Raw genomic sequence first — 144,179 nt, 5'->3', positions numbered from 1 at the left:
ACTTCCGATGTCATCCACAAGGTCATTTATGTATATTGTGAATAGTAACAGTTCTACGACACTCCCCTGCGGCACACCTGAAATCACTCTTACTTCGGAAGACTTCTCTCCATTGAGAATCACATGCTGCATTCTGTTATCTAGGAACTCTTCAATCCAATCACACATTTGGTCTGATAGTCCATATGCTCTTACTTTGTTCATTAAACGACTGTGCGGAACTGTATCGAACGCCTTGCGGAAGTCAAGAAACACGGCATCTACCTGGGAACCCATGCCTATGGCCCTCTGAGTCTCATGGACAAATAGCGCAAGCTGGGTTTCACACAATAGTCTTTTTTTGAAACCCATGCTGATTCCTAGAGAGTAGATTTCTAGTCTTCAGAAAAGTCATTATACTCTAACATAATACATGTTCCAAATTTCTACGACTGATAGACATTAGAGATATAGGTCTATAGTTCTGCACATCTGTTCGACGTCCCTTCTTGAAAACGGGGATGACCTGTGCCTTTTTCCAATCCTTTGGAATGCTATGCTCTTCTAGAGACCTACGGTACACCACTGCAAGAAGGGGGGCAAGTTCCTTCGTGTACTCTGTGTAAAATCAAACTGGTATCCCATCAGGTCCAGCGGCCTTTCCTCTGTTGTCTATTTCAATCTCTACCATTTTGTCATCTGTGCGACAATCTAGAGAAGGAACTATAGTGCAGTCTTCCGCTGTGAAACAGGTTTGGAAAAAGACATTTAGTATTTCGGCCTTTAGTCTGTCATCGTCTGTTTCAGTACCATTTTGGTCACAGAGTGTCTGGACATTTTGTTTTGATCCACCTACCGCTTTGACATAAGACCAAAATTTCTCAGGTTTTTCTGCCAAGTCAGTACATAGAACTTTACTTTCGAATTCATTGAACGCCTCTCACATAGCCCTCCTCACACTACATTTCACTTCGAGTAATTTTTTTTTTGTCTGCAAGGCTTTGGCTATGTTTATGTTTGCTGTGGAGTTCCCGTTTCTTCCGCAGCAGTTTTCTAACTCAGTTGTTGTACCATGGTGGCTCTTTTCCATCTCTTACAATATTTCTTGGCACATACTCATCTAACACATATTGTGCGATGGTTTTGAACTTTTTCCACTGATCCTCAACACTATCTGTACTTGAGACAAAACTTTTGCATTGAGCCATCAGGTACTCTGAAATCTGCTTTTTGTCACTTTTGCTAAACAGAAAAATCTTCCTACCTTTTTTAACATTTCTATTTACGGCTGAAATCATAGATGCAGTAACCGCTTTATGATCGCTGATTCCCTGTTCTGCATTAACTGTTTCAAATAGTTCGGGTCTGTTTGTCACCAGAAGGTCTAATATGTTATCACCACGAGTCGGTTCTCTGTTTAACTGCTCAAGGTAGTTTTCAGATAAAGCACTTAAAAAGTTTCACTGGATTCTTTGTCCCTGCCACCCGTTATGAACGTTTGAGTCTCCCAGTCTATATCCGGCAAATTAAAATCTCCACCCAGAACTATAACATGGTGGGGAAATCTACTCAAAATATTTATCAAATTATCCCTCAGGTGCTCAACCACGACAGCTGCTGAGCCAGGGGGCCTATAGAGACTTCCAATTACCATGTCTGAGCCTGCTTTAACCGTGACCTTCGTCCAAATTGTTTCACATTTCGGATCTCCGTCAATTTCCTTCGATACTATTGCACTTCTTATCACTATAAACATGCCTCCCCTTCATTGTGCAGCCTGTCTCTGCAGTTTACATTCCAATCTGAGTTTAGAATTTCATTACTGTTTACATCACGTTTCAGCCAACTTTCTGTCCCTAGTCCTATGCGGGCATTGTGACCGTTTATTAATGAGAGCAGTTCTGGGACCTTTCTATAGATGCTCCTGCAGTTTACTATTAGCAGATTAATATTGTTACTCCCTGTTGCATTTTGCCTACTCCTACCTTGCCGTGTCTCAGGAGGCGTCTTGTCGGGCCTAGGGAGTGAATTTTCTAACCTAAAAAACCCACATGTGCACTCCACATATGAGTGTGCATCTTAAGTTTAAACTAGGCCATGCTTTTTTTACAATTTCATGCACGATCAGATATGCTAGCTTTAATTTTTTTTTAAATAATACAAAGCAAAAAGTCATGGCCAAGATGAAAAATTTACCAAAATCCTGCCAGCAGTCAAAGTGTTAAAAACCTATTAGTTGCAGTTCACTACTTGTCCATAACAATCTGCATAGTATTGTAACAATGCACTTCACAAACGTCACTGTCACAGAGGCTAATAAATTTTTCCTGCCCATATCATACAAATGTTTTTATTAGTAAGATTTTTCACCTCAGCTATCTTCAGGTTCGATAATATTAAGAAAAAAAACATTTTATATGGCTTGACATGGCCAAGGATGTGTGGAAGTGGTCTTAATTTTCAATAAACCTTAATTTGTATAGATTGAGAGTTTATAAAATGTAATGACTGGTTTCGATTGTGTTAGCAATCATGTTCAGATGATAACCTATCATCACAGAGTGTAACACATCTTTTGTACAATTAGGTACTAAGTTATTAAAATGAAAGAGCATTTTCTAATGACCCAGTACAACTGACATGATACACCCTGTAACAATATTTTATGGTCTAAAGATGACTGTAGCACAATGAAAACCTGTCATATCATTTTATAAACTTGTAATCTACACAAGTAAAGGTTATATTGAAGATGAAACTAAATGTAACTGAACTATTACAATGTTCATAAAATGTCACATTTCTTTGCCATAAATCCACAGACTTTTTTTATTTCATTGCTACAATAGCTGAAGATAGTTGTGCCCAAACATGTTAATTCAGATCATCAGTGTGACTTAGGCAAGAAAGACATGTTTCAGTGCAATAAGATTGCAGACACAAATGTGGAATTCATTTTTCTTATTAATGCATATAGATACACACAGGGCTTATTTGGATCACAGAATTTTAACAGGATATGAACTCATTATGGACCAGTCTCAAAAACTGACCACTATAATGCTGACATTATCAAGCAAACATCAAATGGAAAAGTTGATATGAACACAGTAGTGCTTTGTTAGGCATGGTTATATTGGAATACGTGTCAGACTGTTTCCCTTCAACTGCCTCATCACGTCATTTGTGGATGTATGTCCAGATTAATGTGGTACATTCTCTACGAAAAATTTCAAGAATGAACTTTTTCAAGAATAACTTTTTCAAAAACAATTTTCTACCTACAGATATTAAAATAAACATTATCTACATTTCTTTTGAATGTTGAAAACCAATTTACAATAGTATTACTATAACAGCTTATTAAACACTCAACATTCACCTCCAACAGAAAACAGATAATATAATTTTGAAGGAATTATGAAGATTCAATGATATGTTTTGGAGGTGTCAACCTATGCCACACTACAGACTACATGGAGTAATCTGTGTGCTGAGTATCAAAACTCCACTGTGAGTAAGATTTTCGTCCTGTGATAGCTGGGATGTAATTGCTCATATAGTGTATGAAAGTGAAGTGTGAAAAATGAGAAGAGGAATTAGTTTAACTACTAGAATTTGATAAACAAGGTAAAACTCACATGTGCAAATGTCAAAAACCCTTTAACCCATACTAGTATGGAATGTACACTGAAAGTAATATGAAATAATAAAGTGGATAAAACAGTAAGATGTATGGATGATTGATCACTAATGAAAATAAAGGATGAATTGGCAACTGACACAAAAACTAGTTTAACAATTGGGATGGTAGCCTGGAGAACTTTGATCATGTTGCTTGTGTTGTCGTCTAACTCTCTTGTTCAAGTAGAAAATATAGTCTCCAAAAACATGTTACATCAATAACAGAAAACCTTGATATATAAACCCCACCCCCGTCCTCCCCCGTGAAATGTGGACCTTGTTGTTGTTGGGGAGGCTTCTGTTCCTCAATGATACAGATAGACATACTGTTGGTGCAACCGTAACAAAGGGGTATCTGTTGAGAGGCCAGAAAAACATGTGGTTCCTAAAGAGGGGCAACAACCTTTTCAGTAGTTGCAGGGGAAACAGTCTGGATGATTGACTCATCTGGTCTTGTAACATCAACCAAAATGGCCTTGCTGTGATGGAACTGTGAACGGCTGAAAGCAAAGGAAAACTACAGCCACAATTTTTCCCGATGGCATACAGCACTACTGTATGGTTAAATGACGATGACACCCTCTTCGGTGAAATATTCTGGGGGTAAAATAGTCCCCCCTTTGAAACTCTAGGCGGGGACTACTCAGGCGGACGTTATCAGGAGAAAGTGAATTGGCATTCTATGGATCAAAATGTGGAATAGCAGATCTCTTAATCAGGTAGGGAGGTCAGAAAAATAGAAAGAGAAATGGATAGGTTAAATTTAGATATAGTGGGAATTTGTGAAGTTCGATGGCAGGAGGAACAAGATATCTGGTAAGGTGAATAAAGGGTTATAAATACAAAATGACATAGGGGTAATGCAGGGGTTGGTTTAATAATGAAATAGAAATGCAGATAAGTTACTATGAAATGCATAGTGAATGCATTATTGTAGCCAAGATAGATACTAAGCACTCACCCACCACAACAGTACAAGTTTATATGCCAACCAAGCACCACAGATGAGGAGGAGATTGAGGAAATGAATGATGAGATAAAAGAAGTTATACAGATAGTTAAGGGAGCTGTAAATTTAATAGTCATGGGAAACTGGAATTCAATAGTAGGAAAAGGAATAGAAGGAAAAGTAGTAGTTAAATATGGACCAAGGGAATGTAATGAAAGAGGAAGCTGCCTCGTAGAATTTTACATAGAGCATAATTTAATGATAACTAGCAATTGGTGTAAGACTCATGAGATAAGGTTGTATGCATGGTAGAGGCCTGGAGACACAGGAAGGTTTCAGACTGATTATACACTAAAGAGCTAAAGAAACTGATACACCTGCTAATATCATGTAGGACCCCGCGTGAACATGCAGAAGTGCCACAACACGGCATGGCATGGACTCGACTAATGTCTGAAGCAGTTCTGGAGGGAATTGACCACACGAATTCTGCACAGCTGTCCATAAATCCCCAAGAGTACCGGAACGTGGAGATCTCTTCTGCACAGCACGTTGCAAGGCATCCCAGATATGCTTGTCTCGGGAGTTTGATAGCCAGCGGAAGTGTTTAAACACAGCAGAGTGTTCCTGGAGTCGCTCTCCAGCAATTCTAGATGTGTGGGGTGTCGCATTGTCCTGCTGGAATTTCCCAAGTCCGTCGGAATGCACAATGGATACAAATGAATGCAGGTGATCAGACAGGATGGTTATATACATGTCACCTGTCTGAGTCATATCTAGACATATCAGGGGTCCAGTATCATTCCAACTGCACATGCCCCACACCATTACAGAGCCTCCACCAGCTTCAACAGTCCCCTGCTGACATGCAGGGTCCATAGTTTCCATACCCATAAATGTCCATCCATTTGATACAATTTGAAATGAGACTCATCCAACTAGGCAACATGTTTCCAGTCGTCGGTGTTTCCATGTCAGTGTTGATGGGCTCAGGTGAGGTGTAAGGCTTTGTGTTGTGCCGTCATCAAGGCTACATGAGTGGGCCTTCAGCTCTGAAAGCCCGTATCAATGAAGTTTCATTGAATGGTTCGCATGCCGACACTTGTTGATGGACCAGCACTGAAATCTGCAGCAGTTTTTAGAAGGGTTGTACTTCTGTAACACTGAATGATTCTCTTCAGCCATCAGTGGTTCCATTCTTGCAGGATCTTTTTCCGGCTGCATTGATGTCGGAATTTTACATGATTCCTGATACTGATGGTACACACACGAAATGGTCATATGGGAAAATCCTCACTTCATCACTACCTCACAGATGCTGTGTCCCATTACTCATGTGCCGACTATAACACCACGTTCAAACTCACTTAAATCTTAATAACCTGCCATTGTAACAGATTTAACTGATCTAACAACTGCACCAGATACTTATCTTATATAGGCAGTGCTCTCTGCAGCATCATATTCTACCTTTTTACGTATCTCTGTAGTTGTATATGCGTGCCTATACCAGTTTCTTTGGCACTTCAGTGTGTAAGATGTGGACTCTCACCACAATTTATTAGCCATGACTTGCAGATTAAAACTTAAGAAACTTCAAAAAGGCAGGTATTTATGCAGATGGGACATAAATAAACTGAAACAACCAGAAGTTGCAGAGGGAGTTTTAGAGAACAATTGACAAGAACAGGGGAAAGGAATACAGTAGAAGAAGAATGAGTAGCTTGAGAGATGATATAGTGAAGGCAGCAGAGGATCAAGTAGGTAAAAAGGCGAGGGCTAGTATAAATCCTTAGGTAATGGTTGGTTGGTTGGTTGGTTGGTTTAAAGGCAGGGGGAAGGGACCAAACTGCAAGGTCATCAGTCCCTTGTTCCTAATAAAACAATGCCACAAGTGTGAGAATAAAACAGACGAAACATATAACAAAAGGGAAAGAAAGGAAAAGCCGCAAGAACGAAGGGAAGGCAACGAACACTAAAAGGAACAAAAAGAGGACAAAAAAACAGAGAGACGCTAGAAACAGAAGAGAGTAATACATGAAAGTAGATTATAGTGGCTGTCCAACCACGAGAATAAAAATGGAAAGCCAGCCCCTCTGCAACACATTAAAACCTCCACCCTAAAAGCACTAGGGTGGTGGACACAGAGGGACAAAGGACATGCGCTAAAACCTACATAGAAATATAAAACCCACTCTCACGAATATAGCGTAAAACTAAAGCTGCTGTGGAGGCATTGTTGCCCAACACCGAAGGCAGGGTGCTGGGAAAGTTAAAAGTCTGCCGCAGAGTGGCTAAAAGTGGGCAGTCCAGCAAGAGGTGGACGATTGTCATTTGGAAGCCACAGCGACACTGAGGTGGGTTGTTGCAATGGAGTAGGTAACCATGCGTTAGCCATTTATGGCCAATGCAGAACCTCCAGAGGACAACTGATTCCCTGTGAGAGGCCTGCATGGAAGACTTCCACACATTCATAGCTTCCTTAATGACGCACAGTTTGTTGTGCGTGTTGTTATGCCATTCCATCTCACGAAGCCGGAAAACCCTGCGGTGTAAGACAGAATGCAGGTCAGCTTCGGAGATGCCTATCTCCAGAAGCAGTTTCCGTATCGCCTCTTTGGCCAGCCTGTCGGCAAGTTCGTTGCCGGGGATTCCAACGCGTCCTGGAATCCACACAAACACCAAGGAATGGCGGGACTGTTCCAGGGCATAGATGGTCTCCTGAATGGACGCTACCAGAGGGTGGAGAGGATAGAACTGGTTGATAGCTTGTAGGCTGCTCAATGAGTCAGTGCACAGGAGAAATGATTCGCCAGAGCATGAGTCGATGCGCTCAAGAGCACGAGATATGGCCGCCAGCTCTGCAGTGAACTGGCAAGGATTGCTGCTCAATATGTCCTCCATGGACACATGCGAAGCCTACATGGCCATCAGCCATTGAGCTGTTGGTGTGAACCGATTCAGATTCCCAGAATACATCAAATCGAGAGGAAGTGACAGCAGAGAGCGCCGGTGTTAATGGAGTCCTCAGGGCCATGCAAAAGGTCCAGACTAAACTGCACCCGAGGTGTACACCAAGGAGGCGTACGTGAACGGACCGCAAGTAGAGGTGGTACAGGGAAGGACTCCAGTTCGGAGAGAAGGGATCGCACGCAAACCGCATTCGTTAGTCCTGATCTGGGCTGCCGATGCGGCAGATTGACTGCCACGGGTCAGAAAAGAAGACGGTAATTCGGATGCTCAGGCGAACTATGAATGTGTGCTGTGTAACTGGCGAGCAGTCGCGCACGTCTGATCTGCAGTGGGGGTACACCAGCCTCCACAAGGACGCTGGTCACTGGACTCGTCCTAAAAGCTCCTGTCGCTAATTGAACCACACATTGGTGCACAGGGTCGAGTAAACGCAATGCTGAAGGCGCTGCCGAACCATAAACCATTCTCCCATACTCAATTTGGGATTGGACAAGAGCTCTGTAGAGCTGCAGCAGCGTACAGCGATCTGCACTCCAATTGGTGTTGCTCAGGCGACGGAGAGCATTGAGGTGCTGCCAGCACTTCTACTTCAGCTGACGAAGATGAGGGAGCCAAGTCAATCGAGCATCAAAAACCAGTCCTAGGAATTGATGTTTCCACTACAGTGAGTGGATCGTCATTAAGGTAAAGTGCAGGTTCAGGATGAACGGTATGACGCCAAAAGAAGTGCACGACACACGACTTTGCAGCTGAAAACTGGAAGCCGTGGGCTAGAGCCCATGACTGCGGCTTGTGGATGGCTCCCTGGAGGCGCCGCTCAGCAACAAGAGTACTGGAGCAGCAGAACGAAATGCAGAAGTCGTCTGCATACAGAGAAGCTGAGACGGACGGCCCAACAGCTGCTGTTAGACCGTTAATGGCCACTAAAAAAAGAGACACTCAATACAGAGCCCTGAGGGACTCCATTCGCCTGGATATGGATGGAACTATGGGAGTCACCAACTTGGACACGGAACGTATGGAGCGACAGGAAGCTTTGGATAAAAATCGGGAGTGGTCCCCAGAGACCCCACTCATACAATGTGGCAAGGATATGATGTCACCAAGTCATGTTGTATGCTTTACGCAAGTCAAAAAAGACGTTAATCTTGTGTTGCCGTCTGGAAAAGGCTGTTCGGATGGCAGACTCGATTGACACAAGGTTATCAGTGGTAGAGCGACCCTGGCGGAAGCCGCCCTGACATGGAGCGAGCAATCCACGTGACCAGGACCCAACCCAACCGCCGACAGACCATACGTTCCAGCAGCTTACCAGGGACGTTGGTGAGGCTGATGGGCCGATAGCTAACCACAACAAGCTGGTTTTTACCGGGTTTGAACATCGGAATGATGGTTCTCTCCCGCCATTGCGATGGAAAGACGCCATCGCACCAGAGCCGGTTACAGATGAGAGATGTTTAATCATCTGGCTGTGGATGCGATTAGGCCCAGGAGCTGTGTCGGGGCAATGTGTAAGGGCACTGAGGAGCTCCCACTCTGTAAGTGGGGCATTATAGGATTCACTGCAGCGTGTAGTGAGTGAGAGGACGTTCCCTTCCAGCTGCTATTTGAGTGTGCCAAAGGCTGGGGGGGCAGGGGGGGAGGGGGGGGGGGGTAAAGGCTATGAGGTGCTCCAGGGAAGGGTGCCGCTTATGCCGCTGTACAGCTCGCCGACCATCCTTAATTGCTTCAGCGACTTCCAGCGACCACCAAGGGACTGCCTTTCGTCAGGGGCACCCTGAAGAGCGAGGATCGTGTTCTCTGCCACAGAAACGATTGTTGGAGTCACCTGCTCAATCATCATATCGATGTTACCGTGTGGGGGAGATTCAGCGGTGACAGCAAAGGTGAAAGTTCCCCAGTACACCTTCTTCAAAGCCCATCTGGGCAAGCGTCCGTGTGCCTGACGCTGGGGCAGTGACAGGAAGATGGAGAAGTGGTCACTACCACGCAGGTCGTCATGTAATCTCCAGTGGATAGATTGGAGAAGTCCTGGGCTGCAAATTGATAAATCAATGGCCGAATAACTACCATGAGCCACACTGAAATGTGTGGCGGCCCCAGTATTTAAGTGGCAGAAGTCGAATTGCGACAGTAAAGTTTCGACATCTCTGCCTCGGCCAGTAAGCATGGTACCACCCCACAAGGGGTTATGGTCATTAAAATCTCCCAGAAGTAGGAAAGGTTTAGGGAGTTGATCAATCAGTGCAGCTAATATGTTCAGGGGTACTGCAGCATCTGGAGGAAGACACACATTGCAGACAGTTATTTCCTGTGTCGTCCTTATTCTGACAGCCACAGCTTCAAGAGGGGTTTGAAGGGGCACATGTTCATTACAGACCGAGTTTAGGACATAAACACAAACTCCACCTGACACTCGATTATAGTAGCTATGTTCTTCTAATATCCCTTGTGGCTGCGGAGAGCAGGGGTTCGCATTGTTGGGAACCAGGTTTCCTGGAGGGCATTGCAGATAGCAGATGTAAAGCTTAACAGTTGCCATAGCTCAACCACGCAGTGGAAAAAGCCACCACAATTCCACTGGAGGACGACATCGTGAGACTTGGAAGGCATGGAATATTCAATGAGGCAGTTTATGCCTGAGTCACCTGCTGCCACCGATTTATAGCCTGAGCAGTGTATATCTATGTCTGAGGATGATCTAAGTCCTCAGCGGACGCCAAAATCTCCACCCCATCCTCAGCCGCAGAGTTTGTAGGTAGCTGTGGTGTGGGTGCCACTGCAGTTTCCTTGGTCTTAGGGGTTTTCTTTTTGGATTTATCTCGCTGCTCCTTGGGTTTTCCTGGCTGGGAGGACTTCACTGGCTCAGTCTCCAGGACTGAGGATGAGCGTGAAGCCATACAATCAGCTACTTTTGGGCTTTTTTAGCCACTGGCAGGTGTCGTCTTTCCCACTAGCAGAAACCTGGGAAGGGGGTGACCTAAGGGACCCCTCCATACCGAGAGAAGCCGAAAACTTACGCTTCTCTGACTTAGAAGTGGGGACGGACGTCCCTGATGGTTGGGGGGGGGGGGGGTATTGTTCCCAAAGTAGGTGGTGCAGGAGCAACGATGAGGGAAATGCCCCCCACCATCAAGGTGGCAGGTGCAGTCATCCAGCTCTGAGAGGTGCCCTGGGTTGGTGGAGCTGATGGTGACAGAACTGTTGTAGCGGCAGCGTAAGATGTCATACGCACAGGATGCAGGCATTCAAATTTTCTCTTAGCTTCAGTGTAGGTCAGTCTGTCCAGGGTCTTGTACTCCATGATTTTCCTTTCTTTCTGGAGAATACTGCATTCAGGCGATCAAGGCGAATGGTGCTCTCTCCAGTTGACACAGATGGGAGACGGGCCACATGCAATATTGGGATGTGATGGGCATCCGCAATCTCAGCATGTGATGCTGGAAGTACAGCAGGAAGACAAATGGGCGAACTTCCAGCACTTAATGCACCACATTGTGGGAGGGATGTAGGGCTTTACATCACACTGGTAGACCATCACCTTGACCTTCTTGGGCAATGTATCACCTTCAAAGGCCAAGATGAAGGCACCAGTGGCAATCTGATTATCCTTCAGACCCTGGTGGACAAGTAGCTCTGAGCACTATGGGACTGAACATCTGAGGTCATCAGTCCCCTAGAACTTAGAACTAATTAAACCTAACTAACCTAAGGATATTACACACATCCATGCCTTAGGCAGGATTCAAATCTGTGACTGTGGCGGTCGTGTGGTTCCAGACTGAAGCGCCTAGAACTGCCTGGCCACTCTGGCCGGCCCCGGTGGAGATGCCGGATGAAATTTACACCTCGCCACTCTAAATTGGCGCGCAGCTCATCGTCGGACTGCAAAAGAAGGTCTCTGTGAAATATAATACCCAGGACCATATTTAAGCTCTTATGGTTGCAGAAACATCCCCCAGCTTGTCACAAGCAAGTAACTCCCGTGACTGGGCAGAGGTTGCAGTTTTGATCAATACTGACCCAGATCTCATTTTGGACAAGCCCTCAACCTCCCCGAATTTGTCCCCTAATTCCCCATCAGCTCTTTAACATGCAAGGTACCGGGGCAAATAGGATCCACTGCCATCCTTAGCCTGACGTTCCTCCCACAGTGTGGCCAGGGAGGGGAACGATTTGGGGTCGTACTTCTATTTGTTGAATTGAGCTCATGATCACTTAGAGACTGCTTGTATTTCACCACCAGCAAGAGATGATGGACTACACTTTATCACGTGTCATCCGCCCTGATGTCACCCACTCTGACCAGGGGCCCTCCCCATGGGCGCCATGCAGAAGCAGCGAAGGCCACCTGGCAGGATGGCCATTGGCAGGAGTCTCGATGCCCCAGGGGGATTGTCATCTACCTCTTGGCATACGTGGGGAGTTAATGACACAGGCATCAGGAGAGTGATACCTGTGTGGTCTGGGGGCTACAACCAGTAGGGTACATGGTAGCCCCACCACAATGGACTGGCGACCGTGTTGGCTATCCGGTTCAAGTAGTCCATGTTCATCGTCGACGCAGAAAGCAACACTGCATAGTGCATGGTCGAAAATGCACCCAGGAAGGTGTCCTCGCCCAAGAGATGGAGAATGGGCAGGACTGCAATGCGATGAGGAGAAAGTGGGCTGAAGATCTCGATGAACGATGGACACAATGCACCTTGTAAGGCGCCCTTCGCCAATTGGCTCACTCTTCAGGAAAATTTTGAAGAATGGTGGTCAAACCCTACAGGGGACCATCACATGAAGGCCAAAACTTGTGAAACTCCTTTTAGTCACCTCGTACGACAGGCAGGAATACCTCAGCCTATTCTAACCCCCGGACCCGCAGGGGGGGTTAGGTAGTGGAAGAGATACTGAATTTAATTGGTGAAAGGAGGAAATGTAAAAATGTAATAAATGAAGCAGGCAAAACTAAACACAACTGTCTGAAAAATTAGGTCGACAGAAAGTGCCAAATGGCTAAGCAAGGATGGCTAGAGGGCAAATGTAAGGATGTAGAGACATATCACGGAGGTATGATAGACACTGCCTACTTTGACAAAACACAGTATATACAGTTCCACACAGTAAATGGAATGGCCCCATTAATAAATATAGACTTCGATCAGAAAGTGGCAGCCAACGTACAATATTCCAAATTTCTAGGTGTGTGGTTGGTTGGTTTGGGGGATTAAAGGGACAAGACTGCGACGGTCATCGGTCCCTTTTTCCAAAAAATTAAAACCACCCAAAGAGAATAAAAACGAACAGCAGGAAAGACGTCAGACGACACAGGACAAGAAATACTCCTACAGAGATCAGACAAAACAAATTAAAATCACACAGAGTGTGACGGTGATTGGCCGACCATAGAGATAAAAAGGAAAAGCCAACCACCAAGAACACATTAAAAACTCAGCGTAAAATCTTAGGCCAATAGCCAGAATCAACACAACAGAACAGAACAAACACTCAGAGTAAACGATAAAAACCCCCTGCCCGAATAAAACGTAAAACTAAGCCAGCCATAACAGGGTCATCAGATAAAAGGGCAGGGAGCGTATCAGGCAGCGCAAATGTCTGCCTGACCACAGCTAAAAGGGGGCAGGCCAACAAAATGTGGGCCACTGTCAAAGCCGCCCCGCAGCGACATACAGGAGGGTCCTCCCGGCGCAGTAAATAACTGTGTGTCAGCCGGGAGTGGCCAATGCGGAGCCGACAAAGGACGACTGATGTAGTGGACTGTTAAGGCAGCCAGTCCACAGTGAAGTAGCCGAAAGGGCACGCGTTAACTCACGCCGTCGGGCGTTAAGTCTGGAACAGGATTCGTAATGAATGTGTTAAAGAAAAGAACGTCGCTACTAGAACACTTAACTTTTATATTCTCCTTTGGTATACAGCATTCTGGATGATACAAGTGAGACTCTATCTTGAGGTACATGCAACGTTACAAATGGTTAATGGCCCCTTGCTAGGTCGTAGCCATTAACTTAGCTGAAGGCTATTCTAACTGTCTCTCGGCAAATGAGAGAAAGGCTTCGTCAGTGTAGTCGCTAGCAACGTCGTCGTACAACTGGGGCGAGTGCTCGTACGTCTCTCTAGACCTGCCGTGTGGTGGCGCTCGGTCTACGATCACACAGTGGCGACACGCGGGTCCGACATGTACTAATGGACCGCGGCCGATTTAAAGCTACCACCTAGCAAGTGTGGTGTCTAGCGGTGACACCACAACTGAGTCCCTGCTGTTGGCTCGCATGGATGACCGCCACACAGTCATCGTCTCCTTAACGGCACGGAGTTTATTGGGCGTGATCCGATCGCGCCATTCAGCGTTCCAAAGTGCAAAAACTTTTCGGCGGAGGACTGCCCGCAAATCAGTCTCTGGGAGGCCAACATCCAGAGGTGGTTTACTCGTGGCCTCTTTCGCCAGGCGGTCAACATGTTCATTGCCCGGGATACCGACATGACCGGGGGTCCACACAAAGACCACAGAGCGGCCGCAATGGGCAAGAGTATGCAGGGACTCATGGATAGCCATCACCAGACGAGAACGAGGAAAACACTGGTCGAGAGCTCGTAAACCGCTCAGGGAATCGCTAAAGATAACGAAGGACTTACCTGAGCAGGAGCAGATATACTCTAGTGCCAAGTCGGGCCCAGTGCCAAGTCGAGCCGAAGGCAAGGGCGAGGAACACACCATGGGGGAGTACGCAAAGTGGCCCGGAAAGGAGGTGGAACAGTGAAAACCCTAAGCCCGGAGAGAAGCTCTTTGACGCGGACCGCGATCGTACAACCAGACCGGGGCCGACGTTCTGGCAGATAGACGACCGATTGCGGGAACAGGAGACGATAGTTTGGATGCCCGGGCAAGCTAAAAAGATGGGCAGCATAAGAGGCCAGCAAACGTTGGCGCCGTAACCGCAGGGGAGGGACACCTGCCTCCACTAGTACGCTGTCCACAGGGCTGGTGCGGAAGGCACCAGTGGCAAGTCGTATCCCGCTGTGTAGTATTGGGTCCAGTACCCGCAATGCAGATGGGGAAGCGGAGCCATAAGCCAGGCTCCCATAATCCAGACGGGACTGGATTAACGCCTGGTAGAGCCGTAACAAGGTAGATCGGTCGGCGCCCCAGCTGGTGTGGCTCAAGCATCGCAGAGCATTGAGATGCCGCCAACACGCCTGTTTAAGCTGCAGAATATGAGGCAGCCAAGTCAACCGGGCATCAAAAAGTACACCCAAAAACCTGTGGGTCTCCACCACAGCAAGAAGTTCGCCGTCAATATAAAGCAGCGGCGCAGGATGGACCGTTCGGCGCCGGCAGAAATGCATAACGCGGGTCTTGGCAGCCGAAAACTGAAAACCACGCGCTACAGCCCAAGACTGCGCCTTGCGGATTGCGCCCTGTAGCTGACGCTCAGCAGCTGCAATGCCAATAGAGCTATAGTAAAGGCAGAAGTCGTCAGCATACAGGGAAGCGGAGACAGAATTGCCCAAGGCCGCAGCGAGCCCGTTAATGGCTATTAAAAACAGGCAGACACTTAAAACAGAACACTGTGGCACACCGTTCTCCTGGACGTGGGAGGAACTATATGAGGCCGCGGACTTGCACGCGGAAGGTACGATATCACAGAAAATTGCGGATAAAAAGCGGCAGAGGACCCCGAAGACCCCATCCATGAAGCGTAGAAAGGATGTGATGACGCCATGTCGTATCGTACGCCTTCCGCATGTCGAAAAATACAGCGACCAGGTGCTGACGGCGGGCAAAGGCAGTACGGATGGCCGACTCCAGGCTCACCAGATTGTCGGCGGCGGAGCGGCCTTTACGGAACCCACCCTGAGAGGGAGCCAGAAGGCCCCGAGACTCCAGTACCCAATTCAAGCGCCGGCTCACCATCCGTTCAAGCAACTTGCAAAGAACGTTGGTGAGGCTAATGGGACAGTAGCTGTCCACTTCCAGAGGGCTCTTTCCAGGTTTCAAAACGGGGATGACAATGCTTTCCCGCCATTGTGACGGAAACTCCCCCACGACCCCAAGACGGTTGTAAAGATCGAGGAGGCGCCGCTGGCAGTGCACTGAAAGGTGTTTCAGCATCTGACAGTGGATGCCATCTGGCCCAGGAGCGATATCAGGGCAAGCGGCTAGGGCACTGCGAAATTCCCACTCACTGAATGGAGCATTGTAAGATTCTGGGTGGTGGGTGCGAAACGAAAGGCTCCGACGTTCCATCCGCTCTTTAATGGAGCGGAAGGCCAGTGGGTAATTGGAAGAAGCGGAACTAAGAGCAAAATGCTCTGCCAAGCTGTTGGCAATTGCGTCGGAGTCTGTATAAACTGCTCCATTCAGTGAGAGCGCAGGGACGCTGACAGGGGTCCGATAGCCATAGAGGCGTCGGATCTTGGCCCAGACCTGCGATGGAGAGACATGGAGGCCAATGGTGGACACATACCGCTCCCAGCACTCCTGCTTGCTTTGGCGGATAAGGCGGCGGGCCCGCGCACGCAGCCGTTTGAAGGTGATGAGGTGTTCAATGCAGGGATGGCGCTTGTGACGATGTAGCGCCCGCCGGCGATCTTTAATCGCTGCAGCGATCTCAGGCGACCACCAAGGCACAGTCCGCCGCCGAGGGGACCCAGAGGAACGGGGAATGGCAGATTCGGCGGCAGTAACGATGCCGGTGGTGACGGATTGAACCGCCGCATCAATGTCATCATTAGAGAGAGGCTCAATAGCGGCAGTGGAGGAGAACAAGTCCCAGTCAGCCTGATTCATAGCCCATCTGCTAGGGCGCCCAGAAGAGTGACGCTGTGGTAGTGACAGAAAGATCGGAAAGTGGTCACTACCACACAGTTCGTCATGCACGCTCCATTGGACAGACGGTAAGAGGCTAGGGCTACAGATTGAAAGGTCAATGGCGGAGTATGTGCCATGCACCACACTGAAGTGTGTGAAGGCACCATCATTTAACAGCGAGAGATCGAGCTGCGACAATAAATACTCAACGGTGGCGCCTCGACCTGTTGCCACTGACCCACCCCACAGAGGGTTATGGGCGTTGAAGTCGCCCAGTAGCAAGAAAGGTGGCGGCAATTGGGCTATCAGTGCAGCCAGGACAGGCTGCGAGACATCACCATGCGGTGGAAGGTAAAGACTGCAGACGGTAACAGCCTGTGGCGTCCACACCCGAACAGCGACAGCCTCTAAAGGTGTTTGGAGAGGGACAGACTCGCTGTGCAGAGTGTGAAGGACATAGAGGCAGACGCCACCAGACACCCTTTCATATGCTGCCCGGTTCTTATAATAACCCCGATAGCCATGGAGGGCGGGGGTTCGCATTGCTGGAAACCAAGTTTCCTGAAGAGCAATGCAGAAGAAAGGGTGAAGGCTGGTAAGTTGGCGAAGCTCAGCTAGATGGTGGAAGAAACCGCTGCAGTTCCACTGGAGGATGGTATTGTCCATGGCGGAGAAAGGCGTGATGGGACTGGGAAGGCAGATTACGCCGCTGGGTCACCTGCTGCATCCGATGGAGCACCCGTGCAAGTGCTATTCATTGCGTCTGAGGGACCGGCGAGATCGCGGTCCTCAGTGGACGCAAGGATCTCCACCTCATCGTCAGACGCAGAGCTTTTAGGTAGCGGTGGAGTAGGTGCCACGGCAGGTGTCTTGGTCTTACGGGTCTTCAAAGTCGTTTTCTCCCGCTGTACCTTTGGTTGTCGTTGTTGAGAGAGCTGACTGGAGCCAGTCTCCGGGACCAAAGAGGATCATGAAGCCCGTCAACCAGCAACCTGTGGCTTCTTCAGCCACTGGTTGGTGTCTGCTGTGCCGCTGGTAGGAACCTGGGAAGGGTGTGACCCAAGGGATCCCTTCCGAGCGAGAGAAGCCGAAGAAGACTTACGCTTCTCCGGCTTAGAAGTGGGGACTGGTGTCCCCGATGGTTTAGTGGGTGCTGCTCCCGAGGTAGATGGTGTGGGAGCAACAGCGAGAGAAGGGGCCCCCATCGTCAAGGGGGCAGGTGAGGTCCACTGACTCTGAGAGCTGACTGTATGTCTTGCAGCTGAAGGAGCTGGAGCAGGAGTGACAGTGGAGGCATAAGATGACATCATGCGCACGGGATGTAGCCGTTCAAATTTCCACTTAGCCTCAGTGTAGGTCAGTCGGTCCAGGGTCTAATATTCCATGATTTTGCGTTCTTTCTGTAAGATACTGCAGTCCGGCGAGCAAGGGGAATGAGGCTCTCCACAGTTGACACAGACGGGAGGCGGAGCACATGGAGTATCGGGATGAGATGGGCGTCCACAATCTCGACATGTGAGGTTAGACGTACAGCGAGAGGACATGTGACCGAACTTCCAGCACTTAAAGCACCACATCGGGGGAGGGATATAGGGTTCGACGTCACATCGGTAGACCATCACCTTGACCTTCTCTGGTAATGTATCACCTTCGAAGGCCAAGATGAAGGCACCGGTAGCTACCTGATTGTCCCTCGGACCCCGATGAACGCGCCGGACGAAATGTACACCTCGGCGCTCTGAATTTGCGCGCAGCTCGTCATCAGACTGCAAAAGTAGGTCCTGATGGAAAATAATACCCTGGACCATATTTAAACTCTTATGTGGGGTGATGGTAACGTTAACATCCCCCAACTTGTCACAAGCAAGTAACCTGCGTGACTGGGCAGAGGATGCCGTTTTTATCAAAACTGACCCAGAGTGCATTTTGGACAAGCCCGCCACCTCCCCAAACTTGTCTTCTAAATGCTCTACAAAGAACTGAGGCTTCACGGATAGAAACGAGTCACCATTAGCTCTGGTACAGACGAGATAGCTGGGCGAATACATGTCACTGTCATTCATTGCCTTTCGTTCCTCCCATGGTGTGGCCATGGATGGGAACGATTTGGGGTCATAAACGTTGGTTCTAAAATGAGCCCTCGAACGCTTAGAGACTGCTGGTGGCTGGCCGCCAGCGAGAGATGATGTACCACGCTTCATTGCGGGTCATCCGCCCTGATGCCACCTACTCCGACCAAGGGCCCTCCCCACGGGCGCCACCCAGCCGCAGCAATAGCCACCTGGCAGGATGGCCATTGCTGGGAGTCCTGATGCCCCAGGGAGATGGGCATCTACTCCTTGGCATACGTGGGGAGTTAACGGCGCAGGCATCAGTAGAGTGATCCCTGTGTTGTCAGGGGGCTACAACCAACAGAGTACATGGCGGCCCCACCACAACGGACTGGCTACCGTGCTGGATTTTAGGTGCAAAAATGTCCAAGGTCGTCGTCGCAGTTAAAAGCAACACTGCAGAGTGCAGCGTGGTAATCGCACCCAGGGACGTATCCTCGCCCAAGAGATGGAAAACGAGCAGGACACCATTGCAACGACGAAAAAGCCGGCTAAAGGTCTCAATGCACGACGGATACAGTGCACCATGTAAGGCGCCCTTCCCCAATTGGCTCGCTCTTCGGAATAATTTAGAAAGATGGAGGTCAAACCCGAGAGGGGACTATCACATAAGGCCGAAACATTTGAGACTCCCTTTAGTCGCCTCTTACGACAGGCAGGAATACCGTGGGCCTATTCTAACCCCCAAACCCGCAGGGGGGGTCTAGGTGTATGCATTGATGAGGGGTTGAACTGGAAAAAACACACTGAGGATCTGCTGAAACGTTTGAGTTCATCTACTTATGCTATTAGGGTCATTGCAAATTTTGGCGATATACATCTGAGTAAATTAGCTTACCACGCCTATTTTCATTCTCTGCTTTAGTATGGCATCATATTCTGTGGTAACTCATCATTGAGTAAAAGAGTGTTCACTGCACAAAAGCGTGTAATCAGAATAATTGTTGGAGCTCATCCAAGATCATCCTGCAGACACTTATTTAAAGAGCTAGAAATCTTCACTGTAGCCTCACAATATATATATTCACTTATGAAATTTGTTATTAACAATCCGAACGAATTCTAAAGTAATAGCAGTATACATGGCTACAACACTAGGAGAAAGGATGATCTTCACTACTCAAGGTTAAATCTAACTTTGGCTCAGAAGGGGGTAAATTATGCTGCCACAAAAGTCTTTGGTCACTTACCTAATAGCATCGAAAGTCTGACAGATAGCCATATAGCACTTAAAAGGAAATTAAAAGAATTTCTTAACGGCAACTCCTTCAACTCATTAGATGAATTTTTGGATATAGTAAGTGGTCTATTTCCCAACCTCCACAAAAAATTAAAAATTATTGAGTGTCATGTAATATTTTGTCTAATGTAATATCTTGTCTATGTAATAGCTTGTATATACACCTTTTATTAACCTGACATGTTCCACATCATTACGAAGTGTCGTATTCGTGATCTATGGAACAAGTACTAATCTAATCTACAGGAAAATTAAAGAGACCTTTGGACAAAATTGGACTACCTCTATAAATGTCAAGAGTTCAGATGAAAAACCAGTCCTACGCAAAGAAGAGAAAGGAGATAGGTGGAAGTTGTGTATATAGAGCGTCTACACAAGGGAGATGTACTTGAGGGCAATATTATAGAAATGGAAGGGGGGAGGGGGAGATGAAGGCGACTAGGGAGATATGATACTGCATGAAGAATTTGACAAAGCACTGAAGGACTTCAGGTTAAACAAGGCCCAGGGAGTAGACAACAATCCATTAGAGCTACCGGTGGCCTTGGGAGAGCCAGCCATGACAAAACTCTTGCATCTGGTAAGCAAGATGTATGAGACAGGTGAAATACCATCAGACTTCAAAAATAATATAATAATCCTAATTTCAAAGAAAACAGGTGCTGACGTTATTATCAACAACAACATCAGTTTAATAAATCATGGCTGCAAAATACTGAGACAAGTCCTTTACAGAAGAATGGAAAAACTGGTAGAAGCCAAACTTGGTAATGTATCACACTCGAAGGCCAAGATGAAGGCACTGGTGGCAACCAGACTATCCCTTGGACACCAGTGGCCACAACGAACCTCGCCGCTCAAAATTGGCACGGCACTCATCGTCAGACTGCAAAAGAAGGTCCCTGTTAAATATAATATCCTGACCCGATCTCATTTTGGACAAGCTGTCCACCTCCCCAAAATTGTCCTCTAAAGGCTCAACAAAAACTGAGGCTTCATCGTCATGAAAGATTCACCATCAGCTACCGAATATACAAGGTACTGGGGCGAATAAGATTGTTTGGTTGGTTTAAGAGAGGGAGGGAAGGGACCAAACTACGAGGTCATCGGTCCCTTGTTCCTAATAAAACAGTGCCCCAAGTGTGAGAATAAAACAGACAATATGTATAACACAAAACGGAGAGAAAGGAAAAACCACAAGAACGAAGGAAAGGCAACAAACACTAAAAGGAACAAAACAGGACAATAAAACAACAGAGAGACGCTAGGAAAAGAAGAGAGTAAAACAAGAAAGCAGATTACAGTTGCTGGCTGACCACGAGAATAAGAAGTTAAAGCCAGCCACTCTACAACACATCAAAACCTCCACCCTAATAGAACTAGGGTGGAGGACACAGAGGGACAAAGGACATGTGGTAAAACTTAGAGAAAAACCCACCCTCACGAATAAAATGTAAAATAATCAGCCAAAGAGGTGTTTTCAGATAAAATGAGCGGCAACGAGTCCAGTAACCCAAGATTTCGTCGATGGGCAGTCAAAGTGGGACAGTGGACCAGATTATGGGCCACTGTCAACAGGGCACTGCACCGACACTGAGGTGGGTCTTCACGGCGTAAGAGGTAACTGTGGGTCGCCCAAACGTGGCCAGTGTGGAGCTGGCAGAGGGCAACTGATCACTGCGAGAGGTCTGCATGGAAGACTTCCACACATTCATAGTCTCCTTAATGACATGCAGTTTGTTGCGTGTACTGTAATGCCATGCCATCTCCCAAAGCCGAAAAATCCTGCGGTGTAAGTCAGAACGCAGGTCAGGTACAGAGATGCCTATATCCAGAAGCGGTTTCCACGTAGCCTGTTTCGCCACCCTGTCAGCAACTTCGTTGCCTGGGATGCCGACGTGTCCTGAGGTTCACACAAAGACAGCTGAACGACGGGACCAGTCTAGGGCATAGATGGACTCCCGAATGGATGCCACCAAAGGATGGCGAGGGTAGCATCGGTCGATAGCTTGTAGGCTGCTCAAGGAGTCAGTACACAGAAGAAACAATTCCTCTGCACATGAACGCATACACTGAAGTGCACAAGATGTGTCCACCAGCTCTGCAATGAATACACTGCAACCAACATCACGGAATGCTGTTCAAAATAGCCTCTGTGGACAAAGGCGAAGCTAACATTACCATGAGCCATTGTTGGTGTAAACCACTTCAGAGCCCCAGAACACTTCAAGAATCGAGAGGAAGTGACAGGGCAGAGCCATACGGTTAACGGAGTACTTAGGGCCATCCAACAGGTCCAGGCTAATCTTCGGCCTGCAGCTACACCACAGAGGTGTATGTGATTGGACTTCAAGGAGAGGTAGTGAAGGGAAGGACTCCAGTTCAGACAGAAGCGATCGCACACGAACGGCAATCGTTAGCCCTGACATGGGCCGCCTATGCAGGACGTGAACAGCCGTGGTTGGGAAAAGAAGACGATAATTAGGATGTTCAGGAGCGCTACGAATGTGTGCAACGTAACTGGCGAGCAGTTGTGCACGTCTGATCTGCAATGGAGGGACTCCAGCTTCCACCAGTACGCTTGTCACTGGAATCGTCCTAATAGGTCCCTGTCGATAGTCAAACTCTGCAATAGTGCAATGGGTCGAGCAAACGCAACGCTGAGGACGCCGCAGAACCATAAATCACACTGTCATAATCAAGGCGGAATTGAACAAGGGCCCTGTAGAGCTGCAGCAGCGTGGAGCGATCTGCATCCCAGATGGTGTTGCTCAGGCGCAGAGAGCACTGAGGTGCTGCCAACACTTCCGTTTAAGCTGACGAAGATGAGGAAGACAAGTCAAACGAGCGTCGAAAACCAGACCTAAGAATCGATATGTCTCCACTACAGTCAGGGGATCGTCAATATTGTAAAGGTCTAGTTCCGGATGAACAGTACGACGCCTACAGGAACGCACGACATGTCTTCATGGCGGAAAACTGGAAGCTATGGGCTAGAGCCCATGACTGCGCCTTGTGGATGGCTCCCTGTAGGCGACGCTCAGCAACACCAGTACTGAAGGGGGGCGAATAAGAGCCGCTGCTGTCATTAGTCGCCCGCATCTCGTGGTCGTGCGGTAGCGTTCTCGCTTCCCACGCCCGGGTTCCCGGGTTTGATTCCCGGCGGGGTCAGGGATTTTCTCTGCCTCGTGATGGCTGGGTGTTGTGTGATGTCCTTAGGTTAGTTAGGTTTAAGTAGTTCTAAGTTCTAGGGGACTGATGACCATAGCTGTTAAGTCCCATAGTGCTCAGAGCCATTTGAACCATTTTTTGTCATTAGTCAGAAGTTCCTCCCATGATGTGGCCAGGGGGGAACGATTTGGGGTCGTACTTCTGTGCATTGAATTGAGTCTGTGAACACTTGGAGACTGCTGATATTTGACCACCAACAAGAGATGATGTACTGTGCTTCATCGTGTGTCATCCACCCTGATGCCACCCACTCCAACTAGGGGCCCTCCCCACAGGCGCCACCCAGCTGCAACAAAGGCCACCTGGCAGAACGGCCATTGACTGGAGTCCCGATGCCACAGGGGATGGACATCTACCTCTTGGCACACATGGGGAGTTAACAACGCAGGCATCATCAGCAGAGCGATCCCTGTGTGGTCAGGGGGCTACAACCAACAGGGTACATGGTGACCCCACCACAACAGACTGGCTGTCATGCTGGATATCAAATGCAAACTAGTGCATTACCATCGTCAGCGCAAAAAACGATACTACACAGTGGATGGAGGGTGACCTCGCCCAACAGCTGGAAAATGAGCGGAAGTGCAGATCCACGCCAATGTAGGAAGCAAAAGGTCACAGTGGACAATGGACACGATGCACCGTGTAAGGCGACCTTCCCCAGTTGGCTCGCTCTCGGGGAAAATTTTGAAATATGAAGGTCAAACCCCACAGGGGACCATCACATAAAGGCTGAAACGTGGGAGACTCCTTTTAGTCGTCTCTTACGACAGGCAGGAATGTCTCAGGCCTATTCTAACCCCTGGACCCAAAGGGGGCAGGAAACCGGGTACACCGGGTGGCCAAAAAAGTATGGAAACCCTGCAAACACAACACATTACGATGTCTAATATGATGTAGGAAAACTGTTGCAGTCGAAACAGCTTCTAGTCCTCTAAAAGTAGGTAAATACAGGTCCTGTGTGAAGGGAATCTTATATCATTGTTCCTGCAAAATAGTGACTGTTTCAGGTAATGATGATGTAAGTGAATAGCGATCATGCACCTTTCTCTGCGAAGTAGACCACAAAGCATCAATGACAGAGATCTAGTGACTGTGATGACCAGAAGAGGTATCACAATTCATTCTCATGCCCAAAAAACCAGTCCTGGGTGATGCAAGCAGTGTGAATAGGGGCCCTGTTGCGTTTGAAAACAGCACCATTATCGTAGAACTCCCATTGTACCATGGGATGGACCTGATTAAGTAAAATGGTTGCATAATCATTAGCAGTAACGCGACCTTGCAGTGTAACCGTGGTGCCCATGGAATACCACGATATGGCTGTCCATATCACCACCATACACCATGTTTCAGTCTTGGAATGTAACGTAATCTTGGTCATAAGTTGGGAACACTGGGAAGTAAGACTCATGTGAGCAAATGACTTTCTCCCATTATTCCATAGTCCAAGTTTGGTAGCTTCCACAGCATGATTACCTCTTACAGACACACTCATCACTGATGAGTGGTTTTGGAATTCCAGCTCGTCCTAAAATACCCCGCTTATGGAGCTCTCTTCATGTTGCTTTGGTGCTGACAGGGTTTGCGAGTGCGAGATTCAGTCCTGCATTGACTTTTGTAACTGTCATCATCTTTATTTTTTGTCACAACCCTCTTCAATGGACGTCCATCATGATCACTCGCCACACACTTTCGTCCACTTCGACTTAGCAGCTGATGTCTTTCTGCTTTCCCCGTATGCAGTGTAAATCTATAGTGACGTGCCTCTTGACACCAAACATTTCGCTACCTTGGTTATGAAAGCACCTACCATACGACCCCAACAGTTTGCCCACGTTAGAATTCACTTAGCTGCCACATAATGCACTCACAAATACAATAAACGCCTTTATGACCACGACAAATGGCTTCCTGGCTGGTGGGCAATCCAGGAATAGTTACTCAGCTGGTTGGTGGAGAGTGTTTAAGGTGTTGATCGTCTCTTGATGGATGGATGGATGGATGGATGGATGGATGGATGACCTGAGTTTAACGCCCTGTCAGCAACAAGTTCATCAGCGACGGGGCAGAAGCACTGATTATGGAAGGATGGGGAAGAATGTCTGCCATGCCATTTTGGAAGAATCATCTTGGCATATGCCTTACACATATTAGAACCATGGTGTTTCTGAATGCACGTTAAGTGTGCTAATCACTGCGTCAGCATACCTCGTTGGGTGTCTTGAGACATGATGTATGATTAGGAGCTACTGTTGGATAGGAAATGGTAGTTCGCTGACTACAGCACAAAGCCTATACATGGTACACCTGCAGTTTGAGCAGAACCAGATAAATACTACAGAGTGACCCAGGAATGTTGCAACAAACTTCGAAGGGTTGTAGAGGATGTCTTGAGGAACATATCGAGGATAGGAACCCTTGTCCCGAAATGTCATCCAACGACTCTATGGAGCGTCGAAGTTATAGGCGCCGGCGCCTACCAATAGGCCATGCCTTCGGCAGCAGACATGACTTTGTACACTGAAGACCATTGGCGGAACGTCTCGCAACTTTGTTTGTTATTAAGTGATCTCGACTTATTGCCATGATCGACAGTGATCATGATGGAGCTAGCTACTGCATAAACTGGTCTAGTATTTTCTCTTTTTTTGTTTTAGGGCGCAAAAACAACTGAGGTCATAAGCGCCCATGTCAGAGCCTTAGAACACCAATAAGGAAAAGAAGTTAAAAGAGACTATACTTAAGCCCAGTCAGCAGAAGGTAAGAGCTAAAAACAACGACTTCACCTTGAACAAACGTCCACAAAATAATCCAGAGAGAGAGAGAGAGAGAGAGAAAGAGAGAGAGAGAGAGACTCTAACACAAAATTAAATGTCCTTCGCCATACTGCTACCAAGGGGTAAAAGCAAAACGCGGTCGACAGCCCGTGTGTCGTTCGCTAAAAAGGCCGGTAATTCAAATGGCAAATGTACACTACAATGTAAGTAGATAAAAAGAGGACTTTCAGTCAGGATATGGCGAACCGTCAAAAGTCGATGACAATGGGCACAAAGTGGTGGTGGAACACCACTTAACAAATGGTGATGGCTAAGAAGAAGCTGTCCAATACACAACCCAGCTAAAATGATCTGCTCGCCAAGAGAGGGCTGAGAGTAAGTTGGCCAAGCCATTGGGAGAGGTTTAATTCCCCAGAGCTTATTCCTGTGAAGATAAGATCAGTGGTCATGCCAAAGCGACACCACTTGCCGACAGACTTCAACACACAGATCGTCCAAAGGAACAGAAGAGCTAGCAGGCTGAGTGTTGTGTACATAGTTCCGCGTAGTCAGCGCATACACAACTTTCCCACTAGAGCGCGCCCCGTTAAGCACAACAGCGCAGGCGCAGCGCTCGTCCATCTCCGCACTTCGAGATGGCGCTGCCTTAGAGACGGACCAAATTCTGCTTCCGCCGATCCGCGTATTAATATGTAACGCAGCCAATGACATTGCTGCTAATGTAGAACCTTTTCTCCCTGCAGATCACACTCGCACAGTGATACCTGAAAGTGCGAGGTATTATAAGAAGTGTACAGACCTCCGAATAGTCAGTCTGCATTTGTCTGCACCAGTCTGCATTAATCTCAACCAGCCTATAGTCAAGTTTCAGTCTGCGCCTATGAATATTATCATATTCCTGTACATAGCCATGAAGATAAATGTATAGACACTTTGTCAAGTATCAGAGATATGTGAGAATAAGATTAACGTACCAAGACCAAAGGAACTTCAGATTGTCAATTGTAAATAGCATCCAGAGTCAAGTTATGTAATGTTTATCCTTCTTATTATTTTAATAAATGTGTGTGAAAATTAATCAAGTTCTGTTCAAAATTGGTCACTGTCAATCTGCTACTCTAAGCGTGCAAGTGGCATTTCTATCGTCTGACCTAACGGCAGAAGATAAACACGCCACCATAAGACCACGAGACGTATTGCTAACACTCGCCTACTTCGTTAGAGTAATGTCCTTGGGAAGCAATTGAAGTCCAAAATTAACATGGGCCACTGCACGAAGCTAAGGCAGTGAAGGGTTCACACCCAATGGGAATGTGGCAGGTAGCGTGACGTCAAACTGGCGGAGCAGTTGCCGAAAGCAAATTCCGAGAGGTGACAGAAGATGGGCGCACCCTATATTGGCGGTCAAGGGAGTCACGGAAAAAGGAGGCATAATATGGGTGGCCGCATGCATGGAAGGCAAATAGCGCGCGTATTTGCTGAGGAGGACATCACACCAGTATGACAGTAGCAGTTTGGCAGAATTTGCACTCAGACTTCCAACTGGGCTAATGTAAAAGGCGCCGGTGACCAAACGTATTTCATGCCAGTGGATTCTGTTAAGACGGTGTAATATGGATGAAAGTGCAAATGAATAAACGAAACACCCATAGTCTAGTTTCAAACGGACAAGTGATCGGTATAAATGGAGGAGGGTGGTCCGATCCACTTCCTAGGAAGGACCACTTAAGACATGTAGGACATTGAGGGAATTGGGTACAGTGTGCAGACAGGTATGACACGTGGGTGGACCAAGAAAGTTTCCTATCAAGCATGAAACTTCGTTTGACTGAGGCGAAAACGGCGCGGATGTCAGATGTTGAATACCATTGGCCTTGCAGAATGACTGAAATTCTGCGGACATGAATTGTGGGCCATTGTCGGAAACAATAGTCTGTGGAAGACCTTCAATGCAAAAAATAGCAGACAACGCTTGGATTGTGGCAGAAGACGTCGTGGAAGACATCCGGACAACAAAAGGAAAATTACTGAAAGCATCGACCACAACCAACCATCGAGCATTCCAGAATGGACCAGCAAAATCTATGTGCAAGCGTTGCCAAGGGGAAGTGGCTTTCGGCCATGCAAAGAATTTCCGCGGCGGTGCGGATTGTTGTTCGCCACACGCCATGCAAGAAGAGCACATAGTCGTAATCGCAGCATCGATTCCGAACCAAGTACAGTGCTGACGAGCAAGTTGTTTCGTTCGCACTGTACCCCAATGTCCTTGGTGAGGAAGCCGTAAGACAGAGGACTGTAACGAACGTGGGACCACGACTCTGGACTGATCATTATCAGAACGCAACAACAAAACACCACGCCGTACAAAAAGACTCTCCTTGTGAGCAAAAAATCGGCGAACCAACGGATCCTCGATCCGCGACTTTGACAAGGGCCATTGCGTAGCAACAAAACGCAAAACAGTAGCAAGGACAGGGTCAGAAGCTGTGGCTGTAGCTACACGACGAAAATCAATCGGAAACGATTCGACCACGTCATCGGTTTCCGCATCAATGAACATGCAAGCAAGTTCGGAAGAATCGAATGCTTTATCCTCAGCAACAGGCAAACGGGACAACGCATCAGCGTTGCCGTCCTTAGCAGTGGACCGATACAAGATATCGTAGCGGTACTGCGAGAGGAAAATGGACCAGCGAATGAATTTCTGCGCTGTACGTGGAGGTACAGGCTTGTTCGGATGAAAAAGCGAAGTCAAAGGTTTGTGGTCCGTGATGATTGTAAAGTGACGACCATACAAGAAATCATGGAACTTAGTAACACCAAATACGAGAGCCAAAGCTTCTTTCTCTATCTGTGAATAATTTCTTTGCGCAGATGAGAGCAATTTGGACGCAAAGGCAATAGGGCGATCATGCGAGCCATCTTTGTGCGCAAGCACAGCACCGATCCCGAAATCCGATGCATCTACCATCAACAAAAGGGGTTTCTGGGGATCGAATGGCGTAAGGCAAGTATTTGAAAGCAACGCCGATTTCAACTGGCGAAAAGCGCGTTCGCATTCCGTCGTCCAGACGAACGGAACACCTTTACGGCGTAAGCGATGAAGCGGAGCTGAAATGGAAGGGGCATGCGGGATAAACCGGGCATAGTAGGTAATTTTTCCCAACACACTCTGTAGCTGCTTCAAATTCTGCGGCGAAGGCAAGTCGTGGATGGCACGAAGGTGCTGTGGACTGGGATGTATGCCTTGGGCATTTATGACATGTCCCAGATATGGTAAGTCACGAGCAAAAAACACACATTTGTCCTTCCGCAAGCGAAGACCAGTTTGTCGCAAGACCTGAAATAATGTTCGTAGATTTTCTAAATGTTCGGCTGCTGTCCTTCCGGAGATCACAATATCGACCAGATAGTTCGCAGCAGTAGGGACCGACGCACAAACAGTTTGTAAATATTGCTAATCCAATGTGCTGTGCACGCGTGGGTTCGAATCCCATCCTCGTCGCCACTTGATGTGTCGACAGAGGTGCCGACAGTGTGTTTGAGGGGGCCGAAATGCACGCTATAAGCGCACGAAGGATGGGCGTGAGGTCTTAAACAGGATACGTAATGAATGCTATAAAGAAAAGTACGTAGCTGCTATAATACTTAACTTTAATCCATCATTTGTATACAGCATTCTTGATGATACAAGTGAGACTATCTTGAAATGGTTAATGGCGCCTTGCTAGGTCGTAGCCATGGACTTAGCTGAAGGCTATTCTAACTGTCTCTCGGCAAATGAGAGAAAGGCTTCGTCAGTGTAGTCGCTAGCAAAGTCGTCGTACAACTGGGGCGAGTGCTAGTACGTCTCTCGAGACCTGCCGTGTGGTGGCGCTCGGTCTGCGATCCTGACAGTGGCGACACGCGGGTCCGACATGTACTAATGGACCGCGGCCGATTTAAAGCTACCACCTAGCACGTGTGGTGTCTAGCGGTGACACCACAATATTACAACGTCCTCGTCTTCTGATATACACACATCAAAAAGAGTTTTGCATCATCCCAGTTCCCAGAACTCCTGAAGATAGACGCTGACTGTGGATATCGTATCACAGACACAGTCTCTTTGACTATTCAGAGATGTCGCTAAACCCGCCTAAAGATGTAAACAACCACGCATGAGCAGCGCCTGTTAGATGGAGGGGTCCGACAGCCGATCAGTTCCAGTCATTCCGCGAGGAAGGAAGTACATGGCTCGTGTTGTTTTTTTTTTTTTTTTTTTTTTTTTTGGTTTTAGGGCGCAAAACTGCTATGGTCATTAGCGCCCAGCCTGTGACTTAGGAAACAGTAAAAAAAAAAAAAACCTAAACTGAAAATCAGCAGCAATGGGAACAAAGTCATAAAATTGGAGAAACTAAAAGCAGAAGGAAGGCTTAAAAATCCACTACAGAAAGGGGGTGGTTGTCCCCAAAAAAAGCTTCAAATAACTGACGTCATTTCACTAGCACTAATAAACTGGAGAACGCGGTCGGCTGAGCGCGTGTCATCTGCTAAAATCGACGATAGATCAGGCGACAGCTGTAGACGGGCGCGTAACGGATTAAAAGAGGGGCATTCAATTAAAAGGTGTCTTACCGTCCACAGCTGAGAGCAGTGGGGACAGAGTGGGGGAGGATCGCCGCTTAAAAGATGTCGATGGCTAAAAAGACAGTGCCCTATCCGGAGTCGAGTTAAAATTACCTCCTCCCGACGACGCGTTCGGGAGGAAGAAGTCCAAGCGCAAGGAAGAGCTTTCACTTCCCGCAATTTATTATTGGGAAGTGTTGACCAATGCGCATGCCATAAATGAGCAACTTTGCGACATAAACCGCTCCGTAAATCGGTGAAGGGAAGCGACGGAATAGCTGGCCGAGGAAGAGAGACTGCAGCCTTGGCCGCTATATCGGCCGCCTCATTCCCACAGATACCAACCTGTCCCGGGAGCCAGAGGAACGCCACCGAGACGCCCCCCAGATGGAGCAAGCGCAGACAGTCCTGAATCCGGTGGGCCAGAGGGTGCACAGGGTAAAGAGCTTGGAGACTGAGGAGAGAGCTGAGAGAATCGGAGCAGATAACGTACTGTATCCGCCGATGGCGGCGGATGTAGTGGACAGCCTGGAGAACAGCGTAAAGCTCCGCAGTATACACCGAACACTGGTCGGGAAGCCGAAATTGATTTGGGGAGTCGCCAACAATATAGGCACTCCCTACACCTAACGATGTTTTCGAGCCGTCGGTGTAAATAAATGTGGCGTCCGTCAGTTGTGCACATAGAGCAGCAAATGCCCGACGATAAACAAGTGTAGGGGTACCATCCTTGGGAAATCGACAAAGGTCACGGAGCAGGCAGATCCGGGGACGGAGCCAAGGCGGTGCTGTACCCCAAGTTGTCAAGAAGGTTTTAGGAAAGCGGAAGGAAAGAGAATGGAGCAGTTGACGGAAGCGGACTCCCGGTGGTAGTAGAGAGGAGGAGCGGCCAGCATACCCTACATCAAATGAGGCGTCGAAAAAAAGGGCATGGGCTGGATTAGCAGGCATGGAAGACAGATGGCTAGCATAACGACTTAGAAGGACCGCTCGCCGATTGGACAACGGAGGTTCAGCAGTCTCAGCATAAAGGCTTTCCACAGGGCTAGTGTAAAAAGCTCCAGACACTAAACGTAATCCACGGTGGTGGATAGAGTCGAGACGCCGAAGAATAGACGGCCGAGCAGAGGAGTAGACTATGCTTCCATAATCCAATTTCGAGCGCACTAAGGCGCGTTAGAGGCGGAGAAGGACCACTCGGTCCGCTCCCCAGGAGGTACCATTCAGGACACGGTGGGTGTTAAGCGATCGCAGACAGCGAGCCGAAAGATAGGAAACGTGGGAGGACCAGCAAGACCCAAGAATTTAGCGACGTCTGAAAACGGAAGGTTGACAGGTCCTAGATGTAAGGAGGGCGGAAGAAACTCCTTACGTCGCCAAAAATTAACACAAACGGTCTTACTGGGAGAGAAACGGAAGCCTGTTTCGATGCTCCAAGAGTGGAGGCGATCGAGACATCCTTGAAGACGTCGTTCAAGAAGGCTGGTCCGTTGAGAGCTGTAGTAGATCGCAAAATCATCCACAAAGAGGGAGCCCGAGACATCGGGAAGGAGACAATCCATAATTGGATTTATAGCGATGGCAAACAGTACAACACTCAGCACGGAGCCCTGGGGTACCCCGTTTTCTTGGGAGAAAGTGCGGGAGAGAGTAGTGTTCACCCGTACCCTAAATGTGCGCTCTGCCATAAATTCGCGAAGAAAAAGGGGCAGCCGGCCTCGAAAGCCCCAAGAGAACAGTGTGCGGAGGATGCCTGTCCTCCAACAGGTATCGTATGCTCTCTCCAGATCAAAAAATATTGCTACCGTTTGGCGTTTCCGGAGAAAATTGTTCATGATATAAGTGGAGAGAGCAACAAGATGGTCAACTGCAGAACGATGCTTTCGGAATCCGCATTGGGCAGGTGTTAAAAGACTGCGGGATTCCAGCCACCACGCTAAACCGTAATTCACCATACGCTCCAAAACCTTACAGACACTACTCGTGAGAGAAATGGGGCGATAGCTAGAGGGGAGATGTTTGTCCTTTCCAGGTTTCGGAACAGGAACGACAATAGCTTCCCGCCATCGTCTGGGAAAAGTACTGTCGGTCCAAATTCGATTATAAAGGCGAAGGAGGTAACGCAGACTATGGGTTGATAAATGCAGCAACATTCATGGCTCGTGTTGTCTTTAGTTCAACCATGCCTAGATGGTCAATACCGCGGTTCGATTGCGTCTGCATTGTTGCTTTGTGCCAGGAAGGACACTCAACAAGGGATGTGTCCAGACATCTCACAGCGAACCAAAACGATGTTGTTCAGACATGGAGGAGATATAGAGAGACAGGAACTGTCGATGACATGCCTCGCTCATCCCGTCCAAGGCCTACTACTGTAGTGGATGACCACTACATACAGATTATGGCTCAGAGGAACCCTGACAGCAACGCCACGATGGTGAATCTTTTTGTGCAGTCACAAGACGTCGTGTTATGATTCAAACTGTGTGCAATAGGGTGCATTATGCGCAACATCACTCCATGGCGAGTTCCATCTTTGCAACCACGACAGCAAGCAGCGTGGTACAGATGGGCCCAAGAACATGCTCAATGGACCGCCCAGGACTGGCATCATGTTCTCTTCACCGATGAGTGTCACATATGCCTTCAACCAGAAAATAGTCAGAGACGTGTTTTAAAGCAACCCGGTCAGGCTGAACGCCTTAGACACATTGTCCAGCGAGTGCAGCAAGGTGCAGGTTCCCTGCTGTTTGGGGGTGGCATTATGTGGGGCCGACGTACGCCGCTGGTAGTCATGGAAGGCGCTGTTACGACTGTACGATACGTGAATGCCATCGTCCAACCGATAGTGCAACCATATCGGCAAAATATTGGCGAGGCATTCGTCTTCAAGGACGACAATTCTCGCCCCCATCGCGCACATCTTGTGAATGACTTCCTTCAGGATAACAACATCGCTCGACTAGAGTGGCCAGCATGTTCTCCAGACATGAACCCTATGGAACATATCTGGGATAGATTGCCGGCCAGAGAGGCCGAGCGGTTCTAGGCGCTTCAGTCTGGAACCGCGTGACCGCTATGGTCGCAGGTTCGAATCCTGCCTCGGGCATTGATGTGTGTGATGTCCTTAGGTTAGTTAGGTTTAAGTAGTGCTAAGTTCTAGGAGACTGATGACCTCAGAAGTTAATTCCCATAGTGCTCAGAGCCATTTTTTTTAACCTGGGATAGATTGAAAAGGGCTGTTTATGGACGACATGACACACCAACCACTCTATGCCGAATCGCCGTTTATGAGTGGGACAATCTGGACGAACAGTGCCTTGATGAACTCGTGGATAGTATGCCACGATGAATACAGGTGTGCATCAATGCAGGAGGACGTGTTACTAGGCATTAGAGTTAGAGGTAGCAGAGTGTACAGCAGTCTGGACCACCACCTCTGAAGGCCTCACTGTAGCGTGGTACAACATGCAATGTGTAATTTTCATAAGCAATAAGAGGGGAGGAAATCATGTTTATGTTGATTGCTATTCCAACTTTATGTATAGGTTCCGGAACTCTCAGAACAGAGGTGATGCAAAACTTTTTTGATGTGTGTATATATCGAATGCAGTCTCCATGATGGCACCGATCATTAGCAATGACCCCATTAAACATACAGGTATTGATCCTCTCAGTGACTGCAGTCACTTCCATGGATCGGTGTAAAGTGTCACTGCCTGTACTGTAGGAGGAGCATATCCCACTGACTATCAGTTGCAAGAGGGGCTCCCAGGCTCCCTGTGTTGTTTGATACATTTGTTTTTCTGCTGCAACACATCCAAGCAGTGCATGAGTGGAGCTTTGTACAGTGCCATACATTTGTGTTTTTCTCATCACAACTTTGAGGTCTGTGTGAGCTTCTAAACTGACATTAACATGTTCTCATCCATTGGCTCTGACTGAATCGCAGCAACACACACACACACACACACGATTTCAAGTAAGGACAGTCAAAACATATGGAAACTGTAATAGTTTTATGGCATTGTGGAGTGTTTCCAAACAGCTGTCCAAATGTGATTGGCGACATCTACGTTTAAACTCATCTTTCAGCGACGGCATAGCTGATGGTTTGGTGTTCTGTTTCGATTCATTCCTTATATTGCAGTCATGCATGTGCTCATTGTTTTGGTGCTAGCCATCTTTAGAAGGTGTTGCTCCTCCACCAAGACTCACTCTCCATCTCTAACAAGTGATGTCAGTCGATCATTACATGGTAATCAACAGCGTACCAATGGACATATGGCATGGAAAAGACACCATCGATATACTGTAATAATTGGCATCCCATTTGATAGTGCAATCAATTTCAGCAATTTTAGTGTAATTTCAACACTGACCAATGACATGACAGTATGCTTGCTATTTTCTATATTATCGCTAAACTGACACTCTGTTCCTTGACGAGATGTGGAATGTAGCCGTCTACTTCTAGTCAGCTGCAAATTTCATCAGTGACAGTGTTGGAGGGAAGGTCGGTCGAAGACAATGCAAGGAGATTTTTCAATCTCTAACTTTATCCTAAGAATGCGAGAATGCTCTGTAACCTGCTCTGCTTTGTGAGTGCCATATACTAGATTGCGAATGTAGATAGATGACTGTACAATACATCCATTCATTGTTAATTCTCGAAAATGTATACCGGACAGTGTCCTACATATTTCTAGTGCTTCGATTATTGGACGTAATTTTCGATCTTTCTCTACATGGATGGAGGTTACAGAGCATTCTAGCTTTCTTAGGATAAAGTTAGAGATTGAAAAATCTTCTTGCACTGTCTTTGACCGACATTCCCTGCAACAATGTCACTGATGAAATTTGCAGCTGACTAAAAGTAGACGGCTACATTCCACATCTCGTCAAGGAACAGAGCGAGCCGAGTCCGTAACTGCTGTTCCACACCAATCTTACCATACCTATCCAAGTGAACAAGATTTCTCCAGATGCGTGTGCGTCGAGAAGGTTAGTACCCCTTATTGGTGTAGAATAGATACAGAAGTGTTGTGATGATATAACAGATAGTTAAGAGAGGAAACGGGTGGTTTTTATGCATGATGGAGCTCCAGACGGATGGTGTTTGAAGCATTTTACATAAAACAGCTGCGCTATCAATTCTAAAGTATTGTTCTAGTGTCTGGGATCATTACCTAAGAGGTATTGGTCAGAGAGAACATAAGCACATGCACTCGTGGTGCTACACAGTTCTGCACTTAAAACATGCTATAATGTTAGATCGTTGCTGTTTTCGACCTAATAGTCATATGGAATGCAACACCATTAATATCCCAATGTAAGAAATATATTTCCAGACATGACATACATTCTCCTTGGAGGTTTCTCTACGATAAAGTACTGTGGCAAACTGTAAAATGAATAAACTACTTTCTCAAAGCATTGATTCTTTGTGATATATGCACAATATATAATTTACACTGCATGATTTAAGGCTTTCAGTCAGAGCCACTGGATCGAAATGTGTTAATGTCAGTTTAGAATCTGACACTGACCTTCAAGTCATAACGGAAAAAACAAAACGTATGGCGGTGATCAATGAATTGATGCGCTGCTTTGATGTGCTACAGCAGAAAAACCAATGTATCAAACAAGAGCACAGGGAGCCTCTCTTGACACTGATGATCTGTGAGATATGGTCCTCCTAGAGTACAGTACTTTACACCGGTCTGTGGAAGCGAGAACGGTCGCTGAGTGGATCAATACCTGTATGTTTAATAGAGTCAGCGCATATGCTCGATGCCAGCACACAGACGTTATTTGATGTACATGTATCTGAAGACCAGAATGCAGTAATATCTTACTGAGTTCTCCATCAGATGAATCTGATGAGTTTTCTGTATTTTGTAGTTTTTTTATTCTCTGTTGGATGGTACAAAACAACGATCATAGTATGTTTGAGTGACAGACATTAATGGACCCTGACAGAAGCAGATCTGCTTTGGACTGCAGTACCTTGATGTAGTTTGAAGATGTACCACAATTGCAGAAGCTAAATCTTCGTCCTCCTCTAGTTCCTGTACTGTCTTTTTATACTATGATCTCGTGTTGGAGGAGAAAGCTTCGTTGGCGCTGGCCTTACACATTGTACATGGTTGGCAGATCTATGACATGTTCCCATTTCCAGCGAGTGGTCAAAAGAGAGTCCTGTTGCATTAACTCTGATTACCCTGTTTCTACACGGGTTGCAGAACATGAGAGATATAGCGCTCTCCAACTTCTGCTCAGTTCCAATTGAAACGATCACGTGCGCAAAGCTGCAGGGATGGTGGAACAGAGTCTGAGGAACTATTCAAGACGTATAGGGACTGTCAAAAACCAAACTGGAATTTTACTATAGCAGACAGATTCGAACGGGGTGAATCTTTTCGAGATGTGAGATGATTCACAAGTGGCTGTAATCATTGAAAGACATCATTATAGAATCCAACGTATGCATATGGTAGAATAGAAAGACTTGACTCCTTATCACAGACAGCATTTCTAGAATAAACTGTAACACTATAGATCTGAAAAGCTGGTATATATTTCATATAACCTCAATCTAGCATTGCATTTTTTTAAAGAGATTCATCGTATAGCACACCAACTACTGTATGCAATCATTCTCAATCAACCATCAGTCATAATCCAGTGGATACATCACAGGACCTCTGAAATGGCATCAGGATAGAATGTGTTACAAATACTGGAGTAATACACAGCAGCGAGTTGCAAATACCGGCTTCATACAATGTTCCAATGTTCCTCAGCCGAATAACGTTGTAAGTTCAGTGATTTTATTATGAGGTTACACCACCAGCGACGTGCACCGACACTTTAGGTCCCTAGCAATCACTGTCTACGTTCAACGTCGAGGTATTTGTGAGGAAAAACATTTCATTCAGAAGCAATACCATATCTCGAGTTCTAAAGCTTCTGTACTTTTTAACATGGATATCGTTAACGACAGTTGAGTGTGCCAGTAGAACCAAGACAGATTGTGACAGTAACATAGTCGTTGCAATCGTATTTTTTTAATAGCTGGTCGTTTATAAGACGATTACGTCTCTGTTCCTAAGACATACTGGTACCATTCGAAAAGAAAGAAAACAATGAGACATATACATCCATCGCGGATTTTCACACAATATTGTTGTCACCAGCATTCAGTTATTGAGGAAATACACTAAAGAGCCAAAGAATCTGGCACGCCTGCAGATATCGTGCAGGGTCCAAGCGGCCATGTAGAAGTGCCGCAACATGACGTGACAGAGACTCGACCAATGTCTCAATTAGTTCTGGAGGGAATTGACACCATGAATACTGCAAGACTGTCCATAAATCTCTAAGAGTACAATGGAGTGGAGATCTCTTCTTAACAGCATGTTGGAAGACACTCCAGATATCATCAATAATGTTCATGTCTGGGGAGTTCGGTGGCCAGCGCATGAGTTTACTCAGAAGAGTGTACCTGGAGCCACTTTGTACCAATTCTGGACGTCTGGGGTGTCGCATTGTCCTGCTAGAATTGCTAAAGTCCATCGAAATGCACAATGGACATGAATGGATGAATGTGGCCAAACAGGATGCTGACGTACGTGTCATCTGCCATAATCGTATCGAGACGTATCAGGAGTCCCATATCACTCCAACCTTAATGAAATGCAGTTTCTTGTATGTACTGTAATGCCATGCCATCTTCCAAAGCCGAAAAACCCTACAGCGTAAGTCAGAACACAGGTCAGGTTCATATATGCCCATCTCCAGAAGCGATTTCTGCGTAGTCTGTTTGGCTAGCTTGTCAGAAAGTTTGTTACCTGGGATGACGATGTATCCTGGGATCCACACAAACACTGCTGAATGACGGGACTTGTCCAGGACATAGATGGACTCCTGGATGGACGCTACCAAAGGATGGAGAGGGTAACACTGGTCGATAGCTTGTAGGCTGCTCAAGGAGTCACTACACAAAAGAAACGATTCCCCAGGCCATGATTAGATATACTGAAGTGCACGAGAGATGGCCACCAGCTCTGCAGTGAATACACTGCAACCATTTGGCAATGAATGGTGTTCAAAATGGCCTGTGTGGACGTAGGCGAAGCCAAAATGACCATAAGCCATCGAGCTGTCAGTGTAAACCACTTCAGAGCCCCCATAACAAGTCCAGAATCGAGAGGAAGTGACAGCAGAGAGCGGCAGGAGTAACTGACTCCTTAGGGCCATGCGGAAGGTCCAGACAAATGTGTGGCCTAGTTGTACATCATGGAGGTGTATGCAGATGGACCTGGATGGGAGGTTGTAATGTAAATGGAAGGACTCCATTTCAGAAGGGATCGCATGCGAACTACAATCATTAGCCCTGACCTGGGCCGCCGATGCGAGAGACGAACTGCCGCGAGAGGAAAAAGCAGACAGAACTTTGGATGCACAGGAGAACTACGAATGTGTGCAATGTAACTGCCGAGCAGCTGTGCACGTCGGCTGTGCGATGGAGGGACTCCAGCCACCACAAGGACGCTGGCCAACAGACTCGTCCTGAAAGCTCCCATCGCTAGGCGAACGCCACAGTGGTGCACTGGGTCGAGTACACGCAGTACTGAGGACGATGCCGAACCATAAATGAGACTCCCATAGTCATGGTGGAATTGAACAAGGGCTTTGTAGAGCTGCAGAAGAGTAGAGAGATCTGCAGCCCAGTTGGTGTTGCTCAGGCAGCAGAAGACATTGAGGTGCTGCCAGCACTTTCTCTTCTGACGAAGGTGAGGTAGCCAAGTCAATCGGGCATCGAAAACCAGCCCTAAGAATCGATATGTCTCCACTACATTGAGTGGATCGTCATGAAGATAAAATTCTGGATCCGGACGAATGGTACGACGCCGACAGAAAGTGCATGACACACGACTTTGGGGCCGAAACCTGGAAGCCATGGATGAGAGCCCATGACAGCGCTTTGTGGATGGCTCCCTGGAGGCGCCGCTCAGCAAAAACAGTACTGGAGCAGCAGAACGAAATGCAGAAGTCGTCTGCATACAGAGAGGGAGAGACAGATGGCCCTACAACTTCTGCTAGACTGTTAATGGCCACTAAAAATTGTAATACGCTCATACAGAGCCCTGCAGGAACCCATTCTCCTGGATATGGGGAGAACTATGGGAGGCACCAACTTGGACATGGAAATTACAGAGCGACAGGAAATTCTGGATAAAAATCGGTAGCGGGTCTCGGAGAACCCCACCTGTATAATGTGGCAATGATATGTCACCAGGTGGTGTCATACACATTGCATGGATCAAAAAAGGAGGCAACAAGGTTTTGGCATCTAAAAGGTTGTTGAGATGGCAGACTCGAGGGACACTAGATTATCAGTGATAGAGCGACCCTGGCGGAAGCTGCCCTGACATGGAGCCAGTAGGCCACATGACTCCAGGACCAAAGCCAACCGCCGACACACCATACATTCCAGCAGCCTTACAAACAACGTTGTTGAGGGTAATGGGCCGATAACTATCCACATCAAGCGAGTTTCTGCCGGGTTTGAGAACCAGAACGATGGAGTTCTCCCGCCATTGCGATGGAAAGTCGCTATCGAACCAGATCTGGTTGAAGATGACGAGGAGATTGAGCTTGCAGCTAGATGACAGATATTTAATCATCTGACTGTGGATCCGATCCGGCCCAGGAGCTGTGTCAGCGCAATGTGCAAGTGCGCTGAGGAGCTCCCACTCTGTAAATGAAGCGTTATAGGGTTCACTGAGGTGTGTAATGGACGAGAGGACTTTCCTTTCCATCCGCCATTTATGGGTTCGAAAGGATGGGGGGATAGTTCTCGGACGCAGAGGCTCGATCATAGTGCTCAGCAAAGTGCTCGGCAATCGCATTTGCGTCAGTACATAGCACACCAATGGTGGTAACGCCAGGGACACCCTTTGGGGTCTGGTAACCAAAAAGACACCTGATCTCCATCCAGACTTCGCAAGGTGACGTATGGCAACCAATGGTCGAGACATACCTCTTCCATCACTCCTCCTTCCGTCGTTTTATAAGCTGGCGTACACGGGCACAGATTCCTTCACATGCTATCAGGTGCTGTAGGGTAGGGCGTCGCTTATGTCACTGTAGAGCTTGCTGACGCTCTGTAATTGCCCAAGCGACTTCTGGGGACCACCAAGGGACTGTCTTTCGCTGGGGGCACCCTGAAGTGCGAGGGATCGTTTTAGCCACCTACTCAACCATCACATCGATGATACCACGTGGGGCACGGTCAATGGTGACAGCAGAGGTGAAAGTTTCCTAGTCCATCTTGTTTAAAGCCCATCTGGGCACGAGTCCGTCGGGATGACGCCGGGGCAGTGACAGGAAGATGGGGAAGTGGTCACTACCACATAGGTCGCCATGTGCTCTCCAGTGGATAGATGGGAGAAGTCCTGGGCTGGAAATTGATAAATCAATGGCTGAGGAACTACCTCGAGGCATGCTGGAATGTGTGGTGGACCTAATATTTAAGAGGCAGATGTCAAACTTAGACAGTAAAGTTTCGACATCTCTGCCTGTGCCAGTAAGCATGGTACCACCCCACAAGGGGTTATGGGCGTTAAAATCTCCCAAAAGTAGGAAAGGTGTAGGAAGCTGATCAATCAGTGCAGCTAATACATTCAGGGGTACTGCACCATCTGGAGGAAGATATACAGACGTTAAGGTAACCTCTGGCGTGCCACAGGGGAGTGTTATGGGACCATTGCTTTTCACAATATATATAAATGACCTAGTAGATAGTGTCGGAAGTTGCATGCGGCTTTTCGCGGATGATGCTGTAGTATACAGAGAAGTTGCAGCATTAGAAAATTGTAGCGAAATGCAGGAAGATCTGCAGCGGATAGGCACTTGGTGCAGGGAGTGGCAACTGTCCCTTAACATAGACAAATGTAATGTATTGCGAATACATAGAAAGAAGGATCCTTTATTGTATGATTATATGATAGCGGAACAAACACTGGTAGCAGTTACTTCTGTAAAATATCTGGGAGTATGCGTGCGGAACGATTTGAAGTGGAATGATCATATAAAATTAATTGTTGGTAAGGCGGGTACCAGGTTGAGATTCATTGGGAGAGTGCTTAGAAAATGTAGTCCATCAACAAAGGAGGTAGCTCACAAAACACTCGTTCGACCTATACTTGAGTATTGCTCATCAGTGTGGGATCCGTACCAGATCGGGTTGATGGAGGAGATAGAGAAGATCCAAAGAAGAGCGGCGCGTTTCGTCACAGGGTTATTTGGTAACCGTGATAGCGTTACGGAGATGTTTAGTAAACTCAAGTGGCAGACTCTGCAAGAGAGGCGCTCTGCATCGCGGTGTAGCTTGCTCGCCAGGTTTCGAGAGGTTGCGTTTCTGGATAAGGTATCGAATATATTGCTTCCCCCTACTTATACCTCCCGAGGAGATCACGAATGTAAAATTAGAGAGATTAGAGCGCGCACGGAGGCTTTCAGACAGTCGTTCTTCCCGCGAACCATACGCGACTGGAACAGAAAAGGGAGGTAATGACAGTGGCACGTAAAGTGCCCTCCGCCAAACACCGTTGGGTGGCTTCGGAGTATAAATGTAGATGTAGATGTACATTGCAGACAGTTATTTCCTGTGTCGTCCATATTCTGACAGCCACAGCTTCAAGAGGGGTTTGAAGGGGCACTGGTTCATTACAGACTGAGTTTAGGGCATAAACGCAAATTCCAACTGACACTCGTTTATAGTCGCAGAGGGCAGGGGTCCGCCTTGCTGGGTATCACATTTTCTGGAGGGTAATGCAGAAAGCGGATATTAAGTTTAACAGCTGCCGCAGCTCAGCGAGGCCGTGGAAAAAATTGCTGCAATTCCACTGGAGAATGACGTCATCGTGAGTCTGGGAAGACATGGAACATTCAATGGGGCAATTTACATGTCAGCGTCACCTGCTGCCACCGAATTTTTGCCTGTGCAGTGTATATCTATTGTGTCTGAGGGTCCGATGAGATCTAGGTCCTCAGGGAACACCAGAATCTCCACACCATCCTAAACAAAACTGTTCATATGGCTCTGAGCACTATGGGACGTAACATCTGAGGTCATCAGTCCCCTAGAACTTAGAATTACTTAAACCTAACCAAGCTGTCATCACGGACATCAACGCCCAAGGCAGGATTCGAACCTTCGACCGTAGCGGTCGCGCCATACCAGAATGAAGCACCTAGAACCGCTCGACCTCAACGGCCAGCACCCCATCCTCAGATGCAGAACTTGTAGGTAGAGGTGGTGTGGGTGCCACTGGAAGTTCCTTGTTTTCAGCGGTCTTCGTTTTCAATTTCTTGTGCTGTTCCTTGGGTTTCCCTGGCTGGGAGGACTTCACTGAATCAGTCTCCGGGACTAAGGGTGAGCGCGAAGCCCTACGACCAGCTGCTTTTTCACTCTTCAGCTACTGGTGGGTGTCATCTTTTCCACTAGCAGAAACCTGGGAAGGTAGTGACACAAGGGAGCCCTTCCTAACAAGAGGAGCCAAAGAAGCCTTAAGCTTCTCTGGCTCAGGAGTGCAGAGTGAAGTCCTTGATGGTTGGGGGGTTTTGCTCCCGAAGTAGGTGTTGTGGGAGCAATGGGGAGGAAAGTGCCCCCTACCATCAAGGGGGCAGGTGTAGTCTCCCAGTTCTGAGATGTGACAGGAATTCGAGGAACTAATGGGGCTGCAACTGTTTCATAGCGGCGGCATATGAGGAGGTCATAGACACAGAATGTTGGCACTTAAATTTCCTCTTAGTCTCAGTGTAGGTCAGTCAGTCGAGTGTCTTATATTCCATGATTGTCCTCTCTTTCTGCAAAATCCTGCAGTTTGGCGAGCAAGGTGAGTGATGCTCTCAGCAGTTGACACAGATGTGAGGTGGCACACATGGATTATTGGGATGTGATGAACGTCCACAGTATCAATATGTGACACTGGAAGTATAGAACGAAGATATATGGCTGAACTTCCAGCGCTTAAAGCACCGCATTGGGGGAGTGATATATGGCTTGACATCACAGCGGTAGACCATCACCTTGACCTTCTTGGACAATGTGTCATCCTCGAAGGTGGAGATAAAGGCACCGGTGGCAACTTGGTTATCCCTCGGACTGCGATGGACACCCTGGACGAAATGAACACATAGCCACTCTAGATTGGCGCACAGCTTGACGTCAGACTGCAAACGAAGGTCCCTGTGGAATATAATACCCTGGACCATACTTAAGCTCTTATGAGGCATGATGGTATTGGTAACATCCCCCAACTTGCCACAAGCGAGTAATGCCTGTGTGTGGGAAGAATATGCTGTTTATATCAAACTTGACCCAGAGCACATTTTGGACAATCCCTCCACCTCATCAAACTTGTCCTCCAAATGCTCCACCAGGGGCACCAGAAAGAGGAGGGAGGGGAGAGGACCAGAAAGAGGAGGGGAGGGGGAGGGGCATCCCGTGAGTGCGGGGCGTCCCGCGGGGGGAGGGGCGAACCGCGGAGGGGGGGGGGAGGCGCCCCGCGGGTGGGGGAGGGGCGCACCGCGGGGGGGGGGGGGGGGCGCCCGTGTTGGGGGGTGGGGCGTCCCGCAGGGGGGTGGGGCGTCCCGCGTGGGGGGGGGGGCGTCCTGCGGGGTTGGTGGGGCGTCCCGCCGGGGGGGGGGGCGTCCCGCCGGGGGGGGGGGCGTCCCGCCGGGGGGGGCGTCCCGCCGGGGGGGGCGTCCCGCGGGGGGGGAGGGGCATCCCGCGGGGGGGAGGGGCATCCCGCGGGGGGGAGGGGCATCCCGCGGGGGGGAGGGGCATCCCGCGGGGGGGAGGGGCATCCCGCGGGGGGGAGGGGCATCCCGCGGGGGGAGGGGTATCCCGCAGGGGGAGGGGGAGGGGGATCCCGCAGGGGGAGGGGGAGGGGGATCCCGCAGGGGGAGGGGGAGGGGGATCCCGCAGGGGGAGGGCGAGGGGGATCCCGCAGGGGGAGGGGGAGGGGGATCCCGCAGGGGGAGGGCGAGGGGGATCCCGCAGGGGGAGGGGGAGGGGGATCCCGCAGGGGGAGGGGGATCCCGCAGGGGGAGGGGGAGGGGGATCCCGCAGGGGGAGGGGGAGGGGGATCCCGCAGGGGGAGGGGGAGGGGGATCCCGCAGGGGGAGGGGGAGGGGGATCCCGCAGGGGGAGGGGGATCCCGCAGGGGGAGGGGGATCCCGCAGGGGGAGGGGGATCCCGCAGGGGGAGGGGGATCCCGAGGGGGAGGGGGATCCCGAGGGGGAGTGGGATGCAGAGGGGGAGTGGGATGCCGAGGGGGAGTGGGATCCCGTGGGGAAGGGGGAGGGGGGAGGAGCTAGAGGGAGAGGTTAGGGGAAGTGGTAGTAGGGCGAGGAGAAGGTCATGGTAGTGGGAAGGGGGACAAGGGTGAGGATAGAGGGAGGGGAGTGAAGTAGGAGTGGGAGCGATGATGAGTGGGAGTTGGGGGGAGGGATGATGAGTGGGATGGGTGAAGGGAGGGGAAGTGATGATGAGTGGGAGGTGTGAGGGGAGGGGGAGTGGATGAGGCATGGAGGGAGGGGGAGGGGACAGGAGGATGGATGGGAGGGAGAGGGGATTATCAGATGGAGGTGACATGTGGTGGAGGGGACAGGTGGGGGTGGGGGGGCGGAGTGGGAGAGGGAGCAGAGGGTGAGGTGGGCCATGGGTACTTCCAATGCGACAGGAATTGCTTAGCACGTTGCCCTGTGGATACTGTGCGGTGATGCTGTAAGTCAGCACGCGTCCTGCCTGAGTCTGCGCGCAGCAGGGGGAGGGGGAGGGGGATCCCGCAGGGGGAGGGGGAGGGGGATCCCGCAGGGGGAGGGGGAGGGGGATCCCGCAGGGGGAGGGGGAGGGGGATCCCGCAGGGGGAGGGGGAGGGGGATCCCGCAGGGGGAGGGGGAGGGGGATCCCGCAGGGGGAGGGGGAGGGGGATCCCGCAGGGGGAGGGGGAGGGGGATCCCGCAGGGAGAGGGGGAGGGGGATCCCGCAGGGGAGGGGGATCCCGCAGGGGGAGGGGGATCCCGCAGGGGGAGGGGGATCCCGCAGGGGGAGGGGGATCCCGCAGGGGGAGGGGGATCCCGCAGGGGGAGGGGGATCCCGAAGGGGGAGTGGGATCCCGAAGGGGGAGTGGGATCCCGAGGGGGAGTGGGATCCCGAGGGGGAGTGGGATGCCGAGGGGGAGTGGGATGCCGAGGGGGAGTGGGATGCCGAGGGGGAGTGGGATGCCGAGGGGGAGTGGGATCCCGTGGGGAAGGGGGAGGGGGGAGGAGCTAGAGGGAGAGGTTAGGGGAAGTGGTAGTAGGGCGAGGAGAAGGTCATGGTAGTGGGAAGGGGGACAAGGGTGAGGATAGAGGGAGGGGAGTGAAGTAGGAGTGGGAGCGATGATGAGTGGGAGTTGGGGGGAGGGATGATGAGTGGGATGGGTGAAGGGAGGGGAAGTGATGATGAGTGGGAGGTGTGAGGGGAGGGGGAGTGGATGAGGCATGGAGGGAGGGGGAGGGGACAGGAGGATGGATGGGAGGGAGAGGGGATTATCAGATGGAGGTGACATGTGGTGGAGGGGACAGGTGGGGGTGGGGGGGGCGGAGTGGGAGAGGGAGCAGAGGGTGAGGTGGGCCATGGGTACTTCCAATGCGACAGGAATTGCTTAGCACGTTGCCCTGTGGATACTGTGCGGTGATGCTGTAAGTCAGCACGCGTCCTGCCTGAGTCTGCGCGCGCCCACACACACACACACACACACACACACACACACACACACACACACACACACACACACACACACACACACACACACACACACACACACACACACACACTGGAGTGGAATGAACGTCTTGCCTCTTGCCCATTGGAATACTGACTGACTGGACTTTTATCAAATGGTCTATGGTTGCAGTACATGCATTTATCAGTACGAGTTGTGAAGCATAACTTAGCCCCAACGTGCTGCATAGTCATTATTTCTTGAAGAATATTTGTCTTCAACAAATATCATTGCTATCACCATGGCCCTCAGACGCATGACTACAGCTAATATACTACTCCAACTCCTCCAGCACAGAAATCTCATCCATTGAACACACTAAACAATTACGTCTGTTCTCCTAGTCCAGCAGCTAGAAAAAGACTAAGTCCTTTTCCCGCCATTTTTTGCCCAGACCGCCATCTTGGATTACATCATAGTAAGAGGGTAGAGTGGGGGCGGCGAGGCACGACGGGGGCGGGCAGGCACGACGGGGGCGGGCAGGCGCGATGGGGGCGGGCAGGCGCTAGGGAAGAGGTAACCCAATTGACCTATTTTCCTACCAAAATTTAAACTTCTGGCCATGACGTCACTTCGATGTTTCCACATCTACCGCCGCCATCTTGGAATCGCCATCTTAAATATGTTTCGCCACAATGCAGTGTTTGGTTACATCTTTGTTGCTCCACTACTCTCATGTGCTATGAGATTTTCAGGAGACCCAGATGACGACTTCTGCAGTGTCAGCATAATACGACAGTTCTTGCCCAGGAACATTGTTATTGAGGTTTCTTGCGCTACCTTGCAATGACATCTGTCAGCTGAGTCAGTGACACGTCTCTTCTGCTAGGCTAGCAGGGCCGTGGTGTAACATATCTGCCTCTTCGTTAGATGCAGACTGTCCATCCTCCTAAGAAAAGTCTAGGCACATCTGCTACCCCTTACACGTATGAACAACACATTTAGATTTTCCTTATTCTATTTCAGTTGATCCACCATTTTACTTAACTAATTCTTATTCCTAAGGTTGACCCAGTCAACAGGTAACAAGTGAGAAGGGAGCTCAGTTGGGTGGTTGGTTTTCGCGTTACATTGATACGTAATGCACAAAGAAGAGTGAAAAATGGTTCAAATGGCTCTGAGCACTATGGGACTCAACATCTTAGGTCATAAGTCCCCTAGAACTTAGAACAACTTAAACCTAACTAACCTAAGGACAACACACACACCCATGCCCGAGGCAGGATTCGAACATGCGACCGTAGCAGTCCCGCGGTTCCGGACTACAGCGCCAGAACCGCTAGACCACCGCGGCCGGCAAAGAAGAGTGAAAGACATCTACTATGGTGAGATTTATGTGGATATCCTGGAAAGGCGAGCTAAAAAAAAAAAAAAAAAATGTGGGGCAACATACCTGGAAGGGTGAGCTATATGAAAGATGTATACTACTATCATATATGTGGGAAAGTAGTAAGAATTGTTACATTCTGCTAATGAGTTAATACAAGGGTCGTCAGGTGCATGAGTATAAGTGATTAACACAAACTAAAGGAGTATATCCTATGGCCTGTAGGCTGATTGGAAGCTGTCATTTAAAAGACGATTTGCGCTATAGGTAGAACTGTATAGGAAATAATGCCCCCACATGTAAGTATGAGTGACAGCCTTTGTTAACTCACATTTGAATAAAATGGGATCAGTTAACTACCGAAATGATATCAAGAAGAATTCGATTATTATACATTTATCTTCGAAAGATCTGCACACACACACACACAGCAAAAGCTAAACACGGCAAATGTCATCGTTCAACATAACAAGAAATACATGAAGTTTTAAACTATCTTAGTTGCAAGTAAGGCGCATGTGAGTCTACAAGGTCCTGGGAAAAAACAGCGTAAAAGGGGTGTTACTTCAAGAGATCATGACTGCATACACTTAGAATCGTGGCAGAAATAACTGCATTACCCATGGTATTAAGAAGAGGTTAGACATGGACCAGAATTAATGTGTGCTCTAGGCGAATTAAGGAGCAAGTCAGAGGTACGTCAAGATTCACTGTAACAAACGCTGCATGCTAAAAGTTGAAAGGACTGAAAGGAAAACTTAAAAATCATGACTATGGCTATAAAAGGACTCTAAATTGGCCGCAAGTTTCCTAAACTGCAAACAGTTCTGATCTCAGTTAGATCCTAATACTGCATTGAGAATACTCATCATTCTGGTTGCCACCTCGTGTCTCGAACTAAGACCACCTGGTCTCCATTGATCTCCAAAGTAAATTTCTCCTTACCGCTCTCCAGAATAGAATTTTCTCTGTACTTTTTCGTTTCTCTAACTTTGGGGTGTGAAAAAAAATAATTCCATCAAAAACTCCCGTCAGCTAACCAGGGGTTGTGCTTATTTGTTTGACCTATCGGAAGAGAACAAATTTTTCGCTCGAGTCCCCTCTTCTCATCTTGCGAGCTTAAGATCGATCTACATCACATGTTAGCGGCCAATGAGAGCTCTAGTCTTGGCGTTAGCATATGAGAGATGAGCAAACGCTCGTTTCTCCCCTATCATCCAGAATATTTTTCGAGAGCGTCTTAACTTTTCCAATGGAGTTTTTAAACATCTTTGACGTCCGTATGTCTGCCAGGGGCGTAAATTCCTACTCAATCAGCAGGCCGTCAACTTTCTAGTAGCGCCAGTATGTCGCCTGGGAGTCTGCAAGACCATTCTGAGCTGTCTTTTGGGGCTGGAACCATCTCATCTGCAAGAGGTGTGTCTCCACCGTTAATTAGTTAAATGTCCTCTCCAGAGCATTCTACCGAGAACGGGCCATGACGAACCCCAACCACGCATGTAATGCGACAACCCTGGGCAGCATCTCCTCTGTACGAGTTATGCAAAGTCTTCGCATCGTCTGAAGGACATTTGGAGGGCCGTCTTGCCGGAAATGGTGTGCAACTCGCATGTGAAACTGCCACCTTAACGTTATCTCATACAAACGAAAAACTGTTATTTCAATAAGACCTGTTAAGAGGAGTATCAAATTGTCTATCTAGATCCTATTAAAAGGATCTGATTACCAGTGGAAACCAATCTGAACCGACTTCCAATCACAGCAGGAGGATGTCGGGGTCAAAATGCAAGTGATGAGAGACACGCCAGCATCTTCCCATGTTCCTTTGATTAATCTGACTCTTTGTTATTTATTGTCAGATTGGACTTTCATATTAGTTGGATTAGGAAGAAAGTAGGGAGTGTGGATCCAGATTATCATTTATCAAACATGCAACCCTAAAGGAGAAAATGGCCTTCTATCCTAGAGGCTGGTTATTTTCGCAAACATTTAACAAATAGTAAAAGCCAATGAACAGTCGAAATAAGCAAAAATAGTTGAGAGGGAGCCGACAGATCTCTTCCAGAGTCAGGACTATAATAGCTCCTGAAACAAACATTTATCACGACTCTATGGTGCCGATCACTATGGTACTGCTGCATATGCTGGAGCATCTGATTCGCAATTGTGTGTTCCTTTGAGTTGCTGTTACTTCGTCCTGTGAGTGAACAAGGTCGGTTTCCAGGGAGTCATTGAGGTAGTTTAGGTTCTGGGGCAGGAGTACTTTCAGTGATTTATCTGGTCAGTAAAACAAAAGTTCCGTCACATTAACAATAACTGTTCCGGATAAGGTAGTCGGAAGATGGAAAGTTGGATTAGATGTGCCACAAGTTGTGCCGTTAAGTAACAGACCTCTGCCTTGCAGCTATAGTCGAATAGCGCCCCTAGGTTGACCTCGCCTATAGCAGCTCGCAGCGAGTACTTTAGTTTGCACATGGAGTACATACAAATTTCCTCTGCTCTTTCTTTGAAAATAGGGTTGCTGTGCCAGCATGCCTCATGGTCTACCTTCGGCTCTTGCTCCCTCTAGAATATCTGCACCTCACAAGCCCTCTGGATCTCTTGAGTCAGGTGCATCGTGACCCGCTCTGTCAACGACGTAGTTCATCAACTGACATCAACACACTTCTTCCCTTCCATCTAAATTAAGGTTATCTTCAACAGTGAAGACATTCTCCTTCCACACAATACCTCGCATGGCGACAGACCTGTGCTATCGTGTATTTTAGAATTATATGCTGTTACTATCTGTGGTAAGAAAACAATCCAGTTATGATGGCTGTTGACATAATAGCTCAGCGCCTTATCGATCATACGATGAACGTGTTCTATTTTTCCGATAGTCTGAAGATGTAATGGAGTAGTTCGCAGTTTGTGAATGTACTAAATGACATAACTGCATCGGGTCTGATTAAGTTGGTTCCCTAGATCGTAATTACCGTCTCCAGAACACCGAACTTCAGTAGCCGGTTATTTACCATGTATGCCTGTTGATCTGGAATAGTGATCATTGCCACATATCAGAAGAAATGATCTATAATAGTCAGAATGTAGTGGTTTTCCGCTGTTTTCTGGCTAAAATGTCCTAAAATCTTCAGTTATCTGCTGAAAACTTAAAACCTGTCTTTTGTGATCAATCCTACAGTTCCTGAAGTGTCGACTGTAAATTACCAGCTGTTGATGAAAGGAAGGATGTGGAGTAGTGAATCATAAAATTGTCAACAAGCGCTGAAATCTCCATTCTGTCATTCATGCTGCTTATAGTAATGGCGAAAAGGGTGAAATAGTGCTCAATTTAGGAACACAATACTCGTGTATCTCGTATACTAAACGACTCGAGAGTGTACTATAAGGTAACGGAATGACCACTTTGCAAGGCAAGATTTCAAGATTAGCAACATTTCATAGATGCACCCATCATGAAGATGGGCGAATATGTTTTACCTCCACGTTATGTTGCATCCCTGTCAAGTATCAAGGAATACCTGCACAAGGTGTTATGTGCTCAGGAAAGCTTCCTGTAGAGCTGCATCCAGAAGCGTCAGATTATCTAGTGTAGAGCGCTCCTTCTAGAGGCTAATGAGCTGCTTCCTCTGTAACAACCACATTAGACGGCAGTTTACCATGTGTCCTATGGCCTTTCTTACACACATTTTAAGGAAAATATTACGGTAACTGCTTGTGGAGATATTATTCACTGATTTTATGAGGCGTGTCATAAATATGCCCTCTATTAACCTGTATAGTCCCTGTGACCATATGCAGTTCAAAAGATCAAGAAGGATTTCTTTTATGACTTTACACAACTGACTGACAACATACAGCTGTTACGCATAATAATATCTGGTCCAGAGACTGTGTCCTCAGTAACAGACAGGGAATTTTCCACTACTCACATAGAGAAAGGACAGTTAATTTTTCTCGACTGTCTGAATTTAATTCCATCTGCGCCCTCTCTGGAGTTCTTTCCGACGCACATATGTGGTTCTGCATTGCTGTTAGTGTTACGGAATGAATTAGCCATTACCCTAGCTATGCCATACAGTACGACACACACGCACGCACGTACGCACGCAGAGGCAGAGGCAGAGGCAGAGGCAGAGGCAGATGGGGGGGGGGGGGCGGATCTGCCTTTGCTGAAGACCATTCTGATAGACTCCCATATTTTTGGGGCTGGTGTGGATAAATTAATCGAATACAGACACTCTTGCCACGACCTCTTTCTGCTCTCTTTAATTGTCTGCTGTGCTTTTGACATCGTGAGTTGGAAGGCTCTTACATTGACACCTGCAGGTATGAGTCTGAACCATCGCTGTGCCGCCGACCTTTTCCCGATTGCAGTGCAACAGTGCCAATGAACTGAATGCCTCTTAGAGTATTCAGAGGTCTTCGGTATGGCCATCTCAGCTGCATGGTGGACCACACTTATAGCATGACCCACCCAGTCCTGAGCGATGTCTTCACATTTGCACCTACCTAACTGGCCATAGAGTTTGCATTTCACACTATTTGTCACCAATCTTGAGGACTTCCTCTGGGACTTTTATTCAGATAGGAAGGTGATCTTAAGTGCAGATCTGCGTCCAGTTTGCACTATCTGTGAGGTCATGAGGTGAACAGGTAAAAAGGTCTATGGCCGAGAACAACACTGTGGCTGAGCAAAATGCGTTGCTTGACCTCTTTTCAGAAGACAGTCGTCTTCTGGGGAACCCTGCACTTGTTTGCGTCATTAAAATCTCCAAAACTTAAGAATGGCAGCTCGGGGGAGGGGCGTCTAAGGAGGTCTACGAGCTCCTCTATCAAGTGTTCATGTGGTGGGAAGTATGCTGTGCTTATTGTGATTTTCAGCAAAGCATAGATGACAACAGCTACTACCCACAAGCTGGTGGTGAGCGGGTCAGGTGACAACACAACCACATCCTTAGCCCTCATGCCAATCAAGTCATCTTTCTCTGTTGAGAAAGTAGGTTCCTAGCATAGGGGCATTAGTGGTTTTCAAGTGTGTGTCCTGCAGACACACGTACAGTGACTGCTTCTATGCTAGAAATTCTAGCTCCTTTTTATGAACTCTGAATTAATTGCGGTTCAATTGAATAATGGGAGCCATTGGTCAGTGAGGGTTCTCTTTTCACTTCTTTTTACAGTGTTGATGTGCATAAGATTGCAGGTGTAAAAGTCGTCTGATTCTTTTCTTGTTCTATGGCGATAATGATGTACGCAACATTGCCTTCGCCATCAGAAAACGCTCAACAGTACGGTTATCAACACCCTTGCGGAATATGAACTAAATGCTTGAGGAGGAATTCTTTCCACGCAAGCAGTCTTCTTGGGGAAATGGCCCCATGAATACACATTAGAAACTTGGAAGACAGACTGAGAATGACGATACAGACACCAACTGCTCATGAATGCATTACAATGGATAATATTCGCGCGTTCATGCACTTCCTCGTCCATAAATGAACTGTAAAATAGTCATGCCAAAATACTAAATAGGTGGACAATTAGCTGAAAAATATCAAATCTATTCCATGGTACTGATGGCTAGCTGACCACTAACAAAAACAGTGTGAGAAGAACAAGTAAATATTCGGTAACAGTTCAATTAATGTGCCCTAAAATTGAAGACTGTTTTAGATAATTGTGGATATCTGTATCACTGACTACATAAAGATAATCCATCCACTCTTAGATACATTAAAATAACTTTCCATGTTATTTGGAAAGGAGTCTTGATAACATAAAAACCCTTAAAACCTTTTCCACATTCGTCTCATTTAAAGCTGTGGACAAATCTTTATCAAGGAAAATTGCTGGTCTATTGCTAGAATATAAAATGGAATCAAGTAAAATGTGGGGCATCGGCGATGGTACAAGCGCCACCCACTGTCGGCTCCTCTCACCACAGGTGGTGCTTTTTTTTTGTGTGTGTGTGTGTGTGTGTGTGTGTGTGTGTGTGTGTGTGTGTGTGTGTGTGTGTGTGTGTCTTAGCCTCACCATACGGGACTCTCATCGTCACATTTAGTCCCTGAAGTTTTCTTTCTTTTGACATAAACACGGCAACCCATGTGCTCAATTCGATATTATCACCAGAACAAACTTCAACACTTTGGTGGAGATGTACACGACTAGTTTGACTATCTTCATCTGTCACACACGGTTTCGCCTTTGTAAGCAATAGCTGCATGTCCAAATTCTGGTATTTAAAATCATGTAGGGTTCGATGCATAGATTTACCACTGAGGTGGATAAACGCAGCTGTTTTAGTTTCTCCATGTGCACTACAACTGTGTCTTTAATTAATGGGAAGGCCGCTCCAGTTACTCTGTAGAACTTTATTGAGTCAACTACCAGTTTCGGCTTTTTTGTTAAGCCATTCTCAAGTGGACCTGAAACTGCCACACATATAATAGATGTATACACCCATACGACTGAAGATTAATAAGAACAAAAAAATAAAACAAAACTTACATATGTTTATGTACAGACAGACTATAAGACACTCAAAGTTCTACAGAGCAGCTGGAACGGCCTTTTCATTAATTATACGGGCCGAGATTATGCTGGCAGTACAGGTGCTTAAATGTTAATACATATTTCAGTATTTTTCCTACTGAGTCACTTACAGTCTTTAAAATGCTTATCTCTGTGACTGCCATTCGTCCTCGAATTCATTGGGGTCAATTTCCAATATTTCCAGTACATCAGGGCAGGTCATTACCCTTTTATTGAAGTTAAGGAAATCATGCATTTCTCTTACTATAGGATAGTCACCTAGTTTTTTGGATCCTAGGATTTAGGTGGGTCGACTGCTTGGTTGGGGCAGGGGGGTTCGAATGGTAAGGGAGCACATAAAGAGGTCATCAATCCCTTGATCCAGGACTGGTGCATCCAGAAAGAGAGACATCAACCAAGCACATTTTCTGATCTAGTTGGGAGATTCATAACAGTGAAAGTGTGAAGGTTAAAAACATAATGGACATATTTTGTACCATCATTAATAAAAGCAAAATGAAGGAGATAGGGAAGTCAACAGGTGGACATCTCTGAGGCTGTGCATGTGACACTAAACATTCCATTCCACCCATATCTGTCCCATTATTGACCCATTAAAGTCAACAGCGCCTACTATTCAACCAAGTGCAACACCCAGAACAAAAAATTAGATGCAGCAGAAAGGAGGCAAACCGAATCTAAAAGCGACTAAAAAAGAGTAAGAGAGGGATGAAAAACTAGCCTCTGTCAAGGACATAGGATCAGGTATTCCCAGACCTAGTGTATAGCAGGAGACGCCCCATCCTCAAACCCCTGGCCCTGCTTCGGTAGTAGACTAAACTGAGAATAAAAACCTCTTTCATGGAGGAAACGGAGAACCAGTTCACTCATCCATAAATCGTCCACGAATATTAGAGGCAATGAGCATGGAAGTCCATACTTACCATGTAGGGCCAAAAGGAGGGGGCATTCCACCAAGATATGAGCTATTGATTGTAAGTGTCTACAACCACAACTTGGGGTGTCTCGTTACATGAAAGAATACTATGCTTAAGCTCGTATGACAAATGCAGAGTCAACATACGTAGAACTGTGGATGGCTTCCAGGACAGCTTCCGAGCTGTAGGCATAACAGATGGCAGCGCCCTGTAACTCTTAAAGAACTGGACGTAACAGTCACCAAAAGGTCATAGGCGCGACCGAGACTTTAGTACCTTGGAAGAGATCGGTCCTAAGCTGTGCCCTGGCCACCATCCAAGTAGAAGTGAGCGAGAAAACACTGAAAGCACAATCCATGGGGGAGAAGGAATATGGAGATCTTGGCAGAGGGAAGAGAGGTGCATTCCAAACGGTAGTCCCACCCATGGGTCAGTACCAGTAGGACTACACCCGCTTGTATGTAAAGAGAATGGAATAGGTGGGATAACCGGGGAATTGTCGAATAGCGATTGCATAGGAGAGCAAGATCTGGTACTGTCGTATCTAAAGGGGGAGGATGCCCACTTCAGCAAGGCAATGGCTATGGGGCTAATCTGAAAGGCGCTGGTGGCCAGATGCACGCCATGATGGTGGGCTGGGTTTAACAGTTTCAAGACAGAAGGAGTCACCAAACCATAGATTTGGCAACTGCAATCCACTCAAGACGAAACCAGGGCCCAGCAGGTATGCATAAGAATAGCACGATCCACACTGCAAGAAGTGAGAGCGAAGAAGCAGATAGCATTAAGCTTCTGCATGCAGCTGGTCTTCAGGTGACGAATGTGGGGCAGCCATATCAGCTTTTTATCAAAAAGAATGCCCAAGAACCGAGACTATGCTACAATTCCCAGGTGCTGGGTACCTAAGTCGAGTTCTGGGTCAGGATGGACCATGGTATGACAGCAGAAATGCATGACCCGTGTTTTTGTAGGAGAGAAATGGGAACCACAGGATCAGCCCATGTACAGGCCTACTAGATGGAACCTTGGAGATGGTGTTCAGCTGAGGCTACTGAGATATACAACACAGGGGTTACAGTGGCCCAATAGAGGTCACTAGGCCATTAATGGAGATGAGGAAAAGAGTGATGCTCAACAGAGTCCTGTGGGACGCCATTCTCTTAAACCTGTGGGGAGCTGAGTGACGTACAGATTAACCTGCAACAATCAGTGGGATAAAAACCGACGAAAATCTGCTGGGGGACTCAAAAGCCCCAGTCATCGAGGATGAGTAATATGTGATGACGCCAAGCAGTATCATATTCCTTCTGTAGGTCAAAAAAAAAAAAAAAAAAAGACTGCAACAAGGCGATGGCGTTTAGAAGAAGCCCGTTCGATTTCTGTTTCTAATGTAAGCAGATGGTCGGTTGTGGATTGCTCCTCCCAGAAACCACACTGATAGGGGGGAAAGAAGGCCCTGAGATTCGAGAGCCCAGCATAATCTGCAGGCAAGTATCCTTTCAAGCAGCTTACAGAGCACGTTGGTCAGACTATCAGTCGGTAACTGACGAGACACATTAGGTTCTTGCCTGACTTAAGGACTGGGACAACTATTCTATCTCGCCAATGCGAGGGGAAGGCACCTTGAAGCCAAAGACAGTTCAAATGTTCAAATGTGTGTGAACTCTTATGGGACTTAACTGCTGAGGTCATCAGTCCCTAAGCTTACACACTACTTAACCTAAATTATCCTAAGGACAAACACACACACTCATGCCCAAGGGAGGACTCTAACCTCCGCTGCGACCAGTGGCACAGCCCATGACTGCAGCGCCCTAGACCGCTCGGCTAACCCCGCACGGCCCAAAGACAGTTGAAGACGCTGAGGACATGTTGCCTTTGGGGAACATTCAGGTGTTTGATCATCTGATTGTCAGTTCAATTAGAGCCTCGGGCTATGTCGTGGCCCAGGCAAGATGCTGAAGTAATTCCCAGTCAGTAAAGGGTTCATTACAGAATGCAGCTTGGTGGAGAGTGAAGCATAAGTGGATGTCTAACATGTCGCCTCTGCAGTAGAAAGGTGACCGGATAAGAAGAGTACACTGATCCTATCACGAAGTGGGTCACAAGGTGTTCTGCAAGAACCAATGTAATGTTACAAAGCTCACTGTGTTGGACAAGACCAGGAAAAGCTGTTGAATGTTAGAAGGCCGTAAGACCATGGAACTCTGTACACTCCTGAGATGATGAGGCATACATCCCCAGAGAGGAGAGACACAGAGCTACTAGAATTCCTTCTTACTGTATTTGATTAAGCAGCGAGCCTTAGCATGAAGTTACTTAAAACAAGGTTGGTCTGCGAAGGACGTCGTTTGAATCGTTGCAGGGCTCATTGGCGACCCTCAATAGCTTTTGCAATATCTTTGGTCCATCGCGGCATTGGTCGACCATGAGAGAGACGCATAGAAAGGGGAATGAATAGCAGTTTCAGCGGCGGGGATAATAGCGTCTCGGACGTCTTGCACAACCTCATCAGTACAATCCGACAGAGGGGCGGTGAATGTAACAGCAGAGGCATGCAAAGGCCAATTGGCTCTGAAGTTCCCTGTGTGGTAGTTGGTCTAACAGTGGCAAGAAAACAATGGGATCACCGGAAACTGGTCACTGTCACAAAGGTCGTCGTGTGGTGACCAGTGTAGCCACGTTACAAAATTAGGGAAAGACTTCGTTATACCTATAGGTGAAAAGATGCCATGGGTGGCACTTAAGTGGGTAGGAGAACCATCATTGAGGAGACACAAATCATGGTCTGTGTGAATCTGATCAATTACAAGGTCCTTACAAGACGAAATAATGCTCCCCATCGGGGGTGGTATGCGTTGAAGCCCCATGCAGGAGAAAGGGGGGGGGGGCAGAGGTGGAGGTTATTAGATTAATGTGGTCATTTCAACATAAGTGGTCCAATGAACGTACGTAGGGAAACGCTGCAAATAGTAATCGCTGGGGTCGTTTGTACCCACACAGCTATTGGCTCCAACGAGGTACGAAGGGGAGTCCATTCACCAACAACATCTGTACATACCAAAGTATAGACCCTTTCAGATGCCCTCTTCGGACCAGATCATTTCTGACAATGAACGACAACCAAAGAGCGACCGAGTGCGTGAATTTACATCACTTTGTTTATTAGCATCTGTCTGTAGTTTCCTGAAGGATCAGTTCACCCAGGAACGTAAACTTAAATGCATTGTATTAAATTAACATCAGTGAACTGTTAAAAGATTATACTATATAATTTGTATTTATCCTCTCAAATATGTGAACGTAAAATTAATCTCAGTCTAGACTACAGAATGATTCGATTCCTTTCACTGTCTAAGAGAACATTGGGATAAATAAGTAAGCGGAAATAACTAGGTGCTCAACCAATAATGTAGTATATGACACATTAAAATCCATTAGGTTACGCTTGCTCCAGTGAATTACTAGGAGATCTACATGTGCTCTCACTAAAACAAAAACGAAACTACGTTAAATTGTTCTGATCCTATAGAACAAAATAACAGCCCGATTTTTTCATGGCATGCACATGAAAATTCACAAAGTAGATCACGAGCAGAAGAGAATGAAGCTGTAATAAAGATGCCAGGGACTGCAGATACTGTTTACTAGAGAGAGAGAGAGAGAGAGAGAGAGAGAGAGAGAGAGAGAGAGAGACTGAAGGCATTTGACCCTCTCCACGTGAGTGACGGAAGAATGATCGAGGTTTATTCCTATTATCTCTGAAATGTCTGTCTTGTAAAAGAAACATTTAGTTTAGCAGAGAACTGATTCAGACAGAAGATTATTCGAAGGGAGAACAGCAAATTACTATCGAAAAAAATTTAAATGTTTAAACAAGGTTTTAGCTCCCAAAATGTTTTAACTTTGTAAGAAAATTTAAGCTCATTTAAACATTGTACTTGTCAAGAAACCTTATTTCATCCCGATTTTTAATTTCGAAAATTAATTTTTTTCCTAAACAAGCTTCTGGATTTCAAAGTACAACAACAATGGAGATCATCCAGAGTCCAAAGTCCAGCCACTGTTTCGCCTAACTCAATGGGAGTAAAACAGCAAACGGCATCATGCAGTTCAGCCAGAAAAAGGACACACATAATAGTTGTAACAGTGCCGTACCACATTGGCACTGCTTGTAAAATAGGTAAGTCAAATGGCTATGCCTAGACGAAGTATTAAGATCTTTGCATAAGGGCGCGCGGTAAGGAAAAGCATCATTGACGTATTGGACGGCAATGTGTAGGACTACGTAGAGCTTGAGTAGCTCGATAAAAGCCACTTGGCTGGCACACACTGGAGAAGAAGACCAAAAAAGTGTGCTGATGTGTTTACAACTCCGGAGAGTTTGCTAAGGATGCTACTTTTGAACTGCTGCTAATTGACTAACTGACTGATTGATTAATTGAGAGGGTTTATGGGACGAAACTGCGAGGTCATCAGTTCCGCAATTCCGAAGTAAGTCACAGAAGAAAGAGGGTCTGCTAAAAGTGGACAGATCCAGTTAGAGGAGTCAACTTATAAAATAATGAACATTAAGCACATACAGTAAAAAACATGAAAGGTTAGACCAAATATAAAACCCGGAAAAAAGGGGGGGGGGGGCGATCATCGGGTCATAGACCGAGAAAACTGTTAAAGAAGTCCCAACCACCACCAACCTGCCCCTGCTCCAAGACTAAAGTAGATCCTGGAAATAAAAACCACTCTGACGGAGGAAACCGAGGACCAGTTCAACCATCCATGGATCGTCTGCTAATATTAAATTTAAGGGATCGGGAAGACTACATTTAACACGAAGCGCCGAAAGAATGGGACATTCCACCAATATGTGAGATATCGTCAGTCTGGCTCCACAACCATATTGTGGGGGTGAGCCGTTATGTAGGAGGAAACAATGGGTGAGCCGCACATAAAACAGAGGACTCCTTCCGAGAGGAGCAGAAGGAAGAGCGCCAAACTGCAGTAGACGCGTTGATTGTGCGGAGTTTATTACTATGAGCAGTAGCGCTCCAAATGGCATTCCACTTTTGGGCAAAGAGAGATTTGACGTAGATCCGCATATCCGTAGCTGCTGGTATCATGAAAGGAAATGGGGGGGGGGGGGTGTAGGTATCTGCTTGTCTAGCCAAACGGTCAGCCAGTTCATTCCCTGGGATGCTCACATGACTTGGGACACAGAGAAAGACGACAGAACAGGCGGCACACTCAAGGGCAGAGAGAAGGTTATGGATAGCAGAGACCAAAGGGTGACGAGTGTAGCATCGGTCGATAGCCTGAAGGCTGCTCATGGAGTCTGAACCAATTAAAACAGTGTGGAGGGTGGCCTGAGAAACAAAAAGGAGGGCCCTGTGAATGGCTAGAAGCTCCGCTGTGAACACACTACATGACCTCGACAATAAATGGTGTTTGAAGCCAGTAGAAGACGTGAAAGGGTAACCTACCTTATCGATTGTCTTAGAACCATCAGCGTAAAAATTGGTGGCACCCTGGAACTCTGCAAGGATGACACATACAAGACGCTGGAAAACCATAAGAGTGACAGATACCTTGGGACCTTGGAATAGATCGGTCCTAATCCGTGGTCTGGCCACCATCCAAGTGGGGGGGGGGGGGGGGGGGTTTGGAGCAAAGCCACAGGCTGCAGTCGAGTGAGTGGAGATGGAGATCCCGATAGGGGGAAGTGAGACGCATGGCAACCGACAAACCCACCCGTGGGCGTTAGGAGGGAGACATCTCTCGTTGGCGAAGAGTACAGGGTACACAGGATGGTCAGGGAATTGGCGATTGCGTAAGAAACAAGGAGTTGGCTCCGTCGGATGTGTAGAGGGGTAATCCTCGCTTCTGTGAGGAGACTATCAACAAAAATGAGTGTGAAATCCTATGGGACTTAACTGTTAAGGTCATCAGTCCCTAAGCTTACACACTACTTAACCTAAATTATCCTAAGGAAACACACACACACACACACACACACACACACACACACACACACACACACACGAGGGAGGACTCGAACCTCCGCCGGGACCAACCGCACAGTCCATGACTGCAGCGCCCTAGACCGCTCGGCTAATCCCGCGCTGCGACTATCAACAGGACTAGTGCGAAAGGCACCAATAGCCAGACGCACCGCAAATGATGGACAGGGTTAACTGCTGCTGAATGGAAAATTTTATATAAGGAGTTAATAGTTTCCAGCAATGTTAGTGCGTAAACAAAAGGAGAGTAATGAGCTGCAACTTTGCTTACATATAATTTTAAGTTTTCGATGCTTTTTCTGCCTGTATGTGAAAGCTAAACTTAGCAACTATTATAGTGAATTTGACACAGTTTCCACTAATAAACAGACCAATTTACGAGGAAAGTCTACGCCAGACAAGTCGTACGGCTGTAGATAGCTAATTCCACATTCCACCCAGCGGAAGTCGGGGTGGGTCTCTATTATTACGTAGCTTTAAAAGAAATCGTTAAAACTGTGGGCAGGATCGCCAGCCAGACTTTACTGCAATAAATTGATTGACCAATGGAGTTAAGAGAGACTAAACAGCGAGGTCATCTGTCCCTTCTTTCTTTAATAATCAAAGCCTAAGGGATTTCATGAGTAGAAAACCGCGTACAGCCATGATTTCGTTCATAGCTGTCTTTTTTTTTCAGCAACTGTGTGTTATATATTATTATCTCAAAATAAAATTTGGTCGTCAGCGGCACAATTTGAATGTTTATTTCACTTAACATGTTTCGATAGATTAATCTGTCATTCTCGGAATTCAGTACTGGTTTATCAGAATGAAATAAGCACACTTATGTGCACATGACAGCACAAAAAATGACAGTCGCTGAAATTTGAATTACCTTTTATGTTATGCAGGAGCCATTCACATTATGGGTGTATAGATCTGCTCATAAACATGAAGAACATTTGTAATTGTGAGTGTAGTACAAAGATTAAAACATTTTTGGCACATTAGCATAAGGATGCTTATTTACTTATTTATTTATTTACACGTCAAGTTTCGTAGGCCCAAATTGAGGAGCAAATCTCCAAGGTCATGGAACGGGACAGTACATGAAATTACAATATATATTTATTTATTTATTTATTTATTTATGCATTTATTTTACCTGGCAAGATTAGGGCCTTCAGGCCCTCTCTTACACCTAACCAGGCATACTCAGATTCAACAAATTTCAGTTTCTACAGAACATTAAGGACGTATTACATGTTATACAGTATTAATGTTAAGAAAAAAATAGAGATTATAAACGTAGTACAATGATAATTATAACAATCAAAAATTAATTATAACAATCAAGAATAATAATAATAGTAATAATAATAATAATAATGACTATGTATATGAAAGTAAACATATTTTTCTTTTATGAATGTCAGTCCTATTGTTAGTTGGGAATTTTCTCGTTATATTCTTGCAGCTTGTGAGTTATTCTCATCAAGCAGAGACATAAGACGATAGAATGGGGTGAAAGATATAGAAGAGGTAGATAGGTTAGAGGAAGAGAAATAGAATGGTAAAATTCGAAGCTATGATGGAGAGGAGAAAGAAAGAGATGAGAGGGGCCCAACAATGGTGGCTATACCGTCCCTAATATGTAAGTCTTGAGTTCACTCTTGAATGTTGAGTGGTTCCGGATAAGACGCAGATCACAGGGGAGCGCGTTCCATAGTCGTATGGCTGAGATGGAGAATGACATGGAGAAAGATTTTGTGTTATGTAAAGGTACAGCCAAGATGCTACACGTATCCGATCTGGTATTGCGGTTGTGGAATGATGATATAAGTAATAACAGATAAAAATAAAATGTTTATCAAGCAAAAAAAAAGTTTCAGTAAACGTAGTCAGCAATGTAACATAAGAATCAGCTTAATTTTTCAATGAACTCCTCAACAGAATAGGCGGAGCGATCCATTAGGAAACTCTTAGGTTCCAATTTGAAAGCGCGTGATTACCGCTAAGGTTTATAAGTTTTTGTGGTAGGTTATTGAGAATGGATGCAGCAGTATACTGCACACCTTTCTGCACAAGAGTTAAGGAAGTCCGATCCAAATTCAGGTTAATTTCTGCCGAGTATTAACTGAGTTAAAGCTGCTTATGCTTGGGAATAATCTGGTATTGTAAACAAGAAACGACAGTAAAGGATATATATGGTGGTCCATTGATCGTGACAGGGCCAAATATCTCACGAAATAAGCGTCAAACGAAAAAAACTACGAAGAACAAAACTTGTCTAGTTTGAAGGGGGAAAGCAGATTGCGCAATGATTGGGCCGCTAGATGGCGCTGCCATAGGTCATACGGATATCAACTGCATTTTTAAAAAATAAGAACCCCTAATTTTTATTATATATTCGTGTAGTACGTAAAGAAATATGAATGTTTTAGTTGGACCACATTTTTCGCTTTATGATAGATGGCGCTGTACCAGTCACAAACATATGGCTCATTATTTTAGGCGAACAGTTGGTAACAGGTAGGGTTTTTTAAATTAAAATACAGAACGTAGGTACGTTTGAACATTTTATTTCGGTTGTCCCAATGTGATACATGTACCTCTGTGAACTTATTTCTGAGAACACACGCTGTTACAGCGCGATTACCTGTAAATACCACATTAATGTAATAAATGCTCAAAATGATGTCCGTAAACCTCAAAGCATTTGGCAATATGAGTAACGACATTCCTCTCAACAGCGAGTAGTTCGCCTTCCGAACTGTTCGCACGTGAATTGACAATGCGCTGACGCATGTTGTCAGGCGTTGTCGGTGGATCACGATAGCAACTTTCCCCCGGGCCATGGTATGGTGCTTCGACGACCAATCCACCAGTCATGAAATATGCTATTCAATACCGCTTCAACCGCAGGCGAGCTATGTGCCGGACATCCATCATGTTGGAAGTACATCACCATTCTGTCATGCAGTGAAACATCTTGTAGTAACATCGGTAGAACATTACGTAGGAAATCAGTATACATTGCACCATTTAGATTGCCCTCGATAAAATGGGGGCCAATTATCCTTCCTCCAATAATGCCGCACCATACATTAACCCGCCAAGGTCGCTGATGTTCCACTTGTCGCAGCCATCGTGGATTTTACGTTGCCCAATAGTGCATACTATGTCGGTTTACGTTACCGCTGTTGGTGAATGACGCTTCGTCGCTAAATAGAACGCGTGCCAAAAATCTGTCATCGTCCCGTAATTTCTCTTGTGCCCAGTGGTAGAACTACACACGACGTTCAAAGTCGTCCCCATGCAATTCCTGGTGCATAGAAATATGGTACGGGTGCAATCGATGTTGATGTAGCATTCTCAACACCGATTCTCGCGCAATTTGTCTGCTTCTGAGCATTTGGCTGTGGATGTGATCTGGCCCTACACCTGTAACAGGGGAAAGGGCTAGGGGCTAGGGCAATGAAGAATTCCCACTCACTGAATCAATAATTATATATCATCTGGATCAATGCAGACAGCACTGTTCAAGGAAATACCAGGTACACCTGTGATCTTTGCCCAAACTTACCAAGGAGTGGCATGTGGTCCGATGGTTGAAATGTACCATTCCCAGCATTATTGCCTCTTCATTTTATTAGGTAGTTGACCCAGGCATGGAGCTGCTTAAAGGAAATCAGTTGCTCCATCGATGAATGCTGCTTATGACGTTGGAGAGACCACCTGCGATCACTAATAGCCTTGGCGACTTCGGAGATCCACCAAGGTACTGTCTTGCGAGGAGGGATGCCGAAGAATAGGGGATAGCTAACCAGTTCCCGACAGAATGGCTGCTCTTGCATTCTGGACAGCTGTGTCAGTACCTCCATGCCTTGGACTCTCCAGTGGAAGGATGGGGGAAGACCAGAGCTGCAGATGGGCAGATGAATGGCCAAGTAAGTTCCACATGCAACACTGAAGTGTATGGAGGCACCAGTATTTAAGAGAAGAAAATCAAAATCTGGCAGTAATTTTGCAATGCCTTTACCAGAGCCAGTGATCATGGTTCCACACCACAAAGGGTTATAGGCACTGAAGTCAAGCAAGATAACGAAAGTTGGAGGAAGCTAAGAAACCAATGTAGGCACTACGTTCTGAGACACTTCACCATTAGCAGGGAGATAAACTTTACAGATGGTACAATCCTGCTATGCCCTTTATCCGAACAGCTGCAGCCTCCAAAGCTCTATCAAGAGGCATAAGTTCGCTATATACAGAGTCCAGAACATTTGTGCAAACTCCATTCAACACCCTATCATAGTCTGCGATATTCTTAAAATATTCCGGGCAGCCACAAAGCGCAATGCACAAAAGCAGAAGGGCTTAAGAGATGTCGCTCAGACAAGTGGTGGAAAAAATGCAACAATTCCACTGGAAAATCATGCTGTTGGTGTATTGTGAGAGAGTGCAGGGGCAAATGAGGCAGCTTATGTCCCAGGGTCACCTGCTGCCACCGAGTGAGATGTTATTGTATCAGCACGCACAGGTCATGAGACTCGTTGTGTGGTGCTGCCTGCTGCCTCAAGTCCTACCAGGATCTCCACCTCAGGCACAGTAGAGGAGAATATGAGATCCAGTTGAATGGGGTCACCAGAATCTCTGTCTTTGAAGATTTATTTCTATCTTTGTCCTCCTTGGGTGGTTTAAATGAGTGGGAGAAATTCTCTGAATTAGTTTCAGGGACTGAGGAGGATTGTGAAGCCCTACAACCTGCAGCCTGTAACTCCTTCAGCTACTGGCTGGTAGCTGGTTGCATACCAAGAGAAACCTTAGAAGGGAGTGTCCCGAGGAACCCCTCTATGGTGTGGAAAGCCGCATGAATGTGATGCAGCTCTGGCTGGTGGATGGGGGTAGACGTCACCAGCAGTTGGGGAGCTATTGCTCCCAAACTGGGAGTGAGGGAAGCAGCAAGAAGAGAGCCCCCAACCATCGGGAAGGTAGACATAGTTGAGCGCCCCGAGGGCACACGGTAGGAGGCGTAAGAGCAAGAGTACTCTCGTCAGAGAGGGCAATGTTGTCATAGCTGTAGCGTGCATCATTCTGAAATGTGCAGGATGTAGACACTCAGACTTGCTTCGCCACTTAATATGTTAGTTTATCCAGAGTCTTATACTCCTGTATTTTTGTCTCTCTCTGAAAGGCAGTGCAGTCTTAGAGTTTTGAACATGGCTCTTATTCATAAACCCTATACTGGTTTCAACATAGGATTAAAAAGCCAACTGGTTCCACATAAATGGTAGGTATATGGACCTAGGTTTCGACACATACGGGAAGGGGGGGGGGGCCTTCATCAGAATAAATGTTGCTGAATGGCAATACAGGCAACACAGAGGAAATGGGGTACAACCAAAAACACATAATGAAGATTTTCAAAAAAAATGGTTTAAATGGCTATGAGCAGTATGGGACTTAACATCTGAGGTCATTGTCCAACAGACTTAGAACTACTTAAACCTAACTAACCTAAGGACATCACACACATACATGCCCGAGGTAGGATTCGAACCTGCGATTGTAGTGGTCGCGCGGTTCCAGACTGAAGCACCTAAAACTGCTTGGCCACAATGGCCGGCAATGAAGATTCTCATGATGCACAAAGGTTACTTACATAAAATTACATTGCTAAAAAGCAATAGAATTTGGAGGAGCTACGCTCCTGTCAAAAGTAAAACAATGTTGTAGCCTTCGCCACATGCGCCCAGCTGGTATCATCAGAAGAGTGAGCAAGCCCAATGGCTTACATTGCTGCCAGGAAAAGAATACGAGTTGCGTCGCCTATCGGACGCAGACAGTAAGTGTGCCCATTTGAAACATTATAGCAGAAAAGCTTGAAAGAAAGACTTAATTTTACAAATAATATATAGAGAGAGCTTAATAGTAGTGGGAAAAGGGGAGCATAATCCCACTTTGCACTGGCAATATCGCAATGACTCATAGCGAGAAGCTGAAATTTTAATTGGAAAATAGGTCGATTGGGCTACCTCCACTAACCTATCCCCCTGCCCCCTTCCCTCCCCTCCACAAGAAAATGGCAGGAAGTTCAAATTTTGGCAGGAACAAGAGGTCAATTGGGGTACCTCCACTAACCTAAGTAATCCAACCACCATTTGTTCCTTGGAATTGGTGGGAAAGGACGAGCCTATACTGGGCTGCTGGATAGGATGGAGGTAAGTATTTTACATGCAGTGTTCATTTGAACTATTTGGCTTATAGGCAGTAGCTCCATCCAGTGTCTTCACCATGAGGTCCGAAGTCATACTGACCTAGTACGCAGTACTTTCACCTGAGGGTGCTGTCGTCCCATGGGAGCTTGGGGAAAAATGGCGGGAAAAGCACTCTCTGTGCCTGGCTGCTGGGGAGAGGAAGGAGTGTATTTATTTTGGAACAATTTACTTATGGATGGATTTCACATACTTATTTATTATGCTGATACAAAACACACACACTGACATGTCTGGTTGGTTGGTTTGGTTTAAAAGAGGGGTTGGGGAAAAGGGACCAAACTGCAAGGTCATCAGTCCCTTGTTCCTGGTAAAATTATTACAAAAGGGAATGAAGAAAAGAAAGGAGACATATAGCACAATAACAGGAGAAAGGAAGAACCACAAGAGCAACAGAAGAATAACCAACACTACTACGGACAAAACAGGAAATAAAACCACAGGTAGAAGCAAGAAACAGGTAGAAGAGGTAAAACCAAGAGAGCAGATGACCGTGACTGGCCGACTACGAGAGTAAAAAGGAAAAGCCAGACACTCTATGAAACATTAAAACATCCACCCTAAAAGCATTAGAGCGCACAACACAAACAGACAAAGGACATGCGCTAAAACTTATAGAGAATTATAAAACCCACCATCGCGTATAAAATGTAAAACTAAATTAGCTGATGAGGCGTTGTCAGCTAAAATTAATGGCAACGAGTCAGGTAACTGAAGAGTCTCTTGCGGGTCAGCCAAAGAAGGGCAGCTCACCAAGATATGGACCGCTGTCAGCCCACAGCGTTGTGTTTACTTGACCCTGTGCACTACTGTAGCGTTCGCCTAGCGAAGGGAGCTTTTACGACGAGCCTGGTGACCAGGGGCCTCGTGGATACTGCAATCTCTCCACTGCAGGTTAGGTGTGCACAACTGCTGGCCAGTTAGGTGGCACACGTTCGTAGTTCGCCTGTGCACCAGAATTACTGACTCCTTTTCCCACCCACGGCGGTTCATCTCCCGCATCGGCGACCCAGATCAGGGCTTCCAATTGCAGTTTGTGTCCAATCCCTCCTTTCTGAACTGGAGTCCTCGCGGTTACCACCTACACTTGAGGTACATTGACGTACACCTCCATGGTGTACACCTAGGCCGCGCCTTCGCCTGGACCTTTCACATGGCCCTACGGACTCAGTTAACCCCACGGCTCTCCACTGCCACTTCCTCTCGATTCTTGACGTGTTCTGGGGCTCTGAAGTGGTTTACACCCATGGCTCGATGGCTTGATCACCTCGGCTTCACGTATGTCTATGGAGGCCACACTGAACAGCATTCCTTACCCGATGGCTGCAGTGTTTTCACGGCCGAGCTGGTGGCTACATCTCGTGCTTTTGAGCACATCTGTTCATGCCCTGGGAAGTGGTTTCTTCTGTTTACTGACTCCTTGAGCAGCTCACAAGCTATCGACCAGTTCTACCCTAGTCATCCTTCGGTAGCGACCATCCAGGAGTCCATCTGTGCCCTGGAACAGTCCAGTCGTTCAGTGTTATTTGTCTGGACCCCAGGTCACATCGGAATCCCAGGCAACGAGCTTGCCAACAGGCTGGCCAAACAGGCTATGCAGAAACCGCTTATGGAGATCAGCTTCTCCAACTGACCTGCGTTCAGTACTAGTCCACAAGGTTTTGCGGCTTTGGGAGACCAAATGACATAACCTCAGCAGACACAACAAACTGCGTGCCATTAAGGAGACTATGAATGTGTGGCAGTACTCCATGTAGGCATCTCGGAGGGACTCTGTGGTTATCTGCCAGCTCTGCATTGGCCATCACGGCTACCTCCTGCGCCGTAATTACCCACTAACCACACTACCATAGTCAAGGCGGGATTGAACAAGGGCTCTGTAGAACTGCAGCAGCGTAGAGCGATATGCAACACAATTGGTGGTGCTCAGGCAGTGGAGGGCATTGAGGTACTGCCAGCACTTCCGCTTAAGCTGACGAAGCTGAGGAAGCCAAGTCAATTGTGCACCGAAAACTGGTCCTAGTAATCGATATGTCCTCACTACAGTGAGTGGATGTCATTAAGGTAAAGTTCTGGTTCTGGATAAATGGTACAACGCCGACAGAAGTGCATAACACTCGACTTTGCGGCCGAAAACTGGAAAACGTGGGATAGAGCCAATGATTGCACCTTGTGGATGAGTCCCTGTAGGCGCCACTCAGCAACACCAGTACTGGTGGAGCAGTACAAAATGTAGAAGTCGTCTGCATACAGAGAAGTTGAGATGGATGGCCGTAAAGCTGCTGCTAGATCATTAACGGCCACTAAAAATAGACACACACTCAATACTGAGCCCTGCGGAACACCTTTCTCCTCGATATCGGGGGAACTATGGGAGGCACCAACTTGGACACGGAAAGTACGAAGCGACAGGAAATTTTGGAAAAAAAACGGCAGCGGGGCTCTGAGACCGCACTCCTATAATGTGGCAAGGATATGATGTCACCAGATGCTGTCATACGGTTTTCGTGAATCAAAAAAGATGGCAAACAGGTGTTGGCGTCTGGAAAAGGCTGTTCGAGTGGCAGACTCGAGGGGTACTAGATTATCAGTGGTAGAGCGACCCTGGTAGAAGCCGTCCTGACATAGAGCCAGTAGGCCGCGTGACTCCAGGACCCAACCCAACCACCGACACACCATATGTTCCAGCAGCTTACAAAGAACGTTGGTGAGGCTGATGGGCCGATATCTATCCACATCAAGCGTGGCTTTTACCGCGTATGAGCACCTGAATGATGGTGCTTTCCTGCCACTGCGATGGAAAGACGCCATCGCACGAGATCCCGTTGAAGATGATGAGATGTTTTTAGATGTGAGATGTTTAGTTATGTGACTGTGGATCCGGTCTGGCCCAAGAGTTGAGTCGGTACAATGTGCAAGGTCACTGAGGAGCTCCCAGTCTGTAAATGGGGCGTTATAGGATTCGCTGTGGCGTGTAGTGAACGAGAATACTTCCCCTTCCAGCCGCCGATTGAGAGTGCAAAAGGCTTTGGGGTAATTCACTGACGCAGAGGCTCGAACATAGTGCTCAGCAAAATGTTTGGCAATCGCGTTCGCGTCGGTATATAACACGCCATTTATGTTAACACCTGGAACACCTGTTGGGGTCTGGTACCCGAAAACACGTTTCACCTTTGCTTTTCTCTCCAAACACTCCGGCTTCTGTCGTTTGATATGTTGGCGAATGCAGGCACAGAGCCGTTTAAAAGCTATGAGGTGCTCCAGGAAAGGATGCCGCTTATGCCACTGTAGAGCTCGCCCACGCCCCTTAATTGTTTCAGCGAATTCCAGAGACCACCGACGAACTGCCTTTCGCTGGGGGCACCCTAAAGAGCGAGGGATCGTGTTTTCTGTCACAGAAACGATTGTTGCGGTCACCTGCTCAACCATCACATCAATGTTGCGCGGGGAGAGATTCAATGGTGACAGCAGAGCTGAAAGTTTCCCAGTCCACCTAGGTTAAAGTCCATCTGGGCAGGCATTCATGGGCATGACGCCGGGGCAGTGAAGTGACAGGATGATGGGGAAGTGGTCACTACCACATAGGTCGTCATGTGGTCTCCAGTGGATAGATGGGAGAAGTCCTGGGCTGCAAATATATAAATCAATAGCCGAGTAACTACCATGAGCCACAGTGAAATGTGTGGCGGTCCCAGGATTTAAGAGGCAGAGGTCGAACTGAGACAGTAAAGTTTCGACATCTCTGCCTCGGCCAGTAAGCACAGTTCCATCCCACAAGGGATTAAGGGCGTTAATATTTCAAAAAAGTAGGAAAGGTGTAGGGAGTTGATCAATCAGTGCTGTTAATGCGTTCAGGGATACTGCACCATCTGGAGGAAGATATACATTGCAGACAGTTATTTCCTGTGTTATCCTTATTCTGACAGCCACGGCTTTAAGAGGGGTTTGAAGAGGACACAGTCTCACTACAGACTGATTGTAAGACATAAATGCGAACTCCACCAGACACTCGATTACAGTCACTACGGTTCCTGTAATATCCCTTATATCCGCGGAGGGCAGGGGTCCACACTGACAGGAACCAGGTTTACTGGAGGGCAATGCAGATAGCAGGTGTAAGTCTTAACGGTTGCCGTAGCTCAGCCTGACAGTGGAAAAAACCGCTGAAATTCCACTGGAAGATGGCGTCATCGTGAGACTGGGAAGGCATGGAACATTCAATGAGACAGTTTACGTCTCAGGGTCACCTGCTGCCACCAACGTTTTGCCTGAGCAATCTGTATCTATTGTGTCTGAGGGTCTGGCGAGATCTAGGTCCTCGGCAGACATCAGAATCTCCACCTTATCCACCGACACAGAACTTGAAGGTAGCGGTGGTGTGCGTGCCACTGCAATTCCCTTTGCCTTGGGGACCTTCGTGTTGGTTTTCACTTGCTGCTCCTTGAATTTCCCTGGCTGGCAGGACTTCACTGATTCAGCCTCTGGGACTGACGATGAGCGTAAAGCCTTACGACAATCTGCTTTTGGGCTCATCAGCCATTGGCTGGCGTCATCTTTCCCACTAGCAGAAACCTGGGAACGAGTGACTCAAGGGACCACTTCCTAGCAAGAAGAGCCAAATAAGTGCTTCTCCTGCTCAGAAGGGGGGACTGATATCCCCGATGGTTGGGGGGGGGGGGGGTTGCTCCCGAAGTAGGTGGTGCAAGACCAACAGGGATGGAAGGTCCCCCCGCCCCCATCAAGGGGGCAAGTGTAGTCTTGTTGTTCTGAGAAACGACAGGCATGCGAGGAACTGATGGGGTGACAACTGTTCTCATAGCAGTGGTGTAAGACGAGGTCATAGCCACAAGATGTAGGCACTCAAATTTACAGTGCAGGTCAGTGGGTCCAGAGTGTTATAGTCCATGATTTTCCTCTCTTTCTGTAAAATCCTTCAGTTTGGCGAGCAAGGTGAATGATGGTCTCCACAGTTGACACAGATGGGAGGCTGGACACATGGAGTATTTATATGTGATAGACGTCCATTAATTCGACATGTGACACTGAAAGTTCAGTGGGCAGACAGATGGCCAAACTCCCAGTTTTTAAAGCACTGCGTGGGGGCAGGATATATGGTTTAAAGTCACAGCACTAGAACATCACCTTGTCTTTCTCGGGCAATGTGTCACCCTCGAAGGCCAAGATAAAGGCACCGGTGGCAACTTGTTATCCCTCCGACCCCGATGGACACTCCAGATTAAATTAACACCTCGCTTTTCTAAATTGGCGCATAGCTCGTCTTCAGTCTGCAGAATAAGGTTCCTGTGGAATATAATACCCTGCACCATAGTTAAGCTCTTACGGGGCGTGATGGTAACAGAAACATCCCCCAGCTTGTCACAAGTGAGTAATACCCATGACTGGGCAGAGGGTGCTGTTTTTATCAAGACTGACCCAGACCGCATTTTGGACAAGCCCTTCACCTCCCCAAACATGTCCTCCAAATGCTCCACAAAAAACTCAGGCTTCATGGACATGAAAGATTCCCCATAAACTCTCGTACACACGAGGTACAGGGGTGAATAAACTTCACTGCCATCCTTCGCTTGGCGTTCCTACCATGGTGTTTCCAGGGAGGGCACCGATTTGGGGTCATATTTCTTAGTACTGAAGTTAGAACTGGACTATCAGACCAATTGTGTGTTTGGACTGATGAGTTCCTAGATAACAGAACGCAGCATGTCAGTCTCAATGGAGAGAAGTCTTCTGAAGTAAGAGTGATTTCAGGTGTGCCGCAGGGGAGTGTCATAGGACCATTGCTATTCACAATATACATAAATGACCTTGTGGATGACATCGGAAGTTCACTGAGGCTTTTTGCAGATGACGCTGTGGTGTATCGAGAGGTTGTAACAATGGAAAATTGTACTGAAATGCAGGAGGATCTGACGCATGGTGCAGGGAATGGCAATTGAATCTCAATGTAGACAAGTATAATGTGCTGCGAATACATAGAAAGATAGTTCCCTTATTATTTAGCTACAAAATAGCAGGTAAGCAACTGGACGCAGTTAATTCCATAAATTATCTGGGAGTACGCATTAGGAGTGATTTAAAATGGAATGATCATATAAAGTTGATCGTCGGTAAAGCAGATGCCAGACTGAGATTCATTGGAAGAATCCTAAGGAAATGCAATCCGAAAACAACGGAAGTAGGTTACAGTACGCTTGTTCGCCCACTGCTTGAATACTACTCAACAGTGTGGGATCCGTACCAGATAGGGTTGATAAAAGAGATAGAGAAGATCCAACGGAGAGCAGCGCGCTTCGTTACAGGATCATTTAGTAATCGCGAAAGCATTACGGAGATGATAGATAAACTCCAGTGGAAGACTCTGCAGGAGAGGCGCTCAGTAGCTCGGCACGGGCTTTTGTTAAAGTTTCGAGAACATAACTTCACCAAAGAGTCGAGCAGTATATTGATCCCTCTACGTATATCTCGGGAAGAGACCATGAGGATAAAATCAGAGAGATTAGGGCCCACACAGAATACGAGACTGGAATAGAAGGGAGAACCAATAGAGGTACTCAGGGTACCCTCCGCCACACACCATCAGGTGGCTTGCGGAGTATGGATGTAGATGTAGAATTTGTCCGCTTAGAGACTGCTGGCGGCAGACCACCAGCAAGAGATGACGTACTACGCTTCCTGGCATGTCATGCGCCCTGATGCCACCCACTCCAACCAGGGGGCCTCCCCATGGGCGCTGCCCAGCCTCAGTAAGGGCCACCTGGCAGAATGGCCATTGCCCGGAGTCCCGGTTCCCCAGGGAGATGGAAATCTACTCCATGGCAATACGTGGGGAATTAACGACGCAGGCATCATCAGTGTGATCCCTGTGGGGTCAAGGGGCTACTACCACCAAGGTACATGACGGCCCCACCACAGTGGTCTGTCTACCATGCTGGATATGAGGTGCCAATAATTCCATGGTCATCATCGGCACAGAAAACGACACTGCATAGTGGTTGGAGGAAAACGCACTCAGGAAGGTGTCCTCGCCCAAGAGATGGAGGATGAGTGGGACTGCAATGCCACGACGAGAAAGTGGGTTAAATATCTCAATGCACAATGGACATGATGCACCACGTAACGTGCCCTTTCCCCAATTGGCTCACTCTTCGGGAAAATTTAGAAATATGGAGGTGAAACCCTACAGCAGACCATCACATAAAGGCCAAAAGCTTTAAGACTCCTTTCAGTCGCCTCTTACGACAGGCAGGAACACCTCAGGCCTATTATAACCCCTGGGCCCACAGGAGCATTGCACCTTGGGGTCAAACTCGTACATACTGCAATATGACGAATCAATCGAAATGGAACACTGAGCCGTATCAGCTATTCTGTCACTGTGACATATGAGTTTAAGTGTAGTTTCAGTATCGATCACCTATGGAGAGCAGTTTGGAAAAGCTCCGCAACGTCGCAAAACTTTTCCGGTTTCCTTATGTTGTGACTGTCTTATTAAAAGTCCACCAGTGTGTGTTGTGTGTTATGCTTGCAGCAGCAACAACAACATGATTTACCATGCGATGTCTAGCTTTCTGTGAGTGGCAATGGTCAGAGCGTGTTCATATCAGTTTAGAACCTGACCCAGTCCTCATAATCGTGGCAGGAAAAACAGTACGTATGGCAGTGTACAAAGCTTGTTACAGCAGAAAAAAATAACAATGCTTCAAACAATGACACAGGGTCACAGGGAGCTTCTCTTGCGACTGTTAGTATAGTCTGTGGGATACGGTCATCCTCCTACAGTACAGGCAATGATACCTTACACTGGTCTATGCAGTGGCTCAATACCTGTGTATTTAATAGGATCGCCACATGTGCTCCTTGCCGGCATGCAGAAGTTATTTGTTTTCGATATATGGGAAAAGGCAGATACTGTAAAAATCTTATGAAGTTCTCTATCGGATGAAGTTAGCGGAGCTTTTATAGTTCGAAGGTTTTCTCTGTTGGATGGTACAGAATAACGATGATAGAATGTTGGGGTGATAGACATGAATCGACCCTTAGGGACGCAGATCTGCTTTGGACTGCAGTACTGGTATGATGTTTAGCCTTCGTAATTATCGCAATAAGGAACACCCCCGTAATTATTCGTACTTTCTTTATACTACCTCGTACTGCAGGAGCGGGTTTCGTTTGGCGCCGACCTTACACATCGTACGATGTACATGGTTGGCGGTGCTACGTCATCATGTTGCCAATTCCATCGAATGGTCGAAACACGGTCCTGTTGCACTAACTCAGCTTAGCCCATTTCTACACGGACTGTAGAAAGTGGTATATATAGCTTTCTCTGACTTCTACTCAGTTCTGACTTAAACTGGAACGATCACATGAGCAAAGCTGCAGGGATGGTAGTGCAGAATTTGAGAGGCAGTTGCAAAATGCATAGGGACTATCCAAAATTTTACTGAAGCAGATATGTTCGAAAAAGATGACTCGTTTCTATTTATGAGAGTGTCAGCAATATGATTCACTAATGGCTGTAATCATTAAAAGACTTCTCCATAGGAACCAACCGAGGTGTGTGGTTGAACGGAAAGGCTTGATTCCAAATCGCAGACAGCATTTCTATCGGAAAGCATAGCACTTGAGATCTGAAAAGCTAGTGTACATTTCTTACGACCTCAATCAGCATACTGTCTACTGTGTGATCATTCTCAACCAACCATCTGCTATAAACCAGTGTAGCCTTTGACGTGGCATCGAGAGAGAATGCGTTACAAATATTGGATAAATATTTAGCAGTGTCACGATGAAGCTGCAAATACCGGCTTCATATGCATTTCTTAGCCGAATCACTTTCTAAATTCGGTGATTTTATTACGAGCTTACACCGTCGGCGACGTGTAATCGCACTGTTGGTCTGTTAATATACACTCCAGAAATCACCGTCTATATTCACTGTCACGGTACTTGTATGGAAAATGCACTTCATTCGGAGATAATGCTGTACCTCGATTTATAAGGCTTTTATAGTTTTTGTCATGCATGTCGTTAGCGATACTTGCGAGCACCTGTAGAACCAAAACCGCTTGTGACAGTAACATAGTCATTGCGATCGTGTTTTTAACATCTGGTGGTTTCAAAGACGGTTACGTTTCTGTTTCTAAGACACTGTGGTATCACTCGCAAGAAAAACTTATGGGACATGTCCACCCTTTACTGAATTTTGATCAGTCTTGTTTCATATCGCCAGAAATCAGCTAGTGGCGAAGTACTATACTTAGTAGTAGGGGATGTGTGATATATTTCTATTTCCAGAGCCAGAGCCGACAGGAGGGGTATTTCCGATACTTCGCTTGTTGTCGAATTTCGTCCAATTGAGACTGCGATCGTAATATTTAGTTGTAAATACAGTGATAAAATGTGTATGTAGCTGATCTCCTAGGATGATTCTGTGTGGTGGTGCGTGGCGTGCGGCGGCGATGGCCAATGGCGGGAATGACTCACGTTTCCGGCTTATGGCAGGAGACGTCATAATGGAAAGACCGTTTGGGCTACAAGAATGCAGCTGACTTAGGTGTATCGCCCTCTAGATGGCTGAGTAGTAAAATAATACCCACTATTTGTTGGAAAGCCTTCGTGATCGCGTGTATTCACTGTGGAAATTTGAGAAGAATCAATGTGGACGTGTGTTTGCACTGGACCATTATTCCCTCCCATATAAATTGCCAAGCTGGCTACTTCTCCACATTTACTGCCTATATTGGGTTGAGCGAACATTGATTGTGGTGTGTGCATCTAGCAGTTGGAAGACACGTTTGCCGGTTCTCTAGACATGAGGAGCACCTTAGTTGACTTTATAAATTATAGGGATGATTTGGAATCTGGTATATCACCGACATCGGTATTTGCGAGTGGAACATGAGTTTTCTCTTTTTTTTTCGAGTTTTCACGTAAATATCTTAGCAGACGGGTTAAGTTTCTAGCTATGGAACATTCTGCAGCAGTAAGGATAACGTGTGTGAGATATTCCACCTGGTCATCCCAACTGGGGAAATTTTGTTCTTTGAAGGTCTCAAGGGAAGAATAAAGCCGCCAGTCAGCCTTAGTAAGCTGCCATTTGGACGTGCACGCGGATGGGGTAGGAGTCAGCAAATAGATAGAACATGGGAAATGGTCACTCGAGTGGGTATCAGGAAGAACAAACGACTCAAGACGATGGGCAAGCTGGGCAGTGCAAAAGGATAGGTCCAAATGGGAATAGGTGTGCGAGGAATTGAAAAGAAAAGTGGGAGCTCCAGTGTTTAGGCAGAAGAGGTGAAGTTATTAAGAAAGTCAGTCAAGAGGGCACCCCTCTGACAGGTCCTGTGGGAACCCCAAAGGAGATTATGTGCATTAAAGTCACTAAGTAGCCAAAATGGGGGTTGTAGCTGCCCAATAAACTGAAGGATGTCTGCCCTGGGGACATCAAATGACGGAGGGACATAATTGGTACAGAGTAAAAAAGTCAGGTGGGCAAGGAAAAGCCGAACTGCAACATCTTGAAGACTGGTAGACAGGGAGATGGGCTGACTTTGAATGTCATCCTGTATGAGCAGCATGACGCCCCCATGAGATGGATGCCGACCTCAGGGGGAAGGCAAAATGAGTAGGTAAGTAATGTGAAAGCTCAAAGCAGTCGTGAGGGCGCAATTTCGTTTCCTGAAAGTAGAGTACAAGGGGATGCTGCGATGCTAAAAGCAGCCGTAAATCCTCATTGTGGGACCAAAGGCCTCGAACATTCCATTGGAGGACTGCCAAGAGGAGGAAGAGATGTAGAGGTGTCAACTCAGTGGCCGCTGAGTGACAGCTGGTGTAGAGTCGCTACTACAGAGCAAATAAGCAGGAGGATCCTGCTCCATGAGGTTCACAGAATCATCAGCTTGCTTGTGTGGATCTTCGAGTTGGTGAAGGAGAAGCCCGTTTGCCTTTGGTGGACTTCTTTGAGCCTATCTGGTTAGAGGAAGACTCGGGTGTTCTTTGGCTGGAGGGACATAGGAAGTCTTCATGAGAGTACTCGTTCTGCCCTTTCTGGCCTACCGGTTGTGGAGCTGGTGGCCTCGCCTCTTGAGGTGAGAGTTTGACGGCTTGTTGCACAGCTGGACAGAGGGGTGACGATGCTACCTTGACACTGGGTGATTTCAGAACCTCAGAGCTGAATTGGAGGTCACATGTCTGCATGGCCATGTCCTTCATGGAGCGAGGGGTAACAAGAACAGACCTATAGGTGCCAGACGGGAGAATACAGAGTTTGCAACTAGCCAGTAACTTCTGAGTGACTTTCTAAGGCACTTCTTTTACCCGGATCTCTTGGACAGCCCACTCATCAAGATAAACGGGACCATCCCGATAGGAAGAGCATGGCCGCCATTGCAGTTGATACAGCTGGGAGAAGGAGCGGGTTGGTTGGTTGGTTGGTTTGGGGGATTAAAGGGACAAGACTGCGACGGTCATCGGTCCCTTTTTCCAAAAAATTAAAACCACCCAGAGAGAAGAAAAACGAACAGCAGGAAAAACGTCAGACGACACAGGACAATAAATACTCCTAAAGAGATCAGACAAGACAAATTAAAATCACACAGAGTGTGACGGTGGTTGGCCGACCATAGAGATAAAAAGGAAAAGCCAACCACCGAGAACACATTAAAAACTCAGCGTAAAATCGTAGGCCAATGGCCAGAATCAACACAAAAGAACAGAACAAACACTCAGAGTAAACGATAAAAACCCCCTGCCCGAATAAAACGTAAAACTAAGCCAGCCATAACATGGTCATCAGATAAAAGGGCAGGGAGCGTATCAGGCAGCGCAAATGTCTGCCTGACCACAGCTAAAAGGGGGCAGGCCAACAAAATGTGGGCCACTGTCAAAGCCGCCCCACAGCGACATACAGGAGGGTCCTCCCGGCGCAGTAAATAACTGTGTGTCAGCCGGGAGTGGCCAATGCGGAGCCGACAAAGGACGACTGAGTCCCTGCGGTTGGCTGGCATGGATGACCGCCACACAGTCGTCGTCTCCTTAATGGCACGGAGTTTATTGGGCGTGATCCGATCGCGCCATTCAGCGTCCCAAATCGCAAAAACTTTTCGGCGGAGGACTGCCCGCAAATCAGTCTCTGGGAGGCCAACATCCAGAGACGGTTGTCTCGTGGCCTCCTTCACCAGGCGGTCAGCATGTTCATTGCCCTGGATACCGACATGACCGGGGGTCCACACAAAGACCACAGAGCGGCCGCAACGCGCAAGAGTATGCAGGGACTCATGGATAGCCATCACCAGACGAGAACGAGGAAAACACTGGTCGAGAGCTCGTAAACCGCTCAGGGAATCGCTACAGATAACGAAGGACTCACCTGAGCAGGAGCGGATATACTCTAGGGCTCGAAAGATGGCGACTAGCTCAGCAGTGTAAACACTGCAGCCAGCCGCCAAGGACCGTTGTTCGGAATGGTCCCCTAGAGTTAGCGCATACCCGACACGACCAGCAACCATCGAACCGTCGGTGTAAACAATTCCAGAGCCCTGATACGTGGCCAGGATGGAATAAAAGCGGCGGCGGAAGGCCTCTGGAGAGACCGAGTCCTTCGAGCCCTGTGCCAAGTCGAGCCGAAGGCAAGGGCGAGGAACACACCACGGGGGTGTACGCAGAGGCGCCCGGAAAGGAGGTGGAACAGGGAAAAACCCAAGCCCGCAGAGAAGCTCCTTGACGCGTATGGCGATCGGACAACCCGACCGGGGCCGACGGCCTGGCAGACGGACGACCGATCGCGGGAACAGGAGACGATAATTTGGATGCCCGGGCAAGCTTAGAACATGGGCAGCATAAGCGGCCAGCAAACATTGGCGTCGTAACCGCAGTGGAGGGACACCTGCCTCCACTAGTACGCTGTCCACAGGGCTGGTGCGGAAAGCACCAGTGGCAAGCCGTATCCCGCTGTGGAGAATTGGGTCCAGCACCCGTAACGCAGATGGGGATGCTGAGCCATAAGCCAGGCTCCCATAATCCAGACGGGACTGGATTAACGCCTGGTACAGCCGCAACAGGGTAGATCGGTCGGCGCCCCAGTGGGTGTGGCTCAAGCATCTCAGAGCGTTTAGTTGCCGCCAACACGTCTGTTTAAGCTGCCGGATATGAGGCAGCCAAGTCAACCGGGCATCGAAAACCACCCCCAAAAACCTGTGGGTCTCCACCACAGCAAGAAGTTCGTCGTCAAGAGAAAGCCGCGGCTCAGGATGGACCGTTCGGCGCCGGCAGAAATGCATAACGCGGGTCTTGGCAGCCGAAAACTGAAAACCATGCGCTGCAGCCCAAGACTGCGCCTTGCGGATTGCGCCCTGTAGCTGACGTTCGGCAGCTGCAATGCCAATAGAGCTGTAGTAAAGGCAGAAGTCGTCAGCATACAGGGAAGCGGAGACAGAATTTCCCACGGCCGCAGCGAGGCCGTTAATGGCTATTAAAAACAGGCAGACACTTAAAACAGAACCCTGTGGCACGCCGTTCTCCTGGACGTGGGAGGAACTATATGAGGCTGCGACTTGCACGCGGAAGGTACGATACGACAGGAAATTGCGGATAAAGATCGGCAGAGGGCCCCGTAGACCCCATCCATGAAGCGTAGAAAGGATGTGATGACGCCATGTCGTATCGTACGCCTTACGCATGTCGAAAAAGACAGCGACCAGGTGCTGACGGCGGGCAAAGGCAGTACGGATGGCCGACTCCAGGCTCACCAGATTGTCGGCGGCGGAGCGGCCTTTACGGAACCCACCCTGAGAGGGAGCCAGAAGGCCCCGAGACTCCAGTACCCAATGCAAGCGCCGGCTCACCATCCGTTCAAGAAGCTTGCAAAGAACGTTGGTGAGGCTAATGGGGCGGTAGCTGTCCACCTCCAAAGGGCTCTTGCCCGGTTTCAAAACGGGGATGACAATGCTCTCGCGCCATTGCGACGGAAACTCAAAAATGGTTCAAATGGCTCTGAGCACTATGGGACTTAACATCTATGGTCATCAGTCCCCTAGAACTTAGAACTACTTAAACCTAACTAACCTAAGGACGTCACACAACACCCAGCCATCACGAGGCAGAGAAAATCCCTGACCCCGCCGGGAATCGAACCCGGGAACCCGGGCGTGGGAAGCGAGAACGCTACCGCACGACCACGAGATGTGGGCACGGAAACTCACCCTCGACCCAGAGACAGTTGTACAGGTCGAGGAGGCGTCGCTTGCAGTCCACTGAAAGGTGTTTCAGCATCTGACAGTGGATGCTATCTGGCCCAGGAGCGGTATCGGGGCAAGCGTCAAGGGCACTGTGAAATTCCCACTCACTGAACGGAGTGTTGTAGGATTCAGAAGTGTGGGTGCGAAAAGAAAGGCTCCGACGTTCCATCCGCTCTTTAACGGAGCGGAAGGCTTGGGGGTAATTCGCAGAAGCGGAACTCATAGCAAAATGCTCTGCTAAGCGCTTTGCAATGACGTCGGAGTCAGTACAAACTGCTCCATTCAGTGAGAGCGCAGGGACGCTGACAGGTGTCCGATAGCCGTAGACGCGTCGAATCTTGGCCCAGACCTGCGATGGAGAGACATGGAGGCCAATGGTGGACACATACCGCTCCCAGCACTCCTGCTTGCTTTGGCGGATAAGGCGGCGGGCCCGCGCACGCAGCCGTTTGAAGGTGATGAGGTGTTCAATGCAGGGATGGCGCTTGTGACGCTGTAGCGCCCGCCGGCGATCTGTAATCGCTGCAGCGATCTCAGGCGACCACCAAGGCACAGCCCTCCGCCGAGGGGACCCAGAAGAACGGGGAATGGCAGATTCGGCGGCAGTAACGATGCCGGTGGTGACCGATTGAACCACCGCATCAATGTCATCATTAGAGAGAGGCGCAAGAGCGGCAGTGGAGGAGAACAAGTCCCAGTCAGCCTTATTCATAGCCCATCTGCTAGGGCGCCCAGAAGAGTGACGCTGTGGTAGTGACAGAAAGATCGGAAAGTGGTCACTACCACACAGGTCGTCATGCACACTACATTGGACAGACGGTAAGAGGCTAGGGCTACAGATGGAAAGGTCAATGGCGGAGTAGGTGCCATGCGCCACACTGAAGTGTGTGTAGGCACCATCATTTAACAGCGAGAGATCGAGCTGCGACAATAAATGCTCAACGATGGCGCCTCGACCTGTTGCCACTGACCCACCCCACAGAGGGTTATGGGCGTTGAAGTCGCCCAGTAGCAAGAAAGGTGGCGGCAATTGGGCTATCAGTGCAGCCAGGACAGGCTGCGAGACATCACCATCCGGTGGAAGGTAAAGACTGCAGACGGTAACAGCCTGTGGCGTCCACACCCGAACAGCGACAGCCTCTAAAGGTGTTTGGAGAGGGACAGACTCGCTGTGCAGAGTGTGAAGGACATAGAGGCAGACGCCACCAGACACCCTTTCATATGCTGCCCGGTTCTTATAATAACCCCGATAGCCATGGAGGGCGGGGGTTCGCATTGCTGGAAACCAAGTTTCCTGAAGAGCAATGCAGAAGAAAGGGTGAAGGCTGATAAGTTGGCGAAGCTCAGCTAGATGGTGGAAGAAACCGCTGCAGTTCCACTGGAGGATGGTATTGTCCATGGCGGAGAAAGGCGTGATGGGACTGGGAAGGCAGATTACGCCGCTGGGTCACCTGCTGCATCCGATGGAGCACCCGTGCAAGTGCTATTCATTGCGTCTGAGGGACCGGCGAGATCGAGGTCCTCAGCGGACGCAAGGATCTCCACCTCATCGTCAGACGCAGAGCTTTTAGGTAGCGGTGGAGTAGGTGCCACGGCAGGTGTCTTGGTCTTACGGGTCTTCAAAGTCGTTTTCTCCCGCTGTACCTTTGGTTGTCGTTGTTGAGAGAGCTGACTGGAGCCAGTCTCCGGGACCAAAGAGGATCATGAAGCCCGTCAACCAGCAACCTGTGGCTTCTTCAGCCACTGGTTGGTGTCTGCTGTGCCGCTGGTAGGAACCTGGGAAGGGTGTGACCCAAGGGATCCCTTCCGAGCGAGAGAAGCCGAAGAAGACTTACGCTTCTCCGGCTTAGAAGTGGGGATTGGTGTCCCCGATGGTTTAGTGGGTGCTGCTCCCGAGGTAGATGGTGTGGGAGCAACAGCGAGAGAAGGGGCCCCCATTGTCAAGGGGGCAGGTTAGGTCCTCTGATTCTGAGAGCTGACTGTATAACTTGCAGCTGAAGGAGCTGGAGCAGGAGTGACAGTGGAGGCATAAGATGACATCATGCGCACGGAATGTAGCCGTTCAAATTTCCGCTTAGCCTTAGTGTAAGTCAGTCGGTCCAGGGTCTTATATTCCATGATTTTGCGTTCTTTCTGTAAGACACTGCAGTCCGGCGAGCAAGGGGAATGAGGCTCTCCACAGTTGACACAGACGGGAGGCGGAGCACATGGAGTATCGGGATGAGATGGGCGTCCACAATCTCGACATGTGAGGCTAGAAGTACAGCGAGAGGACATGTGACCGAACTTCCAGCACTTAAAGCACCGCATCGGGGGAGGGATATAGGGTTTGACGTGACACCGGTAGACCATCACCTTGACCTTCTCTGGTAAGATATCACCTTCGAAGGCCAAGATGAAGGCACCGGTAGCTACCTGATTCTCCCTCGGACCCCGATGAACACGCCGGACGAAATGTACACCTCGTCGCTCTAAGTTGGCGCGCAGCTCGTCATCGGACTGTAAAAGGAGATCGCGGTGAAAAATAATTCCCTGGACCATATTTAAGCTTTTATGGGGGGTGATAGTAACAGAAACATCCCCCAACTTCGTACAAGCGAGCAAGGCTCGTGACTGGGCAGAGGATGCCGTTTTTATTAAGACTGACCCTGACCGCATCTTGGACAAGCCCTCCACCTCCCCGAACTTGTCCTCTAAATGTTCGACAAAGAACTGAGGCTTCACAGACACAAACGATTCCCCGTCAGCTCTGGTACAGACGAGATACCGGGGCGAATACCTGTCGCTCTCATTCATAGCCTTTCGTTCCTCCCATGGTGTGCCGAGGGAGGGGAACGATTTGGGGTCATGAACGTTACCTTTAAAATGGGCCCTCGAACGCTTAGAGACTGCTGGTGGCTGGCCACCAGCAAGAGAAGATGTGCCACGCTTCATTGCGTGTCATCCACCCTGATGCCACCTACTCCGACCAAGGGCCCTCCCCACGGGCGCCACCCAGCCACAGCAAAGGCCACCTGGCAGGATGGCCATTGCCGGGAGTCCCGATGCCCCAGGGAGATGGGCATCTACTCCTTGGCATACGTGGGGAGTTAACGGCGCAGGCATCAGTAGAGCGATCCCTGTGTTGTCAGGGGGCTACAACCAAGAGGGTACATGGCGGCCCCACCACAACGGACTGGCTACCATGCTGGATGTTAGGTGACATGTGGTCCATGGTCGCCGTCAGTGCAGAAAGTGGCCCTGCACATCGCTTGGCAGAAAGTGCGCGCAGGAGCGTATCCATGCCCATGAGATGTAGAGCGGGCAGGACTGCAACGCAACGACGAAAAAGCTGGCGAAAGTTCTCAACGCAAGATGGACACAATGCACCAAGTAAGGCGCCCTTCCCCAATCGGCTCGCTCTTCGGAAAAATTTTGAGATATGGAGGTCAAACCCGACAGGGGACCATCACATAAGGCCGAAACGTTGGAGACTCCTTTTAGTCGCCTCTTACGACAGGTAGGAATACCGCGGGCCGATTCTTATCCCCGAACCCGCAGGGGGGAGAGAAGGAGCGGGCAATCGCCCTCCTGTGCACCCCAACCACAGGTTACACATTTGGCTGCATGTTGGCAAGAGGTTCTAGTGTGGGTGAAATGATGACACTGGTAGCAGCGCGTCGGGTTCGGAATGTACGGCCGGACTGTGATAATTTCATAGCCTGCTTTGATCTTGGACAACACCTCCACTCTACCAAAGGTGGGGAAGAGTGTGCTGGTGGGCACTAAGGAGGAATCTACCTTTTTCATTACATGATGGACAACGATGACACAATGGTCAGAGAGGGAACATTGGACTTTGGCCTCAGATCGTCAAGCGGCTTGGTGTAAATTACACCACAGGAAGAATTCAAAGTTCTACGGGCCTCGACACAAACAGGGTAGCCGTGGAGAAGCGAGGCAGTAAGCACTTGTTGTGCTTGAGAATCAGAAGTAGTCTCCAAAAGCAAAGTGCCATTTCGTAAATAAGAGCAGGATTTCACAGGTCTGGCAATTTCATCAACACCTTTCTGAATAAAAAACGGATTTACCGTGGCGATAGACTGACCATGGTGCAGCGGGAAGGGTCTTGGAATCATTAGCCTCATTATGTTTACGTTTTGTAGACGTCGATTTTGAAGATGATTGACTCATCACAAGGATATCCCCCATGGTTCCCAGCGTCTCCGATGACACTCTCTTTCCAACTGGGAGCCGCCTTCACAAGGGGGCGCACCTGCTGTAGGTGATTGTTCACACCTCAGGTCACACCTCCCGAACACCTGACAGAGGGACCAACCCATTGACCCTGGGCTGTGAATTACGCGTTACCCAGTCACCTGTTATGTATCAGACGTGTGGGCTGGCCCTCAGGAGCGCACCAGGAGGAAGAAGAAAAAGAGGAACCTCAAAAGCGGAAGCAGAGTAACGAGAGAAGGGAAAGAAAGGAAAAGGGAGCGAAAAACAAAGGAGAGTCTGTTCTTACATCAGTGACAGACCGTGCAGAACATTCCCAATAACATCTCAGACAGTTTCCCAAGTGAGGGGAAAAAGAATAGCAACAGGATAGACATGCAGCGCAGAAGGGAAAAAAATGCTTCAGAGGCTGGGGCCTGCAGTAGCCAAGCATGAAGTCACCAAAGAGTGGAGAGCCCCTGGACTTGGGAACTGAACACAAGTTCTCTGCTCCCCAGACGTGCACGTTGGTCGCTACGCCAGCGGGGCTTTCATTGCATTGTCGGTAAATAAGCCGCATCAGAAAGAGTTTCTCTCCTCGAGTTAAGAAAATTGTGTTACCGAACTTCATATATCAAGCAGAAAAAATCTACCAATCCCGTCAATTTTGAGTAGATTACATGTCAAACTTTAGGGGTGGTTTCCTCAAAAACTGGACGTCCAAAATAACTCAGTCTTTCATTTTAAGTTGTACACAAGCGACCTGCCAAATATGATCCAAATCTGTTTGCCATTTCTGAGGCGTTCCCCTTTTAAGTGAGCCGTTCACGTAAGTGGCCAATAAAACTGGTTTCCCCTCAGAATTCTAAGTCCGCCCATCTACACGATCTGGCACCTCTGTAGGATGAGGAAATATCTGGAGGAAGCGTTATCCTCTCCACTAGAGCTGTTCCAGTACTATTATCTGCTTGTGGTCTGTGGTAAATGTCGTGCAATGTACATGCAAAGTCGTGAGTTTGAGCCCACTCAGCACTTTACGTTTTAACAGCATTTCAACTGGCTGCTAATGGTATCAGTCTGATGGAGCCTCAAAGATGATTTGCTTCACTTTCTCGCCCAATCCTTCCGAGAAAGAGCTAGTGGCTGTATCACGGTCAGAACTGCTTAAACTCGAGAGTTTCATTGTCCTACAAGAGCCAGCAGCCGCATGGCGCTGGCTGCCGTCCGACACGGGGTGAAAGCTGTGCTGCTCATTTTTGACACGTTTCTGTACCACACTGGTAAGGAAAACATTGTTTCTTATACACAGTCCAGTCAAATTAAAGTGACCACCTGTCAAAAGCCTGAATAACCACATTTTCCAGTAGTAGATGTGCAGGGAGAGAGTCAATGAGTATCTGAGAAGTACCAAAAGTGATGCAGAACCACGACGGTTCCAGTGTCGTCGCCAGCTGCACTAGATTGAGAGTCCATGTCCCGAACAGCCCAATCAATATGGTCTCACAGATTCTAGATTGGGTTTAAATCCGGGGAGTTTGGTAGCCAAGGGTACGGTAAACTCATCCTGGTGCTCTTCGAACCACACACTTACTCTGCGAGCTATGTCACACGTTGTATTGTCCTGCTGGTTGATGCCATAATGTCGAGGATAAACTGCATGAAGGGGTGGACACGGTCCCCAAGGATAAATAAATACTTGTGTTTATCTACAGCATCTTCCTGAAAGACGAGATCACCCAGAGAATGCCACGAAAACATTCTGCAGACCATAACCTTCCCTCATCCGATCTGGACACACTGCTTTCATGCAGTACCGGCCAATGGCCATCTCTGATGGAGCATAATACGTTATTCATATGGAATGGCCACCTGCCACCATTTATTGGACGTCTAGTTGCGGCACTGACGTGCGAATTCCAACCTTCGCCGCTACTGAACAGCAGTCAGCACGGGTGCCTGCGATGGGGGCTCATACGCAGCAACGTTCGGTGATCAGTCTACATCTACATCTACATCTACATCTATACTCCGCGAGCCACCTTACGGTGTGTGGCGGAGGGTACTTATTGTACCACTATCTGATCCCCCCTTCCCTGTTCCATTCACGAATTGTGCGTGGGAAGAACGACTGCTTGTAAGTCTCCGTATTTGCTCTAATTTCTCGGATCTTTTCGTTGTGATCATTACGCGAGATATATGTGGGCGGTAGTAATATGTTGCCCATCTCTTCCCGGAATGTGCTCTCTCGTAATTTCGATAATAAACCTCTCCGTATTGCGTAACGCCTTTCTTGAAGTGTCCGCCACTGGAGCTTGTTCAGCATCTCCGTAACGCTCTCGCGCTGACTAAATGTCCCCATGACGAATCGCGCTGCTTTTCGCTGGATCATGTCTATCTCTTCTATTAATCCAACCTGGTAAGGGTCCCATACTGATGAGCAATACTCAAGAATCGGACGAACAAGCGTTTTGTAAGCTACTTCTTTCGTCGATGAGTCACATTTTCTTAGAATTCTTCCTATGAATCTCAACCTGGCGCCTGCTTTTCCCACTATTTGTTTTATGTGATCATTCCACTTCAGATCGCTCCGGATAGTAACTCCTAAGTATTTTACGGTCGTTACCGCTTCCAATGATTTACCACCTATGGCATAATCGTACTGGAATGGATTTCTGCCCCTATGTATGCGCATTATATTACATTTATCTACGTTTAGGGAAAGCTGCCAGCTGTCGCACCATTCATTAATCCTCTGCAGGTCTTCCTGGAGTACGTACGAGTCTTCTGATGTTGCTACTTTCTTGTAGACAACCGTGTCATCTGCAAATAGCCTCACGGAGCTACCGATGTTGTCAACTAAGTCATTTATGTATATTGTAAACAATAAAGGTCCTATCACGCTTCCTTGCGGTACTCCCGAAATTACCTCTACATCTGCAGATTTTGAACCGTTAAGAATGACATGTTGTGTTCTTTCTTCTAGGAAATCCTGAATCCAATCACAAACCTGGTCCGATATTCCGTAAGCACGTATTTTTTTCACTAAACGTAAGTGCGGAACCGTATCAAATGCCTTCCTGAAGTCCAGGAATACGGCATCAATCTGCTCGCCAGTGTCTACGGCACTGTGAATTTCTTGGGCACACTATTAGTAGCCCCTGTTGGGTGCCGTAAGTTGCTCAGTAGTTGCACGTCTATCTGCCCGTACAAAACTCGGCAGCCGTCGTTCACACCTATGGCCTGAGGTGCATCACATTTGCCTCGGCGCCGGTTTTGGATAGCGTCATGTTGCCATGCACGGTGTACTCTAACCACAGCGGCGACCGAACGGTTTCAAAACTTGCCCGTTTCGTAAATGCTTTCACCCTTGGCCCGAAAGCCAATGATCATGTCCTATTGGACGTCAGATAAATGTCTCAGTTTCCGCATCATGACAACGACTGCACTGATTTCCGCGTTCCCCCGACACGCTTTATATACCCTCCACTGCTAGTGCTGCCACATACCGTCTGAGAGTTATTGTACGTTGACGTCGAACACTGGTGATGGTCACAATATGACTGGACCGAGTAGTCGTTTGAATTTTCGCGCGAAACAACTTCGATAAAGCAAGTGAGTTAGTTACGCAACATGTTTTGGCTACTATTAGTATTTATCAATTTCATTTTCTTATTTGTAGTTTTAGTATTTGTCTTGCAGTTACGAACTGGATTTTGCTTACTTTAATCTCATGAACGTTGTTTAAACGTTATAAAATAGTGTCTAAATGTTAAGCATTTGCGACATATTGTTCGCTTTGGGTTTAGTGGACGGTAGAAGTCAGCGAAGGCAGCTTGAAACATTACTGTCGTTTACGGGCAAATAACGTCAGCAAAGGAGTTTCTTCGTTCCAGAAGGCATGTTCTGGCAGTAATGTTTTACCACATTCAGTAAGTCTCGATAGTTTTCAAACATGAACTGCGACTTTTTATTCTTCGTGTGACATTTCCATTCAGCTGGAAAGGTTCAGAAGTTCGGTGTATGAGAACTATATGATCTAATTCAAAGCAACAAAAATCAAAGGGATGACTATTACTGAATTTTTATATGTAGCGTCTGTTTCGAAAGACCAGACACCATTTTCATCCTGCAGCCTCTATGAATCAAGACACAACGGAATTAAAGACATGAACTGCCAGTGGACATTAACTTAAATCAATGGGAGAAGTTAAAAATTTGTGCCAGATCAGGATTTGAACCCGTGTACCGTGTTTACTAGGTTTTCTAGTAAGCAAAAGACCTGGGTTCGTGTCACAGTCCGGCAAAATTTTCAACTTTCCCCATTGATTTAAATCAATGTCCACTGGCAGCTGGCATCTTTAATTCCTCTGTATCTATAAATGAATGGCTGAGTACTCATGAAAGACATCTCCTCGAGCAAAGGGTAGTGTGACAGGAAATACTTGACATCTGGTGTCACGAAAAGGGTGCTCTGCCCACGAACTCCTCCGCACGAGTATATTAATTGCAGCTGCCATTTGTTGTAAACAGCTGGGACACGTTTCAGCCGCAGTATGACAAAAACGATCAAAACTAGTGTTGTTACTGCGTGATAATGCACTCGACTGATTTCACAAAGTATATCCAGTTATTAATTTGGGATGTCATCCCTCATGCACTTATCTTGTGCCCTAAAATTTTCACCTTTCCCACTAAATATCTTACAACGTCAAGAAAATCACTTTCTTGGGGAAAATACACGTCAAACCTGACTTGACGATAACTATCTCCGAGCGTGTGGGTTTCTACGTGCGTGTAATTGGTAAACTAAATGAGCATTGTCAGACTTCCACGTGGAACGACCTTCCCCGAGTCAAAATAAGAAAAACTGCATGAATTTGATACATCGTGCGAGGAATATAGCAATAGAGATGCAGGTAATGAAGCACGTTTTTCATTTTTTAACGAATGCACAATGATTTCATATGTAACAAAGTAAAAGACATTTTATGAATAATATAGTCCGTCAGCCTTCTGCATTTCGGGGTTAAGGTTTTACTTGCGATACTTATGGGAAATTAAATCTAAAAACCAAAATACCATAGATTATACCTTAGATTTCATTTCCAATATATATCGGGAAGGAAAACATGAAAAAAACGAAATATAGACTAGCTTCATCGTTGAAAAATCCAGCCCACATCCAAACCTCCTAGTAAGAAAATCAAAGGGCAGAATTTTTTTTCTAGTTCTAACAGTTAAATCCTTCATTTCATCTGTATCTGTTGTTGCATTTATTAGATGTGTGCCCTCACAATTTGTAGTCTTCCATCCAATCTAAAATGAGTTTCTTAAACTTACAAGGACATCTCATATGCACATGAATAAATTGATAAAGTGAAGACGATCATCTTTTGTTTTGTCTATTTTGCTTTACCTCGAAGTATATAACCTGAGTCAACGTAAGGTAAACAAATAAGAGGATGGCGCTGTAATCGGCGAGTGCAATCGGTCGGGACTTGTGTAGGTAGGTCGCCATATTCGTCGGTCAGACGGCGTGTGGGCATACTGCTAATGGAAAAGCATCAACACAAAGTATACTGAAATAATTGCGAGTAGTGATTGTAACAAGCTATTCCCCGTAATTTTAAGTGAACTGGCCGCGTAACAACGATTTTATTATCGGACCTTTGAGAGGGAGGCTTCCAGCAACCCCGATGGTTTACAACAGTAAACTGAAGCTTAACTGTGTTCGATATGTCTTATTTACTGCAAAAGTAACCATAAAAGATTGGAAGGTTCTTCTGGAATAAAAGATTACGTTCTCTAACATAATTAAACTAATTTCCAAAAGTAGAAACACACCTACCCGCATCACACACACATTCACCTTGATGAAACTGACATATTCCAAGAATGATTCACTCTGAAATAGCCACGGGCAATTCGACATAACTGTTTCAACTAAATACTCCTCACAATACATGATTAAATACTATCTTAATTTCACGTATTCCAGTCTCTCGGCTCTTTCTCAAATTGTATAATGAATTGTCCGAGGAAATGCAAAAGGTTATCCAAATACATCCGTTTAAAAAGGCAGAACAGTTTTCGTAAGTAATGCATACTACACAGTCAAAAATTATGTAGAGGACTCAGTAGTTATTAATGGAAGGAGGTAATTACAACAGCCCGTCACATTACAATACATAACGACAAACTAATGCTTCTACAAGAAGTGACAACGTCTGTAGGTATGGTAGTAATGTCATTCTCTTGAACTCAGTATCTATCGTGGTGGGATACTAACAGTTTCAGAGGCGGACTGAGATGAGAACGGGAAGACGTGAATGACGCATAGACGGTGTTTACACCTGGGGTCAGTTCTCCGGAACACTGGAGACAGTGCAGTTGGCATAGCAGAATATTCATTGTGCAGGAGTCGCCGGTGGATGTCAGTGTGTGCAGCGATGAGGAGCAAAACTATGTTTCCTGTTATAAGTTATCTGGAGAAAACTAAGTAAAAGACCGTTGTACAAGATGGATCAGCCGAATCAGGCAGCGCAGTTGTTAAGCCTCTAACCTCGTATCGGTAAAGATTAAGTTTGCTCTGTCCGACCACCTGATTTACATTTTCCATGGTTTTCCTAAAGTATTGGAGACAAATGCCAGGAAGGTTCTTCAGCAAAGCCGCGGCTTACCGTGTGCCCTACCCTCGTAAATATTCTATGTATAAATGCGGTATTTATTTTCGTTGAATTATGGTGACAAATTCTATACCATTGTGACGGTCCGCGGATGAATAAATTAACTGTTAAAGTGCTCGTGTGGATTTAAGGAAACGAACTCTCAGGATTAATGGACAAGAATTTTAATCCCACTCACTCAGAATATGAGTCTTGTTTCTGAAAATCTGCACTTGTCTCTGTAATTATACGCAACTCATTTTTAATGCACCACATTTAGAAGAAAATTTCCTATAATACGCCACACCATAAGTAACCAGTTTGAATTTGTGAAATGCTTGTACATTTCATATCATTCAGTTTCAACAAAAAGCACATAAATACGCAGAAAGCGCCGGAAGCACGCTATAGCTCACAAGGGAACCTCCTCATCGCACCCCCCTCAGATTTAGTTATAAGTTGTCACAGGGATAGGCCATGAAAAACTGAACACAGATCAATCGAGAAAACAGGAAGAAGTTGTATGGAACTATGAAAAAAATAAGCAAAATATACAAACTGAGTAGTCCGTGTGCAAGATATATCACATTAAGGTCCCTGTTCACAGAGGTGCACCGTGGTCCCGTGGTTACCGTGAGCAGCTACGGAACGGAAGATCTCTGGTTCAACCCTCCCTCGAGTGAAAAGTTTTAATTTTTTATTTTCAGGCAATTATCAAAGTTCATGCACTCAGACATGATCAACTTTGCTCTCCAAAATTCCAGGACATGTTCAGATTTGCTTGGACACATGCAGGATTTACGGTCTACACACGGAAAAACTTGAAAACGTTTGTTTTGACAGAGCACAGGGAAAACTGTGCGACTGTGAAACTGTTGCATTCATTTGTTGCCGTTTATGCGACAAACTCAATGTTTTCATCACTTTTTTGGGAGTGATTATCACATCCACAAGAAAACCTAAATCGGGCAAGGTAGAAGAATCTTTTTACCCATTCGCCAAGTGTGCAAGTTAGGTGGGTCGACAACATATCCCTGTAATGTGACGCACATGCCGTCACCAGTGTCGTATAGAATATTTCAGACGTGTTTTCCTGTGGAGGAATCGGTTGACCTGTGAATTTGCGATCAAATGTTTTCGGTTCCTATTGGAGAAGCACGTCCTTTCGTCTACTAATCGCACGGTTTTGTGGTGCGGTCGCAAAACACAGACACTAAACTTATTACAGTGAACAGAGACGTCAATGAATGAACGGTCAGATCGTAACTTTGCGAAAATAAAGTAAGTAAAATTTTTGCTCGAGGGAGGACTCGAACCAAGGACCTCTCGTTCCGCAGTTGCTCACTCAAACCACGGGACCACGGCACTCTTCGTGTTATATAGTCCTAGATGTTGGATGTTACACTTGGACTACTCAGTTTTTATATTTTATTTTTTCATAGTTTCACACAACTACTTCCTGTTTTCTCGATTGATCTGTGTTCAGTTCTTCAAGGCCTATCCACTGTGTCAATTTGTAACTAAATCTGAGGGGGGTGCGATGGGGAGGTTCCCTTGTCAGTAATGAAAGTTGCAGTAACGTCAAGCTGTTGCCACAGTTGGCATGTTAACGAATTTGTTTTCTAGAGACGATATCAGCTACAGTTCTGAAACACATATTGTTAATATAGAACGAACTATCTCACATAGCGTGGACATAGACAGTAAACATTTAACATCCGAAATGCTAAATATACCTACACGGGCTTATCCTTCGTATGACGCTGAAGTGAGAACAACTAAGGAGACTTTTTCAAATTTTTAATTAATAAAAGAAGAAAGCTACTTACGTCACAAAAAGGGCCAATGTATTTCTTGCCGGCAAAGCTCTTGAAATTCTCGCAAACAATATGTGAGATGATTAATCTGGGACCCAGGCTGTCATGGGAACAAGGTGGTTTTGGAGGCGGTGGAATGTAAACGTCACCAAGCCTCATTGCTCCCTCTTCGTCTGAATGCTCGCTGTCTTGATCAAAGTCTTCATTTCCTGACCGATCCGATTCCATAATGCTGAATGGGGACTGTGCTATCATGCCTGCTCCCGCCAGTTACAAACAAACAACTGTCGCATAAGCCGGAAAAGTTCGTCAGGCAGGTCAAAGCTCTCCATAAATGCAGATGTTTCACATGTCGTATAGCTGTCACAGAGGTTCATAGCTGTAAAACGTTTTCGTGTATAATTTCAAAAGCATATTTGCTAATTTATCGAAATGTATCGGAGACTATTTTTATTAATTCTCTGGAATAAGATGTCAACAAAATGTGGAAAATATGAGTGACACTGTTTGTGTAATTCAGTCAGCGAATGCTTTATTTCATAAGGTACAGCATAAAGGTGCTTTTACATCTGTGGGCCGTGCGGCTATAGCTTGCCCCACTCGAAAGTAGAGGCGCCCAGTGTGAATACAGGTGCGAATGGAATTAGTCGCACGCTCATGTTGATGAATACGCATGCAACCTACACGAGTGCCTCTACTTGCATGTGGGGCAAAAAAAAAAAAAAATAAATAAAATAAATAAATAATAATAATAATAATAATAATAATCTGAGGTCATCAGTCCCATATACTGAGAACTACTTAAACCTAACTAACCTAAGGACATCACACACAGCCATGCCCGAGGCAGGATTCGAACTTGCGACCGTAGCAGCCGCGTGGTACCGGACTGAAGCGCCTAGAACCGCTCTGTCACAGCGGCTGGTCCGTGAGTGGCAACCCAAGTCGCACGGCGACTAGGCGCTAGGCGCACATGTGGAAACGCACCTTAAGAAATATTTATATGAGATATTCGTTATCCCTCTCAAAGAAAATATTTTCTTTGATAATTGCTAAAGAGCACAAGTATTTCATTAGATGCGAAAAAGTAACTTCTTTTAATAAATGATGTACCTAAAGCGCAAGAGAAAGTGTCTGAGGAATGCATGCATAAGAGGATGGACCAAGTGCTACTGTTTTACGCCGCTGGTGATACAGATACGCCTTTCTGAAGTAAAGAAGGATTATTAATGTTCCCTTGACGCCGAGATCATTAGATACAGAGCACAAACTCGCAACGTACAAGAAAGGAACAAGAATAGGCCACTGACCAGATTCAGGCGGCGTCGTATAAGGCGGAATGGGGAAACCACGAAATCCTAAACCGAGGCAGCCAGACTGGGTCCATCTGAGTACGACGCGAGTGTCTTCACCACTGTACCATCTGGCAACCGGGAAATTATGCCAAATTCAAGAGTAAATAAATAAACGAAGTAAAAAGACGGACAACTCTTAATTTCACTCAATCGCTACTTACTATAATTGAAATTCTGGAGAAATAAAGTTTCTCATTTGCAACAGTTCCAGCTACAGCGCATTGATGGATGAAAGCCAGCTGGCTACTAGTTGGCAGAAATTGACGGACGTACTCGTGAAGCCACTTTTTCCAGATGAATGGTGTGAAGAAGATAGTGATTATTATGATATGCTGAGAGAGCAGCTGATTGGGGGAGGGGAGGAGTACGAAAGTAACCGGACTCTCTAACTCTAGAGATCCTTAACACATGGGCCGGTCGAAGTGGCCGAGTGGTTCTAGGCGCTACAGTCTGGAACCGCGCGACCTCAGAAGTTAAGTCCCATAGTGCTCAGAGCCATTTGAACCATTTTTTAACACATGGAACAACAACGGGAGATTACGACCATGTCGAGAATTGAAGTACTTCGGATCACTCACTGCTGCCTGGAAAATGTGCAACTATCTCGATATCTAAAGAGGTAATAATCTTGAAAACAGGAACATAACCTGTAGACTCACTTGGTGGCTAAATATTCTTGGTATACCGTTTGAAGAAGACCTAAACAACAGGACTGAATTTCGCAGCAGCGAAACTGTTGTAATGTATGGTTTCAAAAGAGAAAACCCCTGAGGAAGCTGTTAAACATGCATTAGGATTACTGAAGGGAGCATCCAAGTCAGTCTACGAACCCGCACGTCGTGGTCTAGTGCTTAGCATCGCTGCCTTTAGATCTTGAGGTCCCGGGTTCGGATCGGGGATTTTATTCGTTCGGGGATTGGGTGTTTGTGTAGTCGTCACTTTTCATCTCATCTTCATCGACGCGCAAGTCGCCGAAGTGGTGTCAAATAGAAAGACTTGAACTATGCCACCGAACAACCCCAGATGGGTTCATCCAGCCAATTATGCCATATGATCATTTCGTAATGCCAAAGCTGTAACTGCAGAATACTGGGATAATTTCTGTCTTTCTCATCGGTTCAGCGTCCCTTCAGCTAGAAACATCAGAGCATAAATTATTCAGTCTGTGCCTAGAGTAAGCAGTTACGGGGACCAAAGAAAAATTTGGAAAATGAACCGACGTTCAGGGATAGAAAGAAAGGTTCAGGTTTAACGTCCCGTCGACGACAATGTCATTAATAACGGGGACTGAAGAAGGACTTCAAATTGGTCGTGTTTTTCTTCCTCCTCCAAAAGAACGATTCCAGCATTTGCCTTTAGTGACTTAGGAAAACAACGAGAAGCCTACATCTGGAACGCTGGACGGATATTTGAAATAACGTCTTACTAAGGTGAATCCTGTGTCTTACCACTGCGTCACCCCGCTCGGTACAACCGGAACGCCAGAAGCAGATTTGAAGCGCTGTCCTCCCAAAAACGAGTCGATTGTCTGACAAGTGCCCCCCCTCCCCTCCCCCACACCCCCGCTCCTCACTCTGTGAGAAGTTCAGGAAGAAGAAATAAAAACTTTAAGGTTTGTAGATGACGGATATGGACATTATTTGTTTAATTGCAAGAAAAAGAAACAACTATAGCGGTCCTTATGACGTCATTTATTGTGCAGCTACCAGTTTCGGCGCTTCAATGCGCCATATTCAGGCCATAGTTGACGCTGAAGGGGTTATCACGATCTATAAATGCGATGCATTAGCGGCCAACTAGTTTACTCAGATTTTCTTTAACTGTGAAGTTGTCTCTCCAACAATCATCTGAGTTGACAGTTCTTATTTTGTACCACTGCAAAATTAGTGAACAAAGTAAAATTTCAGTGACTGCTAATGAAAACAGACGTCCAAAGTCATTCGAAAGAGTTTTAGAACTAACTCTGAGTAAGCTTTGTGCTAGAAGATGGAATAGTTTTTACATGCCGCTCAATGATTTGAATGTCCTATATCGTTATCCTGAAATAAAAGTGATTTCAGGAGATATAACATACCACCATCATCTTTACACATGTAGAATCTACTTTTAGTGTGCCACAATGGCAAATTAAAAAAAAAAAAAAACTTTCTGACGAGATATTTGCTCTGGAAACTAATTTCAATGCAACAAAATGTACATTTGTTTAATAAATGACCAAAAAATGGAGTAATAAATGTCATTTTATTTCAAATTTATCTATAATTCGTAACAGTTTTTATTCACAGATGACGAATAAATGTTTTTATTCATGTAAATGAATGATATTTTGATAAGTATTTTTATTTGTTATTCACGAGTAACGAATAATAATTTTTAGCTGTATTTGTTATTCATCATTCGAATACATTTTGTCCAACTCTGGCTAATGACATTATAATAGACGGCAAAGGACTAGAAATATCAGAATAATGCTGTGGATAGCGCCTTGAAAACGTGTTGTGAGAAGAACAACAGCAAAAGTAATGGAGTCTAGTTCAGTTACTTAGCTATTACTCGAGAAATTAAAATTACGAAATGAGGCTTTGAAGTTAGTAGACGAGAATTATATGTGCAACAGACAAGCTGAAGATGCCAGAAGTAAAGACGATTTAAATGAAGAATGGCGTTATCAGGAAAAGCTTTCTTGAAAACGACAAATACGTTAACATCAAATATACGTATTTTCAAAAGAATATATTTGGAGTATAGCCCTACATGGACATGGAACGGGGATTATGAAACAATACAGACAATAAGAGAATACAAGCTTTAGAAACGACGACGTTATGATACGATACGACGCTTTTGCAGTGCCTATGTTGTTCAGAATGCAATGTTCCTTCGGACATGCAAGCATGTCCGAAGGCGACGACTACACCCATTATGATACACACGAAATTTATTCGCAGTTGCGAATATGGAGAACCATCAGCTGTATAATGGAACGACGACAACGAAAATTTGTGCCGAACCGGGACTCGAATCGAGATTACCGCCTTACAGCGAGTGGTCGCCTTACTATTAGGCTAGCCGAGCACGACTCACGGTCAGACCAAAACTTCTGTATGTCGTCAACTATGTGTACTCGTACACTCACTATGTACATTCCTGTACAGGAGAGACATTTTAATTGAAAGTCGTTTGACCGATGTCGGCTGATAAATATGATACTGTAGTGCCTGTGTTGTTCAGAAGTATGATACAATTTTCCTTCAGACATACACTATACGCACTGCAGTATCGTATCTGCCGACATCGGACAAGCGACTTTCAATTAGAACGTCTCACCTGTAAGGGAATATACATTGTGGATGTACTAGTGCAGGTTGTTGACACATGGTTGATGACATATGGAAATTGGCGTCTGACCGTCAGTCGTGGTCACATATCCTAATGGTAAGCCTCCCGCTCGCAATAAGCGATAAATCGGGGTTCGAGACCCCGATCGGCACAGGTTCTCATCCTCGTTATTCCATTATACAGCTGATGGATGTCCATAATCGCAACTGCGAATACGTTTCATGTAGTTTAGAAATGAAGTGCTGCTGAAAAACATTAAAGATTAGCTGGATAGATCAGACAACTGATGAAGAAGTATTGAATCGGATTGAGGAGAAAATACAGGAAATACCGCGTGATCAAAAAGTCAGTATAAATTTGAAAACTTAATAAACCATGGAATAATGTAGATAGAGAGGTAAAAATTGACACACATGCTTGAAATGACATGGGGTTTTATTAGAAAAAAAACAAAGTTCACAAAATGTCCGACAGATGGCGCTGGACAGCAAAAACTGCTACCGTGACGGGTGAGAGGTACGCCGATATGTTACAGAATCCCATCATCCACAGCCTGGCTGATAAACACCACCTGAAACGTACGATGTTTATGCAGGATGGCGCTCCACCCCATATTGCTAAACGCGTGAAAGATCTCTTGCGCGCGTCGTTTGGTGATGATCGTGTGCTCAGCCGCCACTTTCGTCATGCTTGGCCTCCCAGGTCCCCAGACCTCAGTCCGTGCGATTATTGGCTTTGGGGTTACCTGAAGTCGCAAGTGTATCGTGATCGACCGACATCTCTAGGGATGCTGAAAGATAACATCCGACGCAAATACCTCACCAAAACTCCGGACATTCTTTACAGTGCTGTTCACAACATTATTCCTCGACTACAGCTATTGTTGAGGAGTGATGGTGGACATATTCAGCATTTCCTGTAAAGAACATCATCTTTGCTTTGTCTTACTTTGTTATGCTAATTATTGCTATTCTGATCAGATGAAGCGCCATCTGTCGGACATTTTCTGAACTTTTGAAATTTTTTGGTTCTAATAAAACCCCATGTCATTCCAAGCATGTGTGTCAATTTGTACCTCTCTATCTACATTATTCCATGATTTATTCAGTTTTCTAATTTATACTGACTTTTTGATCACTCGGTAGCTCCATGAAATAAACTTACTAAATGAAAGTATAGTAATGAGTAATCCGGAACGTCTTCCGAAAATCGTATTGAGTCGTCCCTCAGTCTTGACAACTGCCGCATCGCAATTAAAGTACATAAAATTACGGGTTGAATAATTTCGCCTCCGACAACTCATCCCTATTGTAATTGTAAAGACAAGTTACACAGAACCTTAAATTTCTGTGATACTTAGCCAATAACCTGGGCGAGAGATTAAACTTCTAGACACACACAATTTTGTGGTACGAAGCGAATGTATGGGCACACAGACTAATCTGGTGGATGACATACGGTCTGTGTTGTGAGTGCCGCTTGCAGTTCTCCTCAGATGTCTTTAGTGTATTAAGTGATGCATTGCAGATTGTCTTTGCGGTTCAGTCTCTTGAGCTATTGTTGGATAACGAGCAGCCAGTTATTGCCTAAAGAACGGCTGATCACAGGAAGTAAATGAGGTGTATGGGACTCAAGTTGGCAATGGTATGTCTGTCAGAGAACAATTACGGGGGTCGTTCTATAAATAATGCCCCCCCCCCCCCTTCTTTTTCTACAAAGGCACTGCCTGACAAAAAATGAAACTAACCAGAAGGGGAGGAGCAAACGAAATGCAACTTCATGAATTGACGGGGTAGGTGATTTTTATTTCAGTGATAACAAAATAGAGACAAATTTACAAAGAACTTGGTAGTACGAGTCCACTTGTCTCTATGACGTTCCACTCCTTCCGGCCAGGATGCCTGCACTGACACAGTCGGGAAAGCTGATCTAAAGCCGTTGTATTCTGTCCTGAGGCAAGCTGGCCCACAACTGTTGTAACTGGTGCTTGCTATCCTAGATAATGCCACTGGGATGGAGTTAACGTCAGTACTGATTTCACACATATTCTATCGAGGACAGATCTGGGGATCTTACTGGCTACGGGAGGACCTCATCATCTCACAGACAGTGCACAGAGACATGTGCCATATGTGGACGAGAATTGTCCTGTTGAAATATGACACCACAATATTGCTGCACTAGAGTAACGCATTGCTGTGTCGTTCGAACAGGACACAGCCAGGGCAAAAGCACCACAGGCAAAAAGATGCGAGCTGGTGCCAGAGCCATAGCGACTCGCCACCAGCGCCACGGGCGGCTCTGAAGATGAAGATATCGACTTCGCCTCGGCCAACTGCCAATCGCCGACCGAGTACAATCCGCCAATGACCGGACGACAACGGACAGAAGCCTATTCGGAAGATAGAAGAGGAGCTCTCGCCCCAGTTATAGGTCATCGTCCAGGGTTGACTTAGACAGGAGACAGGGAACGTCGTTTAGGGAACTCTTAGAAGTGAATAGACAGGTGCTGTAAATTCAGAACAGGTTGCTCCCACAGAACAACAGTGTGCATTTATTCAGAACACTAGTTCCCCTGTGCAACGTCTCTCTAATAAATGGTATGTACCTTTAGTGATTGCAGGCCATAGAGTAAAACTTCAATTGGATGTAGGTGCATCAGTGTCCTTATTAAACTATGAAACTGTTAGGAAAGCCAAAACAGTGTCAATCTACAAATGCGCGTACAGCGTACAATGGCCAGAACATTTCCGTGATAGGAACACTTAACATTGCGGTCACGTATCAGAATCTGCAGAAGATAGCTTCCTTTCAAGTGGTACGAAGTAGACGAACAGTTAAAATTTTTGGTCTCGATTTGTTTGACTTGTTTGGACTAAACATTGTGGCCAGTGTGCTAGCTGTGTCTCATTTCAATTCCAGTGACAGTGTTGCTAAGGTCTGTGACGAATTTCAAGAATTGTTTGTGTGGTGTCACCGCCAGACACCACACGTGCTAGGTGGTAGCTTAAATCGGCCGCGGTCCATTAGTACATGTCGGACCCGCGTGTCGCCACTGAGTGATCGCAGACCGAGCGCCACCACACGGCAGGTCTCGAGAGACGTACTAGCACTCGCCCCAGTTGTACGACGACTTTGCTAGCGACTACACTGACGAAGCCTTTCTCTCATTTGCCGAGAGACAGTTAGAATAGCCTTCAGCTAAGTTAATGGCTACGACCTAGCAAGGCGCCATTAGTAACTTCATGTATCTACAGAGTCGCATTTGTATCTTCAAGAGCGATGTACCACAAGGATGGAATAAAGTTAAGTATTTCCGCAGCTACGTACTTTTCTTTATAGCATTCATTACGTATCTTGTTTCAGACCTCGCGCCATCCTTCGTGCGCTTATAGCGTGCATTTCGGCCCCCTCAAACACACTGTGTCGGCACCTCTGTCGACACAACAGTTTGCTCCTGGCGTAGGTATAGCCAGTAACTTTGTAACGTACGTTATGCTTAAAGACAACGCGCAGCCGTGTTTTTTCAAAGCACGTGCAGTGCTCCTTGCACTTCGTGAACAGATTACAAAAGAACTGGCTCAATGGCAAGAAAATAGCATAATCGCAACAATCTCTGCAAGTCAGTGGCCTTCCCCAGTAGTTTATATTCGCAAACCAACAGGAAAAATTAGGATTTGTGCTGATTTCAAAGCCACTGTCAGTCTTCGGACAGCTGTGGGTACTTACCCATTGCTTCGCTCTGACGAACTCATGGATCGTTTCGGGACCAGGTTGCTATTTTTCAAAATCTGACATCTGCGATGCCTACCTTCAGATTCCTCTTGATGAATCTTCGCAAAATGGGTTTGACTTCTATACACATTTACGACTTTTCAACTTCCTTCCTTCGGCTTTTGGTAGTGCATCAGCACCTGCCATTTCCCAACGCTAGCTAGAACAGCTGACTACTTCTGTACGTTCATGTACAAGTTGCCTGGACGATATTGTAGTTGCTGGCCGCACAGCAGACCAACATCTTGCCAACTTGCGCACTTTATTTCAAGTTTTGTCTGAGGCTGGACTCAAGTGTAATAAAGAAAAGTATGTCTTTTTCCAGTCGGAAGTAGATAATTTATGTCATGTTATCAATTCTGAAGGTATTTATACGATAAGCGCACATTTACAAGCAAGACGTGATCTCAAACCACCTCAGAATGTCAAAGAATTGCAGTCTGTCTTAGGGAAGCTCAGTTATTACATTCGGTTCATCCCTAACGCGGCTCGCTTTCGCTGCAAAAGTGTTCCTTTTGTTTGGTCCCAAGATTGTGACAGCCTTTCAGAAACTGAAAGCGACATCGCTCAGTGATCGATGCTTGGTTCATTTCTATCCTAACAAACCTGTCATTTTGGACACGGACGCATCGTCCTATGGCGTTGCTGCTGTTTTGTCACACCGGACTGGCTCGTCAGGCAGGCTTCCAAAGCTTCTGAACAAAACTCAGCATAACTATTCCCGTATAGAAAAGCAAGTCTCGCCATCATTTTAGGAGTGACTAAATTTCACCAATACCTATATGGCTGAAAGTTCTATTTGGTCACAGACCACGGCCTTTTGCAGTCACTCTTCAATCTGCCCAAACCGATTCCTATTAGTACTGCTCAGAAATTGCAACGTTGGCTCTTTTTCTCTCCCAATACTGGTACGAGATCATTTATCGGCCCATTTCTAAGCATGCGAGTGCAGAAGCTCTCTCACGTGTGTCGGCCGGTGTGGGCGAGCGGTTCTAGTCCCTTCAGTCTGGAACTGCGCGACCGCTACAGTCGCAAGTTCGAATCCTGCCTCGGGCATGGATGTGTGTACTGTCCTTAGGTTAGTTAGGTTCAAGTAGTTCTACGTTCTAGGGGAGTGATGACCTGAGATGTTAAGTCCCATAGTGCACAGAGTCATTTGAACCATCTCTGAAGTCTACTATGGGACCTGATGCTGACTTCGACATTTCCGTAGCAGCATTATTTCAAATTTGTGCAAAAGAAACTGACATTGTCGAGCGGTTTCCCCTGGATTACCGCAAAGTAGCGCAAAGCACTTTTATCCGATCCCGATTTGCAAATTTTGCTCCAATACACTCGTACCGGATGGGCATCTTCTATCAAGAACGTTGTTTTCTCCCTTGTTCGTCGAAATTTTGCGCGTCGACATGAGTGATCATGGTGTCATTTTGCTACACACAATCAGGACATTCGCGTGTGGTGATACCGAAAGTGCTTCAAGGACATGTACTCAGCTTATTGCATCAAGGTCATCGAGATATTGTTCGCACAAAACAATTAGCGTGCAGACATTGCACGTGGTTTGGCATGGCCGCTGAACGGTGTCAATCGTATGCAGAACATCAGGTCGCCCCTCCACAACGTTTTATTGAGTGGCCCAAGGCAGAGGCGCCTTGGCAGCGTTTACACGTAGACTTGTCTGGCCATTACTGGAACACACGCTGGTTATTGGTGTCGACGCATAGAGTAAATTCCCCTTTCCTGTTCCCGTGTCATCGATGACATCTCGCTCCACTTCGCAAGCACTTCAGTCCATATTCTGCATCGGAGATCTGCCTGAATCGCTCGTCACTGACAACGGTCCTCAATTTGTCTCTGTGGAATTTGAAGATTTCTGTACAGCGAACGGCATACGCCATCTCGCCTCAGTACCATTCCACCCACAATCGAATGGTGAGGCTGAACGTCTTGTTCGCATGTTCAAACAGCAAATGGACAAACTTCGGTTGCATCATCCACGCGAACAAGCCTTGCTCCGCTTCTTGTCCACTTATAGCTCCCAGCCCCGCAACGGCCGTTCGTCTACCGAGTTGCTACATGGGCGACGCCACGGCACACTTGCATTTGCTCCATCCTCCGCTGCGGTCGGCGCCTACAGACTCTAGTCAGCCGACGTATCAGATTGGCCAACCAGTGTTTTACAGAATCTATGGCAGAAAGAAGTCATGGGAGCAGGGCAGATGCAAAGACAGACTGCACTGGCCGGTCAGCTGGTACAGCTAGCTGCAGTGACGTGACCAGCTGCAGACCACACGTAAAAAGAGACGAGCAGAGGAGCAATGCGGCTACGTATGTCATTTAATTTTTAAGCAGAATGAAATAATATACTGCAAATCTCCCACAATACGCTCCTTAGACGACTAGATTAAACCCGCAACACGTTATCGTTTTTAGCTAACGTACTATTGTAATTAAAAACAAGAATGACGAAAATTCCCGACTTAATCATAGGGTAATTTTTCTGCATAATCTGTGTGTACCGTAAGAGAGTACTGAAGGATTCCATTGTATAGTTAAATGTTGAAGCCACTGAAGGTATTACTTACAGTCAGTCGTCTGGTAATCCCTTAGCTCCTTCCCTATCCGAATCCGAGAAATACATTTCAATTCTGGAAGTGTCACCTGCTAAGTTGGTAACGAGCCTATCAACAAGAGAATCCACGATGCCAACCAGGCGCAGAATTTTCTATTCTTCTTTTATGACGAGCCATTCTATATCCCTCCAGCGTTCGGCACTGACGTGTGAAAAAGCTGCGTGCGTTGGTTCTAGTACGTCCGGCAGCTTAGCAATCTGTTTAATTCTCGGGACAAATCCCGCAGCTTGGCTCCAGATCAGTAAAAAAAAGTGGGTCAACTGGAAGGATAGATAGTGCAATGTTTACATCAGGTTTATTCTTATGATGAACGGATTATAAAAAAAAATGGTTCAAATGGCTCTGAGCACTATGGCACTTAACATCTGAGGTCACCAGTCCCCTAGAACTTAGAACTACTTAAACCTAACTAACCTAAGGACATCACACATCCATGCCCGAGGCAAGATTCGAACCTGCGACTGCAGCGGTCGCGCGCTTCCAGACTGAAGGGCCTAGAACTGCTCGGCCACAGAGGCTGGCTCAGATCAGTTCTGCTGGGTTTATATTGTAATGGCACAGTAGCAAACGTAAAAATGCAGCATTTGTATGATGTGCTCGATGCTGTGAAAATGATTCTTTTTCATGTTTCTACGATACTTATCCACCTCTGTGGAATAAGACGATGGACATAGTCCAGATAAGGAGGATTTGGTTTTTCATTTTTGCCATAAAAATTAAATTGTTATATTTTATTAATTTAAACAACTTTTATGAACTGGAACAGTCTTTGTTAAAACATCGATAATTAAGAATTTGTGTTTGAAATGGAAACAGGAATTTCGCGTCCAATATGTAATTAGAAACAAGAAGGCATGCATTATTCATAAAAAATGATGATGAGTTTTATAATTGCGAGATGCAGGTATTTCAAATTGAAGGAGAAATGAATGATACTGGGAAGATTTGAGCCAACGCACAAACACCCCCATGTCAGTTACAGTCCATTACACTGCCAACTGCGCTACATGTTCAACGTGGTTTTTATTGTCGATTGTAGTATATATACCGCCGGGAAAACTTCGAAGCCGATTATCTCCGTAAATTTATGAAAAACGTTAAGAACAGCTTGCTTCTTCGCAGTTTTTAACTACGTTTCACGCGCGTGTTTCACTAAGAAACAGAGAGCATCCTCAGCCATTTTTATACTGCGCAGTAACAGCGCGACAATCAGAGTACAACACTGCAGAGGCTGTGACTGTACACGATTTTTGAAATAAAAATTACGTAGCTAAAGCGTGATTAAGAAAAACGTTGATGGCTGTTAACACATTAGAATATGTTAAAATTTCATGTAACGTAACTTAGTAATAAAATACCTAATACATAAGTAGGACCTACTTCCAAGAGCGTAACAACACCAGTGCATGTGTGCTACGGCTTCGGACCAATCATCGCGTTTGTGTTCGTTTAGATCAGGTTTATTCTTACGATGAACGGATTATAGTCGCTAAGATAAATAAACCTTTTAACTCCTTTGTGTGACTTTGTTACTAATTTATTGGATTGTTGTAGAACCTTCGTTCAATCCTGTCCTGTTAAATGACCCTGGGGCACAGTTGTGTAATAGTGGCAGGGAAAACTTGCCTTAGCGGTGTACTGCATCGGAAGCCGTTTCAAGAACTCACAAACTCGGCCTTCCGTAACAACAGTGGCAACTCAGCCTTCACAGCAGTAGCGACGAGATCTTTACAAAACTGGCGACAAGGGTTTACAAAACGCATGAGGACGCAGAATGGCGGCGATGTAGCGATGTGCCTTCAGAGTTCCCTCAGCCACTACCAGTCATGACCTGCAGCCATATCTGATGGCTTCCCAAACCATGACGCCAGGAGTAACTCCGCTGCAGCTCTCCAAAACTTTTGAAGAATAGGACCTCTCTCCACACAGTCTACACGCCCGCCAACAACGGTCATCAAGGTTAGTACAGAGTCGCGATACATCGCTGAATACAATGTGATGCCACTCGTCAGTAGTCCATGCTTCCTGGTAAAGACACCAATGCAAACGCAGCTGTTTGTGTTGTAGTGTGAATGGCAGCCTACACATGGGATTGTAATTCCCTAATCAGGCTTCGGCTAGTCTACGATCAATGGCTCCAGATGACACAGAATGATGCAGGGAATCAGTCACTTGTTGTTAGATGCCAAGCGCAGACGTGGAGGGGTTCTGATGTTTTCTTTGCAGTGGTCGAAGTGGTCTTCTGAACCCTAATGACAAGTATGCTCACCCTGACGTTCCCATAATGTCCATTATCGAGTAACTGTCACATCCGAATGCCCAACAAATCTGGATACTACAAGATCTGACCCCAAATAGATACCCACAATGAGTCCCCTTTCAGAATCTGCCAAGTGCTGATACCCCTGGCCCACACAAGTATGCAGCATCTCCGTGTCTTACAGAGTGAACAGTGGACATCTAATGCTGTTCAGGCCACTTATATACAGTACCAAGCCTCGTAAAAATATTAAACACAAACAACACTAATGCCCTCTGCTGGCCTTTCTGCATGTGATAGGGAATTACAACTCTACTAATTCACCTCTCCTTCAATTGTGTGTACATGTGCAAAGCTATATTGACATCTGACCATGTTGACTGGGTGCTTCACTTTATTTTTCAGGTAGCGTATAAATATACAGGTACTTCAAATTTGATGTTTCATCTCAACATGTGCGAAGTTTCAAACAATTCTGACAGATGGGAGGGATGTAGTTAACCATCAAAATGGCGTTTAAGCAAGACACTCATCACAAACAACGTGCCTGATTGCGTTGAACATCCATAAAACGTTGGTATGCTGTTTATAGTAATGATGCATTTGATAGTTTTGTTGGGCGATGAGTAAAGAACATTAAAGCATCAAGAATTAGAGAATGTCACCACAGTCAGCCACGTTCAGGACACCGTGTCACAGCCACTGCTTCTGACATGGTGAATTGTGCGGATGCCATTATTCATGCAGACCAGCGCATCACAACTCGACTATTGTCTCTACAGCTATCAGCCAGCATTAGAAGTACATGTCTGATGACTGAGACTCTTAAACAATGGAAATTACAGGTAAGAATATGAACAAAATAGGAAAAGATAGACTGCTACTTACTGTAAAGATAATACGCTAAGTTGCAGACAGGCATAATTAAAAGATATTTACACATAAGCTTTAGGCTGCAGCCTTCGTTCTAGCAGCGTGGCCAAAATGCAACTATCACAGCCTCAACCTAAGGTAACATAATGTCCCTACACTCTCCACCCAACAGTTTCTCCGCTTCTGTCCTATCACCTTCTCCCCCTTCTCATCAGCCACACTGTTTATATCCACCTTCTGCCAATGCACGAGCCCATCTTTCCCCACTTCTCTTCTCTTTTGCTCTGTTTTCTCCACTTCCCTGCTCTATAACCTCCTGAAGCTGTGCCTGTTGGCATTCTAGTTCCTCCACATTACGCCAGACAGCACTCCTTTCCCCAGCACGTACACTGCTATCCCTTCCCCTTCTCCACCCCCTCCAGATTGCTACTTCCATCCCACGTGATAGTTGCATTCTGGCCTGAGCTGCCAGAACTGGCAGTTATGTGTGTGTGAGGTGTGCTTGCTTGTATGAATGAATGGTGTGTGTGTTTTTTTTTTTTTTTTTTTGATAAAGGCTGAGGGTGAAGGCTTACATGTAAGTGTCTTTTAATTGCGCCTGTCTTCAACGTGGCTCGGTATCTTTACAGTAAGTACCAATATATCTTTTCCTACATTGTTCATCGAGACTCTTAGATATTCAAAGTGTGTACAAGATGGGCCCCATCAGTTCTCACAACAGGCTGCAAGAGTCAAGGAAAAGAGATTTCATCTGAACTGTTGGAGCAGTTTGAAACCAATGAGGAGGCCTTTCTGTCACAGATCATTAAATGTGACAGAATGTGGCTGCATCGTTTTCACCCTGAAACAAAAAGGCAGTTACAGGAGTGCCATCACCCCCAATCACTAAAAAAGAAGAAATTCAAGGCAGCTCGCTTTTGCTGGCAATGTCAGGATGATATTCTTTTGGGATAGTGATGGTGTCATTTTTGTGGATGTCTTGTCAAAAAGATCAACCATCAGTTCAGAAGCATACGAGGTGTGATTGGAAAGTTGTAAGAATGGGCCTGTAATTGTACAGTGGTGGTACTTACATGCTACTGTGATGCATCTCCTTCAAAATAACCCCCTCTGGCTAAACGCACCGACTCCAACGGTGTTTCCACTTTTGGAAACATTCCTGGAAATTTTTTTCCTGAGGTGTGTTAAGGGTGCTCTCTGTATTTGCCTGGATGTCTTCAACCGAGTCAAATCGCTTCTCTTTGACTGAAAGTTTCAAATTAGGAAACTGGTAGAAGTCCACAGGAGCCAAATCAGGGGAATATGGTGGTTGTGGAAGTACAGGAATTTTGAATTTGGTTAAAAATTCAACGACGGAGAAGGCACGACGAGCTGGAGCACTGTAATGGTGTAGCACCCATCTCCTGTCTTTCCACAATGCAGGCCTTTTCTTCCGCACCTTTTCGCACAAACGCTCAAGGGCACATTTGCAGTATTCCTGGTTAATTGTTTGTCCTCCAGGGGTAAATTCACGATGCACAATACTGGCAGAATTGAAAAAAGTCACCAACATTGTTTTTACCTTCGACTGACTTTGCCATGCTTTTTTCGGTCGTGGTGAACCTGGAGTCTTCCACTGTGAAGACTGCACTTTGGTTTCAGGATCATTTTTAGTCCTCAGAATTGTCTCTGGTCACTTGACAACACTTTTGGAATTAATTTTGAGGACACTCGACGCATGCTCAGTTCTTCAGTTAAAATTGACTGAACTGCATCGAAACTTAAATTAAGTTCATCAGCTATCTCCCTAATTGTAAGTCTACAATCAGAACTCATTAAGTCGCTAAGTTTCACAACATTTTCATTCGTTTTTGAGGTAGAAGAACGGCCAGACCGCGCTTCATCTTTAAATGATTCGCAGCCATTTTTAAATCTGTTGAACCAGACAAAAACATTTCACTGGCTCATACAATTATCTCCAAAAGCTGCTTTTAATAGTTCTTAAGTCTCAGGAACTGATTTCCCGGTTTTAAAACAAAATTTCACACAAACTCGTTGCTCCGTTTTTACGTCCATTTTCACTCAGAATCCAGCAGCAAGCCCTAACAGGCCCGCACTCAGCCACCTACCACAACGAACTGAATGAAGGAAACGCAGTTTCCTGTCAGAGGGCATTCAAGGACAAGGCAATGACTCACTCCCCACCCTCTGTGTACCTGCCTGCCAAACCGGTAAGCAGTAGCGCATCTATTCTTAAAACTTCCCAGTTACACCTCGTATGTGAAGACTGTGACGTTTTCGATCTCACAAGAATCTAAAAGAAATCTTGCCACAACATGACTAACTGTTAATAATAAACATGTTCTGAGAAAGAAATTGTGGCGCATTATTTATTGAGTGGCCTTCGGATCTTAGCGACAGTGATATGACTACTCAGCCACTGGATTGCAAACATATTCTTTGTCTTCAAACATCAGGGAGACATTCCAAATGGTAGTAAATACCCACTGAGCTTCACGACTATTTGCTGTGTTACGTTCTACATCCAGAATATTTGCGTAGCCTGTGGAACGACCTGATCACATTCATCTGGAGTGTAAAATTCATGGCCAGCCGCTGTGGCCGAGAGGTTGTAGGCGCTTCAGTCTGGAACCGCACGAACGCTACGGTCGCAGGTTCGAATCCTGTCTCGGGCATGGATGTGTGTAATGTCCTTAGGTTGGTTAGATTTAAGTAGTTCTAAGTTCTATGGGACTGATGACCTCAGATGTTAAGTCCCATAGTGCTCAGGGCCATTTGAACCATTTTTGTAAAATTCATGAAACGCCATTAGCGGAGAGGGCACACCTGTCTACTAGGCACTGAGGGATGGAGCAAAATTTAGGTTCCTGAACACAAAAGCCGTTCTTTTCTTTTTTGGGTGGCGTCCAGAATACAATGTGCAATTGTAACACGACAGGCTATTGTAAAGAGAAGAGAGACTTTATTGATTTACAAACACGCGACCGCGGACGCACAGGCGGCTGCTAAGGTCGGGTCATATTCGTGGTGACAGCTAAAATCAGCTTGACAGGAGTAAGTGGAAGGCCAGTTTCACACTATTCTCCACTGACGGGGTTGTCTCTGGACTTCCATCGGTTGCTAAGGCAACCTTGTGACCGGAAAAACCCGTCCGTTAGGCAGCACAATAGCTGCTCGTTTCCATGGCCACTTTTCGCGTCCAGTGCAAAATATTGAACTATGTGTGTCACCGAAGCAGAAAAAATAGGCTATTACGCGTCTGAAGACGCGCCTTCGATATCCGCATAGTTTATAAGTTATTGTAATGGTTCCTGAACTGAAAAGTGAATATCGCGGCAACAAAATATGCAATTGCAACAAACGAAGTGTCTACGGATACATCCCGTAGAACTGTATCGGACTGTGATAGTAAATTTACTGAAATTATTCGAATGAGACGCCGAAAAGTGGATTTCGCACAATTAAAAACAGATTTTCTTACCAAATAAATAAAGAAACATTAAAAGTAGTAGAAGCAGAAATATAAACGTTCGATGTATAGGAAACTATTTAACGTATAATTCAAATTGATTGTTAATATTTACACTTATAAATTCGAAAATGGAGGAAAACCGTAGAAATTATTGCTTATCAATAAATTATAGCAGATAAAAGAAAATGATAACAGCATAATATTTCTTGGAAAATTTCTGTGTGACTTGCTGTATCATATGGGAATAAAATGTTAAAATTAAGAATACCAGCAATTATTCATGTTCAGTGATTGCAATGACTTCAGTGGTACTTTGCTAAGGTTTCCTGGGTGAACAATGACATTTTGGTGGGGGGTCTACGAGGTTGGGACGTCGTTGGAGGCGGTCAGGCTGCATTATTCCGTATTAGGAGAAAGTTTTATGTGATGAAAAGTGAAACAGCCGCTAGTTTGCATGTGCGAATTTTTTAGAATTCCTACATTCGGACAAACAAATTATTTTTCAGGGTGCGTGTGATGCAAGCCGCACTTAAGGTTTCAGTGTGTAGCCATTGTGGAACTTATATTTTTAAATAGCGTGGAACTTTAATGGTTTTCTAAAGATAACTCATGCAATTAATCGTGGTCTATTCAGCCGCCTCCAAGATATTAAGACACACGGTCAGGCTCTGAAATTAATTTATTAAGAACTGTGACTTTCGATTTTTCTATGTTCTCATTGAAAATGAACTCGGATTTGTCAAACTTTAAAAATACGTTTGTGCATACGTGGGTTTTGCATAATAGATCCTGTCTTTTTTGGAACATGGCGTCATTGCGACGAATGTGAGTTGGCGCACCATAGACGAAACGCAGCCAAACCTGCAAGTCCACTACATTTACTAAGTGTTTGTGCTGTGTAATGTGTTTGTACATCTTTTCGTGCAGTAGCACGTGGAAGCTCCTGGCTGATATAGAGCTTGTGAACAGTTTGATTTTCGGCGATTTGATGAGAGAGATTGTATTCTATTACGTCATCCACACCACATGCACATTCCCATATATCCCTTACGGTCGCAGCAAATAGCTAATGTGAGCCATGGGCAGAACAATACGACTACTCGTGGAGGAAGAGAGCAATCGTTTTATACCAGGATAGAATCTAATCACTAAACTAATGTAGTGATATTGCTCCAGTAAATCATCGGCTTGTCTTTGGAACCTTGATAGGGAGACTGCAGCATCTGTGTCTACTGTTACACAGATGGTGACACTGGAAGTATTCCAGGCCATCTGACATTTCTGTATTATTATTTTTTTCATTCTCCTGCTGTTTTCGAATGTTTCCCGTACCAAATTTTCATTATACCTTCTCACATCATCTAGGAGACCTTCTCAGATACTGTTTAGTTCAGCATACTCTGTCATGTTCCCATTATAGTTTGCTTCAGACCCTCGCCTTCTCTTTGATAGTTTGGTTGTTATGTTTCAGATGTTTCCTTCATCTACCTGTTTCACGTCTGTAACATCTTTTGCTGTTTGCCTAAGTACCCTAGTTAAATAGTTACCCTTTTCGTCTCTGTAGATACAATCTTTATTTTATGAGATTCTGAACTTATGTATGTTGTCTTCTTTGTTTTACGCCTCTTTCCCCCAGCTGCAGTTATACAATATATACAGAGTAGTCAGACACTGTCTGAAAAGCTTTTAAGGGTTTTGCAGGGTATTGTGTATATTGTGTATTTAAACCGGGGACCTAGGAATGATGGAGAGGCTTCGTCCCACCTTAGCCCTCAGTGGTACACAACCCTACATCAGGCCACAGCAATCCACCCACCTCGCTGCCACCCCACACCGAAGCCAGGGTTATTGTGCAGTTTGGCCCCCAGTGAACACGCCCCGGGAACGTCTCATACCAGACGAGTGTTACCCCGAATGTTTGCGTGGTAGAGTAATTACGGTCTACGTGTACATGGAAACAGGTTTCAGGGTAGGTTATGCTGGAAAATAACTGTTCGGAAAATATTGAATACATTGAGCCTTTTCCGGGTTAATTAGCATTTCAGTTAGCCAATCAGGCCATTGCAATTCCTAGCGGCCTGCCAAAGACGGCGTCACCAAAAGTGTACTTCGTTTGGTTCCCAAAAACAGAAAAGTACGAGGGCCGTTCAGAAAGTAACCTCCGGTTGATTTAAAAAAATACACCAAGTTAAATAAAAATATTTTAATATATACATCTTACAACTACATCTTTGCACTATTTTTCTACATAGTCTCCATAGCGATTGAGGCACTTATCGTATCTCTTCATAAGCTTTGAAATTCCTTCTGCATAAAAATCACCCGCTTGTGCCTGGAGCCAGCCTGTGACCGCATCTTTGAGCTCTTCGTCGTCATCAAACCGCTGTGACCCGAGCCATTTCTTCAAATGCATGAAGAGGTGATAATCACTTGGCGCCAGGTCTGGGCTGTAAGGTGGATGGTTGATAACGTCCCACTTGAAGGACTCAAGAAGGGCCGTTGTTCTGCGAGCAGAGTGAGGACGGGCGTTATCGTGCAAAAAAACGATACCGGAAGTCAGCATACCACGGCGTTTGTTCTGTATAGCCCGTCGTAACTTTTTTATTGTTTCACAGTACACGTCTTGATTAATGGTCGTACCACGTTCCATGAATTCAACCAACAACACCCCTTTGGCATCCCAAAACACCGTTGCCATCAGTTTTCTGGCAGAAAAATCTTGCGAGGCTTTTCTTGGTTTGGTAGGCGAATTTGAATGTGCCCACATCTTTGATTGTTCTTTTGTCTCAGGGTTCACGTACTTAATCCAGGTTTCGTCACCGGTCACGATTCTGTTTAACAATGGTTCTCCTTCGTCCTCATAACGTGACAGAAAGTCTAATGCAGAGGCCATTCTTTGAGTTTTGTGGTGGTCGGTAAGAATTTTGGGCACCCATCGTGCACAGAACTTACGGTAACCGAATCTTGCTGTCACTATCTCGTACAAGAGAGTCTTAGAAATCTGTGGAAAACCAGTAGACAACTCCGACATTGAGTAGCGTCGATTTTCACGAACTTTTGCATCAACTGTCTGAACGAGTTCGTCAGTCACCAATGATGGTCTACCACTCCTCTCTTCTTCATGAACGTTTTCTCGTCCACTTTTAAATAAACGTACCCATTCACGGACAACTCCTTCACTCATAACTCTTGGTCCGTACACGGCACAAAGCTCACGATGAATAGCTGCTGCAGAATATCCTTTGGCTGTAAAAAACCTTATGACAGCACGCACTTCACATTTGGCGGGGTTTTCTATTGCAGCACACATTTCAAACTGCCACAAAAACTAAACTAGCGCAAGTACGACGTTCACTCGACCACGGCTTGATGCCGACTGACCTGTTGAGTGCGTGAACGCACAGATGGCGTCGCTACTCCCCCCACAACCCGCACTGTGACCAATCGGAGGTTACTTTCTGAACCGCCCTCGTAGATCGATACAAAATTGAACGGGGGACGGTAATAAGGATCGTATCTGAGCCAAAGGCTGAGGAGCCTCTTGCGCTATCACCTACTCTATGAGAACAACTGACACTATTTGCATTTGTCGGGAAACTTGAATTTCCGCCCAAAGGCCGAATTGGATATCTTCATTGGTAATTAAGTTGAAAACGGCGCATCGTATCAAAATTATCTCTCAGCACACTCTACCCTGCAACATCCCTGCAAGCTTTTTAGACTGTTTCTAACCACCTTGTATCGGTTGATACCACCTTCTGCGACTGTAATAAATGTCTTATTAAGACCATTATAAGTACGTACACACACACACACACACACACACACACACACACACACACACACACAAATCGTTAAAATGGCTCTGAGCACTATGGGACTTAACTTCTGAGGTCATCAGACCGCTAGAACTTAGAACTACTTAAACCTAACTAACCTAAGGACATCACACACATCCATGCCCGAGGCAGGATTCGAACATGCGACCGTAGCGGTCGCGCGGTTCCAGACTGTAGCGCCTAGAACCGCTCAGTCACACCGGCCGGCCCCACACACACACACACACACAGACACACACACACACACACAGACACACACACACACACCAGTTCAAAAATATAAACCCATAAGCAGAGCAGTAACAGTCCCTTTCACGACCACCAAAACAAAACAAAACACGAGCGCATCGCCGGCCGGGGTGGCCGACCGGTTTTAGGCGCTACAGTGTGGAACCTCGCGACCGCTACGGTCGCAGGTTCGAATCCTGCCTCGGGCATGGATGTGTGTGATGTCCTTAGGTTAGTTAGGTTTAAGTAGTTCTACGTTCTAGGGGACTGATGACCTCAGCAGTTAAGTCCCATAGTGTTCAGAGCTATTTGAACCATTTTTGAACGAGCCCGTCCCGGAATATCAAAACAAATTTCACAAATTAGTGAGACGGCAGTGAACCTGCAAAACATAAAAATGTAAATATATTTCGTGTCAGTGAACGTGCTGTGTCCAAAAGTCTACACGTATGTGTAGAAGAACGTTAAGAATGATGTAAGAAAGAAAGAAACCGTTAGTAATGATAATAAATTAATACTGTCTATCATAGCAAGTTAAAGCATGAAAATTGTTCATGATCTAGCACACAAAATTGTAAGAAGAACCATACCATTAGAGCGACCGCTGAAAATGCTTCGAAATTAAACGAAACGCGCTTGGTCTTAATAAGACTTTTATTGCAGTCGCAAAATACAGTATTAGCCTACATAACTTATGCTGAATATTATGTATAATGTGTTATTTGATGACTTTCTGTTGCAAAATATAGTATCACTATCTACAGTTTTGCCTTTCTGACTGCTGAGTTTCTTTCTAGTCTTGTATCACTTGAAATTCTAAAGCTGTTTAGGACAGTCACGTCATGGACTTGGATAAAACAGTTTCACATTGGCTCTTTACGTTCTAAAAATGAGGTAGTCCTTGTTCATAACACATAGGATAATCGAGGGGTTTAATGAAATCTTATTTCAACATAACTGAGTATCTGTAGGGTAATTTTGTCGTCCTTTGACAGCCAAATAAAATCTCCCTTCTGCAGATGGAAGAGAATAATATTCCAAGTTCAAGAGAAAATGAGCGTCGATCTGCTGGCGGTGGTCTTTGCTTCACTAACCCAGAATTCAACGATAAAGTTAAGAGATACTTGCATTGGCGACAGACTGCAAGTAAATGCTCTTTGCGGTGATGGCACAGAGATATTTTCACAGCGTATACAAGCTGTGCATTCAGTGTCTGGGTGCTCATAAGTGGTATGTGGGATACGGTGAGTAAAGGGCCAGGTCTGTAAGGCTTACTGGAACTCTTACAACCGTTTTAAACCGTTTTGTTTCTCTCGAATATTCACTAATGTGAGATCACTTTCAGGTTTAAAAAATGGCTCAAAAATGGCTCTAAGCACTATGGGACTTAACTTCTGAGGTCATCAGTCCCCTAGAACTACTTAAACCTAACTAACCTTAGGACATCACACACATCCATGCCCGAGGCAGGATTCGAACCTGCGACCGTAGCGGTCGCGCGGTTCCAGACTGTAGCGCCGAGAACCGCTCGTCCACCTCGGCCGGCTCACTTTCAGGGATCTAGTTGTTGGTTACTAGCCGATCACAGGAGGTACAGTAAAGAAGAGTCAGTTACAAACAGAGACGTCTCTGGAAGATGGAAATCTCGCAATATGCATGAGACACTATAGAAAAGGACTACAAGATACACACTTGTGTTCCTTAATATTAGGGAGTAGTCAGGAATGCGTCTTCTCAACTCATCTTATAGTTTACTTTCTAACTGAGCACTGCCTGTACTCAATTCACTTACAGCAGTTACAGCGCAAAGAAAGAGGCATTTGGAAAGGTGCAGACCGTGGCACTCATTAATATACACTGATGAGTCACCTTCTTAATAGCTTCTCTGTCCGTCTTTGGAGCGAAATATACGACTGATTCTGCATTTCAAGGATCCGACATTTTGTTGGTAGGTTTGTGGAGGCATGTGGCATTACCGCTGATTTGCGTACGCGGTGGTGGCGTCCGAGAGCGACTAACATGGGTTCGACAGGATTTAGATCAAGCGAATCTGGTCGCTGAGGCCTCAACGTGTGTTCCCTACTACGTTCCTCAAACCACTGTAGCGCAGTTGTGGCTCCGAGACACGAACAATTATACTGCTGAAAAGTGACATCGCCGTCTGGAAAGACATCAAGCGTGGACGGAAAGAGGTGGGTCGCAGCTGTGAGCGGGTCTACCACTGGTCCCTGGAGAATGTTTCCCATAGCATAACACTGCCCCCACCAGCCTGCGTCCGTGGCGCGCTGCACGTTTCAACCGCCGTTCACCTCGACGACGCTTTTTGTGGAGACGACCATCGATTTAGTGTTGCAAAAATGTGACTCACCCGAAGAGCCGATACGTTTCCATTGATAGACTGTCCAATCCCGATGGTTTTGTGCTCACTTCAATCGTAATTGACGATGTCGTTGGGTCAATATGTGAACACGTAGGGGCGGTCGGCTGCGGAGGTCCAAGTTCAATAGCGTGGGATGAACAGTGTGCTCCGAAACACTTGTGCATGCTCTTTCGGCAGAGATGCCACAGACCACTATCTATCCTATTTTACCGAGCAGAAAACCCTCCGAACCACGTTCTCTGAAGAGTCGTCGACGTCCAACCATTTAGCGTCCTTCTACCTGTTTCTGTAGACGCTCACGACAGTAGCATGTGAACTTTGGACCAGCTTCTCCGTTTTTGGGGTACTCGTTCACAGTCTCTGCATAGTAATAGTCTGCCCTTTCTGAAAGTCGCTTATCTCATCCCCTGTCCTTGTCTGCTTTGCTTCCATCCTTTTGTTACCGCGTGACTTGAAGCAACGCCACCAGGCGGCATGCAATGTCGCGTTGGCCAGTGGTCCAAAGTGTATCATAATGTCGATGTGAACGTCACCCTGGACCGCTCAATACAAAATGTGGTAAAGCGTATAGAATTATGGAATACGATAGACAAATTATCCGATACGATCTTCTAAAAAATTTATGCAGTGAATAACCTCGCTCTGAGATATTTGGAGCAGTGGCAAGTGACGGTAATGCGTGAAATTAGAGCGTGAAACTACTGACTGAGTGAAACTACTGGTCTCTTTACTAGGTGAAACTACTGAGTCTTTACATATTTTTATCATTTAAAACACTGACCTACAGGACTTTGCCTGACAAAGACAACTGAAACATAACCTATTTATTTATTACCCAATATTAACAAGCCCAACGCAATCTGACTGCTATATAGTGAGAACATGGCTTCAAATAATTAACACAAAAGAACAGCACTGAATTGCACGAAATCCTAACAATAACCCATATTTTTTCATAAGTCACTTACCTCATAGAAAATCTTCATAACACAAACTACAGCAATTACATCAAGCAGCAACTACAGCCAGCTAAATAAAAGATTCTAACTACTGTAGACTCTAACTGCTAGGAGGCATATGGTTAGGAAAAGAAAGATTTTGTTGAAGAGCAAACAATGTATTTAGAAGATTTTACCTTATTCACGTGACATCCAGTTCCAAAAATTGTATAGTTGTCAATAATTCCACTACCCAAACATTACAACTACATCCATCCTCATTTTTTATGCATGTCCTACCAACACTTAGTCTCCACTAAGAAAATCATGTCCAAACCCTTTTCTATCCGCTCACTAACTGCTAGTCCGTCTAACCATAGAATCTCTTGCCGAGGGCACAGAGCATTGTCCAGCGATATTAATACAGTCTACAGAGCTGCCAACATACAAACAGGCTACTTACATAACCGCACTGCTCCCCTCCAAAAATTTTACAAAATGTTTTGGGCAGCGGCGAAGACTAAGTTGTTAAAAATTTTTTATGTTAACAATATCAAATAGATCAGATGCACACAAAATCTAAGTAATATGCTGTTGGCCAATAAAGTAAAAATTCTCCTCACAGTCCCAAAAGTTAGTCCTAATAATTCATCACAAGAGACGTCTATGCCAGTTTTTCGCACAAAGGCTGAGCAGTATATGGAAATGCACAAGTAAGTAGTGGACAACCATGCAGTCTTGAAAAAGTAGTGTTGCCCTCCCCACGGAAACACAGTGCTGACTCTTGACACGAAGATTTCAGTTGGTATCGTAAGATTGGTAATGGGCAACAACAGAGCAGACCCACAGCAGTATCAGTCTAACGAGGGGACCTCCTGGGAGGTGCATCGAGTTATGAGCTCCCACTTCGCCTGCTTATAGTGTGGGTAGGCAACTATCACACCCTAAAATTGTAGGTGTCAATGCGGCCACGTTTTTGAAATATTGCTTGTTAAATTTTGGTCAGCTCTTTATATACAGAAAAGTTTCACTATTGTGGCTAGTGAGCTAGTAGCCGAGTGGAAAGTGAGCGAGGCTCCCGTCTATGCTACTTTTGTTTCCTTTTTTTCAAATGCCTGTTTTAATTTATAATTAATCATGAAAATTCCGCAAGGAATTGATTAAAAAGAATTACAAGCCTCTATAAATCAAAATTACAAATTCAAAATCAGATTTTGTTTCAATCTTTTGCGCTTTTTTATTTTAATAGGAAATTAACTGTAGTGTAATGTCTTGAAATACTTTATTGTTGTTCAATTTTTTTGGTTGTATTTTTAATTTTGTTCCGTTGAGGTAGGGAATATAAAAAAAATAGCAACGAATGAGGGATTAAAAATATGTTTCATTTAATGGAAAGTTAATCGATATTTCCTATATTTTGACGAGTACATTCCGACGGATGATACTTGTTATAAAAACAGTCAAAACATTTGTACTTAGGACACCACGAACATTGTACGAATGCATATTCATTTTCGTTGCAATCGCATCTGTATTTTCTCAAGTCCGCAGGAAACGCCACTGTATTGACGTTATGGAATGCTTCTTCTTGCGATGGATCTAGCTTCGCGGCACGCCAGGCATGTCTGTAACAATATTAACGATGAACTTGTAGTATATCTGAAAATCCAAGCAAGTTATCAGAAAATTGAAAATAATGCTTTATTCATGTACCATATCATATTTTTATATATCGGAGCCTGCAGTTGGTCATGTACCAGCGAATGGATTTTTACCATGTCCTCTCTGGAAGTGATTTCTACGTTGTGTTGCAATAGGTACGGAGCGTTTTGGAAGTGGCGAATGTAATTCTTTATTTGGCGATAAAAATATACATCGCATGGCTGACAAAACGGTGTACGTCGCGGTGGTATCACTGATAGAGTATAAGTTGGTTGGCCATCTTCATCGTTGAATTTCATTCGATGCAAGTACGTGGAGGTTTGCCCACCCCACGAGTCAACGATGTAGAGGAATTGATTATTTTCCACGTATGGTTGAATTACTTCATTCAAAAACTCTTCGTACGTTTGTTTATGCAGTTTTCCGGACTTAGCAGATGTGATGTGAACATTCTGGTATTTCTCCATATATCCGTCGACGTCTTCTCGGACTCGGGGGCCGAAAGTTTCAGTCACTTCTTGTAGGCAAACAAATACTTTAGGCAGCAGTTTTCCAGACAATATGATTGCATATTGCGCAGTATATGAGTGCGTCAATTTAGTTATTTGTACCACATCAATTTCGGTGACTTTTTCACCTTTGTGGGACAAAGTGCGCGTGCTGCCTATTCTATATTCATATCCTGTTTGATCTGTATTTTCGATATAATCAGGGTTCAATCTCGTGATTATATTGTTTGCTTGCTGCTGATATGTCGTAGCTATTTCCAGAAGCTCGTCCAAAGTTCTCTTGTCTTTCTCGCTGACATATTTTGTTACACGCCATTGAGATATCCGATGCATCGATTTGAAGCGACGAATCCAATATTCCGAAGCTTTTAAGTCAAAATTTCCATCCAGAAATTGAAAAGCAGCAGCCATTACCCACTGTTGGAGGGAGCATCCGTGTTGTTACGACGGCCGCTCTCTGGTCCTCGCCTCGATAAACCGGTCGTAAACATACGAATACTGCGATTAGGAATCTCTACTTTGACAACTGGGTTTTCTTTTCCAAAATCTCGTTGAATGTTTTTGTAACGTTTTCAATGACCACGTTGGATGAAGTTGTACCATCTCCACGGCCTTGACTTTCACTGCATATGGGATTCTGGTCCCCTCATCTTCATCATCTTCTTCATTAGAATCCGAAGAAATAGGTGTTATTTCTATTTTTCGTTTTTTCCGTGCTTCACTTTCCTCGTGGCTTGCTTTGGAAGGACTCGCAATCTCTTCATTGTCGGAAAATAACACTTCTTGGTCCGTGAATGTCATAGTCCCGTACATGTCTAGAAATCTTTTGAACATTTCTCTGCCGATTAATGAAGATCATTCGCTGATGTTGGAGCTCACTGATTCCAGTATAAAGTTGTTTTTGATAAGTAACTGCCGTAAACAATGCATTGCGTCTGTTAACTCCTGCAGTTCTTCATTTTTAGGTGGAGCGCACCAAAGACCTCTTTGGTCTTCCACCAAATGTTGAATATTGTCAAAATTGTACCCACTGACAACGCGTGAACAACTTGCACTTTGCTCCATTTTAAAGGATAAACGTCTGCACGCTTCAAAGCCAAGCTTTCAACCGACGAGAAACGTTTATTCGCTACTCACGCACACAGACAGTAGAGTCCCTTTATTCGTGGAACGGCAGGTTCAAATAGGGGAACGCCAACGGTCGCAAACCATCAAGAGGATTAGGCGCGACGACACGTCAACGATCTGACAGGTATAAAATTTTCTAGGACCCTGTCCCAACATTTGTATGATGGGCTTATGACTATTTTCGAAGAAATATTTTAACAACTTCTCTCAATTTTCAGGTAAATAGGGAAATTTATGTATGCCAACGTTTTAATTACGGTTAATTTCCTGTTAAAATAAAAAAAAGCGCAAAAGATTGAAACAAAATGTGACATTCAATTTGCAATTTTGGTTTATAGAGACTTGTAATTCTTTTTAATCAATTTCTTGTAAAATATTCATGAGTAATTATAAATTAAAACAAGCACTTGAAAAATCAAAAAAAGAAAACAAAAGTACCATAGACGGGTCTCGAACAAGCGTCACCTGGACGGGAGTCTCGCTCGCTTTCCACATTTTGTTTTTTTTCATTGTGTTCGGTATTGATTGTTGCGTTTGGCCTGGGCGGACGTCACAAGACATCCTTTCAATTTGATCGTTGATTCCTACAGTCAGTTTTTTATTACAGAGGGCGAGCAGCTCACTGACCGAACACGCTGAGCTTCACTTGTCACAATGGTGGAACTTCTCTGTATATAAAGAGCTGCCCAAACTTTAAGAGGCAATATTTCAAAAACGAGGTCGCATTGGCACCTAAAATTTTAGGGTGTGATAGTTGCCTACCCACACTATAAGCAGGCGAAGTGGGAGCTCATAACTCGATGCACCTCCGAGAAGGTCCCCTCGTAAGTCTTGAACAATATTGCTAGAATTTATGGGTCACCACAGAGCAGACCCATTGTAGTCTTTCTAGAGATTATGATAGTAGTGGTCCACCAAAGGTGCAGACCCACTGTAGTCCTTGTAGAGACGGCCAGCAGCCATCCATTGCGACTGTGTGGGAGCCCTGAGCCACCACTTGTGCACTCACAACTAATTTTTTTTGCAATATCTTTACAATCAGCAATGCTTTTAACCAGTCCCTTGCTGAATCATCAACACACGTGCATGCACTAACACAGTCGCAAAATCTTTGAGATTTGATACATATAGCACGACCAACAGACAAATGAGTGCAATAAAATGAATCCTTACTATTTATCTAACTTGAAGAACTCGCGTCTATACAGTTACAATTTAACAGCATGCGAATACAACTAAAAATATAAAGAAAACATCATTATCGTAAAGAACATGATAATACAAATAACATTTGTAGTAATGCAGGATTTACAAAAGGAATAAAAAAACCATATATACGAGTATTACAGAAATTATGACATAAGTAAATAAATGAAAAATGAGAATATCAGTAGAAGCATAACAGAATATATAATGTGTGAACATCTTCCTAACGTAAAGAACATCGTACAAAAACAAAGATTAGATTTGAGGATAACAGTATTCCTCATCATACTGAATGCAGCCTAGTATTAGAAGGAAAAAAATACTACCAAATTTATCTTATCAGGTAAACACAAAGAGATAGGAAGAACACAGAGACATAAGGGCGCACATAAGCATAGCGGAATAACACAAAGGAAAGGACAGGATCTGTTTTCAAGTGTTAATGTGTCAAAGTGTAAGTGTATCATTTGACACTGCAGTACTTGTGGTGAGCATTTTATACCTCTGTTCCATTTTTCAATTTTTTTTCCTAATATACTTCAAGCTAATACCTGTTTTACTTTCAATCAAAACTACTTCATTTCCAACTAAAACTTCAATTAATTCTCGCAGGCCTCTCTTACATCAACATTTGTTTCCACAAAAAATCCTATGTATCTGTATTTGTACCTTCAACTAGTGCTTATACTTCCATATTTTTCTTACGTCATCATTCGTTTCCATGATAATCCCACCTAAACGTGTTCTCACTATACCCTAGTTATATCCGTTCACTTCATATTTCAAAATAATTGTTCCTCATTATACAATACTTTTTGGCCAGTCCTTTCCATTATAGCTTCTCAATGCATTTCTTTCCAATTCATTATAACTCATTTTCTTATATAGAATACCCCCTCTTAAGCTTACTTAAATCTGCTGAGCTCAGATTCATAAACAGAGAACGAGGCAATACAGCAGCACAAAAAAATTAACACAAACAACAATGACAAAAATGCAAATTGGCAAATCAAGCAGTAGTATATCTAAATTATCAAAGCAAATGCAACATAACAACTAATATAAGGTAATATGCAGCAAACAAGAAAAATAAATCAATGGTAAAACTGGCTTATCACAGTAATACAAAGTAAAGTTCAGTAGGACATTGCCTGACAAATAGCAGCAGCAAATGCAATAACTTATACCTAAACATGACAAAGCACAAGCTGAAAAAATATTACAGTAAAGACAGCTTACAATAGCATGTGTGCATCTGTGATCATCAAAACTATGCAAAGCGTCAGCATAACGAACAAGATATTTACTATCTCCCATGTGAAATGCAATGATTTTATGTCACATCTTAACACTAAAGTGATGCACCACAACAACTTATTCTACCCAAAAATTACCATGTTCTTGAAAAGAAAATTATGTGTGCAGGTCCTGTTACTATAATCCGTTCATCATAAGAATAAACCATATGTAAACTAACACAAACGCGATGATTGGTCAGAAGGTGTAGCTCACGTACACTGGTGTTGTTATGGTCTTGAAAGAGGCCCTACTTATGTATTAGATATATTATTAATAAGTTATGTTAAATGAAACTTTTAAGATATTCAAGTGTATTAACAGCCATCAACGTTTTTCTTAATCACGCTTTAGCTACGTAGTTTTTATTTCAAAAATCGTGTACAGTCACAGCCTCTGCAGCGTTGTGGCCTGATTGTTGCACTGTTAATTCACAGTACAAAAATGGCTCAGGCTGCTTTCTGTTCCGTAGCGAAACACGGTTAAAAAGTGCCGAGAAATAGGCTGTTCTTAATGTTTCGTGTGTTGGTCCAAATCTCTCCAGTATCATTTTTTTCTCGTTCGGTTTGAGATACCTACATCTCGTAATTATGAAACTCATCATCATTTTTTGTAAATAATGCATGTGTTCTTGTTTCTAATAACATACTGGACGTGAAATGCCTGTTTCCATTTCAAATACAAATTCTTAATTATCTATGTTTTATGCAAGACTGTTCATAAAACTTGTTTAAATTAAGAAAACATAACAATTTAATGTTTAAAGGAAAAACTGAAACCAAAATCCTCTTTATTTGGACTATGTTCATCGTTTTATACCACAGAGGCAGATAAGTATCGTAGAAACATGAAAAATAATCATTTTTACAGCATCAGGCACGTCATAAAAATTCTGCATTTTTACATTTGCTCCTGTACTATTACAATATGAACTCAACAAAACTGATCTGGAGCCAAGCTGCGGGGTTTGGCAAGAGAAGTAACAAGACTGAAGCTGCCAGACGTACTGGAGCTAACGCACGCAGCTTTCTCACATGTCACTGCCGAACGCTGGAGGGATATGGAACGGCTCGTCATAAAAGAAAAAGAGAAGATGGTGCACCTGGTTGGCTTTGTGGATTCAGTTGTGGTTAGGCTCGTTACCAACGTAGCAGGTGACACTTCCAGAACTGAAATGTATTTCTCGGATTCGGGTAAGGAAGGAGCTAAGAGGTTATCAGACGACTGACTGTAAGTAATACCTTTAGTGGCTTCAGTGTTTATGTATACGGTGAAATCCTTCAATACTCTCTTACGTTACAGACAGCTGTTGCAGAAAAATTACCCTGTGGTTAAGTCAGGAATTTTCATCATTCTTGTTTTTAATTACAATAGTATGTTAGCTAAAAACGATCACGTGTTGCGGTTTTCACCTAGTCATCTAAGGAGCGTATTGTGGGAGATTTGCAGTATATTACTTCATTCTGCTTAAAAATTAAATGATATTTGAAGCCGCATTGCTCTTCTGCTCGTCTCTTTTTACGTGTGAACTGCAGCTGGCCACATCACTGCAGGCAGCTGTACCAGCTGACCGGCCAGTGCTGTCTAAGTTAAATGCGCCGGTAAAGCTGTTGTCCCGTATTATCGCTAAGTCGATGTGCGCGTAACGCATAGCACAAAACGTACCCTTATTATCTTCTTTGACATTACTCGAGACAGCTTGGCTTCAGTCCCACATGAAACGGATATCCAACGAGGTTCCAGCAAATGAGGAAGGATAGATAGTGCAATGTTTACATCAGGTTTATTCTTATGATGAACGGATTATAGTCCCTTCTCCTTGTTATTGTTCTTTCCTTTCCAAGTGCTCTTTTTTAAGACGTGAATCATAAAATTATTATTTAATGGATCTGTTGACAGGAAGTGTATTGAATTTTATTTTATAAAACCAATGCTGCCGCACGGCTAGAAACAGGATATCAAATAAAATGAGCAAATATGTACAAAGCGAAAAATAAAAACATCATTCAACAGCCCTGTGGCATTTCATAAGTCAGCAGAAATTCTCTAAACTCTCATAGAGAGACACCTGTCTTAATTAGGTTTGTAAATGTAAGAATATTTCTCATCAATTCATGAGCATTTCAGTAAGTAGCACAAAGTACAAACTCCAAAGTGTAATCATATAATTACAGGTAATAGTGTATGTCGTGTTTGTGGTGTGTTCTGCAAAGAAATATTAAGAGCGAGGTAAACAGCCTCTCTTTTCTACATCTATGCGAGTGCTTGCAGAGTGCGGCGAGCTTAAAAACGGCTGGAGCGGTACCATTAAAGTTAACAGGTAACACAACAATAGGTATATGCCAAGGAGGCTAGCGCACAGCCCAGCAGAGCAGTGCATTACGTCAAGGTCACATACATCACTCAAAGCTATCACACTATCACAATGGTTCCTAAAGTATATGTGAACAGTTCCCAAAATACAAAGTACAATTTCACAAATGCAAAATAATTCAACTGTGTAACTATCTATTATAGACATATGTCGGAGACGTAGAAAAATGTCTATTTCACTCTGTTAAATGACGAGATAGCTGAGTAATTCTGTGTTAGAGAAATATGGTACCGATATACAAAACAGTTTAAGCAAATACCATATTACCTAGAGCTCCTTGCGCTTGCCACACGCATGGTGCACAGAATAGGCTTAACCCCCATGAGGGATATTGTAATTATACCTCAGAACTTACAGATTAAAACTGCAGAATGAAATGTAACACCGAAAGCCTTCTCTATAGCACTGAAGTTCAAAAATATTTCTAATAATGTTTCAAGTACAAAAAGTAATCACTCAAATGCATGTCATGTAGCGTCAAACTGTACTTCTTGCTGTAAGAAAATTTCTGTCATTGCTTAACAGTAAAAATGTGCCAAGTGTCGTAGTTATCGTCGTTCATAAGCAAAGTCCTCCAAAAATAAATGTACTTACCTTGTCATGTACAAATGTAAAGTGCTATGGCTGTAAATGTTGTAGTTATTATGTTCATTGTCGTGACCTTGAAAGTACTGTACTGCAACGTATTGATGTGAGACTGTGCAGACATAAAACAGATATGTCGTAAAAGCAATAAAAACATTGTGTCACTCATAAGTAGCGTCATAATATAATCGTGTATCTGTCTAACAAACCAAATACTGTTTCATCTGTAAGCTCCCAGAAAGCACTTTAAATAAAAAATATTTTTTTAAGTGAACCAAAATGTTGCAGGAAAACCACATTAGCAGTATATGTTCCGAGAATGTGAGCCTTATAGTCGTGACATATTCGTGCAATTAACAGGCGAAAATATACACACAATAAGGCTGTCTCGTCTGTTCCCTATAAAAGTGAACTCGAAAAATTACTGTCTTAATATGTTCCATAGGCTCTTGACTAGATAGCTAACATCAAAACATCACTGCATGCTAACAGTTTCTAAATGTGACAATGCGTAAGAGTAACTCGAAGAGAAAAATTTTTACAGCAAAGACTAAGTCAGAAAGCAAATTATTTCTCAGTAAACGGTTGTACATGAGAAATATGGTGCAATCGTTTACTTTTCTTAGTACGCAGAGTTTCAACTTCAACGCAATTGTCATGCGGTATACGTCAAATCCTTTAAGGCTCAATGTAAATCAAAGAATTTGTGACTCAAATGTTTCTTCTTATGTGAAAATGAATGGCCTTTAATGAGAAGTTTTTAACCAATGTGTAGTTTCTTTGCATTTGTCTTACCGTATAGTTTTCTCCTTTTGTCTGCAGCAGAATTTATATTTTTAACAGCCGAATCAATTATGTCTTTATGTCGAAGTTGACGTGTACTCGGAAAAGGTAAACTTTCTGATTCTGTTCGTTGGTTCCTCATTCTTCAGTACAAGAACAGATGCATTTCATTCAGTACGTTTTGAAATAAGTGGAAGTATCTGTCCCAGTACTAGTAGCTACCTGTGACAATAAGTTTGCAAAGCTTATTAATTTCTTTCATAATGCGTTCAGATGGGTTACAATGTGGAGAGTACAATGAAATAAAAACAGGTTTGATTTTACGATTCCGAAGCATGCGTGACCAAATAGCAGATCTGACTTGTGGTCCGCTATTTGAAATGACCTTATCAAAGTGTCCAACTTCACGTAAGAAATTTTTAACAAACGCGTTGTATACAGAACGTCCAGAGGCTTTGCGTAAAGGTGTGAAAGAAACATATTTTGAAGTAAGTTCAACAGCGACCAGAAAGTACGAAAATCCATCCAAGGGTTCCCAGGAGATCAACAGCAGCTAATTCTTTTAATCCAGTAGGAATAATAGTAAACAATGGAGCACTATGTGAGATGGTAGACCGTTTAGCTTTTTGACAAAGGTTGTAAATAGAAAAACTCTCCTAATTCTCTTTTCCATGTTGTTAAAATAACAAGTTGTCCGAAGAACATGATAAAATTTTCGTGGACCAAAATGTGCGTAGCTGACATAATTGTACCAGATGAGCTTATTAACAAAATCGTCAGGAATACAAAGCACGCACAGCTTGTCATCAACACTGTAACGTTCGAAGAGTATATTATTTCTAACCAGATAATAACAACGAATCTGCGTGTGTGTCTTTTCATGCCATTTACTTTTAATATCTTTCCAAATCGGATCCTTGTCTTCCTCATGAGCAATGTCCTTTAAAGATACAGTGACGAAGTTTTCAAAGGCTACTTTTTGAATGTAAAGATTACTGAAATTTTTCTAAAGGTTAGCTTCTGTGTTGCTTTTTCTCAAGGCCAGCCGGTGCACGTGACAGTGCGTCCGCAACTATGTTTTCTGTGCCAGGAATGTAGATTATTGTGAAGTTGAATTCTTGCAGAAACAATGTCCAACATTTCGACGTGTCTTGATTTAATTTTGAAGACATAAGAAATTGCCATGCTCGATGATCGCTATAAAGCTTTACACGTTTGCCAGAAAGAAAGTAACGAAAATTGTCAAATGCCGAAACCATAGCTAAAGCTTCCAGTTCAATAATTTTTCTCAGATTTTGTCAGCACGCGGCTAGCAAAAGCGATGGTTTTCTGAACAGTAATGTCATTTTCTATAGCTTCTTGAAATAAATGGGAAGCAAGACCAACTTAAGAAGAATCCGCACTAAGATAGAAATCTTGTGACAGATCTGGGTGAGCTAAGATTGGCGCGTTAAGTAGCGCTTCCTTCAAACAATCAAATTCCAACTGTGCCTGTTCGTCCCAGTTCCAAATAGTGTTTTTGCCAGTGAGAGAACAAAATTTTGGAGTTCCTAGAGCATGTATCTTCAGGAAACGACGGTTGAAATTAACGAGACATAGAAAACTGCGACCTTGCCTTTTTGTGGTTGGAACAGGAATGGCTCTGATTGGTTCCAACTTTTCAGGATCCGGCTGAATGCCCTCAGAAGAAATAATGTGACCCAGAAACTTCACTTTTGTCCTACCGAATTCAGATTTTTCCAAGTTAACTGTAATTCCAGATTCGGCAAAGATACGTAACACACTGTTGAGGATAAGATTATGTTGTTCCCAAGAGGCTTCTGCTATTAAAATATCGTCCACTTACGAAGTGATTTGTCGTTTTAAAAAATCAGGTAATATGGAATTTAGCCCACGAATGAATGCTGCCGAAGAAATGTTCAAATCAAAAGGAAGTTTCCGAAATTGATAACAAACGCCGAAACAAAGAAAAGCCGTATATTTTCTACATTCTGGATGAAGTAGAATTTGATATAACCTAGATCTGAGATCAATAGAAGACAACACTTTTACGCCATTGAAATTTTGAAGAAGTTCTTCCAACGTTTGCAGTCTGTCTGTTTTAGGAATGATTATGGTATTTATTTGTCTGGCATCTAAGACAATTCTGTTCGATCCGTTTTTGTTCTCAACAACATGTAATGGATTATTGTATGAGCTGACCGCTGGTTCAATAACGCCCTCATCAAGCATAGATTGTATTTCCGTTCTAACACGATCCTTATAATGTTCCGGAATTACGAATGGTCTGAGGCAAAATTTTGTATGATCACGAACACGAAATTTGTATTGAAATCCTTTAATTGTTCCTGTTTTGTGAGTAAAAACTGTGGACTGTGCTTGTAAAATGTCAAAAAGGTCCTGCCTATCAGTGTCATTACATTTCTCAATTGTTTGAATTTTTTCTGAATTAAAATGTTAGTATCCAATACGTCATCAATATCATCCCTGTCAGTACTTGCAAAGTGATTATTAGTGTCAAATTCCGTTGAAAGTTCCAAACTGTGATCTGACAAAAGGTATACCCGATTGATTTCCTGGTCATTGTTTGAAAGCCTATCTTCAAATTTCGAAGCTATTGACTTACCTTCTTTTTCTAAACTTATTTCAGCGTCATGAAAGTTTAAAATTGCTTTATACTCATCCAAAAAATCTACACCTAATATAATCTCTGTCGACAATAATGGAACAATAAGGAAATTCATAATAAATCTGTGGCTTTGACAAAAGATATGGAAGTTAGTTTGTTGGCGTACATCTACACTTTTTCCAAAAATTGCACCTTGTAATTTAATCTTACGTAAAGGAAGTGTGGGGCAATCGTTCGATTTGTTGCATTTACTGAAAGCTGTTTCACTAATTATCGAAACAGGACTGACGGAGTCAAGTACTGCCGTAAATTTTGTCATTTGTTGTGATGTGAATTACAGGATATGCAGTATTGTTCTGTTCCATGTCATGTTCCTGGAGTAAAATGTCCCTCATGTCTTCCATTTCCAGGTAATTGATAGTCATGGCAGCTACGTCGTTAGCTTCATAAGTACGTTTCGTGGCTGCCTGTGGTGAGCCGACCGGAGTGGCCGTGCGGTTCTAGGCGCTACAGTCTGGAGCTGAGCGCCCGCTACGGTCGCAGGTTCGAATCCTGCCTCGGGCATGGATGTGTGTGATGTCCTTAGGTTAGTTAGGTTTAATTAGTTCTAAGTTCTAGGCGACTGATGACCTCAGAAGTTAAGTCGCATAGTGCTCAGAGCCAATTTTTTGCCTGTGGTGGGAGTCATTGTCTATTATCTCTCTGGTATCGCGCATCTTTGCTGGGATTTGGAGGTCTAATTTCTATAATTTCAGCTTGTCGAGAGAGTCCTGCCCTATTTGAATCACGCCAGTTCTGATTAAATTCAGGTCTGTTGCCATAACTATAACGTCTGTCGTCTTGTCGGTAATTTCTGTAATTTCTTTCTTGTCGAATAAGTGATGGAGAATTTCACCCAGAATCGTAATTACGTGATGGAATGTTGCATCCGAAGCTATTTTGTCTCCATTGATAATAATTGTTCTGGTTTCCATATTGTCTATTGCTAAGGTTGTCTCTGTCATACTCATTACCACGGATATGTGATCTTTCTCTGTAATTAGTGTTACTCTGCCAATGGTTGTCATACGGGTGGTGTCTATTTTGGTCACGATTTGAGTTATAACAGTAGACTTGTCGTGTATGGTTATTATTTCTGTTATCACGAAATTGTGATGCATGTGACCTGTAATTGTTGTTGTTTTCCAGTTTCCGCATCATGCGATTGTCCGTGTCGATTTCCAGTTGTTACAAAAGTCCATGAAAAGCATCGATATCATCTTTACAACTTCCAGCCAAAATAATATGTCGTAAGTGTTCAGGAAATTTAACTAAGCAAATGCGACTAAGTTCCGAGGGTTTGCACAGGTTTGACAAATAGTGATTCTTGTGTAATATATCTTCAGAATATTTTACAGGGCTGGAAAATTCAGACTGTTCGAAATGCTTCATCATTGTAATACGGTGTTTTACTCGATCTGAAATAGCCTGAGATCAATATGCAGAAAGGAGGGCATGTTAAAAATCTACTTCACTGTGACAATCACGAATACCCGATCCCATTCTTACATCTGGTTCATTTTCTAAATAGCCACACACAAATTCGAATCTGTGCTCTAATGACCAATTAGGAGGAAAACAATGAGAAAATTGATGAAGCCAAGCTTGTGGATGTATTTAATTACTAGAATTCTAGAATGATTTAAATTTACGCCTTGTGATGAAGAGCTTATAGTCAAAGTCAACATGTCACCGAGTCGCAAATCGGTCATTGTTACGTCGTGTCGGCGGTTCCATCTCAAGATTCGGTGGACCCTATCGACTCCTTTCAAAATCTCCGAAAAACCATGTGTTATTACTGTGTGACCTTTCCGTATTTCTAAATCCCTCTTCCCCTGTCGGGTGCGAGTATCCTCTGCAATATGTAGTTCTTGTATCGCCTGTGCCAACTGATCTTGTACTTCCCGTATTCCTCTTTTGTTTTGCATATTAATTTGTTTCTGACTCTGTTTAAATTTCCTTATTTCCTAGTACTCTTCTGTGTCAGTAAAGGCTACCGGTCTTGTATCACTCAAATCATCAGTTACCTTCGTATATAAATTTGTTAACTGATGCGAAAGTTCGGCTACGTTTTCCGACAATGTGCTGATTTCCTCCGTGTGTTTTGCTGAACCAAGTTTTAGATTGTCCATTTGTGTATCTACTGTGTCCTTTAAGTTTTCCTGATTTTTTACAAGTTGCATAACCATATCGGTAGATGCAACAGAGTCAGTTTTAGCCTGCAAGATGTCGTGATTTTCGTGTACAATGATCTGCAGTTCTTTCATTGCTGCTTCATGGTTCTCATCTTCAGGAATTTTTTTATATTTCGATTCGATTTTGCGTATCTCAGCGGTTAAATCTTTATCGCACTTGGCCGCGAAAGGCAAAGGTCCCGAGTTCGAGTCTCGGCCCGACACACAGTTTTAATCTGCCAGGAAGTTTCATATCAGCGCACACTCCACTACAGAGTGAAAATCTCATTCTGGAAATCTTTACGTGTTTGTTCAATTGTGTCTAACTTTTGAAGCTGTTGCTGTGTTTGTTTCTGATTTTTTCCCATTTGTTGCTGTGTTTGTTTCTCTGTTTGATCAAATTTTTGAATTAATTGCAATAACAATGCATTAGTGGCTGAAACATGTTCCATTGTGTTTTTCGTCAGTGTGTTTGCACCTGCAATATTCGTATTTTGAAAAGCGGAGAGTGTGTCTTGACTTAACTGAGAAAAGTGCATTGATGCAAAACCTGAATCTACGTTATTTGCAAGACTTTGTTCTGTTGTTTCACATTCCTGAGGCGAACTGCTACTGACGGATCGATCGACTATAGTTCCCTGTTCACTGATTATTTCAGTTTCTACCACGTTATGTACTGTCTGGTCCATGTCCCTATGCACTACTACCGAATTATTCTATTGCAAATTTGTCGACTCGTTACTAGGTGGTGCTAACAAGCTACACTTGTCGTCTCTGTCATTTCTCAGTTTGCTTTGCAGCCTAGTTTTACGCTTTTCACCCACCATGATTATCACATTATTTTACTCAATAACATAAAAAGTTTTGAAAAGCAAAAATGGGAAGAACCACTTAAATAGCACTAAAATAATCACTATCTAATTAGTCACAAAAGTGACTGTGAGGTACTTAGTGCAAATCCACATGCATGCGACAACTACTTTGCTGATGGCAATACAGTACAACAATTAGAAACTACAACTGCAAAGGAAAATCCATACATACCGTTACATGCTATCAGTAGACAATAAGTAGTTTCTAATCATGTGCTAATTATTCAAAATACAAGAAAATAAGAAGATTCAAGTGAAGTATCCTGGCAGGGTCGCCAAGTGAAACTACTGAGTGAAGCTCCTGGTCTCTTTACTAGGTGAAACTACTGAGTCTTTACTTATTTTTATCATTTAAAACACTGACCTACAGAATTTTGCCTGATGAAGACAATTCAAACTTGACCTATTCATTTATTACCCACAATATACAAGCTCAATGCAATCTGACTCCTATAGAGTGACAACATGGCTTCAAATAATTAATAGAAATGGATTGCACTGAATTGAAGGAAATCCTAACAACAACCCATACTTTTTCATATGTCACTTACCTTATAGAAAATCTTCATAACACATACTACAGCAATTACAACAAGCAGCTACTACAGCCAGCTAAATATAAGATTCTAAATACTATACACCCTAACTACTAGGAGGCATATGGCTAGCAAAAGAAAGATTTTGTTGAAGAGTGAACAATGTATTTGGAGGATTTTACCTTATTCATGTGACATCTAGTTCCAGAAATTATATAGTTGCCATAAGTCCACTACCTAAACATTACCAACTATATCCATCCTCACTTTACAATGCACGTCCTACCAACACTGAGTCTCCACTTAGAAAATCGTGTCCAAACCCTTCTCTATCTGCTCGCTAACTGCTAGTCTGTCCAACCACAGAACCACTTGCCAAGGGTGCTGAGCGCTGTCAGCGATATGGAGAATATCGTCTTCAGTGCATAGCTAATTAGCATTTACGTCGACGCCTAGCGTTATGCGCACCGCCACGACACCATCAAAGGAGCGTCAAATGTACAGAACTGTCCCTGGATTCATCTCTCTCTTGCGTGGGAGATGACGTTCCCATAGCAGCTGCCTGTACAAGGCGTAAACGTAATTGGTGGCTTACGAGGAGAACACTGCAAGTGCCATCGCCTGGTTTCGCTCAGTGGAAGAGGTGTCAAAATAAGTGAAAACGTGTCTCGGCTTATCCGTAGATACTCAACCGTCTCTGAAAAAACGACGGTCAAAGTTTTCGAGGAATTTTCGATGTAATTTATCTGCCATTTACCGCTCGCTCTGATCAGAGGAAATGGGGGCTCAGTGGTTAGCGCCGCGACTTCCTAATTTTGCACCTCGTGTTCGAAACTCGATTATTATTTTTATTTTAGTTTTATTGTTTTCATTTCTCTACCAATGCCCATAGAAAGCTCCTACACGAAAGTTTCTTTTCGAATTAAGGGATGGCAGCGGCGATATATTAATCGTAAAATTACAACTGTATTTCTCAATAAGTGTTAGACGTTTATTACATAATATATATGTGTGTACGGTATTTTCAGGGCTTACAATCTGCTTACATTATTATATACTGATATTTAATTCTCATATTAATTCTTGTATTTTATTCGTACTTTATTTTTCAGGAAGATTTGGTGCATTCCCTTGAATGATACCGACCGTAGAAACATGTGAAACACAGATATTCCGAACACCACGAGCATCGTACGAAGGCTATTTGTCACAGTGACATTCCTTCGTATGAATCGCACTCGGGAAAGAAACGTCATTAACACTGGTGAAGATTTCGTGCGTTAACAATAATTGCGCCGCGAACCATGCATAATGGCCCACTTTTCCGAAAACTGGCGGTTGCTGTTTATTATAAATCAAGATACACTACAGGAATTTCAACGAAAACCATTTCAAATAATTTTCTCACTCTTTTTTTAAATTCATTCATATGGCATACAATTAATAGACGAAGAAGGTCAACATTATAGCAATATAAACGAGAAAACATTCTTGTAGTAATCTTCTATAGGCATGGGTACATAAATGAAAAACAAAAACAGAAGTAATAACCTGGTTGCGAGCATGGGACGCAAAATTAAGAAACTTCAACGCTAACAACTGCGCCGCCATTTCGTCTGAGGATGTCACCTGTAAAAGACACATAAAATACCTGGAAAAGTATCTCGAAAACTGACCATCGTTTTTTCAGAAACCGTCGAGTACCTATGGATTCGCTGAGACACGTGTTCGTTTATTTTGACCCCTCTTCCACTAAGGGAAGATTCTGGAAAATCGGCGTATGGCCCTTGCCGTGTTCTTCTCGTTAATATAGCACTAGCTCTAGAATAGTTACGTCAAACTGCGGTCAAACTAAACCGACGAGAAGCCTAGTTGAATGAAGAACTAACTACTAATAGTATACAGGGTGCGGCGCTTAAATCCGGAGAAACGAAACATTTTTTTTTAAAAAAAGCAAATTTATTAAAACAAAATACAAATGAAAATGAAAATCCTTTCACAACTAAGTAGTGGTATCTTTGAAGAGTAACATTACTAGGATGTAACCCCCTTCAGCCGCAACAGCCGCCTCCAATCTTGTCCTGAAGCGATCGCACGCACTCTTTAAAACAGCGCTGTCCATATTCGCAAATGCTGCTTCGATAGCGATGCGTAGAGTTGCGACATTAGGGTGCCTCGTCTTATTGATAACTCTTTCGACTATGCTCCAGACATCGAGGGCATTTTAATCCGGGCTATTTGGGGGCCAGAACTCCTTTCACCAGAACATATTAACGTTATCCGAGAGCCAGTTTTGGGCTAAATGGCTAGTATGAGGTCCTCCTCTGCCATCTACCGCATTGTTTGCTTGCTGACTTTCAATACTAAAGTCAGTTTCCTCAGTGATTGCCCCGGGCCCTCCGAAATCAGCACCTAGACCTTTTCGATGACTGCCACAGTTCTTGACACGTGTTCCTTTGAATGAAGTTTCCTCGCCGGGTTAGCAGAACCTCCCCCAAATTTCCCCTAAGCATTATTTTGGCCATAATATCGTAAAAAGTTGATCTCGGGTACTCGAAGAAATGAACTATTTCAGTGTAAGAACGCCTAGCGCGAAGACGTTCGATAATCGCTGCTCTTCGATTGTACTCCGCACTGATCCGTAACATCTCGGCCATTTTGAGGTTCTGACTGTTTAATAGATGCCTATGACTTTTAAAAACGACCCCCGGCGGAATACGATATGGCGGGAAATTCAGATTGAAATTTGTCCGGATTTAAGCGCCGCACCCTGTAGTAAGCCGCTTCGGAAGCGGTAGACTCATATGTTTCTTTTAAAGTATACAGGCCATTTTGGTGATAAGCAAACAGAATTTATGTGATGATAGAGACGGTCAAATTTGGTAACTTGAGGTAAGAAAGGCTGCTCGGAAAACGAGTGAGTCGAAAGTTATGAAGCCAAATGTGTTGTGGAATAACTCTGCCAGTGGATTACGTCAACCAAAGCGTCGTTGCAATCAGTAAAATTCTTTTGGGTATGTGAGCGCGTTGTCAATGTATGAAATTCTCCGCCGTTATGACCACTGTTGTAAATGCCCTTCACTTTTTTCCAAAACAATTCTGAAAGATCCCATTTGCAACAGTGAACGAAGCCTAGGAGAATTTTACACATTGACAATGTGGTCACATACCCAGAAGAATTTTATTGAATGTGATAATAGCTGCGTAGGCCTACGCTTACGAACAGTCGTTGTTTGTAAAGGGCAAAGGTAAAGTCCGTGGCGAAAACCCGCGAGGAGGCAACTAGGCTGACTGCAGGCAGAGCGCAAACTACCTTCGGTACGGCACTTCGTGGGCAAGGGTGGCGGGTCCGTCGCCCCATCAGCCTCTTACCTTCGGGGAAGATGCCCGCTACTCGTTTGATAGGAGGATGAGTGAAGGGCTGGAAAGAGGAAAAATTCCCGCTCCTCTCTGGGACTGAACCTGGAACCTCCAAAGTCGGAGTGCTGTACTGTACCCTCTACACCTTCATGCCCACATCGTTGTTCGCGCGATGTAATAAATTGCTTTCTTACGTACGTTGTTGCTGACATTGCACAGTAGGACAACCCACCAACATATAGACTACGCTGGCTCTTATTTTTCTCTGTAGTAACACCCAACCCCGACTACAGTTTGGTTCTATTGACCGAAAAATGAATTGCGTCAAATCTGAGTTTAATAGACAAGAGGATAGAGTGCCTCTCGCCCCTTACTTTAAAATAGCTCAATAATTTCTTATCTAAAAGTTTATTGTAGAAAAGCAGTTGTAAATAATAAATAACGAGTGAGAAAGGCATAATGCTGATTTTATTATTAACCACCACTGTTTGTTCAATATGAGCACTGGAGACGATGAGGAGATGTTGTACAGCCCCAGGTTTGTAGCTGGTGGCCAAAATTAGTACCAATTTTTTCCCCAGTGTAAATAGTTTCCCCATAAACGCATTAGCATATCTACTACGTTCAGCTGTCATACGATACTTACAGCCCAGCTTGGACTTCCGTGAGTAACTACACTTTAATTATAATGATGTGAAAAGGCCGGCCGCGGTGGCCGAGCGGTTCTAGGCGCTTCCGACCGGAACCGCGCGACTGCTACGGTCGCAGGTTCGAATCCTGCCTCGGGCATGGGTGTGTGTGATGTCCTCAGGTTAGTTAGGTTTAAGTAGTTCTAAGTTCTAGGGGACTGATGACCTCAGAGCCATTTGAACCATTTTTGATGTGAAAATCGCGCCATATTGTTTGAATATCTATTACTTGATAAATTCTTTATCTTCGTAACCTGGAAACTTATGAAGATATTCAGATAAAAACTGAACCACGTTCTGCTTCTGTTTCTCGTTCTTTGCAGATAACTTATTTTAATACTCCATGAGTCGACAACACTTTCAGTCCAATCATTAATACACTCCTGGAAATTGAAATAAGAACACCGTGAATTCATTGCCCAGGAAGGGGAAACTTTATTGACACATTCCTGGGGTCAGATACATCACATGATCACACTGACAGAACCACAGGCACATAGACACAGGCAACAGAGCATGCACAATGTCGGCACTAGTACAGTGTATATCCACCTTTCGCAGCAATGCAGGCTGCTATTCTCCCATGGAGACGATCGTAGAGATGCTGGATGTAGTCCTGTGGAACGGCTTGCCATGCCATTTCCACCTGGCGCCTCAGTTGGACCAGCATTCGTGCTGGACGTGCAGACCGCGTGAGACGACGCTTCATCCAGTCCCAAACATGCTCAATGGGGGACAGATCCGGAGATCTTGCTGGCCAGAGTAGTTGACTTACACCTTCTAGAGCACGTTGGGTGGCACGGGATACATGCGGACGTGCATTGTCCTGTTGGAACAGCAAGTTCCCTTGCCGGTCTAGGAATGGTAGAACGATGGGTTCGATGACGGTTTGGATGTACCGTGCACTATTCAGTGTCCCCTCGACGATCACCAGTGGTGTACGGCCAGTGTAGGAGATCGCTCCCCACACCATGATGCCGGGTGTTGGCCCTGTGTGCCTCGGTCGTATGCAGTCCTGATTGTGGCGCTGACCTGCACGGCGCCAAACACGCATACGACCATCTTTGGCACCAAGGCAGAAGCGACTCTCATCGCTGAAGACGACACGTCTCCATTCGTCCCTCCATTCACGCCTGTCGCGACACCACTGGAGGCGGGCTGCACGATGTTGGGGCGTGAGCGGAAGACGGCCTAACGGTGTGCGGGACCGTAGCCCAGCTTCATGGAGACGGTTGCGAATCGTCCTCGCCGATACCCCAGGAGCAACAGTGTCCCTAATTTGCTGGGAAGTGGCGGTGCGGTCCCCTACGGCACTGCGTAGGATCCTACGGTCTTGGCGTGCATCCGTGCGTCGCTGCGGTCCGGTCCCAGGTCGACGGGCACGTGCACCTTCCGCCGACCACTGGCGACAACATCGATGTACTGTAGAGAACTCATGCCCCACGTGTTGAGCAATTCGGCGGTACGTCCACCCGGCCTCCCGCATGCGCACTATACGCCCTCGCTCAAAGTCCGTCAACTGCACATACGGTTCACGTCCACGCTGTCGCGGCATGCTACCAGTGTTAAAGACTGCGATGGAGCTCCGTATGCCACGGCAAACTGGCTGACATTGACGGCGGCGGTGCACAAATGCTGCGCAGCTAGCGCCATTCGACGGCCAACACCGCGGTTCCTGGTGTGTCCGCTGTGCCGTGCGTGTGATCATTGCTTGTACAGCCCTCTCGCAGTGTCCGGAGCAAGCATGGTGGGTCTGACACACCGGTGTCAATGTGTTCTTTTTTCCATTTCCAGGAGTGTAGTTATCAGTTGCCTAGAGCGCTTATGAACTCTTCATTTCATGCCAAAACGAAGGATCTGCTTCAGGAATTCGTCACTTTTCAAAACTGGTAGAAAAATAGCGTTGTTTTATGAGAAACAAACTATTTAGCACCCTTACTGAGCGTTTCTAAGATTTGATAGACTCCTGTATGAACTAAGGGCGCTGCTGACCTCGATGTTGAGCGCCCATAAACCCCAACACACACACTGTATGAACTAATTTAATGTGTTAGTCTGTCCACTAGTCAGTGAATAGATGATTTTCATTTTTGATTCAGAAGGCAAATTAGTAGACAAGGTGATACATTAAGGAGACAGGTACCAAATATGAGTTTTAAGTTCTTGCAAAGCCACGTGTTGCTCTATCAAAAATTGCTTATCTTCTTCAATAGAAATAATATTGAAATCATTAGCATGGGCTAAATCAAAAGCAACAAAGCATTTTTCTCTTCGCTCATGAACCACGAACCTCCTATGCCTTTCCAGTACGTTTATGAAGCCGCTTTTATTGTTTGTGCATAGCCTGTAACTCTGATACGCAATTTCTAAGCTCCTGTGACTAAATATGATTTTTGTACCAATAAATAATCCATTCTCGGACATACTGAGTGCAGCATGAGCCACAGTTAATTTTAACATCCTCAAATTGTGAAAGAAAATCATTAACGTTTATTTGACACGTGACTGTTTGCATCTAATAATTTCATGCGAGCAGCACCCGAAGAAATTAATTTTCTCCTGTAAATGAACTGAAGACGAATTAGTTGTACTTGCTGCAAATGCTGCTTTCCCTCGAAAGTGAAAGACGAGTGCGTTGGTCCCGGTTGGGTCGTACAGTAGAAAGGTATGGCTCCGCTCTGTTCGCCCCGCCCTCTCTCTGCCTCTATAGGGGTCACTGACCTGTCGCTTCAGCCGAACAGAGTGATCTGTGAAATGAGAATGCATGCAGTTAAGGAGCCTCAAGGAAACTCCTGTCCACATTAGGTAATGAGAGAATTTGTCAAGCTAAACTGTGGAAATCGAGGCACTGGGACTGCTGAATGGCTGACAGGTTTTCTCAATAAGATCATTAAAGAGAAGAAGATACCTCCTGAGCTGACGTTGAACACTGCTGTCCCAGTTTGTATGCAGAACGGGAGACTGACTGAAGATTCCAAATATCATCCTGTATGCCTCCTATCACATACAATGAAGATGTTAGAGCACATCACAGACAGTAGAACACACAATGTCGTCAACATTATCAGCAATCAGTTTGGTTTTGTGAAAGGCTATGGTACCACTGATGTAAACCATGTAACTAGTTTTGTTATTGAGAAACATAGTGAAAGTCTAAGCGTCTTCATTTCGCTTTCCCCTGAGAAGTACCTGAAGAACTAATTGAATGAGTCCGGTTGCTCCACAACAATCCTAAAAGACAAGCACTTCCTGTGGCTGGGGTATCAGACGACTTTCCTATTTCTGTAGGCGTATGTAATGTATCTGCTTTTTCTCCTCCCCTCTTAATCACAATGACAGACACGGCCACCAGAGATCTTCTGAAATTATCTCCCTGGACACTGCTGTATTCTGCTGATGATCTGTTGGCTGCTGAAGTCAACAGCGACCTTAAGTGGTAAGTCCAGTCATGGAAGAACCGTCTTGAGCAGTCCAGACAACGTTTCAGTACAAAGAAGACTGAATACCTATCAAGAGATGCAAATAATACAGACACCATTAATATCGACGGTATAGATCTGCCATAGACAAACATTTTTAAATACCTTGTCTCAAAGGTCACTGCGAACTGCTCACTACTTCCCGAAATCACAATTCGCGTTAGCAGTGCATCCCTTCAATGGCGCACAATAAGTGGTGTCCTTTGTGAAAGAAGATCCTGGATTGTTTTAAGTCGAAAATTAACCGTTCTGAAATTCACCCAGTTGCCTTAATGTTGGTCCACAACGAAAGAAGCAGAGAAATGACTTGTGTATGGAAACCAAAATGCATCGGTGGACTTCTGGCTTCATATTTCGTGATTAAGTGAGCAATAATGAAATGTGCAGGCGATCTGGAATGGTCTTATGGTTAGGACGTTGAGGAAAATCCGTCTACAACCAGATTTAGAAACAACAGCAAAAAGGTGGGTTTTGTTTAAAGTCAGTGGTACATGACTTATTGGGAGAGCGACACAGCGTTGGACAGATACCCTCCATTTAGGCGTCAAGATAGTGCGTATCCATGCTGACCAAGGACAAGATCATCCCAAGTAGAGACAGAAAACCATACGGGTGGACACCGCTGCATTGCGGTACAAACGCTAAAGCAGAAGAAGAAAGAAAAAGAAGATGGTTTTCTTATTTCCGTGATTTTTCCAATTTATACTGCTCAGGGGCATGTTTTCTATTTGTTCTGCTGCGCCCATATTTCACATAGCTCATTTTTACGTGTAGTCGAACCAAAGTGTGGAGTATTCCAAAAGATATTACCAAAATTAGAAAAAGTATAAGAGTCACCCTAATGAAGAGCAGGGTGTGGGAACTCCACTAATGTGTTACATGTGATGGGATATGTACATTGATAAGTTATGTTTTTCGTGTATAGATCTGTAAGCATGCAATTTGTATTAACAAGATGAAGTATAAACTTTACCAACCTTAGTAGAATGTAGTTTTACCAAATTAAGGAGTTAGCAGACTCGATTATCGGATGCAGACAAGCTAATGGAAACTGTAGGGAAGTTGAACAGTTGCATTATATCATGTACCCGAGTTGGAGAACTCTGAGTCACATGTTTCCCAGTGTGTTCCAACGGTTTATGGAGTCAGAGCAAGTGGTACCACATTTCAATGACCTAGGAAAGCAGCGAAATGTATGGACTCCCTACTCAGAAGAGACAGTGCTTGGCCGCGGAGGTGAGGAGCTTTCGATCAACATTCGAACAGTTGTACGTCAAGTGGGTGTTGTGCGCAGTGACTTCCGGAAAGTGAATGTAGAACTGTAGCTACACCGCAACCATTCACCGAAATTACAAGTTTTAATTTCTGCTGACAGTTTATCTTGTTCCTTGGTAAGCCAATAGGTGTTAGAGCATTGTACGTTCGGTCCTCACTTTCATGCAGACCTACTTTTCTCGGATGAAGTCTGTTTCGAAAGAGACAGAATGCTCAATCGTCGAAATGCTTACGTCCCACAAGTTGAGATTCACCACGTAATAGCAATGA

The sequence above is a fragment of the Schistocerca nitens genome, chromosome 3 (assembly GCF_023898315.1).
Source record: "Schistocerca nitens isolate TAMUIC-IGC-003100 chromosome 3, iqSchNite1.1, whole genome shotgun sequence".
NCBI classification, from domain to species: Eukaryota; Metazoa; Arthropoda; class Insecta; order Orthoptera; family Acrididae; genus Schistocerca; species Schistocerca nitens.
The sequence above is the reverse complement of the archived record's forward strand: the minus strand, read 5'-3'. Positions refer to the sequence as shown.